Source organism: Alosa pseudoharengus, unplaced genomic scaffold (assembly GCF_046254945.1).
Source record: "Alosa pseudoharengus isolate Yale_2024_CS ecotype anadromous, Long Island Sound unplaced genomic scaffold, YU_APseudo_1.1 YU_APseudo_1.1_scf_23, whole genome shotgun sequence".
In the NCBI taxonomy this organism is placed as follows: domain Eukaryota; kingdom Metazoa; phylum Chordata; class Actinopteri; order Clupeiformes; family Clupeidae; genus Alosa; species Alosa pseudoharengus.
In genome coordinates this window covers 11160067-11304245 of record NW_027468685.1, presented here as the reverse complement: position 1 = coordinate 11304245, position 144179 = coordinate 11160067, and the positions used below count along the sequence as shown (strand labels likewise).

Here is a 144179-nt window from a genome sequence, read left to right as displayed (position 1 = left end):
TCCACATGAGGGCGCTCGTCCACGAGTGCAGAATGCATGGAGGTCTATGGAGCTGTACCCCTCAAAATCCACTTGTCTCGGGATATAATGTTTTTTCAAGTAATTTGAATATTGTATTCGAAAGGGGAGGCATGGAAAATACACTTGGTTGAGTATTATATTTTTAAAAGTCACTTAATTGTTCTAAAAAGCCTTTCAAACGTGTCAATGACGTCACTCATTAGCACAATGCTAGCGTGTTATGGGCAACAACGACCCAACCTGCAGTGGTGGAGCTAGGGGGTGGCTTAGGGGGCTTAAGCCCCGAATCTTTTTTTAGTGTTTTAAATTCCCGGCAATTCTTATTTCCAATATAACTTCCCCTCGGTTTCTCTATAAATGTCACAAAATGCTCTATTACTGAGGAAATATATCCCTTATTTTCAAAGCCCAATATTGAAAAATAATTTGACTTGCTACACGATCTATGCAGGTCTCTGGGCTATCCTCTATGGTGATTTCAATGGTTAGATTGATTTGTTTAGATCCAGTGAAAATGCTGCCTTGACAACTCTACGTCATGGCTTCGGTGTTCCAAAAAGCCTCTGTCAGAAGTCTGTCACTTTTACGGTCTGTGATAAAACACTTTGTGTACATGTTGTTGAAACGTTATGGATATTAGAAAGTTTTTCAAAAGACCACCCAGCTCCGTTCAAGCAACAGCATAGCCCAGTGAACTGACGGATAGAATTGTTTCAGGTTGGTGATTTCACGTTAAGAGCTTTCAGTCAGTTAGGCAGGCTAACGTTAGGCTACTTGGCTAGCTCCCTAAATGCTTAACGTTAACGTTAAATGTCCTCGTTCGTCGGCGGAAAAGGCAAATTCAGTACTCTCATAGGCTAGCTAAGCCTACTGCAGAATAAGAAATTCCAGCTCCCAAAACAAAGTGATCCTCGTCTTGTAGCTAATAAATTAGGCTACACTGTTTTGAAATGTCAGAAAAACCCATTAACAGTTATCTGCCCATGTCAACTTTTCAGTGTCATATGTTGCACAAAAGAATGTTAACTGTTAGCCTACCTTAAAACCTTGTTGATATCCTAGCCACCACCACAGATCTTATAATCCAAGAGTCCACATAAATATAAAAGTCATGTTATGTTGTTTTGGCTGCCTAACTAATTATTAACTAAAAAAAAAAAAACATTACAATGATATATTGAGAGGAAAGGGCCCTTTCCATAAGTGTGTTAATCAAGCACCATGCAGTCTGCATTCATAATCTAGGTGCTTGATTTTATGCCTGTGTAAAGGGACCTGATGAAACCTATGAATAATCTTGCTAAATTACAAAATTAATATAATTTAGAAACGCCTATGTCAAGATGATAATGCATTCCTTCTAAAATACCCTTGTATCATGATGACTGGCCATACTGTAAAATATATCATAATATTATGTATATTATAGTATAAGATATTCTATATATTTGTCACACAGATGAGATCAGGGAAGAGGAAGAAGGAGAATAGCAATAATAAACAATAATGTCATATCAAACAATAGCCTAATGAAAATAAACAAATACTATGATATACAAACCATAAGAAACGCTTAATTAACTAAGTACATGCTAAACAGATATGAACAGATATTGCCTCTTGAAAGACCCAAAACTATAATTTTACACAGATAGTGCCAGTCAGATACCTTGAATCTGTTGAATGTTAGTTTCACATTTTTTAAGTCTCAATGTGTCCATTAGTTTACACAAAATTCACTAGAAGTCATTATTTAAGGGGTTATTTAAAAAAAAAAATTAAATGGGCTAAGCCCCGAATGTTTACAATGTCTGGCTCCACCCCTGCCAACCTGTAAGAAAACAAAAGGACATAAGTACTCCTTCATTCAACTTTTGACCTATAACCCATGTTGAAGTTACACAAACTACAATCAAATCTAAGGTTTTGTCAACGACAATCAGGTAAAAGAGACAAATTTAGTCGTCTAGCTCCATTGACTCCCATTCATTCTGCACTCATGGCGATCGCCCCCAGTGGAAATCTGGTGGAACTGCAACCAAAATTCGGTACAATGGGACTTAATACGCAGTGGCCTAGAGGCGTACCAGAGCCTGTCTGCGTACTGATCTTGGAACAAATGTTTCGCTACATTTTGTCAGAAGTCAATGCAACCGGACGTTTCACCAAATTAAACATGTTGTGATGCTACATGGGTGGTAATAATAGTAATAATACATTTATTCATTTATAGAATACACCAAAGTGACTTAGAAAAAAAAGAGATCAAGGAATAGGAGACAATAGAGACACCATATTCAGACAAACTGTTTTTACAGACATTTTATGCTTCACTGCCAGTTTACTCTCATTCTTTTGATAAACACAACTGTCAGAAGTCATGAAGGACAAGTACATCTGTTCATCCATTCTATGTCATCTCTAACTCCAGAGCCGAGTTCAGTCATATGTACAGCCTATTGCTTGTCTATAGCGTACATAGCCTATAGGAAGACTACTTTATTATATACTATTTATTTTAATAATGTGTTTTCATTCATTTTTCATCTGAACATGGATAATTGGCTGTTCAGACACTGTTGAAAGATGCTGCATGCAGTCAGCACCAAACATCGGGCAAAATGATTGATAAGAAAATAAATGCCAATTGTGTATAAGGCAAACAACCATCTCAGAAATTGTCAAGTTGAACAATTGTATATTTCAGGTGTTGAATCAATGTTAAATTCAAATTTTGGGTGACCTAGACAGATTTCTTTACACTAGGCCACACTCTGTTTAATGACATCACGTAACTGCTGTATGCTGCTGATGTCACAAAGCCACAAATGTGACATCATACAGTACCTTACTGAAGAAGTCCATTTCAGTTAAGTTTTAGCTCATTAGGCTACATTGCAATCTACCAGAACTGGTTAGCCTACAGCCTATGATAAAATAGAATGATATTTCAAACGAAAAGGTATGTGGAAAAACTTTCAAGAGCTAGCTTTTTAATTAAATACAATTAATGTACTTACTATGGGCTATTAAGTAACCATAACCAGACCAAAATCCATATCAGTTCAGTTAAATTAAGCAACATGGCATAAGTAAGAGTGGGGTTAATAATGGATATACCCACGACTGTGGCTTGGCTGTAGGCACTAGTGCCGCAGGTAAAAGTCATTGGTAGGCCTATATCCACTACCAACGCCACCACCATGAGTGCCATATTGCTTTTACAACTTTTCCATTTACAGCTAATCGAGTTTGAAGATATTAAATTGGGTTTTCTATAGTTCATTTAGATTTCGTTCATCCTCCACCCCCAAAAATAGTTCCAATCTCATAGTCTTAGCATCTCCTGTTGCTAAGCAATGCAACACTTGAAGCAGAAATAGAATGAAAAAACATTCTTACCTAGACTTTGATGAATAAGGAGTTTTCAATTCATGGCCTCAAAGCTACCGTGAACCAGAAACACAGTTGTTTCCTTCTTTCATATGCAAATCTCAGACTTTGAAAAGACCGCTACAAAACGGACAAATCAGAACAAAGACAGACTGTAACGTGAATACAAACTGTGATACAAACCATCCCTCTATCACTGACCCCCTCCACAAGTTAGTTAATGCTTTGAGTTGGAGATAGAGGTAGAAATTGCTGGAGCCTATTGTGAACAGTCTTTGGCAGCAAGGTAGCCAATCAGCGTACAGCTCACTTAATTATTCACGTGGATAGGCCTATATGCTAAAAGGGGCCATTTAATTCTGGGTTATTGGGCTTGTAAATTAGCATCTGGCCATTTGACAGACCAAAGTTGCATACCCTCTGATCTCATTAGAGGACAAGGTAAAATACTCTGTTCATCCATTCTATGCCATCTCTAACTCCAAATCCAGGTTCAGTCATATGTACAGCCTATTGCTTGTCTATAGCCTACATAGCCTATAAAACATGGATGATTAGCTATTCAGACACTGTTGAAAGTTGCTACATGCATTTAGCGACAAACATTGGACAAAATGATTGATAAGAAAATGAATGCCAATTGTGTACAATAAGGGCAGCAACCATCTCCGAAATTGGCAGTTGAACTATTGTATATTTCAGGTGTTAAATCAATGTTAAATTCCAATCTTGGGTGACCTAGACAGATTTCCTTTGCACTAGGCCACACCCTGTTTAATGACATCATGCAACTGCTGATGTCACAAAGCCACAAATGTGACATCATACAGTGCCTTACTGAAGAAGTCCATTTCAGTTCAGTTTCAGTTCATTAGGCTACAATGCAAGCGACCAGAACTGGTTAGCCTACAGCCTATGATAAAATGGGATGATATTTCAAACGAAAAGGTATGTGGAACAACTTTCAGGAGCTAGCTTTTTAATTAAATACAATTAATGTACTTACTATGGGCTATTTAACCATAACCAGACCAAAATCCATATCAGTTCAGTTAAATTAAGCAACATGGCACCAGTGTTAGTGGGGTTAGTAATGGATATACCCACGGCTGTGGTTCGGCTGTAGGCACTAGTGCCGCAGGTAAAAGTCATTGGTAGGCCTATATCCACTACCAACACCACCACCATGAGTGCAATATTGCTTTTACAACGTTTCCATTTACAACTAGACGAGTTTGAAGACATTAAATTGGGTTTTCTATAGTTAATTTAGATTTTGTTCATCCTCCATCTCTAAAAATACTACCAATCTTATAGTGTTGGCATCTGCTGTTGCCAAGCAATGCAACACTTGAAGCAGAAATAGAATAAAAAAACATTCTTACCTAGACTTTGCTGAATAAGAGGTTTTGGATGCATGGCCTCAAAGCTGCCGTGACCGGAAAAATGGTTGTTTCCTCCTTCATATGCAATTATTAATCTCAAAGTTTGAAATGACCACTAAAAAACGGACGAAATTAGAACCATAGACTGTAACGTAAATACAAACTGTGACACAAACCATCCCTCTATCACCGACCCCCTCAACAAGTTAGTTACCGCTTCGACTTGGAGATAGACGTATAGCTGCTGGAGCCTATTGTGAACAGTCTTTGGCAGCAAGGCAGCCAATCACCGTAAGGCTCACTTAATTATTCATGTAGGTACCAGATAAGCATGAGGGTGCACTAGACTAGATATATGCTAAAATGGGCCATTTAATTATGGGTTAATGGGCTTATAAATTAGCATCTGGCCATGTTTTTTGCATACCCTCTGATCTTATTAGAGGACAAGGTAGAATACTCTGTTCATCCATTCTACGCCATCTCTAACTCCAAAGCCAGGTTCAGTCATATAGTCTATTGCTTGTTTATAGCCTACATAGCTATAGGAAGTCTACTTTATTTCAAATGACACAGTAATGTGTTTTTTTTTTCACTTGAACATGGATAATTGGCTATTCAGACACTGATGAAAGTTGCTACATGCATTCAGCGCTAAACATTGGGCAAAATGATTGATAAGAAAATGAATACCAATTGTGTACAAGGGAAGCAACCATCTCCGAAATTGGCAGTCGAACTATTTTCAGGTGTTAAATCAATATTAAATTTAATATTGGGTGACCCAGACAGATTTCCTTTACACAAGGCCACACCCTGTTTAATGACATCATGTAACTGCTGTATGCTGCTGATGTCACAAAGCCACAAATGTGACATCATACAGGGCCTTACTGAAGAAGTCCATTTCAGTTCAGTTTCAGTTCATTAGGCTACAATGCAAGCGACCAGAACTGGTTAGTCTACAGCCTATGATAAAATGGGATGATATTTCAAATGAAAAGGTATGTGGAACAACTTTGGATCTAACTTTTTAATTAAACACAATTAATGTACTTACTATAGGGTATTTAGTAAACATAACCAGACCAAAATCTATTCTGTTAATTTAAGCAATAAAGCATCTAGCCATGTTTTTGTCAGACCACATTTGCAAACCGACCGGATTTAACTGTGGTCTAATTACAAACTAAACCGGTCAAACGGACTTAACCGTTACCGTATAATTCTACCAAAATGCGAGCAACCAGTACTGATTGGCAGTTGTGAGGTAAAACAGTATGTGGAACAACTTTCAATATCTATCTTTTTAATTGAGTTCCGACAAGTCATGGAATTTTGAAAAAGTCCATTTAGGACAAAGACAGTCAGGGGATGTGATACTGTTTTGAGCTAAGTCAGGGAATTTCAGGGCATTTTGTGCATTGTTAAAAATGTTGTAATATGGATGTTTTTTTGCCTGCTCAGCAGCACAAAGGCAAACTTTTTTTGTACATTAAAGGTCATCAAAATTCAGCTTTTTAGTTCCCAATTTCATAATGGGTTAATTAACTATAATTGATTCTATTACTAGGTTGCTAGGCTGTTGCTGTAAAAGATTATGTGGGTTGTGTTAGAGTGTTCCTACAGTTGTAGAGGGTTGCCATGGAGAGTACTAGAGTGCAGCTGTGGGTGTCAAGGCGGTCACTAGCTGTGCTCATTGTGGTGGATATAGGGCAACAGCCTGGCATAATATGTCCTTGACATTACCATATTAAAATGAATTTAAAGATTTAACAACAATCTATTTCCCTTTAAAAGTCCTGCATGCTGTTGCCTTAAAGGCAGTAGATAGCTGCATGTTTAAAATAAGGAATCTATTGTCTTTCAGAAGATAATGGATTCTAATGAGGATGCAACTGCACCGGAGGAGAGAAGCATCACATCTAATGATGGTTAGATTTCCGAATGTGTCCCTTTCCATTATAACTTTACAATTCACCTGTTACAATAATAAAACGTGTTGATCATCTGTTCTGTTATTCAGCTTCTCCATCTGCAGTTCAGCCAGCCTCCACAGAGTCCACAGCAACAGAGGCTCACATGGGAGTCCATCAGCACTTACTTTCCACCTCCAGGATCCAGATGCAGATGATGCCATTTTATGAGTACATTATGGATCTCAGTGAGGAGTAAGTTACTCTCCTTATGTGTCCACAATACATTTCCCATTGGCATATACTGTACCATTTTAGATAGCCATAGCATTAATGCCATTATTTCATTTATTTCACATACATACTTTTTTGTATGTGACTATATCAACCCCAAGATCTTGCTCTAACAGGTGCCTTACAACCACAGTAACACAGTCAATAATCAATTTGAATGTTTTTCTCTGAAGGGAATGGGAATCATTTGCTGATGCTATGAACAACCCTGTAAGTATAATTTGTCTTAACTGTTGTGTTTTTTCCCCTGATCTGAAGTGTTGAGACAAAATCAAATGTTTTCTCCCCATTCAAAACAGGTGACAAAGGCACAGTTTCTCACAGTGTGCGTGACCGTAGCTAAACATGTTACTTTGAGTGCACTAAACATCATCATGCCAAGCCTTGCCAGAAGGATAGGAGAGGACCCAGAATTGTTGAAGGCACCAGACGAGGGCCATGGCTCTGCAAACATCATCGGCACCAGTCCAAAAAACCCATCTATCATTTACATTGAAGATGATCTGGATGTCATCGAAGTTAATAAGGGGGTATTGACCAAGGTCATTCATAAAGCAGGTAGCAGGTCATCTCTAAGATCCTGTGATGAGCCACCCATGAGCTCACACAGTTCTTCTGGAAAGAGGTATGTTGTGCCAATGCCAATGGCCTGGCAGATTGACAGAGGTGATAGCCGTACCTATAGACCCTTTCAAGAGAGTTCCATTATCAGCATCATAGTTGGCCCCACAAGACTTCCGTTTTAACATTCCATATGTTATCTTAATGCAGAGGAAGTAGATTGGGGCCCAAATAGAACGTTCAAGCATTGTTTTTGTTTTTATTGTTGAAAGGGTCCATAATGAATTTTTGTATTTTTGCTTGTGCTTTTGGGCTGTATAGGCTGTGTAAATAAAACCTTTGAGGTTGTAGGGCATGTTATGAGCTAACTACCAACTATTGTGATCTTTTGAAGGTCCAGCACCTCCCTGCAGACTACTTTAGTACCCCAGCATGGCATCACAAAGGAACATATCCTGCACAATGTCCAGAGGAGTCTTACTAAATTGAATGAAGCTGGCTTGACTCCAGCTTCAGAAGAATGGATTGACACCATCGTGACAGAAGTCACACATACAATAGCTTCAACCTTTACCGAGACCAGGCCAGATCTGCAAAACTCATCAAGACGTGCACTTTCACTTCGAAAGACCAAGAGCATTGAACTGATGAAAAATATTTCTTTGAAGTTGAAATCATATATGGCTCAACAACATAAGCCCTCAAAAACCCAGGCTTCTTCTCTTGTGGAAGACAATTCCATACTGGTCTCAACTACTGCAGAGGCAATGACTACCATCATACATGAAATGGAAACATGTTTGGATGGAAATGAAAAGAACCATCCTGCTAAAAAACTACTAACGACCATGAAGAGGGCTGTTAAAATTCTGGCTTGCCAAAGTGTTTCTTCGAACCATATTCCTGCTCTTGATACTGATGACCTTGGTGAGCTCAACGTTTGTGAGGGAGAAAAGCTTGGCCAGAATTCAGGCCAATGTTCAAGTATTGCATTGGAGAGGCTCTCTAGTGACCAATTCTGCACAAAGGCAAAGAAGGCTATCAGTGATGTTCTCACTGAAAAGGTCAAAGCTGTGCATTCCACGTCCTCAACTGGACCTTGCTTTTCATCTGGGTATGTTCTTGAGAGTACCATCAATATGGAAGACGAGGATCTTTTCTCTTGCCACTCTCCTCATTCAGTTTGCTCTGTTGGTTCCATGATTGTCGATGCATTTGTGGAGGAGATTACATCTATAGTAGAATCCACTGAATGTGCAAGAGAATCATTTATAAATAAGGAAACAGCGAGTGAAACCCCATCTGGCGAGCCCTCGGTGGCACCAGATGCACCCAAGAATCAGACTGTTGAAGCGGCAAAAGGGCTTTACAACAAAGTCCAACTAAAGTTAAAGGAGTTTTTCAAGAACCCACTGATTCTGTGGCGCAAAGGCATGTCAACCCCCGATATCGAAACAATAGAGGCCATGCAGGTTATGGATGTTTTTTCCGCTCAGCACTCAGGTGTGCAACCAACCAATACTTGCAGTGAGCAGTTGCTGCCCCGTACCAGGCCACTGCTCAGAAAAGTACATAGTGATGGCACACATAGTGTGGCTTTAGGTGAGTTTTATTTGACCCAGACTCAACTTGATGAATGCACAAGAGATGCCTTGAAAGGGGTCCTTACCACCCTCCTGTCCAAGGAGGCCGAGGAACCATGTATACCTTCCAGTGCCCCTGCTGACACATTTGTGGAAAAAGTAATTTTTCAACTGGACGATTTGATCTCTTCAAGCTCTTCAATGACCTTAGAGAGCAGCAGTGATCACTCCAGCAAGTATTCATTTGAGAATGTCACAAGGGCTTACGATTCAACAGGCAGAAAGTCCTCTTCTTTGGCATGTCTTCAGAAACTGTCTTGTGAAGTTTTTCAAACAAATGCTCTTACGGCAGTAAGCGAAGCCGTACTTAAAACAGTCAGAAGCCATAATTCTAAAGGCACACTGGATCAACATTATTTGCCAGAAAGGGTTCAGGTGAGCTCCTTCTTTTTCCTTCCATTGGAAACAGAGACCTCTGACACTGACACAGACACACCTAATGTAGATGTAGAGTCTGCTGCATCAATCATGGTAAATCAGATTGTGACTGACCTGCAGGGTTGTGTCGAGTCTATGCATTCAATGAAGGTGGAATGTGACAAGCCACATGAGGAGAATTTCTATACTAAAGCTTCAAAATTGTATCACAATCTGCTTAACAAAATGGAAGATTTTTTTACTCAAATATCTTTCAAGGGAATAGGCTTGGTCAAACAACTAGTAAAGGAACCTACAAAAGAGCAAAATTGCAACAGTGAGTTTGAGCATCCCCCTTCAGAAGAGCGCAACATCCACCCACTGGTTGATCTCAAGGACACCACCAAAGAAGTTCTGAGTAGGGTTTTGACATTATACAAAGACGAGATGGTGGGTGAAAATGCAGAGTGTGATACATCACATGCTGTCTCAACTGAAGACAAAAATATAATAATGCAGCTTGAAGCTTATTTTGCCCCACCTGAGTCACATATTCAAAGACTTGGTAATGAGGATTACACTGATGAAACAGTCCCTTCACATACAAAGCTTAGCCAGAAACTCTCAGAGGATGAGTTTCAAAGTAAAGCCGCCAAGCTTGTGAGTGATGTTTTACTGCTCACTATCAGGAGTTCAACAGACTCTCTTGATTCACACAAAGTGGCTGGTGCTTTCATATCCAAGGCAGACCCACAAATGGAGGTTCAGAATGCTGCTTCTGATTTAGTCACAGAAGTGACTAATGTGGTGCAGAAACTTCTGGATGCCACAGACACCCCTGATATTCCAGCAAGCCCATGCTCTGACATGAAAGAATGCATTGATAAGGATATAGAACCTTCAGAAAGCATCTCTCAAACAACAGAAGATGCTGATGTGAAAATATGGTCCAAAACTTGCAAAACATTCCAGAGCTTCAGGAGAAAACTAAAAAATGTGTTTGCACAGTACCACGTCGCACACTCCAAAGTTGAGGACAAAGACAACGAAGAAGCCATTAGCAAGGTGCTTGGTTTTATTCTGGAGGAACTTGCGCAGTCTGTTGATTTGGATTATTCAGAGGAACAGATAACAGACAACATTGAAGAGGAGGATGACCAGTTAATGAAAGAGCCACAAAAGTCAAATTCTTACTCATCCACTGCTTCCAAAAGCATATTATCAAAATTGAGGTCTGAGGTCTTATCTGGTGCAGTCCTCAGCCTTAGTGAGACACCTGCTGAAGCACCTCCTGTGCGACATGTTTATAGTGACATGAATGATATGGATGAAAATGAGTCCTCTCCTATCAATCGTGATTCAATTATCAACATTGTTAACACCATCTCTGTTGAGCTGGTACAGAATGACTCTCTCTCACCCGCTCAGGATCTTACCTCACTTGGGGAAAGGCTGGAAAGATTGTTATGTAATGATAGACTCAGCTCACTCTCCCACAATCTTTGTAATCTGATTCACCATCTTTACATCAAGGACCAAAAAGGAATGATGGCCACAAAGTCTGTCTCTGACTCTCTTCTTTTGAACTTAGTACAGAGTGGCAAATTCCCCAAAAAAGATATTGTCAGACAGTTTGTTCAGATATATGCTGAGGAGACAGTGAAGCATTTTTTCCTTCCTTGCTTCAACATTCCATCACCTTGGAAAATGGATGTTGGAGGAGTTTTCCAACATGCTTCATCCTCTGCATCTTGCCCCAGTTTTCTATATTCTTTGTCTGAAATAGTACCCCAAAGTGCCTCGAGATCTCCTTCACAAATACTGCAGAGCACTTTACAAGATCTTCCTACAGTCATTGCAAGGAATGTGATGAACCTGCTAGCCCCGACTCTGCAAACAACAGGGGAATTAGAGGCCCAAACAGACCAGCAGCCATTACCTGATAATATGTGTCTTTTTAGCAGACCTTCTTCAGGTGATCTGACACAGATTTCAGCGACCGAGGATATTGGTATGGGTTCCTCTTATTCCTCTCTGAACCCAATGGATTCCACCTCAGAGGATTACACCAACCTGGTCTCTATATTAGTCATTAGACTACTTTCTAAGTTGAAGGATCAAGAGTCACTCACTGCCGATATGTTGGACATATCTAGAGTGCTAATTGACAGGATAATCACAGAATTTGATGCTGCCTTGGGCATCGCAAAAAGTAAGGCATGTCCACATGATGTGAGAATCAGAAAAGTCTTCAAAGCCATTTACAATGATCTCCTGCATGAGTTTGGCAGTAAGGAGATTCTTCTGAAGGCGATGATGTCAGAGGATCCATGCTTTGAGACGCGTCTGGTCACCTCCCTAACACGTGAGTTCATGCCAACCACTGATACGCCAAATCCAAAGGAAGAGAAGACCAAGAAGCGGACACTTGGGTTCCTACCAAAAATCTCCAAAATCAAAACCTTTCTTGGTCTGAAGGTAAAATACCTTTAATTGACACAGCCTACTACAATTACTGTTTTGTTGAAATTTTAGACAATTACCCTTATGTCACTTCATTGTATATGCTTATTTGTCAGAAATCAAAGTCAGGCAATAATGGAGAGGCGCAGTCCACCAACATGGATCAGAACTTGGATCCGATCTCTGCTCATGCTGATCCAAGTAAGAGATTGGTCATTGTTAACAGCAATTACTCATTTTGCATATAAAATTACAAAAACTACAGGATGACTCAAATGATCATAACTTTTGTATTTCATAGCTGTCTGTGCAGGCTTCCTACCTTGTGTTGCACCAGTTGCCTCGAGTGGCAGGACTACATCTACTTCACCAGAGAAGAAACCTCGCAGGGGCTTTTTCTCCAGAATCATTTCCAGTTTATCCAGAAAATCCCCAAAGATATGCCCAGAGACACTTAATTAATATTCCAATAAACATAGTTTGCATTGCATTGTATTGCTAAAATATGTATGTGGACTAATTGGTGTCACATATGCTGTTCACCACAAGCAGGGGCTCAATGTTACATCCAAGTAGTGTATAGGATACAAGGATACAAGGATACAAGGAAGTTTATTGTCACATGCATATAGTTACTGGAAGTAAGAAATGCAGTGAAATTATGTCTGGTGTCAGCCTATTTGTGCATTAATGGGGGGGGGTAAAAAGTGCAGTAGAAGAGGGGTTTAGTAGATTAAGTGGCAAGGGCTGCATAAAAAAAGGTGGGGGAGGATTGGGATTGGGTGGGGGGCACCAACAAGGAGCACCCAAGAGCAACAGGGGCAAGGGAAAACTCCCTTACCAAGGAAGAAACCTTGGGCAGATCCACGGCTCAAGGGGCTAACCCAACTGCCAGGGGTCTTGGTGTGTGTGTTGGGGGGATGACAGGGGAGATGGGATAGTGTGCTGTGTATGTGGGGAGAGGGCAGTGTGCAATATGTGTGTTGGAGAAGCTTCCTCATGAGACAATGTGCTGTGTATTGGGGGGGGGGGGGGGCAGTGTGCTGTAAGTATGTTGGGGATGTGTGTTGGAGAAGCTTCCTGATGAAATAATGTGCTGTGTATGTAGAGGGGGGGGGGGGGGGGGCAGGGACTTACTATTGCAAGCAGAGTCCTGTATGTATGATGTATGTGAGTGATGACAGTGAAGATGTGTGTGTGGGCGGGAGGGGAGTGGAGCAGTGACTGTGTGTGTGTGTGTGTGTGTGTGTAGTGTGTGTGTGGGCAGTGTGCTGTAAGTATGTAGAGGATGTGTGTTGGAGAAGATCCTGAAGACAATGTGCTGTGTATGTAGGGGGGGGGGGGGGGGCAGTGTGCAGCAAGTATGTAGAGGAGGCTTCCTGTAGCAAGCAGTGTGCTGTATGTATGTGAAGTGATGACAGTGATGATGTAAGTGTGTGTGTTGGGGATGGGTGGGGGGTGGGGGGGGCAGAAGGCTAAACCTTCTGGGGGGATGACAGGGGAGATGGGAGTTCAGGGGCAGAAGGTTAGGCAATCAAGGACATGGGTAGATGGAGGAGAAATCAAAAATAATAAATAAAAAGTTCTATGGAGATGTGCAAAAGTTGGAGAAAGTCAGATATGTGTGTGTGTGTGTGTGTGTGTGTGTGTGTGTGTGTGTGTGTGTGTGTTTTGACGTGTGATGAAATAAGAAAATAAATAAAAGGTCTGTAGCATAGGGAGAGGGATGTAAAAGTGCTAAAAGTCTTGTAGGTGTGTGTGGGGGGGGGGGGCAGTGTGCAGCAAGTATGTATAAGAGGCTTACTGTAGCAAGCAGTGTGCTGTATGTATGTGAAGCGATGACAGTGATGATGTAAGTGTGTGTGTTGGGGATGGGGGTGGGGTGGGGAGTGGGGGGGGCAGAAAGGCTAGGCAATCAAGGACATGGTAGATGGAGGAGAAATCAAAAATAATAAATAAAAAGTTCTATGGAGATATGCAAAAGTTGGAGAAAGTCAGATATGTGTGTGTGTGTGTGTGTGTGTGTGTTTGTAAAATAAATAAAATAAATAAAAGGTCTGTAGCATAGGGAGAGGGATGTAAAAGTGCTAAAAGTCTTGTAGGTGTGTGTGGGTGGGGGGGGGGGGGGTCATGAGTGCTGAGTAGTGAATGAGTGCAAAGTCAGTATAGTGTGAGTTCAGAGTTGGGAAATGTTTGAGAGTGCTGAGGAGTGAATGTGTGCAAAGTCAGTATAGTGTGAGTTCAGAGTTCGGATGGCCTGGGGATAAAAACTTCTCCTAAGTCTCTCAGTTCTGGCTTTGTGACTACATAGGCGTCTTCTTGATTTCAGTGGTAGGAATAATCCATTGTTAGGATGAGAAGAGTCCTTCAGAATCTTTTGGGCTCTTAGGAGTACTCTTCTGGAATAGATATCTTGTAGAGCAGGGAGTTGAGTTCTTATAGTACGTTCAGCTGAGCGCACTACTCTCTGCAGAGTACTACAATCTCTAACTGTGGAGTTCCCATACCAGGTGATGATGCTACCAGTTAGAACACTCTCAACCGCTGAAGTGTAGAAGGCCTTCATGATGGATGTGGAAACTTTGAATTTCCTTAGCTGACGAAGGAAGTAGAGTCGTTGTCTGGACTTCTTCAGAACATATTGAGTGTTAACAGTCCATGTTAAGTCTTCAGTAATGTGGACACCAAGGTATTTAAAACTTGTGACTCTCTCTACAGGTTGCCCGCTGATCATTAGTGGGGTGTAACTGTAGTTCTGCTGCTGCCTTCTGTAATCCACTACCATTTCCTTGGTTTTATTGATATTCAGTGTCAAGCTGTTAGATTGACACCACTGTGCCACCTCATCAACCTGATCCAAGTAGAGCTGTTCATTGCTGTTACTAATCAGGCCCAAGATCACTGTGTCATCTGCAAACTTGATGATGGAGGTATGACTACCAGTGTTGCGCGGGTTTGGTCACAAGCGGCCCGCGGTCGCCCGATATTTTAATCAACCCGACCGCAACTCGGACCGCGAATATTAATTAGGACAAAATTATACCCGACCCGCGATCCGACCCGCTTATTTACAAAATGTGTGCTTTTAGTTATAGGCTGCATGCAGTGTGACAGTAGGCCATTTCTGTAAAAACAAACTAATTTATTTACGAAACTTGATGCAGTAGAACTACACGCAGTAAGCATGCAGGACATAATGTTTGCGCAGGAGAAAGAATGAGAATAAGAGCGCAAGCACGCACGCATGCAACGCACAAAGGATAAGAACACTAGGATAAGATTTGAAGGCCATGGACATACATCTTTCTTTCGAAAACAGAAATGGTGAGGCGAAGTAGGCAAGAGAGATACATTGCTGGTCAAAACGTTAGCGTAAGAACTGGTTTATAATGCTGAATGAAACACAAAGCTTTACTAAAGCACATCCACTGTTTAAAGTCACAAACACAACGAACTAAGGTAACTTTTATGCATGCGCGAACCTATACATAGGCCTACCGGTAGATATGGCTGTGTAGTCTGTGCCATAACATTTATTCCTGCAGGCTGCCCGTTTTGGCTGTCATACTTTTAAATGGCTTCGCAAGAAGTAGGCCTAGACCATAACCATAGCCTATATCGCTTTTCCTGAAGGGGTGTCTTTATTATTTTAACTCGCGTCTTGCTTCTTTACTGTTGACGTTACTGTATTGATGCTTTACTGTATTGATGCTAGCTTTCTCGTGATATTTTAAGTAGGCCTATTTGTAGAAAATATAAATTTAATTCATTTTAACTGACCCGCCCGCAAATGACCCGAATATCATTAAAATATTTTGTTTATGACTCATAACCGCGGGTGACCGCGGTCATCCGCGGGCGACCGCTTAATTTCGGGCAGACCGCGCAACACTGATGACTACTGTTGGCTTTGCAGTCATGTGTGTAGATGTTGTACAGCAGTGGACTCAAAACACAGCCTTGGGGAGCACCAGTGCTGATGGTTAATGAGTCAGATGTCAGACCCCCCACTCTAACCACTTGTGAACGGTTGGTGAGGAAGTCAAATATCCAGTGACACAGGGTGGTGTTCAGTCCTAAGGCCTTCATCTTTGTGACCAAGGTGAGAGGTACTATCGTGTTGAATGCTGAACTAAAGTCAATGAACAGCATCCTCACATAATTCCCATTCCCCTCCTCCAGGTGAGTTAAGGTGGTGTGCATGAGGTTTGAGATGGCATCCTCTGTAGACCTGTTGGCTCTGTAAGCAAATTGGAGGGGGTCGAAGGAGGCAGGGAGGGATGAGCAGATAATGTTTTTCACAAGCTTCTGAGAGAAAGGGGAATAGAACTTTATGTCCAATATTCCAATATATGGTTTAATGTTCTGCATTATGTCCAATATTCCAATATGTGGTTTAATGTTCTGCATTTCTCATTAGTAGGTCACTTTGATACTAAAAGTATGATTCTATGTAATGACTGTATGATATCTGTAGTGTCCCTGTGTATATCTGTGTGTGACTGTGTTTAGAGATAAGCATGAATATTATGACTTTGCAGTGTTTCACTGTTCTGCATGGCTGCGTCAGTAGCTATCTGCTCCAGATTGCCAGGCTGCCACTAATCAGGGTCTGATTCAGTGTAGTCCACGTGAGATGGGATGACCAACGCCATCTCCCGTCAGCCTGGAAGGATACTTAAACTCTAACTATTTCCTTGTCTAGTTAGAGCAGCTGATGGATCTTTAGGTGAAGTCATGCTGTCTCTCCCTTGATGCGCATCATTGTAAATAAACTCTGTTCCTGATTTTTCATACTATTGGTCTGACTGGGTCTCTATTAAATCTGTGGTATCAAAATTACCATCACTTCTCAAAACACTTCATCACTGTAGACGTCAGGGCTACTGGGCGGTAGTCATTCAGACATGATGGACTTTTGTTTTTCGGTACTGGAACAATAACAGACTGCTTGAGGCAGGTAGGAACTGTCTCTTGAGCCAATGATGTGTTAAAGATATAAGTGAACACAGGAGCTAACTGAGCAGCGCAGGATTTCAAAACCCTGTTAGAAATTCCATCCGGTCCAGTAGCTTTTCTACAATTTACCCTCCTAAAGGCATTGCTCACATCGACCTCAGAGACACAGAAAGGTGCATCCTCATTTGCTTCACATGCTGCAGCTAGTCCAATATAGTCTGTGTTTTTCATGTCAAAGCGAGCATAAAAAGCATTAAGTTCATCAGGGAGGGCTTTACTCACATTCATCATAGGAGGGGACTTTCTTTCAAAGCCAGTGATGGTTCGGAGTCCTTTCCACACTCGTGCTGGATCACCCTCCAAGAAATCAGCTTCAATTCTGTCTCTGTATAGCTCTCCAAATGTGTTTCACTGTTCAGTCCTGTTCAGACCAAGTCATGATAAGCTATTGGCGCTGCGCAGCACAAGTTGTGATATTTATCCTACTGAGTGTAACTGTAGGTAATGTCATGTACCGTAAAACTCCAAATAATAGCCCAGGCTTTTATTTTCCCAAATCGCCAAATTGCACCTGCTAGTATTAGAGACAGGCGTCTATATGAGACAGGCCTTTAATTCCCTTTACACAAAACTTTTCCTCTGCAAAGATGGAAAATATTATTGAATTAATTATTTCAAACACATTGAATGTATACCTATATGACTAGGCTATCTGATGACAATTTCGGATCATCATTCATTTAGTGTTGAGATGTTGTTCATTGAGTGAGATACAGTAAGATCCAAATAGCGGGGATAGCCAGGAGAGATGAAACACGTTTTAATTAAACGTAATCTACAAAGAGATCGTATCACACTGAAAGCTCATATTTTGTCACTAGCAAATAGCCTATATCGGTCCTTTGTCAGATACAGTTGCATTATCAGCCCTGACCAAAACCGTTCAGGAATTATCAGAGGCGATTCTAGAGTCTGTGGGGGCCCCAAGCAAAAATTCCAAGGGGGCCCTACCGACAAGTGTTATCACCATTATGTTATATCACCATTAGGTTATTATGTTAAACAGGGCTGCCAACTTTTCAAAAAGCCTTGGAGTGAGATTTGGTGGGGCCAACCAAAATTTTGCTGCGGAAATTTTTGTTTGGCTCATTCAGCATTATACTGTACAGTAAAAAAAACGTACATCAGTGGTTCTCAGGTGTAGGGACCAGGCACGGACGGATTATGAACTTTCGGGCCCCTGGGCCCCGTTGTATTAAGGGCTTCCCACTAATTGTTGCATATGTGGAAGGGGGGTTTGGGGGTCCTCCCCCAGAATTTTTTTCATTTGTTTGATTTCCTGTATTCTGGTGCATTTTGGTAGCTTAGAAATCTAGACACACCCTAGCGGCAGCAAATTACAAATTACAAATTACATTTGCTTCCAGGGCTAGTCTAGCAACTCTCCGTTGGCTTGTGAGCTCGCTCCCAGAGTTAAATGAACATTGGTATCAAAGGGATCTAGCCTACTACTAGGACCATGGGCGTCGGAAGCATAGTGAAAGTGGGTGGGACATTTCATTTTTTGGACTAGATGCAATTTCCTGAATTCTGGTACATTTTAATACGTTATTTAGATACTTCTATATAACAAAATAAAGCCAGCCTACGAAATTAATAAAAAGTAAATCATCCATAATTTAAAAATAACTCAATAGGCTACTTGGCTACGCAATAAGGTTTCCATTACAGCACCGCAGACATTCAATGAACGCATGAAAGCGGATGGTTTGTTTGAAATCCCGACACTCTTTCAACTACATGGAACGTAATAGTGATCATCTAATACCTCCCCAGATTTCAGTGCCCATCAGTCCCAACATTTAACAATATAATCAAACAGTCCAAAAGTAAAGTAGTTAAAACTAACAATTTAAAAAAGTGGGTGGGTGTTTTGTAAGAATTTAAGAAATGTTTGTATATTTTAACTTTTAAATGCATCAATCAGCAAAATAAATTCAGAGGTCAGACTTGCTTATTTTTATGGAAATATTTGTGCTGTAGCTATTTTGCACTTCAGAATTATAACCATGCACACACAGGTGGAATAGTTATGGTGATATTGCAATAAGTTCACAACCACAAAAACATATGATATGCTACATTTCACAGTTCAGAAATGTTAAAAAATGTGTGTACATTTCAGCACTCCATGAAATTATGCAGAAGTGGTCACCTGTTATTCAGCTACAGTAGTTTATTTAAGATAATATATTGGTCATTGTAATGGCCATAGCCTATAGCCTACATGCTATTCCTTTTTCAGGATGTACCCATATCTGCATGATGTGAATGTTTGCATATGGCTTATGTCAGGCTTTATATCAATATTTGTGTCTCATTATTTGATTTTCTTTATATTTTTGCATTAATGTCACTAGGAAGCGTGCCAATATAAATGTATTCATGTATCTGTAATGGGATTGGCTGGAACCTGACAATATAAGAACCATGATAGTGGGATAATCTATGGCTGAGCAATTTACAAAAATGTATGTAGGCCTACTGACAAATAGTTTACATTAGAATACATTATAATTTCGCCCCAATGAGGCTATGTAGAAATGTGTTGCAATTTCAAAACCGGATTACTCAGGAACCACTTATTGCACAGTGGCATGCTTTATATCCTCGTATTCGGTATGGTTTGCTGTTTATTGTGATATTGGGTTTGCCACGTGTTGTGTGAAGGGTTAGTGAAATATTAAACCGAGAGTAATGGGTGTGCACTGTGTGCAAAATGCAAATATGATTAGCCTAAATTGCACGTTGGTTCAATGTTAATTTTCTCGCGAATCATTTATCACAGCAACTTGGCGCTAATATCATTGGAAATCTTAGATTCCGCACGTTCACCTGATGTGTGATATCATATGTATAGGTTTAGTTTAGTTGAACCTCATCTGCCAGGTATTTGACCTACCAGGTTGACACTTCAGCGTGAAAAATACTCAATAATACTCAAAGCATACCTGAAGCCGGGGAAATGCGGGGGCAATGCGCCTGGGACGGCTTCTGAAGTAGCATCGCAAATGAGAGAAAATTTAGAAAATTCCACAGACAGGGGGTGCTCTTGAACCCTCTCACCGTCTCTGAAAGCATAACCATGGTTCAACAGGTAGATCTATAGATAGGCTAAACTCATTTTTCAGGCATCTGACCGACCGGGTTGACACTTCAGCGTGAGAAATCGGGGGTGTGGAGTGTGAGTGTGTGAAACTAATCAAATGCGTGTGTCTCACGGCCAAAGCGTGAGAGTTGGCACCTATGTTAAATACAACCCGAAACTAAAAAACAGACCAGGCCTCTACTGGAGACCGGCCTTTAACCCAAACCTGCAGCCACACCAGGCGTTTAAAAGAGACAGGCTCTCTTAGGGACTCGGCGATTATTTGAAGTTTTACGGTATGAGAACTATTGTTAGGCAATACGTGTCAAGTTCAAGGCAGCTGATATGTTTCAAAAAAGTGCGGTTTCGGGCAGTGTGTTACAGGATTCGTTTGGACAATCGGCCAACACTATGCAAAACATGTGCGTTTAAACCAAAAAGTGTCTCCATGTGGATGGCCCCTTAGTGCAGACGTGCTGATAGCTTTGATTAGGCCTATCGGTTGTCGTGGGAAAAAAATTTCAGCTGCAAGGAACAATTTAAAGCCTAGAGTATCACCAGGGCTGCCAACTCACAATTGACAAATATTTAGCCTAGGCCTACCTCACGCCACACAACGTTTTTCACATCAACTTTTCATGCTTCTAGTCCATGGGCCAGATGAGATGTCGGTACCACTCAAGGTGGCAAAGGTTGCTTATACTTTTTGAAAAAACTCATTTTTGACGCAGGTTCCTATCTTGCTATTGGCCTTTGTTTAAGACATATTTGCATATTTGATTTTATCATTTTAAAGAGGACAATCTGAGCTTTCATTCAAGTCCTTTTGTGAACATTTTGGACAAATACAGCCGACCCTGCAGCTCTTCAAACTTTTAATCACACAAATTTTACTGTCATTTCCGCCAAATCATCTTATTTCTTTTAATCATGTGGCATCGGGGAGCATCAGAGATACAAAATACAAACACTGCAATACTGGCATGACTCTAAGGATTCAGAAAATGTATAATTTACCCATATTATCTCATTCTGAGGTGGTGATTTTCAGCTTTATATCAGGCATGGCGTTTTTTTCGAAGAAAGGTAGTTTTGCCAACCTCTGAGGTTTCCTTTGCTATTGGACTCTGACTTTAAATTTATACTCAACCATCTTCTGGGCTTTGTGATTTTGTAGTTTATTTTGCTATTGCTGGTCCTGTCAGCACTGTCTGACCACTTCTATTTGATCTGAGCTTCAGACAGTGACAAATGTATGCTTGTTTGTGTGAGGCCAAAACTGGTGCATAACTTCTTGTCCATGAAGGGTTTAGACCAGACCAGGGTCAAACCTGAAACTTAAAAAGCCTCAGGGCAGGGCCACAAACACTGACCCTGGTGCTTCACATGAAAATGAATGGTTCTCTATCAGTCGAACTACTTAGCATTAATCAATGGGAATACACTCCTCGATCACGTGATGACCACTGAAGTCCTCTAATAGGTTATATTGGCACGAAACAGCTCGGCTATATATTAGCCGGCACAGCCAATGGCAAACAGTCTTTAAGGGCCTTCAGACATATGCGTAAGACCGGAGGTTCTGTGGATGTTCTGAACAGCATAAACAACCATATGGAAGTCCGAACTTAGTCGGCTGTTCTACTGCTCCCCTCCTAGTATTTCCTCAGCACATTATGTAAATGAGCTATGTCTGAACGAAGCGGAGAACATGCGGTTAAGATTCACACCACGTGAGGACGTGTCAATGACGTTTCTTTCGTCCATCCATGTGGCGGGAGCACTTAAATGCCAGGGTCATGGCCATGATGGAGTGGCATAATGCTGTCCAGAAAATCTCCGACCTGGAAAGATAAAAACATCACGGAGCTACATGAGGGCAGACAGCGTCGTGATAGAATACATAAAGGGAACGGCAAGAGACACGTTGATGTAGGCCTACAACCGCATTGCAAGGCCAAAGGAATTCAAAAGACCAAATCAGAATCAGCAGAAAGCGCTGAAAAGGCAGTACAACCCAGAAGATGGTTGAGTATAAATTAAGGTCAGAGTCCAATAGCAAAGGAAACCTCAGAGGTTGGCAAAACTACCTTTCTTCGAAAAAACGCCATGCCTGATATAAAGCTGAAAATCACCACCTCAGAATGAGATAATATGGGTAAATTATACATTTTCTGAATCCTTAGTCATGCCAGTATTGCAGTGTTTGTATTTTGTATCTCTGATGCTCCCCGATGCCACAGGATTAAAAGAAAAAAGATGATTTGGCGGAAATGGCAGGAAAATTTGTGTGATTAAAAGTGTAAAAGTTTGAAGAGCTCCAGGGTCGGCTGTATTTGTCCAAAGTGTTTACAAAAGGACTTGAATGAAAGCTTGTCCTCTTTAAAATGATACCAAACATAATAAAATCAAATATGTTTTAAACAAAGGCCAATAGCAAGATGGGCACCTGCGTCAAAAATGTGTTTTTTCAATGGGGGAGGGTATCTTTAACAGCTGATAACACTAATTTAGCTGTGACTCCAGAAGGGTTATCATACAAAAATGCAAACTACAGACATGTATCTTTTCAAAAAGTATAAGCAACCTTTGCCACCTTGAGTGGTACCGACATCTCTGGCCCATGGACTATTCCTTTGATGTAGCCTTTTTGTGATTTTTAGGTTTGATTAGTCCTGATAAGTGCTCTACAATTAAAATACATATTTTTGGTGTTTTGTTGGAGGACTAGAGGAAGCCTGCCTTGCTGTTTTATTATTGAGTCTCTCCTCGTAATGAGTTAACCTCACTCTCGCCAGATGTATTTCGTTCCGCCTATTTACAAAAACATATTTAACATATTGCTTATTTATTTATGGGCACGAATCCCGAACATAGGCTAGTTTAATATAGAAATTACACCTTTATGTTAGCTCCGCCATCTTCTCTTCACGTTGCCTTTACATGGTTTGACCAAAGATACTTGTGGCTGTGAATACTTACTGATTTGACCTGAAAGAAAATGCCTAGACCCAACTTGCTCGCTCCATAGAATAAAACTTAGCTTACCCTTCAGTGATGTCTTTTTTTTTTGTTAACAAAGCCATATAATGCATCCTTCTTTTGTATTTGGTTTTGGGCTTAGCAGAGAGATTTGTTTTTTAGCCTACTTTATTTGGTCTACAGCAAGCTGTTAGGTTGGGGGGGAAACATATCAACAACGCAACAAACAATTAGCGCTGTCTATGGTCCTGAAATAACAGCACTTATCATATTTGTCGTCGTTATTTGTGCGGTGGTGAACTAAAAATGAAAATATAGATTTAATTTAGTTTCATCTAATCATCTGTTTGCATCTAGGCCTAATCATAGTGCCATAGTGGTTTCATTTGGTTTCATCTAGTGGCTAATCAGCATATTTGTTTAAAAGGAAAATTATCGAAATTAGCCATTTATTTCCACTGAGTAGACAAATGATGATTGGCTAAGTAGGCTCAGAGCCCGTTTACCCTTATTAGACATTCTCTGATAGGCTACATGTTGGTGAGAACAAGGAAAGCAATGCGTAATTTAGTGGTTATGCCAGATGTAGCATACTGCCCCCTGCAGGTAACACCCGAATTTGTTAAACATCAGTTGTTTCTGTATTCAGTCAGGGATGCTAGTATAGAGTTTTGAGAAAGAACTGTGGTCCCATTAAAGGCCTAATTTCATTCCATAATGTACCCTATTAGACAGGTCTGGATTGCAGACAGGCCTTTTTAGCATCTGGACTCTTCCTCTTTGTAGAAATACTGTTTCAATATGTCAATAATTCAATTTGGCATTGTATTCGTGAAATATGCAAAGTCTTCCCTGAAAATACATAGTCTGGATGACAGTATATGTTGCTCAAAACCTGTGTACATCATTCAGAATTGATTGTGCCTTGCCAGATGTGCAAAATGCCCATGCAGGCACTAATGCACCTCCACACCATCATGGATGCTGGGTTTTGAACTGAGCATTATAAACAAGTTGGATAGTTGAATAGTCCTTCCCCTCTTTAGCCCAAAGGCTAAAAATAAAATTGGAAATAATTGGAAATTTTGATCGGTCCAACCATAGGACCCTTTTCCACTTTACCTTAGTCCATTTAAAATGAGCTCAGGCTCAGATAAGATGGTAGCATTTCTGTATCATGCTTAAATAAAATGTATTCTTTGCATGGTAGAGTTTACACTAGCATTTGTGAATGGAGCATTAAACTGTTCACATAGACAATGGTTATCAGAAGTTTTCCTGAGCCCATAGTATGATTTTCTTTACAGATAAAGGTCTGGTTTTAATGCAGTGCTATCTGAGGTCCAAAAGACCATGGCGATCCAATTTTTTTCAGCCCTGTTGTTTTAAAGGTTCCTCTGGATTCTCTTAATATTTTAATGATGTTATGTACTGTAGATGACGGAATCCTCAAATCCTTCACAATTTATAACATTATTACAACATTATACTTATATTGTTTCATCATTTGCCCACACAGGTTTACACAGAATTATGAATACCTTCACATCTTTACTTCAGAGAGACACAGTCTCTCTGGGATACTCTCTTTTTCATCCCGTTCATGGTTCGAGTTCACCTAATTAGTTGTGAAATGTTCCACCTTTTGTTGTCTTTTATCATTACACAAATTTTCCAGCCTTTTGTTGCCCCCATCCCAACATTTTTGAGATGTGTTGCTGACATCAAATTCAAAATGTGCTTATATTTTCCTTGAAATAGGCAAATGTTGTCTTCAAACTATTCTCAATTACATATAGGGTTGAAATGATTTATAAATCATAGCATTATTCTTTTATTCACATTTTACAAAGCGTCCAAAAGTTTTCGGAATTTGGGTTGTATTATCTTGTAGCCTAAACAAAATACTATCTCAATTATTTAATGAGACTGGCTTCTCAGTACAGCCAATCTGCATTAACAACTCAGTAAATAGAATTTCCATGTAGCAAGGTTTCCTTGGTTACATCTTTGCCAGTGAATAGTAACAAAGCGCAGGCCAGACAACATTAATTTGATGGGATACAGGCCCATCAGCTGTAGCAGCCTTGTTAAATGTGCTGTATTTTTACAGCCGCCTCCTATAGGAGATAATTTAAGTCTGCCACGAGGGACCTGAGTACATGTATAAATAATTCAATAAATAAACACATTTATATAAATAAATAATGATGCACAAGTTCGAAGTGTCGTGTGACACACCAAGGAGGGAAAAGTAGAGGGGAGGCCATCATGGAGATTGTTCCCACAGTTCAAAGACTAGTCTTTGTTGATGGCAGAATAAAAAGGAATATATGGTTGGGTAGGCATCAATTGACTTTCAAAAAATGGCCAATTAAACAACCTGCTCACATTAAGCATATCACACCAGGGCTGCTAAGGAGTGAGAGTTTCACATCTATGGCAAGCAATAAAAAAGGCCACACCATCATATACAGTGTTTTTTTTTAAGGTAGATGAGCTAGTGGGGTCAGATTTTATAAACGCACACCCACAACAATGATTCACACACCCACAACAATGATTCGATATGATGGTCACTTCAATAGACATGTACAAATGGCAAAACATAAGAATAAATTAACAGAAATCTGTACACAAAACAACTGTACCAAATTTATCTTTGGGCAAACATAAACAATGACTTTTAAAAGCAAGTGATTTGAAAATAAATGTAATGAATAAATCATATGAAATAAATCTAAATTAATAAATAAATAATCCCCAGGGCTCTCTTAAAAATAGAAAAATACTTTTAGTTTCAGTATGATGAAAATATTTGTGTTTACATTATTCATTCATTTACTAAGACAAAAAGGTAGGTCACGTAAGATCATCAACTTCACAACTTTTATACTTTGAAATTGTGAAAAAGGTCCAAGGCAATTAAACATCTTAAATAATGCCAGTTTCATACAGAAATTGGCTGGTGATCATTATAGATGTTTGGGCAAGTCCAAGTCTTACTTGATTGGAATCAGAGTAGTGCTATAGAGACAAAGCCCAGATAAGTGTCAGATCAAGCTACACCTGGTTGGTGAAGTTCAGAAAAATATGTATTCTAATGTTTGTCAACTTGGTGTCGTGTCTGCATGCTAGTCATAATGCAGTCCTGATCTGTAAGCAAGCATGTGTATAAAGCATGCCTTGCTTGTCCTTCGTGTGTTTGTGTCTGTATGGATGCATGCTAAGAATTCTAGAATTCTCATCTTAGTCCCATTCCAACAGCTGAACTGCTCCATATGAATTCAGGGCCTCCTCTGTCTGTCATGCCAGGGCACAAGGAGAGGCTGAGTCGGCCATCATTGTTGCTGATCTTCCCATGGCTGTTCCTGCCTCCAATGTGACTAAGGTAGTCACCCCTCTCATCTGGATAGCTTGAGCCAAAGTTGCTGACGTTTTCTGGCTCCAGATCGTTGAAGACTGAGTCGCAAAGCTGCTGCCTCTTTATCTGCTTCACCCTCTTCCGTCGGTGCAAAATCACAGCGCAGACAGCAAGGCCAAAGGCCATCATGCCCAGGATGACTGAAGTGGCCAGGGCAGCTGGGGAGAGTCCAGAGGATGAGGGACTTCGCCAGTAGGCCCTCTCAAAGCTTGGTCGCACAGGGAACTCGCAGCTTGGACCCATGAAACCAGGGGGACACTGGCAGACAGGGCCACTAAAGTGAGTGTAACATGTGCCTCCATTCTGGCACTGATGCACCAGGCAGGCGTCAGCACGGACGCTGCAGTTCTTGCCAGAGTAACCCAGTGTGCATCTACATACATAATCATTGACACCATCGATGCATGTGCCAGCATTTTGGCAGGGAGCTTGGGCACAGTCATCCACATTGATGTTACAGTCGGGTCCAGTGAAGCCTGGGCGGCACCGGCAGAGGACACTCTGACCCAAATCCACACAGTCACCCCCTGGAGGAAGGTAAAGACACAATAAATACACATTTGCCATAGTAAAATAACTAGAAAGGCCATCTATAAAGGCAAATTCACAATTACAGAATTATTTAGAAAAATTAATTGAACCATTAATTAGTTAGAATTAATTAGTTGAACCAAAAATTCACAAATACAACATTCAGTCATAAAGACAATATTTTACTTTACAAACTCACCATTAGCACAAGGCTTGTGGCTGCAACGATCAAGTCTCTTCTCACAGTTAGAGCCGGTGTAGCCTGGGAGGCACCGGCAATTATAGCCTCCTGTCAGCTTTTCTATACAGGTGCCACCATTAAAGCAAGGGTCATCGGCGCAGGTCATGGCAATGATCTCACAGTTTTTACCATAGAAGCCCTGGGGGCAGGTGCACGAGTAGTCATTCTCCAGATCCTACATGGGGAAAAAAACATTTGTTGTTATACTGTTGCATGAACATTTCATGAATATTCGTAATCATAGAGTTCAACATCATCTCTAAGGCGGGGATCATATTGGCCAGCGGCAATATGCAATGCTCAGACCATAATAAGTTCTATCTCGTTCCTATAGTAACACAAACGGTTTGCCTTAACTGACAATTGAATATGCTCGCGTTGCAGTTTGAAAGTTGAACCAAGTTCAACGCTAGTGTTACGCCAGCGTTGCCACCGTTCCGCTGCCGAACCATAGAGAACAATAGGAAACCTGCCGCTTGCCGCTGGTCAATGTGATCCCTGCCTAAGTTGTGGCTGTAATGTTATGAGGGTTAAGAATAAATTAGGTTAAAGAACTTGACGCACGTTACAGCTGCCTCCATTCTTGCATGGGTTGCAGTCACACTCGTTGATCTCGAGTTCACAGTTGGTGCCACCAAACCCTGGCCGGCACGTGCACGTGTAACTGCCCTGGCCGGTGTTGGTGCAGGTGGCCCCGTTGGCGCACGGCTTGTGGTTCGTGCAGTAGTTGAGGTCCTGGTTGCAGAACAGGCCTCCCCAGCCTTCCTTGCAGATGCACTGCCAGGGCTGGGAGCAGGTTCCATGGAGGCAGCCTGGGTAGCGGACGCACTCAGTGCAGTGGGGCCCCTGCCACCCCAAGCGGCACTTGCACTCCCCAGGGGACTCACAGTAGCCGTGTGCCTCGCTGCAGTCCGAGGAGCAGATGGCTGTGGTGGAGAGGGGTGGGGATGGGGGGGGGGGGGGGGTGACAAATAGCAGAGGAGAGCTGGGGTTACAAAGGGAATTCCAATATTTCTGTCTCGCTCACTCACACACACACTTCTCCCCGCCATACCCCCTGCCTCCGCAGATCAATAGCTGCGTTAAGTGTGCGAGCAGCAGCTGGTGAGCCCACAGAGGTAACTAATGCAGGCCTTTGTCTGCAGCCTCCGCCTCTACTCCAACATGTGTCTCTTAGGACTGATGTCTGCTCCTTCTATTGTCCCTCCCAGACAAAGGGAACTGGGTGAGGAGGAAGGCAGTTGAGACTCACACACGCGCATGCACACACACACACACACACACACACACACATGCACACACGCATACACACACACACACACACATACACATAAGCACACATATAAAGAGAGAGAGAAAGATGTCCTATGTTTCATGGAAATACTTCTAATGTTTGTCATAAACATTCCATATTTATATTTGTATGTCTGAATGGTGTATTTGATCATGTTAATGATAACATGTCAAAATAACTGAAGAAAAGCAAGTCACAGACAACACACACACACACACACACACACACACACACACACACACACACCACACACACACACATACATATAACAAAAATGCCTTGGAATTCTCGAATGTAGGCTACTTAAATCCTTTGGAATTAATACTACACTTGAAACATTGTTGGTCAACCCATTTCAGCTGAATGTCTCTCATTAACTATGCAAGCATTGTTCTGTCAAGTCAGTTATCAGGAGCCTTATAAAATCAGCTTGCTTTATTACTCAGTTCATGGACATTTGTCTGAAAAGCCCTGGTCCTCCAGAAAACATGAGTGTTGTTACTTACTTGAAATACAATCAGACGTAAGTAGGCTTAACAATTGCAAGTGGATACAGACGACAACACACATACGCGCGCGCGCGCGCGCGCCCACACACACACACACACACACACACACACACACACACACACACACACAAACTTACGCTCAGAGCAGTACTGGCCTTTCCATCCTTCCAAACAGTCCCTGGATCCGTTTTCATCACACGTATAATGGCCTAAAGTATCATCACGAGGTCTGCAATAATCAGAGCAATCTTCGCCGTGGTAGTTTTCATCACAGGAAACGTGGTAGGAATATCGCATCTCACTCTGCTCTCCATAGTGAATATCTTGAGACCAACTCTCGCCGATTGCTAATCTCCTTCTTGTGGCTAAACGGCTGATAAGATTATTCTGATTTTCTGTTAAAAAGATGAAAGAAGAAATGCAAATGAAGCACTGTGAATCGAACTTTAAAAACGCAATGCGCTTCTTACTTTGTAATAAAAGAAAGCCTACAAGGAACTCAACAACGAATATCCCACAATGAACTATAGCCCTACCTGTGTGGTCTGTAGTAGATTCGGCGTTCCATGCTTCAATTATGAGAGAAAATGTTCCCTGGATGAAAGAAGATGAATACAGTCAACACAGGGTATACTTTATCGTTTGTGTAGGCTACTGTTAGTAAAACTGGGTGCCCCGTTTAAAGAAACAAAATGACATTTACCGGCCACTTGAAATGGAAAGGTACTCGTATGGGCACACTGTTCGCGATTGAGCTCTGATCAGCATGTAGAATATTTGTTTGTCCTGTTCCAAACGTGCACGGTGGTTCAGCAGATATAACATCCTCGGCATGTTTCAAGCAAATTCGGAAAAAGATATTACATTCCCTTGACCGTCTACAATAACGTCGTGTTGTGGTGAATGAATGGATTTTCAGCTCAAACAGCCCGGATGATGTTACCTGTAAAGTTCAGAGATAGATCAGTGGATGTATCAAACATTAAGGTCTCGTGAAATCTTCCATATTGTAGCCTAAACTATGAAAATGGACTTTTACTTACAATCTGAACCAGCGATACAGCCAAAAGACATCTGAGATAATCCATTCTGTAGGCTAAGCCCCGTCCTGCAAATTGAAAACTGGGGACAAAGTATCTGATGGTTCCGGGGAACTGATATTTTATATTACTGATACATACGTAGAACCTAAAGCAACGATTTAAAAAAAAAGAAATCCCCAAAATTGTAGTGGCGTCGGCCACTTCGGTATAAATAAAAGATTAACGGGGAAAGTGTACTCGTGCTCACTACGTCTTCACCTCTGTGCGCCGGTCTGGAGGCTGGTTAAATACGGCAGATGCAGTGCATCTGGCCATGCGTCGGTGGGCGGGACAGCGACAGGTGGAGGGGCCATATGGAGCACATTCTTGACATTAAGCATCATGTTCTTTGTTGTCCATCTCAAGCTATTGAACAAGCCTACACACGCACGCGCCCCCACAGCAGGCACACACGCGCACACACACACATACACACACACATACACACACACATACACACCATAGCATAAATATAGCATATTTGTTCATCACTTAGGATAAGTCAGAATAGAATGATTAAGTCAACTGTAGGCTATGTCTGTTGTAGTTCTGCCTCCAGTATGATTTCTGGAATTATTATTATTATTATTACTAATAATAATAGATCTCTTTTGAGGACTATAAATGGTTTCCTTACAGTGGTTCAGGTCTTGACTTTGCGCAAAAATGCATCAGCTAAATATTTTGTCAACTTTAGTTGTGTGAGCTATTTTTTGTTGGACAGTTATCAACTCCAACTGTCATATTTAGATAATAAACAAATGTAAAACAAACATACTAGTGAACTTTCTTTTACCTATTACTTTTGTTGGCAGTGTAAGCCTTTTTGCACAAAAGTTAACTGGCCACCTTCTAACTAGCTTATAAATCTATTGCAGGGCATCTAACGTAGATGTTTTGTTATGGCAAATGTCCCTTTATCTTGCTTCATATACGTCTTGCTACTTTAGTTTGACTGTGGACTGTGGGGGGTTGTTGTTGCTGAGTCAGGGAAATCATGGTTATCTGCTTTGTTCAGCCCAAGGCCAACAGCTGTATGATAATTCATACACATGGTAAGCTATTGTCTGCCTGAAACTGACTTTTACGTATCACTTATATAAAACAGAGAAAATCAGACTGTGAAATAAAAAATTTTTTATCTGGTCTAACATTTGACAGTGCAAAACCTTTGTTGATCTTCAGACTCCTGTGCTATAAACACGAGAGAGAGAGACACACACTCACGCACACCCACCTACCCACACACACACACACGCACACACACGCACACACTCAGACACACACACACACACTCAGACACACAGTTGTCTGTGTGTGTTCAGGGCAACATGTGGTGTGTGGAAGCTGCAGGCTCGCGTCTTTCATGTAGGCTATTGTTATTGTAATCACTGAAGTGTGCCACCAGAGTCCGAGGGCTCCACCCCACCCCACCCCACCCTCCGATCGAAGCACAATTGTTATGTAGAAAGGGATCCTTCCCCATGTGTTTTTGTATATAGAGATATGCATCCTCACTACATGGTTTGTTGATGGCAATGTTCTGGTAGAGATTCTCTTGCAATTCATCAGATGTCTATGTCCACAGACTTGTTTTCTTTTTTCCTCTCTTGGTCTGTCTTGTCTCTAAGTGTACCATACCATTTTTGTTGTGACTTTACTCATTCTTGAGTAAATTCTTGGGTTTTTTTTTTTCCTTTGGAGAAAACTTTCATCTTTTTCTTTATAGTGAGTGACAGTGTCCTATAGGTATGTATTGATCTGTGGCCATACTGGGCTGGCAGATGGACAGTATTTCTGATTTGTCACAGAGAGCCGTGAGGTCCCTGTGGGGGTGACCGTGCATATTGCAGGGCATGGGAACCAGTGACCACCTTCATTATGCATCAGTCTGCGAGGCTTATGTGTGCAGCAGCACACACCCCCACACACAGATGCACGCACGCACGCTTATGACTTACTATTCAAAAGAGACAATAACAAAGATTTCACACAAACCGGAAAACCAGACAAAGTGATCTGGCAAAATTACAAGCTAATTGGAGTAGGTTTATAGGAACTAAAACAATAGCGATGTCAGCAGAGGTGTTTGTTGTTTTAACACATGTATAGAATCTTTTCATTTGTCCCTGCACTATCAATTGAAGAAAGAGTAGCAAAATATTACAACTCACAGGAGACATAAAATTCCACAACTTCATAAACCAAGATGGGTAAAAATGCACTGAGAAAGTGACATCCTTCATTAAAAGAAGTGCTTCTTTTCATTATTTTCAACTGCATGCTTTTGTCCTTCTCTTTGTCCAGTGTTTTCCCCTCACAGTGCTCCGGCCTGTGCTCACAGATTGCGCAGTGGGACTGATGAGGGTGCTTACAGCAATAAAACACACAAAGAGGCAGCAGACAAAGCATTGTTGGTGGATCCCCATTGATGTACAAAATAGTTGTTCCTAGCTGACCTGCTATTCTGTCATTATATGATTGCATTTTTACACTCTACATTCATTTTCATTCATCCAGATTTACAACCTATATATTCATTTTGAAAACAGTATGGTGTTGACCCAGCAGAGAATAAGTGATTAGGTTAGAATGGTTATGAGAAAGTTTTGTGAGCCATGTTATTTCGATTACTTCTGTTAGTGTAAGAAAATGTAAACATTCTTGTGTATTTCAGTGGGGGCAGACAGATTTCGCTACTTTCCACCAGATGCATATCCTTGCTCTTGGAGAGAACAGCTGCCATCTAATCTGATCATGCACAGCTAATAACGCTTTCCTGTGGCATGTCATGGGCTAGGCAGGACGAGGGATGTGAGGTGGGGGAAGGAGGGTCCTCTTGGGAGCAGCAGTCCAGACTGGGAGAAGGGCTGACACTCGGTATGAATGGACCCAGGATAGGGGGACGGGGTTAGAGGTGAGATAGTCCCTGAGGGCTAACTCCCCCTGGATGAACAGCCTGTGATACAAACCTGGGTGTGCCTGTTGGCAGCTGAAAGCAACAACACAGTCATTGTACCAGTGGAGACTTGCTTACACCACAAAGACTATATGGGGAATATTTTTACTACAACAAACATTTAGAAAGCCATTCCCTCTATACTTACAATTGTGTTGATGTCAACAGCACTGGCCAGCCCTCTGTTGCCAGATAATACCTTTAAAGCTTCTTGGAAATTTACAAGAGACAACATAGCTACAATACACTGTTGGGGTTGAAGTTTTGTACCATCATAAAGCTACTATTAGTTGAAGGAAATATAATAATATTATATTGGATTCAGAATGGTTGATTCAAAGATTCTATACAGTGAAATGAAGGATAATGGGACTAATGGAACACTGGTACTTTTGTGTCACATAATAATAATAATATACGTTTATTTTATATAGCACCTTTCTCAAACCCAAGGTCGCTTTACACAGTAGAAGGGAAAACACAAAAAACAAATAAACAAAAACAATACAACAAAGACCAGCTATGTGTATAGAGCTATGTGTTGGGTGTGGAGGAGAAGTGATCATTAAACAATAAAGTGGACCTGAAACACAATCACCCACATCTGGGTTTTGATAGGTTGATTTTCTTTCTGTAAGAGAAAAACAACCAACAATATAGAATTAACAAAAATGATTACTATGTAAGACACACACTCATGGTCATATTTGGTAACAAAAACCTCACACCTAGCTCAATTCCTAAAGCGTGCAAACCCTTGATTGGATTGTAAACATTGAATGTTGCTGCATTGCTATGTACGTTACAACCGAGAATAGACGATATCCCATATCCCCTTATATGAGTCTCTTTAAAAGAAGAGCCTGTTAGAGCATGGAAGTGGTGACATTGCATTGTCCATAAAGATAACTCAAAAGTCATTGATCACGAGCGGCAGTCCACTCCACTTCAGTTATAGTGAAACAAAGAAGCACACTCATTATTGCTTCTCACAAAGAAACAACTCATTATTTGCCAATATTACATATCCTTGGAAGAGACTGAGCTTTAAACTTACTGCATGCATTACCAAGGACGATGTATGGTTTTATAATGGAACGATCAGTGTTTAAAAATGGCATCATAATTTTCAACTTTTGTGTAACTTCTCAAATGTTGGGGAAAATGGACATTGTACTGTATATTTTGAACTAATTAATAATTATACAAAAGCAAATTATATATGAAACGCATGGGTTTCATTGGGTCTCAACGATGTGAAAGACATCTTTAAAATGATACTTAAAGTGTATTTTCACAATGGTGCAATGATGATCATTTTGTACAACTTTATGAAACAAAGAAGTGGATATTTGTTTTCTGACCATCCAGCAAGACAGCAATTCCAGATAAAAAACTGCTGAGGGAGATTATCAAACAATCAGAGATATTTAGATTCAGAACAGTCAGAGATTCTCCAAATATTGCCCAGACAGTGTGTGGACTTGTGAATGGAGCTACTTAGCTTATTTATCTTGGAGCAAGACTAGCAAAACGTATGCAAAATGCAAATAGTATGCACAATCTTTGTCAGCAATTTGCTACAACCTGGCACAAGACATCTATTTATGTTTTTTGTGCACTGTCCCTGTTCAAATAAATATATCATAATTCATAACCTAGAAATTATTCAACAGGCGAAGTCAAAGATCACCTCTTCTTTTGGCTCATCTGACCACCTCTAAGTGCAGTGCAGATTCTCTAAAATATGTCTCTGTCCGAGTTAAATATCCTGCTGACCAATTAAACTAATTCAGATATTCCACGAACAGACACGGGTGGCCTCTTGCGTGTGAATAACACAGGGTTAGTTCTAGCTTTAGCTGCAAATGGAACGGTTGAATTCCTTTTCCACAAAGATACAAAGAGTTAGCTGAGTTAGCTTTGATAGGAAAATGATACAGAGGAATTCAACCATCAAACAAATGTACAGATGCAGTATGGAAAATGTGAGAGTTTCAACAATGTAACAGTACCCTGCTGAAAAAGGTCATCATAAACTTCACCCATATGGTGAGAAACAACCGTCAGTCTGCTGAGAATCTGCCAGGCCACTGCTCTAGTAGTTTTTATCTGTACATGGTGGCTCGATGGTGTTTTATGCCCTCAACGTCGTCTTATAGGCAGCGCTGCCACCGCTGACTTAAGGCACCTAATCCTAAACCTAACCCCAACCCTAACCCTAACCTTAACCCATGCCTAACCCTAGTGCCTTCCAGGCAGCGCTGCCTTGAAGACAACGTTGAGGGCATAAAATACCAAGAAACATGGTAGATGAGACGGCTGTCAGGACTATAAGCCTATTTTCATATATTAATGTTATGTTGATGATACATCTTTAAAAAATCTAATTTCTACATCAGTGATATCACATTAACTGTGCTGACTGAAACATGATACAAGATACAGACCAATACCTGCCACCAAACACCATCAAGGAGAAAAATAATTGATAATTGAATTGATATAGTTGTGTACTTTGCCAGGCAGCTAACCCTTCAAATCTAAACACCTGTAAACCTATATTTGTTTTTTCTTTCAAATTAATGCAATGTTTTACAACAAGGACCACAAATACACTATTAAATAAATATTAAATAAAACATCACAGAGCTAAGAATAAACAACACAATTTGTAAATACAGATTTGTGGTTTTAATTTGCTCCTAATGTCATTGTTTTTTTTTTTTAGATCCTTTGAAAACAGTTTAAATACAACATTTGTTTGTGCATTGGCTGCAATTTTCATGTTGAAAGACAATGCCTAAAGGCAAACTACTTCAGAAAGAGACATAGAGGTCAGAAAAACATGGCAAGATGATCTTGGCATAGTGAAATGAGACAAGACTGTCAATTTGACCCCCTATAACCCCCTATAACCATGCAAACATTTTCCTTGTACAAGCAGTTTCTAAAAAGTTGGGACACTGTGTAGTAGCAGAATGTAACAGATTTCCAAATCTTCTTTTTATTTATTTTTATTTTTTATTTTTTTAATTATAAGTCAACACGTCATTAGCAACCCGTCACAACAATGTCAGACGGGCATTTTGACCATTGTGTTGCTTCACCTCTTCTTTCAACAACTGTCTGTCTGTCACGTTTGGATACCAGTTGCTGGACCAGTTGTTGGAGTTTTCAGAATGAAATGTCCCATTCTTGCCTGATATAGCTGCTTGACAGTCTGGGGTCTTTCTAATTGTACTTTTGTGTAATTGTGTTATTGTATGTTCCATGATGCACCAACACTGAATGCAGTTTGATGCTGTTTTCCTCAAATATTCTACGTCTCCCCTGAAAAAGACGTTGTCTGGATGAAAGCATATTTTGCGCAAAACTTGTATATAATTCAGCATTAATTGTGCATGTGCAAGCTGCTCATGCCATATACTGTAGGCACGAATCCACCCACATACGCTGGCTTTTCAACTGCACTAATAACAAGTTGGATGGTGCCTCTTCTCTTTAGCCCAGGCAGACCCGAAATCCATCATTTCCAAAAAGAATGACACATTTTGATGGGTCTAACTGTCTAACAAGACCGTTTTCCACTTTGCCTCAGTCCATCATGACTCTCATCCTGTACTCTCATGTTTTTTAAATTGTCCTAAAATTGTTGAGAATTGCTCTAAAACTTAAACTGTTTACCATGTTGTTAGTCGCTTTGGCTAAAAAAGCATCAGCCCAATGTAATGTAATGTAATGTAATTTAATGTAATGTAATGTAAAAGATGAGAGAGAGAGTGGAGGGCAGAAACAAAAGGTTTGTTGTTGCATCATTCACCCAACAGATGGCAATACAGAGACCTATCTAGAGTGAATGTCTGAATTCTGCTATCTTTGTATGTTGATCAGGCTGATACAACCAAAATACAACTCAAAACAGACTCATCAGACAGACCAGTATTATGCTGGATAATGGCAAGAAATTATTTTCCTCCTATACTCTTAAAATATTATGCAAATAAATTGTCTCCCACCATGTTATTTTCTTTTTTACCTTTTTGGATTGTTTTACCTTATTTTTACTGAAACATAAACTGTTTCTGACATATGATTGTATTGTTGAGGCTGTATGATCTTTCTTTCACAACTTTGTCTTAAGCCTGAAGTGCGTATTCTGTCTTTGTTTAGCCTACTTCTGCTTGCGTGCCAGCTTGACGACTCAACGATATTAAAATAATTATACTGATATTCCATTTCTTTAATCAATGTTATCGTCCACAATTCCAATCCAATACAGCAAATTGTTTCTCACAGTAGTCAAACTGTCCATTCTGTGTGTTTGCACTCGCACTCAAACAAAAATCTGGTGTTTGTACAGTCCTGGGGCACGTTTCCCAAAACCATAGTTGCTAACCTGTAAACAATTTCAGCCAGTCACAGAAAGTATATGTAATTTCATTGGTCGTTGAGCTCCAAAACCAGCAACCTTTTGTCACAATAAAAGAGTGAGGTTTAGGTTAAAAGGTAAAAAAAAACATGGGCATGACAGGCAAACCTAACAGAAATAATTCAAGCTGTTGATGGCATTGGAAAATAATTAATAAACTTTATGACCATTGATAGGGCACATTTGTAGAAAAATCATACACTTTTTCGATTATGTCTTATATACTGTATATGATTTGACAAAGCTTCTTCTATATACACTTGACACTTAGTTATACACAATTATCAGAAAATATGTATAGAAAATATACACTTGGATAATGACAGATAATCTTAAGTGAATCTGAGCTGTGAGGAGGACTAAATTAATACTGTCAAAAAATAAATGTAATCAACTGATCAGATGTCAACAACTTAAATAAAAGTAAACATACAGTTTATCACACTCTGTAATACACTTTACCACTCATACAGAATGGTTACATGCCGCGTCCTGGTCCAGGTTTGTGTTTCCTGCAACACCTCTTCCTTCTTGAGCAGACCAGCCGAACGCTCTCAGCTTTCTTATATAAACAGTACCTCCAGCGGCCCACCAAAGGCCAAAGGTGAGCCTCCCACTGCTGTATTTCACCTAGACACTATTGTTCTCCATAGACACTTTATTCTACCATGCAAAACTGTTTCCTTTCCGGGGCATTTAGTGGTGCCAATAAATTTGTTGCAGCTATTTGCTTTGACAAAGATTATTGTTTAGCTGCCAGGGGATTCAGGTAAAGTGCAAATGCAAAAGACATGAGGGTCCTCTGCAAAACTTTAATTTGTGATCTGGAAGACGTGATTGTGGAAAAACGCATCAGCTTAATTGACATTCTGCATAAAGTCTATTTCTCAAATATAACAAAAACCTTACTTAGACTGAGAAAGTGTTGTTTTACTCAAGTGCAATTTTGTAGAGTAAATAAGACTTTACTGGATTTTGCCACAGTGTACTAAACATTATATGCCAGATATTTAGATTTAGTGTTGCTGTTTTTGTTATTTAACAATAACTCACAGCATCACCATTGTTCTAAGTTATTTGTGTATGAACCTGAGAACCCTCTGTATTTGTTGAGTAGCCTCCAGGAATTCTCCAACACCTTGCAGCATGTCACATACACAGAAAAGTGTTTACCACCAACTGCTGACGTTAAGCAGGAAGGGAAGGAAAGGGAGGTACAAGAAGTCTTTCTGTAGAAAAAGCAAAGAAGTTTGGGACAAATTCCCAACATGTATTATGTCAAGCAGAACAAAAATAATATAGGGCAGTCTCCAAAAGGCATTATTAATATTCTGACATTTGTTAGTGGGTTTAATCAATCAGCTTACAGTGGCACTACAGGAAAGAACTTTTTAAGGCCTTGCATGCAGCATCTCTCCAACAGAATTGCATACTATTAATGATTGTCCCTTGTAGATTTAAATTAATTTCAAGCTATCATGCCAAACTATTTACATTGCAAAGGTCTTCAAAGCCATTCCAAGAGTACCACTTCAGATTTGCTGAGGAACAGGCATGCACCATTAAGCCAATTTTACAGTTTACCTTTATGCCACTTCCATATTTGTAATGCCAGCAAAGCTGTTGGGTGTGACCGTTTGTATTTATAGTTTTGCAGTTGTTGTTATGGTTAGTTGGACAGGTTTGAGTAGAGAGGTTGAGACCTGGATGTGTTTATATAAATAAACCCGGCCGTGAATGCAGTTTAGATACAGCCACTGCTCCTGCCTGTTTGTCCTACCTATTATTCAGAGACCCAGACTAGTTTACATTATGGGAAACAAATTTCCTTATCTCCATGGATGTTTATCTTAGTGACATCATGGCCTATGTCATGACTGCAAATATGTACAGAGGAGTTTTTTTTATAATTATTCTTTCATCACCTAAACAGCAGACTGGAAATTCACCCATGGCTCAACAAGTAAAAATCCCTGGATGCATGATTCACCTGGTTTCATTGGTAAAATATGTCATAGAAAAGGAAAAACACAGTTAGAGTTTCAGGAAACAAGGAAATTCATTCTATTTTAATCTAGCAGGATAAATCTCCCTCAGACACTCAGCTGACAGATTTACAGTTTATCAAGCCCCAGAGTAGCTGTTTGGGAAATGTGTCATGTCCGACGCAAAATCACCCATTTTTGTATGGTGCTATTGCATGAGGGGGTTAAGGATGCTGCTGCATGGCTCAGTGCATGTATTCAGATGCATCACCTATCTCACCTATGTGATATTTGATGATAAAATAAGGTTGATTTCACATTGTTTGTATACTGTTAGAACTAAGATAAAAAAAAATAACCTCTCAACAAAATATTGGTCTCTCTCTCTCTCTCTCCCTCTGTGTGTGTGTTTGTGTGTGTGTGTGTGTGTGTGTGTGTGTGTGTGTGTGTGTGTGTGTGTGTGTGTGTGTGTGTGTGTGTGTTTGTACAGTGTGCCTTACTCTTACAATGAGGTAGAGGCTAAACGCTCTCCAAGGCAATCAAACTAACTGAAGGAAGAACATGCAGGAGAGGGAGTAAGCACACAAACAAAGGACGCTGCCTCACATGGTTCCTAAAATAAACATCAGACAGGTGATTAACAGCAATCTGTTTTTTTCCAACCATACTGTTCTTTAATTAGAGGAAGTATAGAAAAAACAAATTCCTGGGAATTTTTCCAAGAGCATTCATATCTTCCTAGAGCTCAGATTTATTATTGAGATTACTTTAGGTAGGAAAGCACCTACAGTAAAAAAAAAAGGTTTCAAAGTGTATAACTGTTAGTGTTATAGATTGTGTAGTATACTGTATCCAGACCCACTTCTTGTAATGGGTCAAGTTTCAAAAATGTTTATGTCAGTAACGTCTGAACAGGAGCCATCTTTTAAATCCAAATTATTCTTAATGTAAATGTTGTCCAGAGATTTTTCACACAGATCTCTATTTCTCGAGGTCACTGAGTACTGTTGGTACAAAAAAAAAAACTTTGGGGCCACCGTTAAAATCATGCCCCCAGAGTGTAGCACTGTAGTGTAGCCTTGACTGCTCTTGTGTAGCACTATAATGTAGCCTGACTGCTGTTGTTGGCTCAAGCTTGGTAATTTTTTTTTTCTTGCTGACAATACTCGTGACCATGAGAAACAGAGATCTGTGTGAAAAATCACAGTTTTCCCTTAACAATGGTGTCCCTTAACAATTGGAATCATATCCAAACTTGAGTAGTTTCACACAAAATGTCAGCTTTCCCAGAAATATAGCAATGGGTAAGAGTGCCTCCTTTTGGAGGACCTAGACAGCATAAGGCCCATTAGAACACAAGGATATCAAGAGAGAGCAATTTTAGTAAAATTGTATATCTTAAGGTGCTAAACCAGAGACTTTCTAATGAGGAGACACAGCACTCAAGAATCCCCCATAGAAATGTATGGGGTTAGTTTGTAACGCAAACATGGCAGTCGTCTACACATATTCCGCACCTTCTGCCGCCAAAAGTTGCCATGTGAATACATCATGCCAATCATGTGGTATGTTGTGAATACATCATGCCAATCATGTGTTGTGATCTCGCAGCTGGAGCGAGGTTGGTATGTCGTGATTTGTGAAGCATTGCACACTAGAGGTCTGCGCGGGACTGATTTTTCAGCTCCCACCCGCTCCCGCAATATTCTGTCCCGCTCCCGCCCGCTCCCCCATTAATGTGTCATTTTTAGTCCCGCTCCCGCCCGCATCTGTAACATGATGTCCCGCTCCCAATTTTTGAGTTTTGACAATGAGCAGCAGGAACAAATTGAACCCACGTAAACAACAATATAGGCTATAGGCCTGCTATCCTTCAGTTATGCTTAAACCCCGTTTGTTAATGCTGCCTAACAGAACATCCAGCTGAATAATAGTTATGAACAGTAGCCTACTTTAATCATTTCCATATTTCATTTTACGCACATATTTAATTTGCGGGAGTGCAGTGAATCATCGGTTTGTCCCGCACCCGCGAACGCACCTCTCTCATCCCGCCCGCTCCCGCAATGAGCTTTCAAAAGTTGTCCCGTGCCGCACTCTTTTGCGTCGGGACCCGCGTCTACCGCGGGAGTGCAGACCTTTATTGCGCACGCGCAGTTGTACCCGAAATAGATGCCCGATAAGTGCCCAAAAAGTGTTGCAATATGGCCACCAAGTGGAGGGACTTGCTTAAAAGGACTTTGGCTAAACTACAAGGTAGATTTGGTTAATACAGTGCCCTCCAAAGATGCCATATGTGTGCAGGGATTGGGAACCTACAATCTTGTCTGCATCCTATTTTTTAACTGCACATACAATTTTAGCCACGATCAAAGCAATACAACAAGTTTCCAAAACATTAAACATTTTTATTTTTTTACTTACAAATCGAAACATAAATTACAAAACTGATGGAATTGTCATTAACTGAACTTGCAACCTTAACTTGAATTTGCCCCAGCAGTTCATCATTCTTTGAATTGTAAAACAGACAATGCCCATCGTATTAAAAAAAGAAATACTTTACTAACCCAAAGTAATATAACATAAATATACAGTATTGCAAAGTATGCATGTGTGCAAATATAGGTTTATGACAGGAAGACTATGTAATCACTTTTGACTTTATAGAAGAACTATAAAGAAATATATTTCATCTTAATTTTTAACTTAGCCCTTACGGTGTGTTTCCACATAGCGAAACACCTCGCGATTTTCGGCCAGCGAAATTTCGCCTCGGGGGCGTGACGGCGAAACCGCTAACCTTTTGACTGCAGTGTCTAGCCAGTGGTGGCAAGCGAGCTAATTAGGCTAATCAGCTAATTCAAATGTTTAAGTACTTAATGAAGATATCCAGGGGTCTTTATGCCTCGACTAAGTTGATGTTGCCTATAAACAACAATTCATGTTCATAGAAACAACAAGGTCAATAAGACATAATATATTTCATACCTGTGTTGCAGCATGTAGCCTAGCTGTCTAGCTAGGTTTACAATGCAATCCAATGTCCTAAAATACTAGCATTTCGCCTGTCAGCTAGCTAAAAAGATTGAGTGCTTAAACTAACATATATAGTGGTCTATTTAGTGGTGTATGTGCTCTGACTAAGTTCGTGTGGCATATAAACCACAATTCGTGTTGATACAAGTGCCAATGTTCGTGTAGAAACATTTTAATCACAAATGTTCGTGTTACAGCTCAGGTAGTCTCCGCCATCTTGGTCAGACTTTTTTGTAACTCCCGCCTCCAAACACAAAGACGCGTACCTGATTGGTTCTCGATTGGTCCTCATTTAAATAAAGTTAAACTTTGGCCAACTTTGTTTCGCCTGCCTCGGCGATTCGCTTTCATTTCGCCCAACTAGGGCGAATTTCGTCTCCATTCAACCTCAATGAGAGCGACGCGAAATTTCGTTGTGTGGAAACACACCGTAAGTCTTCAGCTTTTGTACAATTATCTGGCTTGTTTTACAAACACATTGCATCCATCATGTTATGTAATACTGAGATAACCATGTTATCTCCTCAATAGAACTCCCACAAAAAAAACTGCACCATAATAGGCAGCTAAAGGGATGCTTATGTGTGACCACGTCGATGACGATATCTGTGTCTATGGTGGGGCCACATCGTTGACACCCATGAAGATACAGTCAGTGCCATGCGAATCACCACCAGTCCGAGACAGGACACCTCGCTGGTCACCGGGATCTCAGAGAAAAGGGCGTGGTCCCGAGGCACATGCATCGGGCTCTCGCTGTTCTCCAGGTCGCAAACTATTCCCAGGATCACCTGCCGCTGCGTCTGTTGCATCATCCCCCTCATGTTTAGTACGGTCGAGATGTGCCTCCTCCTGTGAGAGAAGAGTGATTAGGAGAGTAGATGGTAAGGAGTTATGACATGTATAAATAACATATAAACCAGACACTAATATACAACATATTTGGGCTATGGTATCCTCGCTAACACCAGACCTAATTCTCAATTAAAAATTGGTCTGGAAATCGTTTGTTGACTTCTGATTTTCAAGGAGTCTAACCACTGGTAAAATTAGCTTTGATTAGCTCCCATGTAGCAAAAATCAAAGTTTGCCATCTTAACGTACTGAAGATCCCAAAACCCTCTGACAAAAGTGTGTAGGGCAAAGCATCTGCATTTCTGACTTCTTTGTCACTGCAAGAGTTTAACAGGTGTCATTATTCAAAATCCCCATGTTATTTTCCCATAGGAAGTACCCAGATCTCCTTATATGGGCAAAGATGGCAGCTTTGTGCTAGTGCCAACTGCCATCCTGGGTTCTCTCAGGCTAGGGCTATAGGTTTTATGTAAAAATTGTGATACAGAAATTGTTCTGAGATGATTCATAGTAAGAGTTGGTGCTCTTTAATTCATATAAATGTGGCTTCCTTGAAGCAGAATTATAAAATGATCACTTCTTTTCTTGGACTTCTAAGACGGATGAAAATTGCAGAACATTTTCAAGAGAAAATTTTAAATCAGCTTGGTTATGCTGCAAAGCATCATACTGTTTGCAAAAAATAAGAGATGTTTTTCTTGAGTGACTTAACATGTGTCCTGAGGCTGGGGCCCTCATTCTTTGATCTTATGTGAGGCACCAGCCAGTCTCCCAATGGGATGGCAGGAACAGGAAGTCCTTGGCGGCTATTTCCTGACAGCCGCATTGAATTGTGCGTCAGCAGGAGATTTGCCACTCAGCTAATGACCTATTCTCCTGAATTCCACTCTATTACTTATAAATACACAAACACGTTGCCTGTAAATACCCCCTGGACCATCATTTTTGTCTATAAAACACATCTGCCTAAAAATAATGGCAACGGGACTACGTGACAGCACTTGGCCTTTCATTATCACCATGCATATCTATGCCCACAAACTGGTGCCCTCGCAGCCCTGGGAAGGATGGAAATAAAGCTAAAATAACATATGCTAGCTAAACTATTTTGGACATCCTGACCTTGAAGAAACCTCTGGAATTTGCCAAAACAAGTTTGTCTTTCAAGTTGCATCCTCCTTAAAATGCCTGTTTGGGGCAATATATCATTTGCAAAATTCTTTGTTGTCTTTAGTGACCATAGAAATGCGTGGGTTTGCCTATCAGTGATCTTGATCTCTCACAATGTATTGCCATGACAAGCATATTGTATAATACGATTAATAAAACATGAACACAGAATTACTGTAATCTGGAGAAAAACACTGAGGGCCAGATGTAGGTAGATTCGGAACGCAGCGTTATCAAGGCCATGCCTAAACCTGCAGAAAGCGCACGGTGAGCTTCTTCAGTTCACGTGGTATTTATCAAACCTGCCGTTCATTGGATAATCAGTGCCTTTCTCCGCCCCCTACTGCAATTTGCGAACATTCACAACTGAACGGCTTAGCCTACTTCAATCACAAGTGCAGTTGAATAAAGTTAAGTGATGACAAGATTAAAAGGAATCAAACTTCTAGCGATCATGAAATAATACAATACATGATAAGACGTCAGCAAGCAGGGAGATAGCCTAATGGAGAGCAGTAGTTCTACTCAAACTACTTATGCACGAAGATTGGTCAAATATAGCAAGTAGAAAAGTTTGAGTAGATGACGTGAAAGTGAAAGTAAGACATTCAAAAGGCCAGCGAAAGTTAAGGTTGCTTTTGATAGGCAGTGTTGTGCCAGTTTACAGCTTTTCTGAACTAGTTCAAGTTCAGTTCATACATGCTCAAAGTTAACAGTTCACGTTCAAAGTTCACAATTTTAATTCTGAACTAGTTCAAAGTTCAGTTCATTTGACTTTTTTCGTGAAATATTCAAATAAATACTTTTTTTCACACTACGAGCTAGAAATCACTATACGTTCTTTGAAGCTGCTCATTGTAGACATTAGCTCATGACACTGCAATTGTGGGTTTCTTACCAGGTGATGAAACTTGCAGCAGTACAGACAAGGTAGACCAGTCTCCGTGCCATCACTTCCACTAGCCATTTTTTTTTTAATTGCAGCGCTTTCTCTCACTCTCGTCATTGGTCTGTCTCTCTCTCGCTCCTCCAGCCCTCCTTTCTTTTACTGTCTATGAGCCCTCCGCGCTCTCGGCGTTGCCTGCTACGCGGCGTTGCTATGCCTACCCCGCTCTGCTGCAATTCATCACGGGTAACGTTGTGCGGAAACCAGTATGCTATTCAACTATTCTCAGCCGGACACTACGTTGCCCGCAATGCATTGCGCACACAATGTCAAAACCATTTCTGTCTGGTGATAGGCCTACATGATTTAAGCGGCACCAGCGAGAATACAGGAGGGAGGAACTTTCTCTCGTTGCGTTTCAAAAGAGAAAACAGGTTTTCAATGGAAAACAAATTCCAACGTTCATTTACAGTGATGTCTGCCGTTCATGACACATAATGTGAACTAATTCACGTTCAAGTTCTTTATTAAAAAATGTGTTGCGTTCAGTTCAACGTTCACGAAAAAATGAGCGTGTTCAATGAACGCGTTCTTTTGAACTCGTTCACGCACAACACTGTTGATAGGCTATAGTACAAAGAAGCAAAAATGGTGCTCTGAATAGAGATTCTGTTGTCTTTGAAGGTGTCTCTTATAGCCTACTCCTTCTCCGCAGTCTGCGGTTTTACCCAAGTGCGGCCTGTTTTTACATACGATGGCATGTTTTTACGCAAACGTTGCGAAGAAAATACGCCTCAAGTGGGCGCAAAAGCGACAGCACATCTGCCCCAGAGTAACCTAACCACCCCCATCACTTTTGGCTTAAACCAGAATATCATAGAATAGAATTATCATGTGACACAATATCAAGTATTTGATATGTCAGTAATCTGTGTGATGTGTACGATACCACTCGGATTTGAGGCAAGGATTACATTCCACTCTCTTGGATTTGAGGCAGTGTACATTCCACTCTAACAACATATACTGTACATACATATACTTATATATATATATATATATATATATATATATATATATATATATATATATATATATATATATATATATATATATATATGTGTGTGTGTGTGTGTGTGTGTGCGACCGTGGGAATTGACAGGAAGTGAATTGAGGAGGAGAGAGGTGGTGGGATTGGAAATGACAATGGGGTAGACTTAGCCTGGCGGGCCATCCTATATCATTGAAATGTATAGTCTGGAATCGACCCATTCACCTCGCTTAATCCAAGGGGCGGGCAGAGAATTGTCTTTCAAACTGCCTAGGCATGCAATAGGCCAGCGCTACGACCATATCCGTATCCGGTCGGCAAAATGGCAAATACATCCTTCTTCGAAAGGAATGACTTAAGTGCGTTGTGTTGCTCAACTTTCAAAGAAAAGCACAAGTCCAACTCCTCCAAAGTTGACGCCAACGGCGATTCAAACAACCGCTCTTCGTTCGCCATAGCCACCTTCCTTGTTGTTCACCGTCGTAGGACTGTCATCATTCTGTTAAGCCCACCTTAAGACTTTCTAACAAAATAGAGCGCTGTGATTGGATGACGTCCACGGCGTCGGCCAATAGAAATTCCTATGGTTTGATACTAGACGTACAGGCTGAGCAAATTAATTTGCCGCCACTAGGGTGCGTCTAGATTTCTAGGCTAGGGTAGACCAGCTCTACAACATTTTACTAATATTTACTACTCTAGTGAATATAGCGACAGTTCTAACAGTGATGCATCGTATTGAGGCTAAATCTCACCGTATATCTGGAAACTCCTTCACCAGTACTCCAACTTCCATTTGTATTGACGGAATGTCCTCAAGAAGAATAATATCCGCCAAATGTGCAATGACACTGTCAAGCCATGAGCAATCAGATTCCTGTGGAATGGGGAGAAAATATTTGAGTATTCCAATAACAATAAAAAAAGATATACTCCTACTACTAATATATCTCTTAAAAAGTGTTGGAAGGTGATACAGCAAAGGCACTTGAGTACTAACCAGGTCTTTGAAAAGTGCTTTTATTTGCTTGGCCTCGTCCTGAAGTCTGTAAGCCACCCTTTTCCTCATTTTGAGCGATGTGCAGATTATGCGGCCTCTCATGATTGCACGGACATACTCAATCAAGACGCGCCTATGTACCTCATTCACTAGGACCTGTCAATCAGACAAAAAGGATTTTAAAATATGATCAAAATGACATAACTGTAACTGTAATACAAATAACAAGGACAAGTGAGAAAAAAATAAAAAAAATTATACTTACTTGATATGGAGGACAGTCCATTCTACGGAACTTCTTAAAGTGTTGTTTGATGGTAATCTCAATGTTTTCATATGCCTCAGTGTTATTCAGCCATTTTCGCTTTACCAGCTTGTCAAAGAAGGGCTGTATAAAAAACAAAATGTTTGAGTGTTTCATGAGAGGCGATAATATTTCTCATTACTAATACAACTATTATTATTATTATTAGTAGTAGCCAGAGACAACACGAGGCAGTTTGCCCTTACAAATAAGAGGTGGTTGCCCATTATTAAAGCCCATCAAAGCATCCCAACCCTTTTTTGTCTTTTGTGGTATTTACCTGGCATGGATAATTATCAAGTTACACAAATATGTGTGTGTGTGTGTGTGTGTTTCTCTGTGTGTGTGTGTGTGTGTGTGTGTGTGTGTGTGTGTGTGTGTGTGTGTGTGTGTGTGTTTGTGTGTGTGTGTGCCTGTGTGTTATTTTTAATTTGTACTCATATACTGACGTATCTCTATTTCTATGAAAAGTGGTTTACAAAAAAATTGCATAAATAGTTCTCTGGCAGCTTTTAAATTAGTCATCCAAAATTGTTTTTAAACAGCTTTCATAAGGAATGAGAGAGCATTGTTTTGAATTATTAAACAGATTTTATAATAATGTTGTCACTAAGGCAATTGTAAACAACTTTATCTTTTGATGGACCACAGCTTGGGATCTGAGCAGTGGTTGACTATTCAAGAGCAACTGGCATGTTGTCAGAGTATGACTCAGCAATAGCCAAATTATTGGAAGTGGGAAGTACACAAAGTGTCTAGCTTATTGTGTGTTAACGTCCTCATTCAGGAAGCCTGGATCCCTCGTTAGAGAAAACCAGTACAGACAAGTTATTGTCAAAGAGCTGGCAAAGACAGTTCACTTTCTGTATTACGGTATGCGAAGCTGACAAAAGGTCAATATCTGTTTGTTGAACGACTGCATGGTTTTTTGAAAGTATACAATACATACCATTCACCAATCACAGCCCAGCATGTTCTTCGCTTCGTTCAGACATGAGCTCATTTACATAACGTCCCGGAAATACTAGGAGGGGAGTAGTGTAAGAGCCGGCTAAGTTTGAGGTTCCAAATGTCCAGTTATGTTTGATATCCGCAGAACATGAGAACTTACACCTATGTCTGAAAGCAGCTAATGATCTGACTGATTTATGATCCACTGAACTTCTGTTGTTCGTTGAACTTGAGATTAGGGTTCTAAGCCATGTTCAATTACAGATATTTTGTCTGCCTCGCTCAAGCCTCCTAATTTTGTATCTATGATTATCAGCCATTATTGAAGTATGCTGTAATTGTCATATGATTTCTCCTTGTTATATTATGTATATATATATATACATTTCTTTTGGATTTTATATGCACCATATTTTGGTTAATAAATGCTTGCCTTATGAAAAGTAAGAAAAAAGTAAAAACAACACAGATCCTACCTAGATGTATAGAAATGATTAATTTATCAGTTTCAAAAATCAAAAATTCATATTTCACACTCATCGCCGAAACTGAAATTCATTTTGACATTTGACTTTTCATCAGTTACATGTTATTCTCTATTATTTACCTCCCCACACCCAACAACAAAATTGTTTCTTTAGGTACAGAGGAACTTTGTCAGCCTTTAGGTAGAGAGATGAGAACTATTTGTCCTCTCAACTGCTAGAATACAAGGTCCAGCAACAGCTGGCCAGCTATGCGTTTAAGCAGTAAACACATGCAATGATTCTTTTCCCCCTATACTGCACAGCCATAGTCTATTTGATTTTTTGTCTGGGAAGTACATGACTAAGATATTCACCATCTGCATCAGGGAAGCTAAAGGAAATTACATTGCATTCAGGAGTTATGTAATCTGGCATACGCCAGTGGCTATATGTACAAACCGGATGAAATAGGTCTTGGGAGGACAAACCCCGGAACAACACCCTAACATACTAGAGCAGCAGGGAATGTATTACCACTAACAAGGGTAAACTAAGAAGTGTTTATGCATGTGAATAAATCTCTCACCCTGATGTTATCGAACAGTTTGTCGGTAAGAACTTTGGTTGACTGGTTGACAATGGTCTCAAGAGAGGAGTGAGCATGTTCCAAAGAGTCTGTACTCCCCAGGGAATCACACTGCCGGCAACGCTCCACAAAGTTCCTGTGAAATCAACAAAGTACATATGTCACACATACTAGAGGCACAAGTACACACACAGTGGTAGGCTTATTATATAGCCTATTCTATACACAAAGGTAAGTTTGTTGTTCTGCACATACAAACAGAACGAGCAAAAACATGCACACAGAACATTATATAACACATATACCCACATATATATGTTCTTAATATATATTTTTAACATCTCACATTTACAAAAAACTTTTATTTATGTGCCTCTTAAAATGTGTTTACCTGAAGGGAGGTATGCAATTGACAAGAGCGATTGTCTTGGAGATATAACCATCCCCTTTGTCCCCAAAATCAGCCTGTGTCTCATGGAACAGCTCAACCTTTCTTTTAAAACTGCAATTAAAGCGATAACTGTTACTACCAACATCAGAACCATTTTTTACAGCATTATCATCTGTTCAAAAAACTTTATTCACCACCTTACCTCTGCAGGAAGTCTGCCAGGCCACTAAGAGTGCAGCGAGCTACTCGAGCTCCAAGCTGTTCATTAATAGCTGTTGATCTGTCGATGTCTACTTTCAATCGCTAAAAACACAGAAAGACATTATGCATAAACTCTAAATAAAAGTCTTTCTTGTCATTAAGACCACCCTCTTCATGTCAGGTGTGTGAGTTCCTGACCTGTATAACAGAACGTGCGAGGTTGGACTGGTACTCTTCAATGTGCATGGATTGGGCCCATCTCCTCTCCTCATCTTCTAGTACTTGTGAGAGTTCTATGCTTACATTGTCCTACACACACAAACACACACACACACACACACACACACACACACACACACACACACACACACACACACACATAAACACACATATTCAAACACATTCTTATTTTGATGTCTAAGTGGGGACCTTGGCTTCCATTGTACAGTAACTAAGGATTATTAAATTATACCTATACCAGAACCAAGCCTAACCATAAACACTAGTAAATAAATGTTTTAGCACTATTGTTTTTTTTTATCATAAACAACACTATATCTCAGAAGAATTAAGGACCAGAATTATGTCCCTTTTTATAGGTTTTACTAACTTAGTGGGTGCTTTGGGTCCTCATGACATCAATCAATTTATTGTTTATAGCGCAGTCTCATCACACAACATGGTCTCAGTACGCTTTATACATTTTAAAAGAAAATGAGACTTAACATACAACCAATAGGTAAAATAATGAAAAAAAAACATACCCACATAACACTCATTACCTTAACAGTATTGATGCAGTCCTGTTCCAGTCTGTCAATACATTTTGGTGGTAATAGTGGCTCCAGCTGGGTACAGTCAAGGGTTGCCATATTGCTAACTGGTCCGAGAACATCCCTGCATCACAGACCATGAATCAGTGTCATGCATTACAAACTCCCTCTCAGACTATAACAAAATAATGCATTGTTTTGGCTTAGTGGTAAAAGACTGAACTGAACACATCTAGACCTTAAAGATAGTTAAACAAAATTGTAATTTGTCAATCATAAAATGTTATCTGAAAGAAATTAAGCCTTACCACCACACAAAAAAATACATTGAATCTGTGATCTATACAGACTAACATGAAGGAAAATGGCCTCATCCCTTGCAGCTAAATATAATTTCAAGAGAATTTAACAGTTCTATCAGCATCACCAGTTGTGTTGTCACTTGAACCTTTAGGCGGGGATCACATCAGCCAGCAGCAAGCGGCAGCGCCAAACGTAACGCAACGTTCAGACCATAATAAGTTCTAACTCGTTCCTAAGCAACACAAACGATTTGTCAATTGAATACGCTCGCGTTGCGCTTTGAAAGTTGAACCAAGTTCAACGCTCAGTTTGTTCAACGCTAGCGTTATGCCAGCGTTGCCACCGTTCCACTGCTGAACCATAGGGAACAATAGGAAACCTGCCGCTTGCCGCTGGCTAATGTGGTCCCCACCTTAGAAACACTGAAACAATACCTGCTGTAGATATTGTAGATCCAGTCCAGCAGTGCATACGTGTCCGTTATCTGGAGTGGACCACTTGTAACTGTCTTGAGGCGTTGAGCCACAGCCCTGTGGTAGCTGTGCACATACACTTGAAAAGCCCTGAAGTCCTCTGGGTAAATGGCCACCACATTCCGACACGCTGCGTCCAGGTCCTCCAGCACACGTCCACTCAGGCGCTCCAGGAACGAGGCCAGCTGGCCGGCTGAGATGCCCCCTGGCTGTGGCAGCGACCAGTCTGCAGCCTCTCCCACAGCCTCCTCCCAGCGTTTCATGAGACTGCGAGGCCGGCAGGAGGGTTGGGGGGAGTCACTGGGGGTGGGGTACATCAACAGCCCCTCGTGGATGCCCTCATCGTTGTTGCTGGGAAGAGATCGGGTCTTTTCCCGCTGGGCCCGGGCGGAGTCGGCCGCCTCCTCCTGCTGGATGACCAGCACCACCAGGCCCAGCTGCGGGCCAGCGCAGGGCTGCCGGAGCGACTCCCGCACCACGTCCCACATCTCCTGCAGCAGGGCCTCGTAAAGAAGCTCCACGTCTTTAGCCTTGCGCCGGCCCGCATCCCAGACGCAGGAGGTGGGCATTGTCTCAGGAGGGTTTCCTGTGGACATTGCACTGGACCTACGTGAGGTTGATGGTGCCATGTTGGGTGGATGGTGATCGAGTTCACACTCACGCTCAAGCTCCTGAATGTGGGTATCAGCTAGCAGTAGACTCCTTTGATTGACAAGCCGCAGGATCTCTAAGACTGAGACAAAAAGAGAACAAGGAGAGTGTTAGTCTATTTTGATACAGTAATGCTACAATGTATTTACCTGACTCTCGCCAAATGAATTTCGTTCCGCCTAGCTCCACTCATCCATCTGGAACCGATCCATTGGAATGGTGTTTCAGAAGGCTGGGCCTAATCAAAAAATGCTTGCACATGATTGAATAAGCCACTTGTCCGTCATCTATTGACGTGCTACTTCAACCACTCACATCGAAGCCAACCCGTGACGCTAATAACAGTCTCACAGTCGCTTCTACGCTACGTCACATCTATGAAACTCCTGCCCTGCGTCCTGATTGGATCTACCATACAATCTCGTGCTGAAATCACTCTCAATGGAAGAGGTCCCAGATGGATGTGAGTGAAGCTAGGCAGAGCTAAGCGGAACGAAATTCATCTGGTGAAAGTCAGGTTAACAATGTATGGCCAACAGCTATAAAAACATCATTAACCCTCATGTCTGTACCGGAGAGAGGTTCTTTAGGTTTGACCTCTGGTGGCTCCTCCACCGTCTCTTCCTCGGCCTCCTGGGAAATGCGGTCCACCATTGACTCCCTCCGAAGCTTGCCAAGACTAACTATGCGCAGGAAGGATGGGCGTCTGCGGGCATCATCATCTGTCTCAAGATTATAGTCTCCCCCATAGAGGCTCTCTCGGCAGGTGGACTCTTTGCGTAGGCTTGCCAAACTGGAGCATGACGCCCAAAGGGTTTACACGTAAAAGTGGTGGAGAAAAGGACATTGTTAGCAATACTCTGAAAAGTAGATTAGACTCAAATAACCTTACCTGTGCTGTTTTACTGCATTAACAGAAAAACAACAGGTTATCTCCAACACTGTAATATACACTAGGAGCACATCATTCAATATTCACTCAAGCTTAACACAGTTGATCCTGTCAATACAATATGTAAAATATTTGCACAACTATGGACTGAAAGAGAAATATCTCCTCTCACAAATTAACATATTATATAAAACTTGCGTACGCTCGGGAACACACCCACACAGACACACACCTGTAGCGCAGTAAGGTCATAATCTCTTCTGAACTCCTCCGACTGTTTCTCCTCTTCTCAGACGGTAGAGTTGAGCTGCGTTGGGAAGGTGCATTGCTTCCCCACTTGCTGCGAGCTGTATTACGCAGCTCCTTTCCCAGTTTTCCCAATGTCTTCAGAGGTGAGGAGCTGTATAATTTGACTAATGTTCCCCTTAGAGGCTGACTGCTCCTAGAACCTCTTTGATTGGTTCCATTCTCCTCTGCCTCGCTGTCGAAGGAACAATGTTGCTGGGACCTCTCTAACGCCAAAGCTTCCTCTGGAAAGTATTGGCACTGCTGGTCCACTTCCTCAAATGGATTTAGATTGCAGCTTGGCATGGTTAGCTCCCCTTTGTTGTGGCAACCCTTTGACCGCCCTGGCAGCTTCTTCAGAAAGGGCATTCTGGCTTGGAGGTCTTTCTTAAACTGAAAGAAAAAAATAGATACATTATGTGCTTGAACTTCCTTATTTAAACAACAAAGAACAACATGGAAGAACTTTGGACGCCGTTGTAAACAACTTCACCACCTCCAGCACAGCTCGTGCTGTCTGTATGAGTCACCAGTACAGCAGAGGCAGGTAAAGTAGCTTTACATGTTTGTGAGTGCATGTAACCATCAGTGGGATCCATGATGAGAGTTAATCAATGAAAAGAAAGAGTACAGTGTGGCGCAAGCTGAATATGATTAAACAACAAGCTTGACACAACCAATGTAATCAGTGCCATGATATGTGTTAGTTTGAGCATTGCACAATGAACAAAATCTGTTGCCCAATGTTTTAGGAAAGTGCTTTTCTAAGATACCATTCTAATATGGAAAATACTTCCATCACTTGATAGATGTTCTATACATCAAAATAGCAACACTGTTTCACATCAGCAACATCAGTAGGCCTATAGTTCAACACGTTGTGCACGTTGATCATGAATACAGTGCCCTCCACATTTATCCTGGTGAAGATGAGTAAAAATTATTGTTTTATTGTTGTATTTTGTTGTTTTATCTAGTTTCACAATGAAAACAATGAGGAGGAATCCAACCTTGAAGGAGAAAAAAATATTCAAAATTACACATGCTACAATTATTGGCAACACTACAAAATCATATAAACAAAATATAACAGAAACAACATAGCTTAATTTCTTAATTTATATATTCAACTTTTTTAAGGTAATCAGAGTGTTTATAATCTTTCAAGCATTAATCCATGATTTCCTGTTTCATTGAGGTGTAAAAATAACCTCAGAGTCAGTATATTTTCAACATGGGAAAGACAAGATAATACACCGTTGAAATAATGGGCAAGTCAGGAAATGGGCATAAAAAACTGGTGCTTGCCTGAAAATACCCACATTAAGAAGTTCCAATACGACAATTCACCATGGAACTCTTACAAACTTGCCTGGAAAAAGACCCATGTCTATCTGGCCCTATAGGCCTACACACAAAGTGAGGAGGATGGTAGGGGGGGGGGGACAGAATATTTGAGGTTTGGCAGAAATAGAAGACTGACAAAAAAAACATACCTAGGGGTCACATATCATCATGAATACCTGGGCATTCTGATCTGATTTGAATTCCATACAAAACCAGTGCAGGGTGATCTTAAGAGGAGAATGCACCTAAGAGGAGAAGACCTAAGAATCTGGATGATTTAAGATAATCTGTGAAGAGAAATGCTCTCAAATCCCCTGCCTATTCCCCAACTTTATGAGATGCTATATGAGACGTCTAAGGATATTGTATTATGCTGATATGGCAATGGGAGTGGGAAGGAATTTTTAGAATTAAAAGACAGGATTTAAAAATAGGGGTGCCAATAATTGTGACGTGTATTTTTTTGTTAAAAATACTTATTTCTTCATTAGGATTTTTTCCCCTTCTCAGAATAAATTTGCTCCTCTTAACATTGCTTGTCACATTCAGCAATCATCTCCTTATACCACTGCCCATTCCTGAGTACACTGTAAATATAAATGTAAAAATAAAAATAAAAATGTCTCTAGGCAACCCAGGCTCCGAAGACAGGAGACAAAGTTGGGGCAGCCTGTCCCCCAAACCAAAATAAAACCATGCGTGGAGTTTCTGTGGGAATACTGAAGGGAGGGGTGAGGGGTGGGATCTCTGGTGTGTTTGGTTTGGTCCTCGGTTAAAATATAAGGTACATTGTTTTGGACAAAACAAAAGTGTCTGCTAATAAATATAAATATAAATGTAAACACAAACAAACGCAACCTCCTGCGCAATCTCTGCGCGATCTCTCCTGCACTACCATTAAGGTTGGATCTTTTCTCATTGTTTCCATTGTGAAACTAGCATAAAACTCTAAAAGATTATAAAAGATTATTGCCAATAAATGTGTCATAGTCATTAATCCAGTGGTAGTTTTGTTTTTCAATGACAGACATCTTTACCCAAAATAATAATTTTGACAAGTAGTTTACAAAGGTGCTCAGGTCAAACTAAAGCCTTTCCTGAAAAAAAAACAATCATCTGATTTATCGGATGAAATGCTGTGAAATGATTTGTGTTGTCTTGACACCTTAAATCCATACAGTCATTTCTTCTGAATTACAATACCTACTTTCTGCTATTTTCTTAAGGTGCCGTTTTGCATGACAGTCATATGACATTTATTTTTTCACTTTAAAATAACTATCACTGAACATTTCACATTGAATGAAAATTCATTTGACAGATCTTTGAGGTCTATAGGTGGATGAATAAAGTGCTTAATCAATGACCCCCCCCATGAGTCTTGGGATATGATTTTTTTTTCTCATTTGAGTCCAAGCTGCTTGATTTCTACTGTGATCACAGTTGAAACATGTGAATTAAAAAATGTAATATAATATAATATAAGTGGCACTTAATTAACAACATCCTGCTATTTCAAGGCTATTGTCTAATTCTGTTGTACGTTCCAAAGTTACACAACAAATCACAAATATAATAGATTCTGTGGGCAGTCAGTGGTTTGTCTGTTTGATTCATTCAACCTATTTGTTAGAAAACATCTCTGGCATGTTATCTCATTTCCAATGTCTTAAGAACAACGAACACATGTGTAGACAGTGAGCAATATCAGTAGGATAAAATCATAGCCTACCTCTAAAACCTTGATGCGCTTTGTAGTCCAGCTTCTCAGGGTAATGCTATCTGCTGCCGGTATTTAAGTATGGATAGTTCATGTTCCTCCTTGGTCTGAGATCCCCAGACGGTCTGCCAGGTCTTGTGTATTCTGCCACAGATGATGCTATTTCCTGAGGAAACAGTCTAAACCTCCCACTATAAACACTTGTGCAGACACTGTGCGCATGCGGACATGACACATGATAAAAAATAATTGGTTTTCCTTGTCTTTTTACGGGATGGGCAAATATAGTCTTAGTCACAAGTCTGAATCCCAAGGCCTTATATGATTCACATTTTAAAGTTGTATTGTAAAACTCATTTAGAGTTAATGGATGGCAGTTTTATACAATCACTGCATCACAAAAATATGAATATGTTTGTTTTGCACAACAAAGATGAAAATATTTTCATCAGCTTTCATTGCTTTATGTTTCCATATGTTCTCAAAATAAGTTTAGTTAGTTTTGTTATTATTTAGTCAAAAAGATGGCTGTAGCTGTGACAGTTAATATTGTCCAATATTGTCATCTTTACATCTGGGACCTCACAACTGTTAAGGTTGTACTTTTCTACCCTCTAGAGGTAATATGGAACCACAACACCACTTTTTCTGAAACTGGGGTAAACTGTGCTGGACTTGCTGGACCACTTGCTGGGAGGTGTTTTAGGCAAATAGTTTTGGATTTGTCTTCCATGTTACTCACACGGCACTAGGCTGCAGGCTTTGTTGCAGTCCATGCAACAAAGCAAACAAAATGCTCTAATGTAAAGCTCAAGGTTCCCATTCTAAGTCAAATGTAGGCCTAAAATCCATGACTTTTCCTTGACAAAAAAAAATTCCATGACTTACTTAATGAATACAATATAGCCTACTGACCAATGATTTAAGAGCACCCGTGTAGCGTTCAAGAATCTTTTACTCGTTTAGATGAATAAATAGGCATTGAATAAACACAGTTGGGCTACTCAAGCAAGCAACAAATCTAATAACACACATTTGTATTAATGTATTTTGCCAAGTAAACTTACTGCTACAATAAAATTTCCTGATATTCCATGACTTTGCTAGCCGGATGAGCTATGACTTTACCCCAAAATGTATGTAGCCTACATCTTCTATATTTTTTGTGTCACTGATTTGTTTAGATGCCATTGTTTTGATGATGGGATTCCTGAATGAAGACTGGGTGATTATTTTTAGTGCCTGACGTCGTCATACTCAATTCTAGTCAGAATTTGAACTTTTCGACCTCAATTTTGGGCGGGGCTAAATTCGGATGGCATCCAGGCTAGTCAACAGTTGCTTTTAAGGGTAGCATAGGCCAGGGGTTCCCAAACCTTTCCACGACAAGACCGCCCAAATACCACTTGGCCAAGGACCCCCTTGATGTTTTATTAAATCCATTGACAATACTACGGCAAATGTAAAAATACATTAAGCTAATCCTAATAATTATTTTAGCCACAACCACTTCGCGAGCATACAGTGTGTAAACATTTTATTTGGGGCTTTCTGCTATATGAGAGCCATCCCTCTACTATTATTCCCAGTCATTATCATGGGAAATATGTTCAGATATGCGTCACATTATTATAATGGCATTGTATAACAACCCTCATTGTATATTTTAAATGTTTCAAATATATTTATTTCTTGCTTTTATCTTTCCCTCCAACTTGCTGAGGCCCCCCGCACTCCCTCGCCCCCACTTTGAAAACCACTGGCCTAGGTCTATTTGATCAAAGTCTGTTTTCTATGAAAGTCCTTTATTCTGAAGTGTATACTAAATGTGTATTCAGAAAGAGGAATTTTGAATAATTAAAGATGATTTCTCACTGTCAGTCAGTAAGATACTACCTGCATCATTCAGATCAATCAGTATATCATTATGGCTATTTTACCGTTGATTCATTTTTAAAATCTCTATATGTTTTGTTAACAGCTTTCTATTAGTATTCTATAAAAGGGTTTGCTAATTATCCTACATAAACATATTGCGCCTGTACCCATGGGGCAATGTTTACGCGCGATGTCATAGAATTGGCTGCACGGCAGATTGGCTTTCTCGGATTGGTTTAGTTGGCACATTTCAAATTTCCCGGCGCGCTTTCAGCTTGTGCAACAGAACACTTTCAAGGAAGGGGCAGTTCGGGCTGTCTATTTGACTCGCCTGTCTTCGGTTTTGGTTAATTAAAAAAGGCAAAGATGCATGTGATCAAGCGAGGTAGGTGCCAGCGCTTACATGGCATTAGGCTTATTGTAAAACCAATAATGTTGTGTTTGTTGCCAGGCGCGCGGGCTATTTGCTAGTTATAGTGTTAACATCAGACATTGTTATTACTAACAAGTTCTTGTGATTGTATCTGATATCTGTTCTCTCTGCTATCATTAGCATTGCAGCGCAGCTTGCATTTTTTTTAAATTATTATTATTGTATAACATTACTGCAATATGTTAAATACGTAGCTTATGACAATTTCAAATACTGGCAAGGCAAGGCAAAGCCCCTCTTTTTTCTGATACCAGCAACGGCGGCGGGACTTTAACGCGTGATGTAAACAGTGTTTGGCGGAAATGTATTCCTATTGGCCTAGATCTGCAAAACGTTACATTGGTGTTCTCGGATTGGCTAGTTCTCTGGCGCATTCAGAGTTCGTGGCGCGCTTTTGCTTGATTTGGCGCTTTGTTCTACAAATAAGTTAACTTCAGGGATAGTGAATCACTTGCTGTTGGGTTGTCTGGCTGGTCTTTCATCGGGATTTGCTCTTTGAAATAAAAAGGCAAAGATGCATGTAATTAAGCGAGGTAGGTGCAATAATTTACAAGGCTAGTAATGTTAGCTGGTTGTGTGTCGTTGTAACCAGCATTTAGTTTCATATGGCTAATGTGTTATTTATCTGCTTTTTACCGGTTCACTAACTTGTCACTAAAGTCACATTGATTACTTGATTGTATGTGTCTAGTTTCCTGTATTTGCATGGATTAGGTGGTCGTTAGTTTCCTTAAAAACTGTTCAGTGTTTTGGTTGGGTAGCTACTTCTGTTGATAGTCATCAAAGGTCTAACATTAAATTAACTTGGGAACAATGTGTCGCACTTCGTAAAACAATGTTGGGATTGGGTATCTTGCGAACTTTTCTGCCAGTTTGCACCCCCATCAATGCGAAGAATTAACGTTGTTAGGTGGTTAACATGGGCTGTCTGGTGGGAAACGACAAACCTATTCCGTTGATGATTAACATTAGCCAGTAACTGTTAAATTTAAAGTAGGTTGTATGGCCAGCTAACGTGTCAACACTAATGTTCGTTAGCTCTCACTTCTCGCCTATGTGTGGGAAAGCTCTACGTTACCACCACAATTTAGATTCTAAAGCCCCTCACGCCTTTGAGAAAAGGCTTTATGATCTGTTTTCCCTCCAAGACTAGCCGAACAATTGACCTAGTTTATGGATAGTGACGTTAAGCTAGCTAGCTGTTGTTAATTTAACAAGTGGTCAGTTGACACTTGAGTACTTGGATTTAGGCAGTCCAATCTATACTAACTGACCAATTTATGAGTTACAAAAATATTTTATGAAATCCAGTACTAGAAGCCTTTACTTGGCTTTACCCCCCACTTCAGCTGATTTTGGCGCCAAATACGGTATAGCAAGCTAATGATAACATCACTCAAAGTTAGCCGTAAAGGGACGAAGGATCGATGTTTTCTAAAACTTCTGTTAGATTTATATAGAATATTCAGCAATGTGGTGCAGACGACGTGGGTTTGATGTTATTGCATCGTTTTCTTTCTGAAGACGAACCTTCACAAGCTAATAAGCTAACATTAAGCAAAGTTACCCGTCTTCCTGTTTGTTTTATTGTACTTCCGAAGTCATGACCCCCAAATGGGTAAATATTGTAACGTTATATAAGGATGGTTAACGTTAATACATGTGGTATCTATGCATATGAAATATGTTGTGACTGCTAGTTTGCAAGGACTCGACAAAAATGTCCCCTACGTTGTTGCATTAAGTTGCTTTACACTAGCAGGATATGACATCAGCCATGACCCATTTCCAGTGTGAGCATGTCATTTGGTGACCTATTCTTATTTAGTTATCAAGGGGAATGTTTATTAACCCATTTAAGTTCGTTCCTGTACAGAGAAATAAGCAAATGGAAGTTTGGTTCCAAAACGCTATTACCACAATTTTAATGAATTTTCATAAATACTTTTTACATTTTGTTTTCCAAGTAATTTCAGTAGAACTGTAATTGGATGTTGTTATTTGATTTATATTCACTCAATCAAAACACAACTGCAATTTGATTGATATGACCGGAAATACACAACTAAATAGCCTGACTTTTTAATGTTTTTAAAAACGGAGTTTTAGCGTTTTGGAACCAAACTCTTCAATATACTGTGCCTAAGCCTAGATGGGCAAATGGTGGTAGCTCTCAAAATTGGAACCAAAAACTATAGATCACCTTAGAATCAAAGGCTGCTACATGAAACATGGCTCATGAATTGCACCTAGTCCCTGCAAACACTTGACTGCGATATAACTCCAAATGTGCTATGAATGTTGACATGGTTGGCCTAAATAAAGCTTGACTCTTGTCTACATTGTTTGATATGAGGCCTTGTGGATCAGTTGCATTTGACCTTTTTTCAATGAGAGGTACTGATAACTATAATTTGCTTTTGTTTGTTTTAGATGGACGTCAGGAGCGCATCATGTTTGACAAAATTACATCTCGTATTCAGAAGCTCTGTTATGGACTCAACTCTGATTTTGTGGATCCTGTAAGTGAAAAGTGTTGCATGGATTGTTAAGATGTACAAGTAAAAATACATGAGTAACAAACATTTAAGCCTTTGGTGGTCTGCAATTGCTACATCTTTATTTTGTTTAATTATTTCTTTTAGACTCAAATTACTATGAAAGTAATACAGGGACTTTATAGTGGGGTTACTACTATTGAGTTGGACACCTTAGCTGCAGAAATTGCTGCTACCCTCACAACCAAGCACCCAGACTATGCCATCTTGGCCGCTCGAATTGCTGTGTCCAATTTGCACAAGGAGACAAAGAAGGTCTTCAGTGGTAAGTTTGAGTTTTTTTTTTTTTTTTGTCTTAAATATAAAAAAAGAGCTAGGATAAATGTTTCATCCTGTACTTTGTCTCTTGCAGATGTAATGGAGGATTTGTTCAATTATGTGAATCCACGGAATGGACGTCATTCACCAATGATCTCAAAGGAGACGCTTGACATTGTTATGGCTAATAAAGATGTAAGGTTTCAATTTTAATATATGTGTTAGGATGCAAACTTTTTTTTTTTATTGGATCAGACCATTGTTAGTTTGTAAGTGTTATAGAGTTAATGCAAGGAGAAACAAGTGTAAAATCATGCAGGTTTTGGATCATTTCAAAACTATGGGTACAAAGTTAATTTGTGAGTGAACCATGAGCCAGGTTTGTGCTTTATGTAACCAATAATCACATACTCCGGGCTTAAAGTGTTCAGGCACCGTGCCTGAATTCAGGTGAAAATAGTCAATGGGACGGCAGCATATATGATTATCATAAATGTCTGATAACTTCAGGCACAGACATTTTTATTGCTTTAAGCCAGGGGTCGGCAAATAGTGGCCCGCGGGCCAATTTTGGCCCGCCATTGATTCTATCTGGCCCGCGAGATGACGTTAATTTGCTGTTGAATGAATTTTTTTTTTAACCCCATGTTTTTAAAAAGAAAAAAAGGCCTACAGCAATCCCATCAATTTCAAAACATTTATTGAGGTATAGATGATAGTCCTACTAAAGTGACAAAACAGGTGGAACATCCTTGCAGTTATCCATGACGCACAGGTCGGAACGGTATTGGCACGCGAGTGCGCGTAATCTTGTGCAAAAAAAAAACAACAGTGTCCTGTCTCCCTCTTCCAGTGGGCAAGGTCAAAAATAGCCTATGTTTCGTTAAATTAATAGGCTTGGCATTAAGAAATGCAGGCAGGCTCAACACATACCTCTGCTTCCATTCTTCTTTGTAGGTCCTGCATTCTGAATCAATTTTTCTTTTCAAGGCTTTTGACAACGACATTTTGCATCGATAACTAGCATATAGCAATGTTCAGCTAATCATTTACACGTCATCCAAAAGAATAATATTTGTAGCCTACACATTAGTTACGGCAAGTTGCTAGGCAAGTCGCCTGTTTCATGAGAGACGACAGGAGATGCAGCAGGCGGCATAAAAACAGCGCACATAAGCAAATAAACGTTTTTAATGGAATTAAATTAAATGCATTTTAAAAGTTAGATGATGTTTATTTTAATATAATATAATAATTAATAATTTAAATAGTAGGCCTATAACCCCCCCCCCCCCCATTACAAAAGCTATGGCCCGCGATGCCATTGTCTGAAAAAAAATTGGCCCGGGTCCAAACGTAATTGCCGACCCCTGCTTTAAGCCCTGCATACTATCACAATCCAAGTTTATTACTGCGCAAACATGGGTAAACTAATTAACATGAGTCACTTATTCACAGGTTCTATAGTAGCAATGATGTATGCATACCAAATCATCTGCTTGCAATTATACTTAAAAATGTAATATTTGGTTGTTAGGCTAAAGCAGTGTTTGTCAAAGTGTGGTCCCAGGACCACTGGTGGTCCGCAAGCTATCCCAAGTGGTCCGCAAGCAGACGTGATAAAATATAATATAGATGTTTGCAATATTGAACCAACTTGCGTGTAAATCCAAACAGTTCTGCAACACTGCCTATGTAACCTATGTCAGTTTAAACCATGTGAATCATCTGACACAATAAGCCACTTTAAAGGGAAATGTTGGAACGTTTTGTTAAAACCAAGTGAAACCGAAGGCCTATTGTGTAACATGCTGTTGAAGTAGGTCTTTTTTTTTATGCTAGGTGGTCCGTGAGTTTTTTTTTTATTTTTTTTATTCTTATTGGTTAGTTAATGAATGAATTCATTTTTATTTATTTTAAACAGCGTCTCAACTCTGCCATCATTTATGACCGAGACTTCTCCTACAATTTCTTTGGATTTAAAGTAAGTTCATGTTGACAGCTTTACTTTGATTAAGTATTTGTGTTAGAGATGTAGCCCTTTCTTGGGATTAATGCTTGAATCCAATTGTTTTCTATGGTTGTTTGCCTGAACAGACACTGGAGCGGTCCTATTTATTGAAGATAAATGGGAAAGGTAAATATTTTTGTATTGATTTGTACATTTAATTGTCATATTAGCTTGTAATTGGTGTGAATCTGTTCCCAGTTAGATTTAAGTCAATTAAAGGTACTTGATTGCTATAATACAAGTGACTCAAATTCTTATCCCTAGTGGCGGAGCGTCCCCAGCATATGCTGATGCGGGTGTCCGTGGGGATTCACAAGCAAGACATTAATGCTGCCATCGAGACGTACAACCTTCTGTCGGAGAAGTGGTTTACTCATGCCTCTCCAACCCTCTTCAATGCTGGAACAAACAGACCTCAGCTTTCAAGGTACGTGTCTTATTATTATCCAGTGTTATGCATGTATATGTAAGAATGAATGGAAGAGTGAGCAAACATATGCCTAAGATTTTATGAGGTTCTGGTACTAGATAAGATCTGTTTGTCCAGTCATTGTTGAATTGATGAGGGAGGGAAAAAAGCTAAATAGAGCTGCTCTGAGTGTGCTACATTTTTAAGTTTTTGTTTGCCACGTAGAAATGTATAACCTGAGTTTGAGAAGTAAGAACCACCAATCTTGCCCCTTCTAGCTGCTTCCTGCTTGCCATGAGGGACGACAGTATTGAGGGTATCTATGACACATTGAAGCAGTGTGCCCTCATCTCCAAATCTGCTGGAGGTATTGGTGTGGCAGTGAGTTGTATCAGAGCCACTGGAAGCTACATTGCAGGGGTGAGTGTGGCCATAAATCTGTCTATGCACACGGGTGACTTGGATCGTTGTTTGCGTGGACAGAGATTTCCTTTCAAAATCACTTTATATTTTGTGCAACTAATATCTATAATGTCTCGACGCAAAAGAGTGCGGCGCGGGACAACTTTTAAAAGCTTTTTGCGGGAGCGGGCGGGATGAGAGAGGTGCGGGACAAACCGATGATTCACTGCACTCCCGCAAATTAAATATGTGCGTAAAATTAAATATGGAAATGATTAAAGTAGTGTTCATAACTATAGTTCAGCTGGATGTTCTGTTAGGCAGCATTAAAAAAACGGGGTTTAAGCATAACTGACGGATAGCAGACTAGGCCTACTTCATTTGTTAGCCTACATTCAGAACCAAGAAACTGACATCTGGAGTCTTTTCTCAGGTGTGTGCTCCTTTCGTGAGACAGAAAGAAAAACTGAATAGGCTATCCCTCCTGCATGCGGGCGGGAGCGGGACTAAAAATGACACATTAATGCGGGAGCGGGACTGAAAAATCAGTCCCGCGCAGACCTCTACTCAACAGTCTATTTATTGATGATGACGAGTTCAGCCTTTTATTTAGGAGCAAAATACATTATAATCAGAGGAGTTGAGTTGGACTGTTATTTGCATTAACAATTATAACAATTATATAGCTTATAGTGAAGTATTGTAAACTTTGTAAGTGTACAGAGGTTATAATAGTTTTCTTTTTTTTTTTTTACTCCAGATTATTTCTTTAAAGAATTCAGTGAGTGCCATAAGTTAGAAAACAAGCTTTTAGGTGACCGTCCTTTATAAGGGGACAACTCTATTCAATGTCACTTGGACAGCATGTTTGACTGAATTTTGTGTTACACTTTGAGTTCATGTGTTTCTCTTTTCTTTTTTTTTTCCGTTTTCTCTATTTCAGACAAATGGTAACTCCAATGGACTGGTGCCAATGCTTCGTGTGTATAACAACACTGCCCGATATGTGGACCAGGGAGGAAACAAGGTAAGGAAAATTCAGTTATGCGCTAGATGGGTTAAGTTCTTGAGTAGAGAGTTGGTATGAGCTGTTCTATGTGCATCTGGAATATTTTGTAGATCCTGATCCTGAATTTATTCGCTGTGCCAACCTATTGCCAATCAGAGGGAAAAATCTTTTGTTTACAGTGTTTGATATTTAAATATGCGATGCTCCTAGTTTTTTTGCTGCTCTTACCATAGCAGTATCTTATTGTATATATTTCCTCTCTGTTCAGAGACCTGGTGCATTCGCCATGTACCTTGAGCCGTGGCACTTGGACATCTTTGACTTCCTTGAGCTGAAGAAGAACACAGGAAAGGAAGAGCAGAGGGCGAGGGACCTGTTCTATGCTCTCTGGATCCCAGACCTCTTCATGAAGAGAGTGGAAAAGGATTTGGTATGTGTGTGTCTACATGTTTCAACTCGAAATGGTCAAGAAAGTGGGGCAAGGTGGACAAAATATGTTTTAAAAGCTAGAGTACAATCATCTCATAGTGTTGGTTTCATTTCTAGGACTGGTCTCTCATGTGCCCAAGTGACTGCCCTGGTCTAGATGAGTGTTGGGGTGAGGAGTTTGAAAAACTGTACGAAAGGTGGGTTGGTCTTTCTGGATTGCAATTCATTATGAAGAATCAGACCACCGAATGGTGCAAAGGCACATTCAATTTAATTGAACTTTTTAGAGTATTCTGAGGAGCACTCTAATTTTACATGATAATTACCAGACTTAAATGATTAATAACCTGAATATGTTTTTGATCTGTATCTGTTCAATTATGTTACCAGGTATGAGAAGGAAGGCAGGGCCAAGCGTGTGGTAAAAGCACAGCAGGTCTGGTACGCAGTCATCGAATCCCAGACAGAGACAGGCACACCCTACATGGTCTACAAAGATGCCTGCAACCGCAAGAGCAATCAGCAGAACCTTGGCACAATCAAGTCCAGCAATCTGTGCACAGAGATTGTGGAGTACACCAGCAAGGATGAGGTGCTAATTTAATTTACTTTTAGATACAGGTCACAAAATACCTTTTTTTTCTTTCTTAATGGCCTCATTGACTAGAGATAGAGATAGATAGTGTATGTAATGTAAATTTGTTTGTTTATGTCTTTGTGTCACGGGTACACTGACTATTTCGCCGCTCCGCACCGCATCTTTTGTCTTATGTGTGAAATTTGTGTGCGGAGCGCTTTGGGTTGCACTATGTGCATTCAAAAATACCCGATATAAATAAGTTGCCTTACCTAAGTACGCACATACATAATATGCACTGATTTGCTTTACTTTTAAATGTCTGCAGGTGGCTGTGTGTAACCTGGCATCCATTGCCTTAAACATGTACGTCACTCCAGAGCGAACCTTTGACTTCCAAAAATTGTCCTCCGTCACCAAAGTCATTGTCAAAAACTTGAACAAGGTTATTGACATCAACTACTATCCAGTACGAGAGGTGAGAATTCTCTACTGAAATCAGCTTATCTTTGTAATTGTAGTGATATTCAGTCAATATATTAACTCTGTTGGTATGGTTAATTATTGTAGATGTCCTTAGGGTAATATATTATTTATTTTACTGTGACCATATTGGAATTTCACCAAAGTAATATACCTTTCTTTGTACACAGGCAGAGAATTCCAACAAGAGACACCGACCTATTGGCATTGGTGTTCAGGGCCTTGCAGATGCCTTCATCCTGATGCGCTACCCATTTGAAAGTCCAGAAGCTCAACGTCTCAACATTCAGATCTTTGAAACGATCTATTATGCAGCACTGGAGTCCAGCTGCGAGTTGGCAAAAGAGTTTGGCCCATATGAGACCTATGAAGGCTCACCTGTCAGCAAAGGAGTGAGTTTGTTTGTTTTATTTATTTATTTATTTATTTATTTTTACATTTTACTCTTTCCCTCTGGTATGAGTGATTTTGTGTAAGTCTACAACTGTATCCTTATTGACCTCTGACTGCATGTGCGATACCTGTTCTCATGCTTTGTGTTTAAATTATTTATCCTGTTTGCAGTATACTGTGTGATTTGAAAAAAAATCAGGAAAAGCCAAAAAATCAGGAAAAGAAACAAAACAAATAAACAATTAATAGACCTACCATGTACTTGGTGTAGAGTTATGTAATAAGAGTACATAAATCCATTACAAATCAAAAAGAGTCTAAAACGGCCCTCCCCTCCATCTATCGCAGATTCTGCAGTATGATATGTGGGAGAAGGTTCCTACAGACCTCTGGGATTGGAAGGCACTGAAAGAGAAAATTGCCAAGTGAGTACAAAGTAGTTCAGCATAAAGTCTCCTGAGGGTTTTCTGTCCAGACCTGGAGGTTGTGGGATGGCTTGCCTTCTGGACATAAGACGGCAGTTTTTAGGAGCATGCACAAAGCCAGACAGACATCTCCCATCTGACTTGTCTTTCTGATCCTCTCTCTCGTAGGCATGGTGTGCGCAACAGCCTGCTTATGTCCCCAATGCCCACGGCCTCAACGGCCCAGATCCTGGGAAACAACGAGTCGATCGAGCCCTACACCAGCAACATCTACACTCGCCGAGTGCTCTCTGGGGAGTTCCAGGTAATGTCTGATACAGCTATCAAGCAGTGAGTTTCAGATTGATAATTGGAAGGGCTTATGGCCAACGTACCTGTGATTGGATATTTGACCCTGTAGGGCTATATCTGTCAGATACAGGTAAAAAAAAGTGCTATACCTGATCAATGTTCCTCTGATTCACTTTTAAGATTGTGAACCCTCACCTACTCAAAGATCTGACTGAGCGAGGCCTTTGGAATGAGGAGATGAAAAACCAGCTGATCTCCCATAATGGATCCATTCAGGTAGTTCTCCTAGACAACCAATTTATAATTTTCTTAAGCCTTAAGTCATAGTCCGCCAGTAAAAACCCTCGTGTGCGTGTGTGTACCATTGAACCTAAATCTTATCAACATTTTTCTAGGGCATTGCAACGATTCCAGATGACGTCAAGGAGCTTTACAAAACGGTGTGGGAGATCTCACAGAAGATGATCATCAAGATGGCGGCTGACCGAGGGGCCTACATTGACCAGAGTCAATCCCTGAACATCCACATAGCTGAGCCCAATTACGGCAAACTAACAAGCATGCACTTTTATGGCTGGAAGCAGGTTTGTTCATTAAATTCTTGGGATGTTCACATGTAAAGGCTATTCCCAAAATTTTCCCAAGGGAGCTAAAAAAGGTTACTTGTTGAAAGCTATCAGCAGTGTATGTAGCAGCGAGTTAGCATTTGTTTGTGTGCAGTTGAATGACAAAATATGATTGTATCAACAAAAGCTAAGTGTGCATTTAGCTAATTTTCCATGCTCCGATTGATTTTGATTTAGACAGCAGTGTTACACATTGGGCCTGGGACAGTAACATTCTTAAATTTCTATTTGATTTAATTAATGTTTGAAATATCTGGAAGTCATGTGTTTCAAAAGTATATCACAGGCCATCATGATTGCCTCTGAACTGGAGTGTGTATTTTTTGTTTATGAAATATCTTTGTTTTCTCTCCCCCATACAGGGCCTAAAAACTGGCATGTACTACCTCAGGACAAAGCCTGCAGCCAACCCAATCCAGTTTACCCTGAACAAAGAGAGCCTGAAGACCACGGAAAAGCAGGAAGAGACACAAGAGTCGAAGGAGAAGAACATGGCTGCGATGGTGTGTTCATTAGAAAACCGAGACGAATGTCTAATGTGTGGTTCTTAAACCTTTCTCGTAATGATGGTTGCCCTGCTGTCGTCTTCTTGCATCCAAAACATTTGGCCTTGCACTGTGGTTGGAATCACTTTTCAGGATGACTCACCCATTCAGAGATTCTGCATACTGTAGACATTTGATTACTAGGCTCCAGGTGTATTTGTTATCCATATTTATCATATTGTAAAAATGTTCAACATAAATTCAGCCTGCGTGGGCATTTTCTGAACTCTGCATCATATGGTTTTTTAAATGGTTGTTGGTTTTTTATAAAATGTTTTTCTTATGAAACCTAATAAATACTCACGTTAGCGCTTACCTCTGTGTACTGTCTACCTTGATTTTCCTGAAACTTCAATATCAGAATAGAGTGAACTAATATCCCAATCAAGGTTAGCAAGTGAGTGTAACTGACTCGTCATCCTTAAAATGAATTTCTTTGTAAGTGTTTTACCATGAACTTGGACAAATGGACATTTTGTGTTCATATGTGTCTAAACTATTGGAGTAGGCTTGGACACCCTTTGGTCTTTCATGTGGTCACCCAAGTTTGGACCCTTGATATTTTTCAGATATGCACAGGAAAGGTGTTTAAATTCCTTGTGCTATGTAGAAGACTTTCCATCGTGGGCAATCAACAACCAAGCCTATTTCGCATTACACAGCATAATGTGAGCTTCAATTATTCAATTCAATTGGCTTGTGGCAGTTACAAATGTGCTGCATGTTGTACCCAATATCTAAAGTTACTACTTTACGGTACAGCATGGGCTACCACAAGCACCTTCCTTCATGTGTTATGTTGAATTAGGCCCACAATACTTCCAGAAGGCTCAGTGATGTCTGGTGTCCTGTACCATGATGGGTTGGGACACTAAACATCAAGTACCACTCCAAAAACAAGTGACAAGATGTTCCATATCTCAGAGAACATTCAGGTCATGGCATGACCCCAAGTATTCTTCAAAATATTCAGTCCTGAATCAAACTGAATGCCTTCTACAAGATGTAAAAATACCACCAGGACATTTCTGTCCTGTTTTTGCAGTCTGAATTTGAAATTCAGAGTGGCCATGGCAGTTGGACACAGTACTATTGTATTTCAACTCTGTGGTTGATTGTTGGATATAATGTCTGCCTTATACCAAATTAAGTGTTTTCTTTCTGCCCATAAAGTAATAGGATTAATGTAGCCAGTGTTTCTCCATACTGATCAGTGCGTTAGTGCCAAAAATTACCATTAATTTATGACCAGTCGACTTGATTCAGTAACATTTAAGCCAGACAAGCTCCAATTGGCCCCTAGCATACGGTCCACTGATTTGGGCCCTACCATCATGGCCGAAATGGATTACCAGGTGGCTTCGTTTATGGACGACGCACACGTCTCTTTCCTCCACATCCTGAGCATATTTCCTTTACTTAGCATATTACTCCGGTGTCCGACAGAACACACGGAGAAGGGTTTTCAGTTGTCACTATTCATTGAGTACATTGTTTGCAAGGTTCCGTCGATGTAATTGTTACAATGAACCGCAGAAGGTTCATAACAAGACTACTTAACCAGGAAAGAAAAACAACTTGCCGATGACTAGCGACACAACGAAAAGATCTGTACATAACGTTATAGCTAGCTACTGAATAGCTCTAAGGATAGTTAGCTAGCTAGTAGTGGTTCTTACGAAGATGGCGGGGGTGTTTGAAGTGGAGGTAGACGGTGTAGAGCACAATCATGATCATGGACATCACGCGGAAGAGGCTGTGGTAGGCATACATCATACACATATGTCAGTGATGAATGAAATCGGTAACTTCTTGCTAGTTGGCCTGGTGCAAGGTGCATACATTTCTTAACTAGCTACCACGCTAATCAGTTATCCTAGCTAGCTAACCGTAGTCTGCCTTAGTATGATATGTCAGTCAAATGTTGACAGCATCAGCCGGTGTTCGCTTATGAAACTCCTGAGACACTTGAGTGCGTGCCTTGTGATTGTGTTGCATGGTTTTCTTGAAAGTCATTTTGAATTCGTGTAACACTACTTTGACAGATCTTTCTCCTAAGCGAGTCAGACTCTGCCCGTGACACGAAGCAGCTACTGATAGGGTCTGGGTTGGTCACGGTTTACTGTTGGTCAAGGTTGCACGCTTTTTAAATCTGTTCAAAATCAGGTCAACACTTGTGTTATTGGTAACATTAACACGACATGGAAAATATAAACGGAGGTAAATAGTTTTCATTAATTAGTAAAACAGCCATAATCTTGCATTATAAATATGTTTCCTCAATGGAATTCTAGTATTTCTCCTAAGCACTGTGAACTCCTATCTACTCAATGTTCTATCAGGTCCAATGTTCTTTTGGGAAAGCATTTTATGGCATCTGAGTATGATGATGTTAAACCTAGGTTACATCGGAGTATGTGATCTCTATTTTGCCAGTGGTCCCAGCAAAAGCTGTGTGGTACTCTATCCAATGCATTTTCTACCCTATGAAAGGCCAGTCAAACGAAAGGGAGATTAATCATGTTTCATTCATTTTTCATTCATTCGTCCACTTTTCAATAATACTCGAAAATGAATGTTGTTTTGGTCTTATGTTTTAATTATTACTATTTGCCAGTTCATGGAAATTGCCTATTCTCTAGTATTTCTATTCTCTTTCATTTCAGACTAACCCCATGTTTAAATAAAGTGATTACATAAAATTAGGACCTATACGTTTATTGATATATTGGAGTGATTCAGTGCTGCCTCATTTTTATACCATCTATTCAACTTTTAATTTTTCCAGTGTATTGTGTGAAACGATTAACATATGCTCTTCATTCCCACAGCAGATTGATATTTCCCAGCTCTCACCGGAGGAGAAATGGAGGTTTGTGTCTGACAGAATGTTCTCTCTTTGTGTGCATAGTAGTTGCAGCAAATTCAAATCAGTCTTAACTTGCAGGATGATGATTAAATCTTTTCTTGACTTGTGTGCTTTCCAGGTTAGAGCATGCCAGGATGCATGCCAAGCATAAGGGCCACGAGGCAATGCATGCTGAAATGGTACTCATCCTTATTGTCACACTTGTTATCGCTCAGCTCGTGCTGGTACAGTGGAAGCAGAGACACCCAAAATCGTACAACGTGAGTCAACATTTGCACTATTCCTTTCACGCGAATGTGACGGTGTAGGTCTTATCTCTATGCCCCTTTGTACATTTTGACAGCTTTTGACGCTTGTGGGTTATTGTCCATGTTTAATTACCACTTACTTGAAAACAAGCAAACCTATAATATTAATTTACCGTAGCGAGCAGGCTGTTTTAGGGAACTGTTGTTAGATAACTGCAATTTGTGTCTTGTCTGCAGCTCACAGATGCACATAATATCCATATGTTTGCTTGGGAGTTTTGCTTTCCAGATTAGATTCTAATCAGATCAGAGTACCACATAATGTAATCATATAAAATCACATTCATTGAGCATTGCGGTCCCAACCTCAGGATACCAAATTGTTAGAGGGAAATGCTTGATGGACATTCACAATCTCTTTAATTGTGATCATAGAGAGTTACTTAAACAGCTTTGGTTACCTGACTGTGGTGACCTCTCTGTAATGGGATCACCCCACCAGTGCGACCTCCAAACTCTTCCGTGGTTTCGGTCCTAGAATACATTCTCTGGTGACTTGAAGTGTGTCAGTGTTGTGCTGTGAGGTGTAATTTAACAGTGGCACAGCCTTAAGAAATGGAACTGCTGTTTGTCATTACTGGTCTTTTGGGGAATGATCTAGCCCTTTGAGATGGCTAATGACGTTAAAGGGATTTGTCCCTTGCAGTGCAGGCTTGTGTGCCAGGTTGTGCAGGGGCATGATTAAGCCATTGATATGTCTGACCCCAAACACCATTACCTACCACAGGAAGTCTGACCCGAATTCATAGTAAAAATAAAATATACACAGACTTTTATAAATATACACTGAATGACATTTGGACTCATGACTTAGTTATATGAGTACAGTTGTGCATGTCTTATGTATCTTGTTTATGACAACTTTTTTTATGTCAATCTACTTTATGAACTGATTTTCTGTAGGTCATAAATGAAAGGAACATTTGCTCCTAAATACATTATGTTAATATCATTAGCATTAGCAAGGTGCTGTGTATTGTGTGGACCCTGGGAACAAATGGCATAGATGTTCTCTGTCTCTGTCTGTACGCCAATATGCCACTGTGAGATTACTCGCCATACTGTGCTATTGAAATGGCCCTTTCACGCTGTGACTGACATGGCCATTTTCATCATGTTTGTATGCAATATGGCTTTAAAAATACATTGATGTTTGTTTTTCTCTTATTTCTCTTCTTCTCTTCTGCAGATGATAACATTATTCCAGATGTGGATAGTACCACTGTACTTCACCACTAAATTGCACTGGTGGCGATTTCTTATAACTTGGTTCATCTTCTCTATGGTGACTGCTTTTGTTACCTTCCGTGCCACACGAAAGCCACTGACATGTACCACTCCAAGGTAATGCTTTCACTTTTAAATCATATAATCAATAATGAAATAATAAAATGCTGTATGTATATGTAAATAACTTTCTGAACATAGTCATTAATTAGTTTGCAAGTTATGTAAAGTGTATGAATAACGGCACAGTCCAATTCTGTATTTTCTGGGAAAAGATACTTACAAATAGCGAAAAGAATGCACACCCTCCAAGGTCTGGCAAGGGAAAATAAACTAAGAAAAACTTGGTCACCGCACACTCTATCTCTTTTTACTTTTATTTATCCCAACGTTTCGGCTTTGACAAAGGCTGGCAGGCTGAAACGCTGGGATAAATAAAAGTAAAAAGAGATAACAGTATGCGGTGACCAAGTTTTTCATGGGAAAAAAGATACTTTACATTTAAGGCAGTGTTTCCCAAACTGTGTGCCACAGCACACCAGGCCAGCGCAGGTGTGCCGCAGGGAGAAAAGTTTAACCAAAATTGTAGGTTATTGAAATCACATTGCATGACATTCCTTCAGCAACAAAGCAATATTGTTGCTTTTGTATGCTTAACCCATTTACTCCTAAAATGCCTGCTAAAAACGCCTATAGAATCCTATGGCATTCTAGACTAAATAACCTTATTTCCTGAGGGTTTTCTGAAAAATTACTAAAAATTGTCAACGTCTACCAAAATTTAATATCTAAGCCTCTGTAGCACCTAGAAACATGAAATAAAAAGCATGCTGCGCTACGCAGCATCCAGCGGGAGGGTCAATGTTGCGCTACGCAGCATCCAGCGGGAGGGTCAATGTTGCGTCATGCAGCATCCAGCGCGAATGGCTTAATATCATGGTTGTGTGCCCTGAGACTTAGGGTGCCCCCAGAGAAATATGTTTGGGAAACGCTAATTGAAGGTATCTTTTCAGGATTGATTTTTATTATTTATTGAGTTTATTATTTGAAATATTACCAAAGATTCACTTTTGTCAAACCTGTTGGCAGCACATTTTATGTCTGTCAGTCCTCTCTACTTAATCTACATATAAATTCTCAAAGACAGTACCAATTTTCACGTTACATTTTAAATGCAAAGACTATTGTTGTGCTTAAAAAACTGACTGCTAGATGCCAGTGTTGTAATCTGTCTTCAGCTATTTGACTCTTCCACTCCAACTTAACAATGTCAACTGACACTGAGACACAGCACACTATGTTATCATTTGCAAACCTGACTAGCAACATTGCCACAAATGGTTGAATATTGAAATATATTGAATCATATTTATTGTGTTGTATTGTGTTGTGTTTCCAATACACACCCCTATGAAAATGCCCTACTGAGTGTAACTAGGTTTGCAAACCAACCATGACTTTCCTTGGTCTGATTTATTTGATTTTTTTTACTCAAAACTTCGCTTCTGAAATTGGATTTATTCCTGAAGTCCATAATATGCACAGCAAGTAACCCATATACAGTGTGCCAGTGTGTGGACAACACTCTGGCAACCATGGCTATACAAAATGGGTCAAAAGGTCGAAAGCAGAGAAAAATTGAGAAAACTCATTGAGAAGCCTCATCCTTTGCCATATAAAAAACCTACTGCCATTTTAAAAACCTATTCAGACCTACATTACAAACATTTGCTTAGTGATTCACTTGCATTAGCAGCAATGCCATGCATAAATTGCGGAAGTCATGCCTTCAAGTGAACTTCCTCTTTTCATTTAAATACACTAGTGTTAATGTCGAACAAATCCTATCCGTGTCCCCAGCAGCTATTGGTTGACCCATCATCAGCAATAATACATTTCTCCTATTGTTTGTTATTAATAGCTTTACCTAATTGGCCAGCTAACATTCTAACTTTAACCCATGGTATTTCTGCTTTCTATTCTCTGATGCCAGAAAAGCTGTTAATGAACTTTAAAGTGTTGACACTGAACCTCTATAAAGAAATGTAGCCAAGATTGAAACGCCTATTAAACACAAACTACGACCGTTTTCTATTTGACCCATTTTTTTATTTGATCCAGATTTCCATATTTGGACAGAAAGTACATGAAAATGGCAACACGACTGTTGAGGCCTATGGTGTGATCAACTTCGGTCTCGTTAATGTCACTGCCACAATAGACAGAACCCTAAAAGAGGTTGGTGCTGTAAAACCTATCCTCTCTCATCATGGAAAAATTTGCATGTCTAATGGCCGGCACAATCTCAAAAATGCTGCCCATTTGGTGTCTTCAACTTTATTTACTGGAGCCATAGATACAAAAAAACTAGGCAAGGATTTTTTGTGGACAACACTGATGAAATTTTATCTTGGTTGGTGATTGTTACAGTGAGGTGTAGTCCCATTCAAGAAGTTTTGTTGGACTGATGTAAATGTCAAAGGGTCACCTACTTTCATATTTTACTAAACATCACTTGGAACATAAAGAATCAGTGAACCAGCTTCCAAGCAAAACAAATGTAGCAGAAATCTGACTCTTAATTGACTTCACAAATATCAATCTATGCCATCAATATGTTTTAGTTTCCCTACAACTATGCATGCTGGTTCACTATCTAACAAAGTGGGGTTTATGAACCTAAACTACTGAATGACGTTGCATGACAAGTAAAACCCAGCCATACTTAAAGGTGCACTATGAGTTCCTGCATTGTTTCAGCGGGATTTCATTTTTGTCTCAAATCGTAAGCATCTCTCCTTGATCCGCTAGCTGCCTGCCCAGGTCATAACATTTTTTGTCACATTCAGCAATCATCTCCTCATGACTGCTAGCTGCCCATTCCGTGAGTACAGTGTTTAAAAAAAAAAAAAAAAAAACAGTCTCTGTAGGCAGCCCAGGCTCCGAAAACTGGAAACAAACAAAGTGGGGGCAGCCTGTCCCCCAAACAAAAATGAAACCCTGCGTTGAATTTCTCTGAATACTGAAGGTAGGGGTGAGCTTCCTCTCTGGCATGTGTCGTTTGATCCATGGTTAAAATATAATGTACGATTTTTTTGTACAAAAGTGTCCACTAATAAATTTAAATATAAACATAAACACAAACAAATTCGGCTTCCTGTAAAATCCCTGACTGTGCCTTTAATAACCTTTGCCTGGAAAAAGTACCAATTTATTTTATTTTTTTAATCAGGATACATTTAACCTTTGCAGATAATTGTAACCTTATGGATACCATTGTTGCACTGCATTTTTTGTGTTTAAAAAGAGGATGGTTGTTCTTTTATTTTAAGATCCATAAACAATTCTGGTGTGTGGCATTTCATGTTCCGTCATAAGATTTATTTATTTTTTATAAGATATTAACAGGTTCTATCATAACTCCTTTGCATCTAATGTTGTTTCCTGTTAGTATGTTTGTCAGAGGTCTGAAAGTATTTAGATTCAGAGTGTCCCCTCCCATTGTTTTGAATGCAGTTCAGCAGTTTGGTAACATTACTGGTTATGCCACTGCTTTCCATTTGTGATATAAGAAACACATTCTTAGGCCTTTGAGTCTTTGCAGAGCTGAGGTGCCTTATCTGTTGCTTGAAGTGTTAGCTATTATCCACCCTGATTTATCTAAATGGGTCAAGAATTTCCTGACTTTGTTAAGACTTTGAGCAAAGAGTGAGAAAGAGGCAGTGTGTCCTAGAGTCTGTCTCTCCATCTGGTAACACCCATTAACACCCACAACAGCAGCTAACATTTTAGCCAAAGGGGGACACATTCTACTCATGCACAGCTATGTGTGCTTGGACTGGCATACCAAAACACACACACACACACACACTCACAGAACTTTTGAACACCTGTAATCACCTCGACTTATTCGGCCTTAGAAGTGCCTGGCTTAAACCGTTGCGACCTATGTAGAGTATTCTAATTCACCTGTACGTCTATATATGTATATCATTTATTTTTTGTATATAATGTTATTTTATGTTACAGATCAGTTTGTAGTAATGCAATTTTAAAGGGACACTATGCAAGATTTTCACCTTTATGAAGCCAATTTGATGGTAAACAAACTTGTAATAGGCGAATCGTTCACCTAGCATACAGCATAGATGTAGCGAGTCCCTACCGAGAAAACCAGCCGTGCAGCTTCCAAGAGTGGCGCCCCGCCAAAACTGAACAAGAATCTGAAACATTACCTTGTCAGTAGATATAACTCTTTGGAGATAGTTTTTGCCTGTTGTTAATCCTTCACCTCCACAACAAAAGCATTGCATATTTACAATAGCAGGGTAACATATAAATACATCACGACTCTAGAGGGAACTCTAAACTCGCCAAAATTACCTAAACCTGCATAGTATACCTTTAATTGGCACACTGTCAACCCACATTAACCTGGAGTGACTGAAGATAAAAGCATGTGTCCAGCCTTGATCTAGACATAGATTATCCACCTGGATGAGTCAACGTTGGATAACATTTGCTTATTCATATTCTCAGAATGGCCAGTTGTAGCACTAAAATGATTATGGAGAAAATGTGTGTAATGTGTGAAAATTATGTTACTTACCGATTCCCTCTGTAATCAGTTACATAAATTGTGTGATTAATATCTTTCCATTCATATTTTTTTTATCTTTGAACAGGCTGGTATATAAATGGTTCCTCTTGCTGTACAAGATCAGCTACACCACAGGGATCATTGGATACATTGTCATCATGTTTACCCTTTTTGGCCTTAACCTGCTTTTTAGGTAAGGAGTGCAGCAGTACAGTGGTTTTGTGGACACACTCTACTACCCTCACTCTCACTCATGTTAAGCTAAATGAATCATTGTACGGAATACTATAGGGCAATTCCTTGCGAAGGTCATCCTTACCATGGGAGAAAAAGTTGTGCACACACAAATAGAACTCTTGTTAAAATGTTTATTTAGGTTTATACTGTATTGTTTGTAACTGATCTGATTGAATTTGATGGAACATACACTCTTTTTACATCATAAATGTGAAATATGGTGTGCAACCAAGTGGATAAATGGACTCACGGTTCAAGGAATTGTTATCATTTGACAAATTCCAGATTGACAAGGGAATGGTAGAGTAACGTGTATGCTCAGTTTGCCTTAAGAGCACTGCTCCTTACATTTGTATGGCTCTTGTTTATAAGTCAGCAAGTTCCATGGCCATGTCACATCCATAATGTTTCATAGGAAAAGTTTGTTACACATACAGTGTTGATGCGACAATGTTTCTGTGCAAGGCTGATTTATATCAATGTAAAGTGTGATGAACAAATTCTACCCCTTTCTTTTTTAACAAACCTTTAATAGTGCGTTATGGATGTGACGTTATGGATGTTACATAATGTGAATTTACAGGAGTGGAGACTTTATTTTACCTCAAAGCTGATAAACGTCTGTTCTGGTGGCATGCCAGTTTCAACACATTTCACCTTAGTGTTTCCAATTGACATTTCAGAGATCATTAGACTGATCAAAACCACAGGAAAGCCTAAGCGTTAGCAAAACAAAACGTAATATTAAAATACCTCCAGTGATTGACAGCCTATTTTTGAGTGGCATAATAACGGAAATCTGAGCGATTATCTTCCCGTAATTGTCATACTGTTGTTGTATAGTAGCTGGATTATCGTATTAGCTGATGACGACGGCTGACTTTGCAGCTGGAGTTAACGTAGCAACCTCCTTCTGTTGCAGATGTGTTCAGCCTGCAGTTCGGGTCTGTTTAACACAGTTTAATATGAAATGTGACACTACTTACAAAGTTTTGCAACACGATGTGTCAGCATTTGAAGTGTCTGATCCTCTGTAGCTAATACCCACAGAGGAACATGAGTAACGCCAGCAATAAACTAGATGTATCGTATAGCGGTACAAAATATGACCGCCGCCCAGTCCTGCACATTCACACGCTTGTCAATTTATCTCCATCTCCTACTCTTGTAACTCATGTGCATGTAAATGAATGTGTGCATGTGTGAGTTTCCTTTTATGTGTGTGTGTGTTAGGGGGCTAATGGTGGGGTGTGCGCTTGCCTGTGTGTGTGTGTGTGTGCATACATGTGTGCAAATCATAAATGAGTGGGTATGGGCTAGGTTGATGCGGGCTCTTGAGACTAACATACTATAAAAATTTTGTCATCTTGGGTATAACGATTCAGGTAGTTATTTAGCAAAAAAAATGCATTTTTCAGGTTCTGGGTGGCCCAGCACGGTGGGGGAGTGGCCCCGGGGAGCCTTATTTTCCGTAGAAATCTAGCAGGGCTACATGCCCACCAAGTTTCATGTTCTCTGGTGTTTCGGTAACCCATGAATCATTGAAAAATTACTTGTCCTGATTTCTTCCTGTGAATCTTAGGGGGCACTGAGGATGTAATAATTTCATTGCTAGTTTTTCATAATTACTATTTCAATTGTTTCATATCAAAATTCACTACTTAAGTATGTGTTTTATGTAGATTGTAGAGGACTGGTTCAGGCATGTTACATCCATAACGTGAAAACGTCACATCCATAAAGCCAGTTTTCCCTACATAATGCATTACAAAAATGACGCATTGTTTCAAAAACAAACACTTTGTGTTCATTCAAGTCTCCTTCATGCTGCATACATTGTGGTTTTGCCAATTTCCTTAAAAATTTACAGAGTTTGTAGAAAAACTGTAGTGTCTCATAAAAGTGTGTCTATTTGATATCACGTCCATAACACTGATAAGATGGCATGTATTCTTAGGATGTAAATGATTATATGAAATTTGAGGATTTGTCAGTAATCAGAGGATAGAGGTTTTATTAAAAGTTATGCAAATGAATTCACTGATACTAATCTTGTCTATACTCTAAAGCATGTTGTCCAACTGTCCAGCTGTCACATCCATAATGCTGGAACTGCCCTATACCTTAAAATAAATGTAGATGTCAGTTACACTGTTGTACTATACTGAGGCCTTTTGGTTGGGTTTACACAAATATTTTCTTAAGTTTACCTGTTCAAACGCCCACTGTAATGAGCTCTTCCATTCTCTTGCTAGGATAAAGCCAGAAGATGCTATGGACTTTGGTGTGTCTTTGCTCTTTTATGGTCTTTACTACGGTGTCCTTGGCCGTGACTTTGCAGAGATGTGTGCTGACTTCATGGCTTCAACCATAGGGGTACGTTTTTATAGTTTGCCACCAACCACAGGAGTTTTGAATGTTTGAATGTCATTCATAGCATAACGCCTCATATCTTTTAGTTACAACAAACTAAGCATTCATGTTCAGCTCTGCTCTACATTTGATTAGTCAATAAATAACCCTTTTTTCACTCTCTTCAGTACTATACAACATCTGGTATGCCTACCAAAAGCCTGTCAGACAACATTTGTGCTGTTTGTGGTCAGCCAATTCTGGTGGATGTCAGTGAGGAGGGCATCATTGAAAATACCTACAGATTGTCCTGCAACCATGTGTATCCTTTACAAAAGTTTGGTTGAAACGATGAGCTGTTGATGTCAAGTCAAGTTTATTTATATAGTGCATTTCATACACAGAGGTCATCCAATGTGCTTTAAATGTTTGTGAAGTTAAGTTTGTGAAGTGAAAAGTGCTTGATTTATTGCCCTGTTATAGCACATGATTTATCATATAGGTTGGAGCCTTAACCCTTGTCATCAGATTCCATGAGTTCTGCATTAGGGGCTGGTGCATTGTGGGGAAGAAACAGACCTGCCCATACTGCAAAGAGAAGGTGGACCTGAAAAGAATGTTCAGCAACCCGTATCCTTTCCCTGTCTTAAAGGTTCAGTTTTGTGTTACATTGTGTATTTTTCATGAACTAAGAAACAATGCATTGCCTGTTATGCACAGTATATTTTGAATATTTCAACCAGTCAGAATCTCTTTACATCTCTCTTTACATTGAGATTTGCGTACAAAAAATTTTTTGGCATGATTTTCATGACATTTTTGGAAAATCAGGATAGAATCTATAGTTTTCATTTCCTCAATTTTCTCTGACCTGGTGTGTCTCAATAAACACATGGAGCAGGGCGAGTTGAAAAACATGTGGGGCGTGCCACAACGAAATGAGTCCAGTTCGACAAAATGAAAAGAATTTTTTTTTTTTTGGATATTCATAATCCACAGACCTTAGGGTTTAAAACAAGGGGTCATTTGTTCAATTCCGTTTAGCTCACCGAAAAAGAAGAAGGGTTCACTGGCCTGTTCTTCTTCGGCAGTTTGCAAACGGATTGCATTACCACCACCATCTGCTGGACTGAGGTGTAATGGCAAGTGTACCCTTTAGCCTCGTTCTGGCCGCCGGGTGAATAAGGCGAATAACCTAATGCTTAATGCATAGCCTAATGTTATTGTTTATAAATAGGCCGCCAACTACAAAATTGAATCGGAACAATCGAGTGCAATCTCCGTAAGGAATCTGGTCAACAACAACAAGGAAGAAAAACGTCAACTTTTTTATCCAAACTTTAATGCGCAGCCTACACATTTGGCCTTCAAAATCATATGTTTAGGTCGTTTCACAGTAAGCTACGTCAATGAGTGATCGATAAGAGGTTATGGAATGTGTTTGTGGTGAAATTAGAATATAATTTAGTCATTTTTCGACCCTCTCTGCATTCAAATCGCTATATCTCAAAATGGATTTCCGCGACATAGGACTCATTTCTTTGTTCATTTCTTCTAGGAAGCATTGGTATAATCTTAGAACAGGGGTTTTCAACTGATTGTGAACCAGGGACTACCATTCTGGCTAATTGCACAACCCCAGGACCACCACTGAATAAAAATACTGATTCCCACATTGAAACTACATGACTGAATCCATGGTCACGGACCACTTGCAAAGTCCTCACGGACCATAAGTGGGCCGCGGACCACTGGTTAAAAACCCCTGTCCTAGAATATCATTAGGATGGCTGTAAACTATGGTTAGTCATGCTATGACTTGCCTTTTTTATTTCCACATGATTGATGACAGCTTTTGTATTACACAACACTCACATAGGGGGCAGCCGTGGCCTACTGGTTAACGCTTTCGACTTGTAACCGGAGGGTTTCCGGTTGGAACCCCGACCAGTAGGCACGGCTGAAGTGCCCTTGAGCAAGGCATCTAACCCCTCACTGCTCCCCGAGCGCCGCTGTTGTTGCAGGCAGCTCACTGCGCTGGGATTAGTGTGACCAAATTTCCCTCACAGGATCAAAAGAGTATATATACTTATATACTTATACTTACTTATACATAATTCATGCTGGACCAGACTTCTTCAAAGTTCTTATAAAGAGTAGACCGCATTTCAGTGTAGCCAAATCAGTATAGATATGTAACTGTGTGTGTCTGTCTGTTTCTCTGTCTGTCTGTGTTTAACATTTGTAATACTGTGAAGCATATTTTGTCTCCTTAACTTGAGCTTTAGGTGGGAAAGGCCGCATGTTATGTATGGACAGCTGTTGGACTGGCTTCGCTATCTGGTTGCTTGGCAACCAGTAATAATTGGACTAGTTCAAGCAATTAACTACTTTTTAGGACTGGAATGAAAATGACTAAAAATGTCAGAAAAGAGATTAATAAGGTGGACAGTAACTCCTCATACGCAAACGGACACCTCTTGGACCCATGACGAAACCAGTGTGTTTGTTTTTTTTTTGTTTGTTTATAAATGTATTTTGAGTGTACATGCACAATAAGTGCTTACTGGTATTAAAACTAATCTGAATTGTACAAGTGTTTCCTACCCTTGTCTGTGTGGTCACGTGTTTCAATGGTTTTCCCTCTGGCTTCTCTCTCTCAGTTCAACAAGATAATAATCAGGTTCTGCTTTTTTTTCTCATGCAGAACCACATGTTTTAAGAATCAAAGTAGTACATTGTCAAGAGCTGGCAGAGATCTTGTTACCAGTGAGTAATTCCTTTGCAATATATTGATGGGTCCTTCTATGAAGCATCATCAGTTCTCTCTGTATACGTTTTCACTATAAAGGAACTGAATACCACTTTTATTGGTATTTGAGGTTTCTGTCGATCTGCACTATAGTTATTGCACTGATGCACTGTTAGTCACAATCAAGATCTACTCATAAACATTCAAACGCTGTCGTTTAGATGTTAATGCATAAATGTGTTGCAAATTCCATATGTGGAGGGCAAATGTGAGGTGTTTATATACCTGCTTGTAGCTGGTTATTTTCTTCAATTTTAGCTCTCCCTGACACTATCCAACAGCAAATATGGAACTGGCCTCTACTGAAAATGAACATCTGATGTTAACATTTCATGTTAGCTACTTCATTAACTCCACATGTTACTTAAGAGATGCCCAGCCAATTGAAAAAAGTCAGAGTTTGAGCAGGAGGTTGTCTTTCCTCCTTATGTTAACAATTAATTTCCATCTGAAAAGGCAAAGTTATGTTTTGGTGAAGCCTTTCATATCATGCTTATCTAATATGAAATAATTTGTTATGTATTGATGCACAAAATGGACACCTTTAGCAAGTTTGATAGTTATCAGTCTACATATTACATTGTGTTTTTTAGAATTCATACTAAGCCTGCGTCAAAGCATCTCTGAAACCAAAGTCACTGATAAGAATACAAAATCATAAGTTAATCAACCAAGTTTTCCACCTGCTACTTTTCGGCACATTATGGCGAACATACTGTCTGCCCTTCTAAATACTGTCCTTAACCCTTAAAGGTGTACTGTCACACCGGTGTGATGGGAATGTTGGAAAATGAACGTTCTAAAGATTATCTGGGTTCATTAAATTCAACAAAGAATTTTAGAACCTTTACTTGTTGCGGATAGGAATCTTATGTTAGAATGTTGAAAAATCCACACCTTTTAAGGGTTAATGTACAAGTTGCAAGGGACAACCTATGGGGACAACACAAGTTTTGATGTTGATATTTTGTGGTGGCAGACCCAGATTGGGTAATTTTGGTAAAATATGTTTAGCCTATGTACTGTAGCATGCAAAAGTTTAACTGCCTTCATCAGAATTTTGTTATCGTGAATAGTTAAACAAGTAAAGCATAAACTTTGTGCCTTTTGGAAATTGGGCAAAGATTACATTTCTTTAATATTTTAAGCAAAATTACTGTTTTATTGCCAACTTTTCAAAATAACAAAAGGGGCTAAAATAAAGGTTGTAGCACACATGTATTTGGCAAGTATCAAAGTATGTTTATAGACAGCTAATTTTGCGCAATTTTTGCCAATTGCAAAAGGGTTTTCGTAATTTCCCAATTGTTAAGCAATATCCGTAACAAGGAGGTACAGTGTGAGACTTTGGTAAAAGTTCAAGTAGGCTAAAAGTAAGAGTGCCCAAACTTGTGCCTGGATAAAACAAACAAATAAAAACAAACACCATACACTAATATCACTTATAATATCGAAAAGAGTGTTTTATCTTTAGGGTGCCCAGTTGTTTCACACCATGGTATATTATCTTCTTTGCTGTACTATACTATTTGTAATATCTTTATTGACCACAACACTTTACAATGTCCAGTCCAGTAGCCTAAAGTAAAATCTTTTTTTTTGTTGTCACAACCCTCCTGATGGTCCACTGAATAGGTGGTTAATAATTCTGTGCTGGTATACTGTCTAAATGCAACAAATAAAAAAAATGATCGTTTATGTACTGCAGCATTTATAAAATTGTGTGTAGCAGTTCCATGTTACAAATGTGTCAGAACACCACAGCAGCATGCCAATGAAAAAAAGTATTGAATATTGTCCATGAGTAGTTGGTTCATAGAAATAGATTATATTTGTATAGAAATAAATAGAATTAGCAGTATTTGTCATTTGTTTAGTTCATTTGCAGGTTGCCAAGTAAAACTGCAGTATATTCTTAATTTCTGTTTCATCAGCTGTTTGATGTGTAACTCTAAAGTAGCATACCAATAATATCCTTTTGTGACTACAACAAGTATGTAATATTACTGGGGGACTTCTACAGTGACGTGAAAATGTTGTTCTATACCATCTTGTGCCTTGGGTAGTCTTAGATTGATTTGGTGTAGGCCAAATAGTAGGTGTATGGCATAAAATGATTTCTTCCTGGGAGGGATTTAGAGAAGAAACTATTCCAGGGAGGATGCAATGGGGCACTCAGGACTACCTTGACTCATGAGTAACAATAGAAATGACTATGTGTGATGTCTGAGTCCTGTGGTCAGGCTATGTTTGCTGTGTGCAATGTGCATTATGATAAGCAAGTATAGGCAGTAGCGTTGAAATCTTCCTGGGGCAAATAAAGAAGATTGTGGGTTTTTGTCTTATCCCTCTGATTGATACCGATTTAAGTAGAATACAACAGGTTTTTTTTCTTTTCATTTATTGTTTTCGTTAAGAACCAGAGGTAGGTTTAGACTCCCTTACAAATTCTCTAAAGTTCCTCAAAGTCTCATTTGTAATCTAAAGTGGTTGCGATTACAAAGGAGGCTGAGGCGAGAGAGGACTGTTTCCCAGACTTGCCAGTAGGTGGCAGTGATCCTCATCTGTGTGAATCAAATCCAAAAACGAAGAAGAAGCATTTAGAAGACAGTCATGGCTGATATGAAGAAAGGTTAGTAAACACATCTATATTCCCACTTTGTCTTAACTCCAGTTTGTTAATTAAATACAACTTTAGTATGTGCCATTGCAGGCTCTACCTCTCATCAAGATTGTTGATTTATTGACAGCTAACGTTAAGAAATAACTTTGCTAGGTCATGGCCTGCAGGGTCAAAACCTGGATTAGCTCTGGCAGTTTTAGAAATATATTTATCTACAGTTAAACACGAAATTAATTTTGCTGTATACATTTATAGTGTAATGTTTGAGGTTCTGCTCAAAAGGTCTTCACGGACGTACTCGTAACAAGCCATCATTTGTAGTGCGCATCTCGGTCCATGGGCTTTTTGGCATGAGCAAAAGGGGGTGTTGTGTTCCAATGAGTCACCATTTCTCCCCTGACAACGAGTAAACACTTTGGGAAACACTGATGCCCATTTCAGATCTTGCATCTATTCCTGTCACAGCTGGGGAAGGCTGCAAATTGGATGGAGCTCATCATTTGCTTTTCGGTTGAAGGAGCTCACTTAAAAGTCTGTGGGTGTCTGTGTTTCGGGTCTGTGTTGAAATTAACGTGACCACTGAAACTGATGCTTCTGGAGAATGGTAGGGCTTATTTTTCTAGTTATGTAACTTAACGAAATAATTTTTGTGCATAACGGATAGGGATATTTCTGCCATTTTGGTATGCTAGCCTACTTTGTCGTTCATAGGGAGAATCACATGTAAAGAGTTTTGTCTGAAGCTCTATGAAGGGATGGGTACCAGACCCCCCCCCCCCCCCCCCCCCACACACACACACACACAGTAGATTGTCCCTTATGCAGAGGAAGATGTGCGCTCTGTCCATAATCTTTAGATAACAACAGTATGCAAATCATATGCCCAAGATGCCTTTGTTTTCCTTTGCAAATTTGGTGAATACGACAAGCTATCGTCTGCAAAAAGTCAAAATTGCTACTCGGCTAGAGGTTTGCAAATATATGTTTTATCGTTTCCATGCACATATTAGCCTAGTCTTTGTTAATAGACAGTCTTCCATTGTTTAAAATTGGAAAGAGAGAGGGTGTCCATTTTCTTAATGCAGTTTCAGTTTCACAATTCGTCATCATGCAGATTATATGATTTTTTTCCTGCCACGTCAATGCATTGCATTACATTACATTACATTTAGCAGACACTTCTTGACCAAAGTGACTGCTATATTACAAAGGATCACATTGTCCCCGGAGCAACTTGGGGTTAAGTGCCTTGCTCAAGGGCACAACGGTGGAAGCCAGGATTTAAACCGACAACTTTCAGGCTACTGCACGCTAGCCCAGCTCCTTAACCACTACACTACCACCGCCCACCTGCATTGCATTGTACTCAGCATAGCAGAGAACTGATTAGATAATTAGGTAGATAGGAAGGTTGTCTGGCCCTGAGAATCATTAATCCCTGTGCTTACAGTGCTTTTAGTTCCTGCTGTCATGTTTGTATTTTAAACACCAGGAATGAGAGACAAAACTCTCAGTATGTGTCTCAGTATTGTGTCAGTATGTTTGATATGCATAAATCCATGGAAACTTCAAACAGGTCATCTTCTGCTATGCCTTTTGCCGATTTTCTGCATCTCAAGACTGATTTTTTTTCTTTAACCTTTTGTTTTTTTACCTCCACTTATCCACCACTCACCTGTGAGGCCTGTCTTTGGACCTGTCTGTGTTTTTTCCTCCTCTTCTACAATCAGTCATGGAGTAATGTAATTATTTGTCTATAGTAAACCTGAAATCTCTGCAACAAACGGTGGTGCTGAATTGCAAACCATTGTAGATCTGGATCTGCCAGCTAATGAATCCCCCACTTACTTTGCTTTACAACCTTGCTTATCATGAATTATTACAGTATAATTGAACACACTCTTCATCAGGCCCCTCAACATAAACGGGTGTTTTGGTTTATCACAGTAACTTCTAGAATCACTTTGTTATTATTAATATCTACATTTTACTTGTCTTCTCTACATCCAGAGGTTGATGAAACCCTTGACGAGCTGACCGACTATGTCAAGAAGCAGCGATGGTGGAGTCGGGTGTTTGGCAAAAACAATTCAAGGCCCTTGGCTGACAAGTACACAGTTGGTACACAAATTGCAATTGGAGGAGTGACTGGCTGGTGAGTTGTGCCACATAACTTACATTTAGGCAGATGGATCTTCATACAATTGGAGTAGACAACATATTTGACAAATCGTCACACTGTTTGAATATCAACATGCACCATACTGTTAAACAAAAGTACTTTGTTTTATGGGACCTTTACCAGTAGACTATTAATCTGTTTAAGTTGTTCACCTGAGGAAAACACTGGAGTGTTGGATGTTAGCATGCGTAAAATCCAAAGCTACTCTGTGTATCACTCTGCATTATGGTTTATGATCAACCAAGTGTTTTTTGGTCACTCACTGGCAGGGATGCAGTGGAGGTTAAACACAAGTAAACACAGTTTATGCACCTCTGAAATTTCAGAAATAGAGTTTGAGAGTGGCAAAATTTGGAATATTGAACTGAAGCTTGATTTAAAAAAAAAATGGTACTGTAAATCAAATCGCAAACGCAATATCTGTCAGAAGAATTGCAGAAAAACATTTTCCCTGAATCATGCAGACCACCAAATGTTCTTGGAAATGGTGAAGGAGTGGTCAAGACGAAACTGAATCAGACACAGCAGGCAGATTGTATTACTTCACTGGGCAAAATCGTTGTGAAATTCGACTGTAGATAATATGAGCGGACTAATGGCTCGCCACACAATAGCTACAGGGGTTTTCATGAACAGTGAGTGATGTTTATGATCACTATTGAGGGTGGGAGAAAATGTTGAGACAGCAATATATACTGTAGAATTAGAGTTATTGATATACTGACATGAAATATTGATACATTTAAAATTAATATAATCATAAAACCAGTCTAGTTTTCCAGTTTTCAAAACACAATTATAACTTGTAGCACAGAATACAATCCATAATTATTTTTTGTTGGTGTATTTATTTTGTTGGTGTATTTATGTCTTAAATGTGTTTGCCTATGTAAGAACATTACATCCTCAACCTGAGTGATGCTATGCCAAGGTGAAGTGGGGTTTTTGCGCCTGTATCCTCATAAGAACAGCAGTGCTTCTTAATCAAATGATGTCCTACAAGAAGAACACAGGAATGCTCATAATTTTGATGTCATGCTGTAATGGGGATGACACTAATGGATGAATACTTTCACTGTGGAAAACAGGGCTAATATCCTTTTTTTTCCTGTGTAGGTGTGCTGGTTTTCTGTTTCAGAAAGTTGGAAAGCTAGCCGCTTCAGCTGTTGGTGGAGGATTCTTGTTGCTTCAGGTAAGATGTACACAGCATTGTATATTAGGAGGGGCACAGGAAGAGTGTAGACCTTAGTGTTAAAAACCCTGTGTCTGCTCCAGCTTGAAACAAACTTGCTTTCAAACAAACAATAATGAAAACCTTATTTATTTATATATATAAATATAAAAATACAAATAACAATAATGAAAACATAACCTCTGTGGCGCTGCTGGTAATGAACATGTGCGCTCCCTTACACATCATTTCAGGTGGTTATATCAACCACAATTTCCTGCGTTGCACCCTTGGAGAATGTAGTCATCAGCCATCAACCTTTGAAGCTAACATATGTACATCAAGTTAGCGTCTTTGTGGAACCACTATTAAGCTGCTTCACTCTCATTTGACCCATGAGAAGATTTCTACAATTGTGTTAATTAAATAACTATTACTGGCAAAGAGCTAAAACAGTGACCTGAATAGTATGCATGGAAATGAAGTGAGCCAGTCATCATAGATTTTGCTGTCATACTTGAAACCACACACCATGTGATTGGCTACAGGTGGTATACAGAAGAATATGAATACCATGAATAAGAGTAAACAGGCAGACATTTTGACATTATGAGAGGCATGGGTTAAAGTTCGAAGAAGCACAGATATGCATGTCGGTCACTGTAAGTCACTTTGGATAAAAGCATCTGCTAAATTAATAAATGTATAATTTATTGAGAGGTCTGAGTCGGACCATGGCATGTGTTTAATACAAGGAAAAATGTAATCCAAACATATTTATAGCTGATATAAAGATACATTTCCTCCATTTCTCACACGCCCTTCTGCTTATGCAACTTGATGTAAATGTATTACTTGAGCCACAGTATGAAGTGCCTCAAAGCCTCTGTACTCATGCCAAGGAAATATCATGCATAGGTCTGGGTAACCCTAACCCCTTACAATGAGAGCCTTTGGCCATTCAGGTTTACATACTGCATACCTCTAGATTCAGTCATGTGTTACTAAAGTGTTTATATAGACCCTTTCAACAAGGTAAACACAAACAATGCTTGAACATTCTATTTGGGCCCCAATCTACTTCCTCTGCATTAAGATAACATATGGAATGTTAAAAAGGAAGTCTTGTGGGGCCAACTATGATGCTGATAATGGAACTCTCTTGAAAGGGTCCATACAGAGAAGGGTTTTTCTGATCAGCCTGTGAACTTGCATTTTTAGATTGCCAATCACACAGGGTATATCAGTGTGGACTGGAAGAGAGTGGAACGGGATGTCAACAAAGCCAAGAAGCAGCTAAAGCTCAATGTCGACAAGCCGTCAAGAGAGGTCAAGACAAAGGTGCAAGAGGTATGGAAAAACTTATCAACTATTCATTTTAAACTTGTTTATACTTTTCTATAGTTTCAATGTAAAAAATGTCCATGGTTGTATTTTACATGCGTTACTTTTTTTATTAATAGGTTCAGATCTTTGTGCAGAACAACATTATCCTGATGGGCGGATTTGCTGGAGGATTTCTGATTGGACTGGCATCGTAGCTTTTTAGTGTATTGGCTCTGCTTTTATATATTTTTTTGTTTATTAGAACCCCACTCCATTTTTTTGTTTTTTCGCTGCCCTCATTATGATTTATCAATTATTTAAACGGCAAAAGCAAAGCATTATGATTTCAGGACATACTAGGCAACATTGTTTTATCATTGGATGGGATTATCCTATAACAGAATGATATCACCAATTTTGTGAATAAAAATATTATTAGCTCTTTAAATAAGAGCATTTTGCATGAATATTGTAAAGCTGTAACTTCGTTATATTTGTCTTATTGTATTGCCAATGAAGGGTCTGTTGTTTGTAGAAAACTGTGATGGGACAATCCGTGGTTAAATACTATGCAAGAATACAGGATTATATTTCGCCTTGGTTTCCTGCTGTTTATTTATTAGACAACGAGGAATAGCATTGTCTTTTTTCTGTTTTGTTCGAAGGGCCTCTGGCACAACTTCACTTTACATAGAGGAATTAGTCCTCTGCCAAAGGATTTATAGACTCTCTTGGTCTCGTAGCTCGTAGCACACTCGTAGTTTACTTTTTATTTTATTTCGAGTTTATTAATAATTCTTTCTTGTTAATTTCCAAATAGTTGGTTTTTCATCTGTCGTTATTAATTCACTGCTATAAGCAGACAACAAAAAAGACCTAGAAATCCTGCAACTGCAGTGAAACCAGCTAACCTCAAGATGGCGCTGTAATATTATGTTTTCACGCATTATCCATGGGACAAATGTTTTTTTGTCTGATTCTATTAATATTATTGGTTTTCTGGTGACAGTCATATCTGATTAGGAAATCTATTTTCTTAGGTATCAGTATGTCAAGGAGAGTTCATATCTGGAGACTATGCTGACAAAGAGCAAATAAACCATTCTGCAGTTAAACTGCAAGTCGTTCATCAAGTATCATGTCTGGATCACAATGTGTCCTTTAACCCAGTGGCATGACATGCAGACTTGCATATAATTCAGTATCTGTTTAGTCTTGTTCTCTGGAAGAAATGGTCTTTAAGATGAAATAAAGAGTAAATAGAAAAAAAAGTTTTGAAAAATGAGTTAGCCTATAAAAGCAGTTTGCTCAATATGTTTTGTCACATAGTGAAGATAAGGATAACACATGAAATGGGAATTCTATCTGACCGTACTTGCATGCATATTGGAGACAATGCTCCAAATCATTTTCTTTCTAAAAAATCAGTGTTTCCACAGTGCACAAGTCATAGAATTATTGGAAATGCACTTTAAGGATATTTTGAATCGTGATGTAGGCTATTAGCATTCTCTCTCTTGCACATTTCAAATTTTTTGCCATGGTCTGTCTCTTGGGAAAACGTTTCTCCGCAACCACAGATTTTTTTTTTATTTGGGGTATGCCTAGTTCCTAAAGGACCATGTTAATTATAATAGCCTGGAACGGATTGTTTTTAAGTGGTCCTACTGAAACTACACATTCTAGAGTAGGCTAAAGACTTGAATTGGCATGGTCATTTATAATGGCAATGATGGAATGTCCTGGTTTAATTTGAGAACGTCATGACTAAGTCCATATTGAAAACTCTGGAGGCCCATACCACCAACAGCCCGTGCATGCCTTGGCTAGTTGTTCTACTTAGCCTATGTCTTATTACAATCTCCAAAAGTATTTCTGTTTTTTTTTTTTTAGGGGGGGGGGGGGGGTCGTAACCTAGGTGATGCGAGCAGGATGTGACATCCGGTACCCCGTTATTCAGGTGTAGGCTTGGGCTACCGCATTCACGCACTCCATCAATTCAGAGCGAGCTAATGCCAAAGTGTCTTTAGACTTAACTTTTGTAATAATGTTATGGACCGAATGAACCGGTAACTGATCCAATGGTGTAAATGATGCCTTTATGGAACCATCGCCTCGCAGGACACACCGCGCGCCATCCATGTAGTGAGTTCTATTTTCCGATCATTGACTTTATCAATTAGGCGATTTGTTTAATGTGTGTTTTCAGTCAACGTGCTCAAGCACAGTGGTTCCCAAAGTGGGGTGGCAAATGAAAGAAAGAAGTTAAAACTATTAGAAATCGCATATTTAATAGCCATAATTATAATAAAAGATCAAATAGTAGTTAAAAGCATTTCGATTTCCTTTGCCCCTTCTGACCCATGTGCGTTCAAATGTGCAAACATAGGCGAACGTTTGCAAACAAGTTAGCCTACACTCTGCCTTGAGTTTTTTGCGAACGCAAACACTGGCAAACAGTCTGAGGAGGTAGTTCTCCGCGAACATTCAGTGGAGCTGGTCTTGAGGGTGACGAGAGCAACAATGCAAATACCACCACATCGTTTAAATGTAACTGTTCAGAGGAAACATGTTCGCCACAAACGTTCGCCAGTGTTTGACAAATTTGAACGCACCTGCGATTATTTAAAATAATATGGTTGTAAGGCTGTTATGTTCTTTTGTGATATTATAAGCTTGTGTGTCGATGGGCCTATTAGTACGTGTGCGCTGTTGCCTCCGGGGATATAGGGGGTCAAGGCACCGGAGGTCGCGGGTTAAAAAGTTTGGGAACCTCTGCTCTAGCCCATGCCTGTGTATCTGAAAAACTGGTGTCTTTGACGGTTCTTTGTAAACTCTGTGTAACTGTGTAAGACCATACGATCGGATGAGATTTGACTCTTTCGCAGTGCCTGGCTACAACGGTTACTGGAGAGCAGTTTCTCCAAGTGCAGTGGCACTGAATTATTTAACAAACAGAGTGCTTTGTGTGTAGGTATGTGTTTGTGTCTTTCCACTTGTGTGTTAGATAGAACATAGGCTAGACCTATTTTTCTCTATTAACTTGTTTGTGTTTACAGGTGGCCTGGCCCCAAACTGTCCTGACAAAGGTGGAGCTCACGCCCAAACTAAGTGTGTGTTGCTTACACCTCTGGCCCCATCTGTAATAGGGGGGTGTGCCAACAAGGTCAGTGGTCACCATGGACACCACACTAGGACTGGTGGGTGTGCAGGCAGGCGAAATGGTTTCCATACAAGGCATGCCGAAGGCTCTCCAGTGCGCCCCCACCTGGTGACCATAATTAAGCCAAATGAGGATGGCGCCATCAGGAAGATCTCACTGCTTCTTAATCGCCGGGCTGTGGTTTCGTTTGAGCAGCTGATAAGTGATGTGTCCGAGGCTTTAGGATACCCGTCCTGGAATAATGATCGTGTGCGACACCTGTTCACCCCGGCTGGACAGGCGGTCAGTAGCCTTTCTCAGTTTTTTCAAGTAGATAATGCGTTTTTGGCACTGGGGCGGACACGCCCGTCTCTCACCAGCCTGCAGATGGCGCTGGAGGAACTCTACCCAGGTTGCCAGGAGTACTGTAATGAGCTTGTGAAACGGTGGCAGCGGAGCATGAGGCCCAAAGCCAGCAAGGCTGATAGTGGCTTCCATGATGACAGTGAAAAAGCAGATAGCTCCCCGAGCAGCATTCAGACAATCAAACCTTCTGCTAACAACCTCCAACCAATAAGGGGGCGACGGGAGCATAAGGAAAGACATTTAGATGAAGAGCACAAGAGAGACAGAGAGAGAAAGTTGAGGAGGAGAAAAGAAAAGATGGAGGAGTCCTATCTCAAACCACACTCTAATGTTGACCACCGGCTCCACATGTTGCCTGGGCGGCAAGGTGAACAAAGAACACAGGGCTGCAAACGTACAGGAAACAAATACACACATACAGAATCAGGTTTACTCCCAGATGTTGCTACCGCTCAGGATCATAGATCTGTCCCCCTGCAGTCAAATGGGCCCGGATCTACACAGATAATGAAATCACAGGAAGTACTATCACAGGAAGCAGCCAGGCAGGCTGAGCAGGATATGCCTGAGCTACCAGATGGAGAGGAGGTTACACAGACGGACATTGAGCGTTGTTATGACATTGGACGGGTGGTTGGTGATGGGAACTTTGCGGTGGTGCGTGTGTGTGTGGAGCGTCGGACAGGACACACCTGGGCCGTGAAAGTGGTGGACAAAGCCAAGCTGCAGGGCCGTGACCACATGATCCACAATGAGGTTTCCCTATTGGCCAGCCTGAGGCACCCAAAGGTGGTGCATTTGCTTCGCTGCCACCACACAAACACCCACGTCTACTTGATAATGGAATTGGCCTCTGAGGGTGATCTGTTTGATGCCATAGTGACCAGTGTGAAATTCAGTGAGGTCTGTGCAGCTGGCATGCTTAAGGACATCAGCGATGCCCTCCAGTTCATTCACAGCAGGAGCATTGTACACAGAGATATCAAGCCAGAAAACCTGCTGGTAAACACACACACACACACACACGCACGCATACAGTTAAAAGCAAAGAGGGGCTTTGTCAATTTAGTATTTCAAATTTGTTGCTACAGTAATACATATTTCATTCATAGAAATACAATATTTTTAGTTATCTGCAGACCCAAAGTGCTTTTGAAAAGAGGCAAAACAACATTAAAGGTAATGGTAAGAGCGCAAAAAACAATCTGCGAAAGGGCATTAGTGGCATTCATTTCTAATGCTGCCTTTTGTCACATCTTCACTACTTTTTGAAATGTTCCAATTTGCCAGGGGAAGTGTTCAAAATCGAAGTGTACTAATCAAAAATATATGAATCAGTAGTGCAGTGCCCATTTTACAGTCACTTCTAGGTAGTGATAGCTTAGCAATAATGAGTAAACCTAACTTATAACATACAAAGAGGTGTTCAGACAGTAAGAGATGCTACTGGTCTATAAACATATCTCAGGTCAAAGATGGAGTGCCTTTACAGCAGTTTATTTGATTATTTTTGTAACCGTGGTCTCATTTCTGGCCAGGTCCATCGGCATGATGATGCTGTCACTCTGAAGTTGGCTGATTTTGGGCTGGCTCTGGTGGTTACTGAGCCCCTATATACAATTTGTGGAACTCCCACATACGTGGCCCCAGAGATTCTGGCAGAGACAGGTACAGAATTTACAGGAGGTACAGGAGTTTACTGCCACATTTCCAGTTCTCCAGGGAATCTGCATTTTGCGATCAAATGTGTGTCTGTGTGTACAGGCTATGGTGTAGCGGTGGACGTGTGGGCGATGGGAGTGATTCTGTACATCCTGCTATGTGGATTCCCTCCTTTTCGCAGTACAGAACGCAATCAAGTGGAGCTCTTTAAGCTTATCCGTGCTGGTGACCTTCACTTCCTGTCTCCATACTGGGACAAGATCTCTGAGGGTAAGGACAGTCTCACAAAAAAAAACATATCAACATAATTATGCTACTACACCCATGTTAGCGTTATTCCATATAAGCAGTTTTACTTAAATGGTCCTTCTCATCTGTGTGTAGGTGTTAAGGACTTGATTCGAGGTCTACTTCGGGTTGACCCAAAAGGTCGTCTGACAGCACAACAGGCTATGCAGCATAGCTGGGTCAGGAGCCGTGGAAGAAGTCATGGAATAAACCACCACACGCAACACAGACCACAAATGACAATCACAGACACCAGTCCTCCACTGACTACTCTGGACTATAGACTACCACAGATCCACACAGCACATAGAGACTACATCAGATCAGCCAAGACAAAAGAGGCTATTGTACACCAGACCAGCAGAAACAAATTGTCAGAAGATGAGGACAGAGCTGTGCGGACGAGAGAGGCCAGCGTGGACCAGACAAACAAGCTTGACTCAGTATGTAGACTAGGTGGAAACAAAGAAACCAACAAAGAGACAAGTGGAGATCTGAAGTCAAGAGGGACATAACAGATTTCAGATGTGAGAAAAACAAGACATGGACTGAAGATGTTGCTACTGCATGAATAGTAGTTCCTGTTCTGAAACAACTTTGTTACTGGATACAATTAACAAGGTTGCAAAAGTTATGAAAAAACAAGACAACCATGTAAATTTTAAGGAGTTTATGGTAATTTCAGGAAGTAAAATTTGCTCTGTGTAAATAAAATAAAAAATGCTGAATTTTGAAGGTAACTAATTGCATAAACAAATGTCTGAAATCAGGCCAGTTAAAAAATAAATATTGGTTAGACATCCCTACTGTCTTTAAATAATGGATCAATGAGCAAACTTAGATAAGCTGCAAGCAGCAATGAAGGGGTCCAAGCAGATTAGCAAGGCAAAGTTACCATGGAAACTCAATGCTGTTACTTGTTATTGTCAGACACATGGCTGTGAGCACTCACAGCAAGTTTCATGTCAAGCAATTTCGATTAAAGAAAAATCCATTCAATACATTTTGTGAGGCTTGAAGGCTGAAGATCATCTGTTACAAATTTGGTGAAGATTGGACACAATTTTGTGTGTTTCCGACAAAATCAAATATGGCGGCTGGATTGATTAGGTTTTACCAAATTGTGCTCTCTTTTTACTTAAGTAAGGACTCATTTTACTAAATTGTGCTCTCATTTCAACACACCATTTAGTAAAATCAGTGCACTATTTAGTAAAACAACCACATAATTTACTAAAATGAGCACACAATCTAGTAAAATGAGTGCACAATTTAGCGAAAAATGAACAAGCGCACAATCTAGTAAAATAATTTACAATTTAATACAATGAGTCCACGGTTTAGTAAAACCCGCACATGTCCTCTACATATAAATCATTCTTGCAATGATACCTCTTTGGCTCCGTATTTAATCCCCTTCCTATTCATAAGTATGAACATGATAACTGACAAAATAAATTATTATGATGTTGTTTTAATAAACCATTGTTGGCATACATTCAACAGGTCAGCATTGTAGCACATAAATTCAGTATTAAGTGTTTTCTGTACATTTGGGTCATTTATCTACACTACAGCATAAAATAACAGAATATAAAAAATGTTTTTAGTACCACTGTTGCAGAAATCACACAGGACAAGGTATCCCTTCAATTTTTGGAAATATTTGCACATTCTAGCTTAAGAAAGCACTATGGGAAATATGTCATTTTTGTCATAGGAGATTCCAGCCAATGAGGGTGATATTTTGACATCATGAGGACAGGCTCTAGCTCATGCAGGCCAATTGCCCAAGCTGACTGCATGCGCCCTGCTCCAGCAAAGTCTTAAGGTCATGTGACATGGTGACATCCTGATGACTTCCTTCCATGCCGGAGGAAGTTGGACAACATTTCTAACCAGCATGCATTGTGTTCAACCTAGCATGCATCATGTTAAGCCAGATCTGCGCAGTGCTGCATGAAGTCGAATGAGCCTAATAATGGGCCTTTTACTTTCTGAAGCCAGGTTTACTCACCACTGGTATGAAACTGGTATACTTGAATGCATGTAACAATCTTATTGCCAATATTGAATTGAACTAAGGTTGTCATCAATACCAAGTTCAACTTTGTTTCTTTGCAATTGTCTGCATTTTACACATTCCATGAAGTCAAGTAAAATAAACCCTACTCCCAAAGTGATTTCTGATAGGCAGATCAGAGAGCCAGATTCAGTGGTGGACTTGACCTTTATTTCAGTTATTACATATGTCATAGCTTACCAGCTGGTGAACTATTGTTAAAGTGGCAGCTGAGTTGGTCCAGATCATGTTCCAGCAGCCCAGTTACCCTACTTCTAAAAATGTACTCTTATTGCAACAAGTGGAGCCTCAGTTTGATTGAAAATATAATAATTGTGCATTTCTGTGGGCATGTTGCAAGGAACCCCCCAAATGCATGTGGAAACTACAACTACCTTGGGTTTTGGAGGTCCACTATAACAAAGATCACCCTATAGGATACCTTGTGTTGCTCTTGTACATTTGTGTCAATGTTTCATCAGTCAGGATTCCAGTATAGAGTTTCTTGTTCAAACCAAATTCACTTTTTCACTATCTGTACTTGCTTGAGCAGTTTTAGCAGCTTCACCATCACTAACAAACATTGACACACAATATTTAGTTGAGATTAGTTTTAATAGAAAGGCACATGTACAGCCAGACTGCATGAGATTGGTTGGCAAAAGAAGTTATAAGCACAAACTATATCCTAACAGACTAAGTACAGTCTCTACACATTGTTTCTCAGATGAAATTCAAGTAAAGTCTTGTCTGCTGAGGGCTGGCTTCTGAAGAGGTTTCCAAGTCCAGAGTTCACAGGCTAAACCATGACTCACTGTGTCCGCCTTGTGCATCAAAACACCACATCTAAATTCAAAGCGTAAGTGAATGTGTTATGAATGGGCCCATAAGTATTTTTTGCTCTTCCTATTCCTACTTCAAACACACAACCAACTGTAACACCTCCTTTATATGTACCTAAGCTAATCACTGTCAATCCCTTTTTTCATGACAGGGCTACACACAGGGCCTTTGATCACAACAATATAATCTGTCAAGGCTCGGTCTTTAAAGAGCATACAGATTTGAGTCTGAAGATGTTGTGAGATGTGTTGCCGGAGTCAAACCCCCAAGTCATAAAGATACTCACATACACAATCGAACACACCTAGAATCTGGGGTGGGCGCTGCAAGAAGCAATATACGGGGTCCAAGCAGTCTAGCTGGAGTCACAAAAAAAAGTCACTGCATATGTCATTTAATATTCCATGGGGACAGTTTTAGTCTTTCAGTGGATTAACGATGGGGGAAATTTTAAATTTGGAAAAAATTGACTGAGAAAACCGGCCATGAAAACTCAACATCACATTCACAGTATGTAGCTATATTTATTGACACTCACCCTCAAAAAGCAGTACCTTTGCTTTTTGTTTGACCTATCATATGAATCTTTACAACTTTTCATTGCATTGGTGAAAGATAATCGCCACCAAATTTGATGGGGCTTGTCAGACAATTTCAGGAGGTTCACAACAGCTAATCACCAAATGTGACTATAGTGAAACTGAAAACATTTTATGTGACTATAGTGAATTGAAAACATTTTGTAATGTGCAGTAATTGAAATAGCAGTTGTCTCACTGATTGGATTTACTTTGATTTTAATCAAAGTCAACGCCCATTCACAAAACTATGGGTGGAAACAGATCCTGATATACAATTTGCAGACCACAGTGTGCGCAAAAATGCAGTGAATGTGGTCTGGCAGCATTAGCCTACCCAAGATATGATTAAATACATGTATTGGGGCCCTGCATAGGCCTAATACGGTCCACTGGGTAGGTTCTCACATGCTAGTGTGTCTCTTATGTCTTTTTTTTTTTTTGCTGATACTGAATAAAATATAATTTAAAAAAAGACCACTCCTCAAACAGGCCTCCGGCAGCTGCACTGCTTGGACCCCTACAAATCAAAGTCAAGTAAAAAGGTCCGCACACGCTATAGTTAAAATAATTCAAATCAAAATTAGCTTACAGGGACAATGACCCATCCCAGCACTCAGTTGTCTGCAAACACTACTACTAGGACTCACATGCACACACACACATTTTAAATAAAAACAACCATAATATGGAATCACTGACCCCACTCCCAACTGGCAAAACTACACCATTCTGACACACACACACATACTCGTGCACGCACCCACACACACTAGGATTAAAGCCATGGTTAAAGCTTGGGACATAATCACACTTCATACACACATGTATTTGGGTACACACACACTCACACACGCGTCAATGTGACTGGTTGACCTAGCTGCAGCAATACCGAACCCTTGGCTTCCTTCTTTCTTGCTCTCCTTTTCTTCTCACTCATACAGAGGTATCTGTGTTTCAGTGGTACTTCTCTCCTGTCCTTTCTTATGCTCTCCTCTACATCCCTTCTGCCCATCCCATTCTCATTTCTGGATCTGGAAGATAAAAAGACGCAGGTTGATGTTCTTGGCAGCCAGTAGCTTGTTGCACTCCACAGAGTCGGTAATCGGTAGGGGGGCATATTCAGTCTCATTGGCATCATTGGAGAAGACGTGGTGCTGGATAACTGGCTGGATCTTCACATCATCATAGGGCCCCTTCAGCAGCAGGAAGTGACACTCCAGTGTAGCGTTGACCTTGCTCTTGAGGATAAGCTGGAAGGAGAGTGTGCGCTTACAGGACAGGTTGGGGTTGCGCTCTGAGTCATTGACCCGTGCCTTCAGTACCCATGTCTGATTGAGCACAGTGAATCTTGGCGTCTCATAATATAGACGTGTGATGAAATCATCCGTGCGGTATGGCCGAAACTGCACCTCTGGAACCAAATAGCAGGTATAACAAGATGTTCAGTCAAAATAGGCAATAGTAGTATGTTTGAGACATTGTGTTGTCTCAGTTGAGTTCAAAGATTACAATGTGAACATAAAGTCCATGGTTGTACACATAATGGTGATACATGTGAAAGTCCATACCTGTGAAGCCGATCTTCTCAAAACAGAGCAGATTGAAGATGGAGCTGTACAGCGTGAGCTCCCTACGATGCTGCTGGTCCATGTCACTCAAGATGCCCATCAACTCTTGCCCACTCTTGCTTGGGTGGCAACATGCTGCCTCATGGGCTGGCAGCTCATGGAAAGGCCCTTGCCAAGGGCATCCAATCCTGACATACTTACAACGTGTCACTCTACAGAACAAGGCAAACACCACACCGGCAAATGTTACACATGGCGTTTGTGTTCATGTGCATGTCTGCAAGCTTGGGGAACAACTTTGTCAGTAGTCTGAATGGGAGTAGAGTAAGCTGATCTTGTTCCTTCACACAAAATTAGCTAAACCATGTCAAAATAATCAACAGTTCTGCCTCTGAATATCTCCCATATTTTAAATGAATGCCCCTTTATATTATACTACAACATATGAAGTCTACTCCCAGTGATTAATGCATGATATGCAAATGCACAAACCTTAGTCCTAACAAGACGTACTTAGGCCTAAAAAAATGACAACACACAATTACCAATTTGCGAAACATTTGTATGTCTACACTTGGGTATTCATGTTAATGTTAATTCATGATCCTTTATGCACCAAGTCTGTTAAATCTCAACTGCTGGGTCAGGAAGAGGCAACCTTCCAAAAATTGTAGCTAGGGAGAGTGTGAAAATATGTTTCACAAACTCAGCCTATAGTGAGAATATGTATAATAATATTTTACTGGCAAATCTTATATGTAGAAAAACAAGTGCTACCCATGAAAGACATGAGGTGTATGACAATTCATAAAAATGTCCCTGGAAAAACTTCAGGAAAGGTTTTCTGAAAATAAAACACAGAAATCAATGCAACTTGGCTGACAAATGTCTACATAAAATAGTTGACTATGTAAATATAGGAATATAAGTAATATTGATTATTTTGTTGCCACTATGTTTACAACTTAAGCCATTTTGTATCTTCCAGCATATGAATGAGTGGAGCTCCCGCTTCTGAACAAATGTGTGTTTGTGTACATTCTGGGGTGTAAGGACCTGTCCTGGCACTCCTCATTTCGGTGGCGCTCTAGGCTGGAGCGGGGAAACTGCTTTAGGCAGAAGGAGCAGTCTGTGGGCAGCTCGCTGACGGCCTTCTCAACTGCCAGGTTCCGGCAGCACAGGCTCTTGCTGATCTCACAGCGGCAGTTAGGGCAGGTAGCCTGCTCCTCCTTTAGACGTGCATCAGCAAGCAGGTGGATAAAACAACCTGCACACATCAAATGGCCATTCGTACACTGCACACATGCGCGCGCGCACACACACACACACACAACACACAGGGAGAGATATTGGATTGAGCTACACTAGTTAGCAAAAATCACCTCAGTTTAAATATAACAGATATTAGGTTAATCAGAGGGCAAAGGGCCACTCCAGATACAGTTATGGGATTAAATCAACAGTGAATATTTTAGTGATGGTAGCTCTGTAACAATGATTCACTACTATGATCAAGCCTTTATGTTTCTTGACATTAACTTTTTGAACCATTCTGAAAAATGGTCAGTATAAATGTATATGTCCAAATGTAAATTTTTAAGTCTTTAAAAACCTGAGAGATCACAGATTGCTCAATCACCACATCATGACAACTCCTGGCAATTAGAGAAGTCGACACATTCCAAACCCCAAAGGTGTTTAGGGTAGGCTGCTCATGTATTTACCCTATCTACTGCCCCGATTAACTTTTCGGACCTCTTGGGTCCGAGGTCATAATCTTCTTGACCAGACAAATGTTTTTTGGACATAGACAAGTTGTCCGAGACTGTACAAACTCAGATATGAGACGAACGTTAGCTGACACATTTCATAGCATAGCAGATTAGCTAGCGTTCCCAAGCTAATTGAGAAAGTTTGGATTACCTGATAAACCGATGCCTTTGGCAGGTCTAGGCATACAGTGCAACAGAGCACTGAGTACAGCCGCTCCTCGAGCTTTCCAGACTCGCCTTCCTGTAGTCGAATGCGCTTCTTCCGAGGTGCCTCTGGGTCGGCGTCTGTACTGGAGGCCTCTCTTCGCAGCCCTGGCTCCTCTTGAATCCCTGGCAGTCCAGCGCCCCCTGGTCCGGCCTCCAGGCCTCCTCCCATGGCCCCGGCTACGTGCCCCCCACCGGAGGAACCCGAGGCAGCTGCAACCCCCCCTATATCCCCACGGTCCTCTAACGAAGCCATAGGTGGTGCTTACTTTTCCCGAGTGTCTTCTGGGGTGTCAGGTTAAGATAACCTACAGCCGCAGATAAAGTTCACTGTGATGGCTCACTGCGAAATCAGCTGTTAACTCTAATGTACAAGCAGATAGTTTGCTAACTAACAAACTCGCTAGCTTGCTAGTTAGCTAATGGTTCAGCTAGAAGATGGCTAGCCAACAGACCAGAGGTCAGACCTGGCGTAATTCACAGATCGGTTTAGTAGCATCTAATACTGAAACAACTGCGTACTGCTGTTAACATCAGTGAAAAGCGCTCGTGCGGACCAGGGAGAAAACTATGTAAACTTTGACTAACAGCTAAATTGCATCAGTATGGTGTTAACATTTACGTTCACAAAACTTAAGAGCTAACGTTAGTGCGAGTGGTTAAAAATAGCTAACGGTAGTAGCAAAACAATTCTCAAAACACTAGCTACAGCTACCTACATTAACTATAAAGGTCCCGTTGCTAACGCTAGCTAGCTAGCTAGCTGCAAGAACAAAACAAACAACTGATGGATCAGCTTGATTCTGTCAACACCGTACCCCACTGTGACAGCACAGAATCTGCAGCTCAACAACTCGTCAGCTCGTTTTTATGATTCCCCTTAGTCTTCGGAACCTTACCGAGACTTTAAGACGTCTAGCGTGCCTGACTCAATACCCTGTTATGCGGTGTTTGCACAGGAACGTTTGGTTTCTCACTACCATATATTTTCTAGTCTACCTTACAACCTTCCTTCTCCCCCTCCCCCTCAACTATTCCGACCTCTTTTACATCCAATCCACAGCAGCGCTACTGGCCAGTCGAGTCCCCGACCGAATCACAGGACGTTTTGCTGATAATGTTGACGGTGTTTTTACTTGTCCTTGTGATGCCGGATATTCTTCAATTTGTTCCTGGGCTCGTCCCAGTCCTATAGCTTCTCGATTTAACTGCGATTATGAGGAGGTTTGTGTGTCACTCTCTTTAGGCCTTTGGGGGTCAGAGTGGGTGCAATCCAAAACCTATACCCAGCTGCCACATGCCGAGTTTGTGCCGTTTGGATATGGTTTCCATTCCATTTCTGGCCAACCCACAACCTGCCATATATCATTTCTGCGGACTAAGCAGTGAAGGACATTGCAATTGCGCCATACAAGTAAACAGATGCCATACAATCTCAGTAAACATAGGCTACCAAACATTCAGGATATTAGCCTACATAGACTAATTATTAGTCTCCAAACTGTTAAATTGGAATCTTTTATATCATGTCGCACAAAAATCCTCTTAGCACTGGCTCACTTCTTCAACAAGTCAAACTGTAGCCCATGACTGCAACCACATGAGTATGGGTTTATCCAATGCATAACCATTTGGATGTCCTTATTTTCTAGCTAGCCATATGAACTGATAAACCCATCTCATAACCATGTAAGTGTGAATAAAATTAGTAGGCTAAGTTTTTATGAAAGTGATTTCGGAGGGGATATCAAATGAAACAGCTGTCTTGCATTTATACCACTTAAACTGCCTAATTGAAAAGTAATACATGTATTATTTTGAGGTCAATTGATCCCTTCATTCCATTTCTGGAGATGAACTGAATTGAACACACCATTGCATTTATTTCCCAGATCCTCTCAGAATGCAATTAGCCTGGCTGTCTATTCCACATTCCACATGGTGTGGAGGATGAATCACACCATTCTGCTACTCAAAGCCTCCCTGAGTGCCACTACCTTCTCAGTTCCCAAAACTTATTTTATTTGCAGAACTTCTTATGTATCAATTTATCTATTTATGTATGTAATTTGTTTTATGTATCATTGTGGCTCTTGCCATTCTTGTCACTATACTCATAAATGGCCTTTTCCCTTCCTGATCAGATTGTATGATGTTCTCACTTTTGTCTTTTCTGAGACATATTGTCCTATGCTTTATTATCATGTCAATAAATCACTCTTGTACAGAAGTCTATGCATATCCAGAGGAACAAATATTTCTGTCAAAATAACAGCTGGTTTGATCAATTCCATAGGTTTGTGGCACATTTGTAGTGGTGGCAGGCGGCTGGTGTTTCCGCAACCAGGGTTCCTACACATTTTCCATTTTAAAATTCCATACTTTTTCCATACTCAAATATTCAAACTTCTCGGTAGATTTTTATGACCATATTCTAGACATTGTCAATGGAGCGTTCTTTTAGCATTTGAAGAGCTGTATAATAATGTTTATTATTAACTTGTTAGCTCTCAGAAAACACTTGCCCATTGTTGGATACTTTTCATTGGGGAAGTGCTGTGTTGGAAGGTGCACTCACATTTTTAGTTCTCTGTAGATACAGCATAGCCTACATACATGTATGTTGGAGACTAGTGCACTGCTGGCAGAGGCCTCACCGTAATCAGTATTATTTGTTTGCAATAAAAGTTTATCAGATAATGCAGTATCCATGTCTTGGTAACTTTTACAAAATCAAAAAAGTCTACCAGTGTTTTAGCAGAAAATAGCAGAGCTACGCAAACATACCAGTGCACAATAGGGCATGTGCATAGAACAGGGGTTTTTGTACCAAAGTCCCCTTGTGGGAGAGATTTTTTTCTGAGGACCCCCATTCAATTGATGATGTGGACTGACAGTTAAGCTACACAGTACTCAGTTCCTACTCAGTAGGAATGGTTCATTATGACCTGAGTGAAGTGATTAAGCATAGTACTGTAGATGCAATAGTCTGGAAACACAAATATTTCTCCATACCCTTGTTTCTTTTTTCCATACTTATCCAGACCTGGAAATTACTCAAATCAAATTTCATACTTTTCCAGGTTTTCCATACTGCGTAGGAACCCTGCACAACTTTATTAGGTAACCGTGGGAGTATAGCGTTGAATTTCCCCTTGAGGATCAATAAAGTATCTATCTATCTAGCGGTTAATGACAAACTTGGGTAAGTTGTTTCCCAGGTTCCCAAGTCAGTTAGTGGTAAATCAATAAGAGCCCCATGGCTTTGCAATCTTCTATTAGGAGGTTTACCACTTTGAAATACACAGGTTTGTCATGAACCATATACTTATCACCCTTGAGAAGGGTCTTTCAGGTGAATGGAATGCCGCAGTACCTGTTCTGCTGGAACTGATCTTATTTTAAGACCTTTAAGTCAGCCTCTTGGGCTTTCCTCAAGCAGTCCAGGTGGTTAGCAATTGTATTCTTTCTTTGAGGGAGACAGATGCATTTACATCTTGATTACTGTAAGTTTTGTTGAGGGTTATATCCATTATGGTTATTCAGTTACCTGGGTATTCCACTAGCTTGGTGTATTCGCTGTGTGACACTTGGACAGAGTTATTTACTACGCTCACAATAACAATTTTCAATTATGATGACATTAAATAATGGGAAATATTTAGTTCCATAGCCAGCTGTTTGCCATGTTCATGCTCAGGAACATGTCTAAATATCAGTTGATCTCTAAAGACAGAGATCTTTCTGTCAGACAACCAGACAAATCAACACCAACACGACTGAGTACATTTTAAGGGAAAAATCCTCAATTACTTCAAAGCTACCTTCACTTAATTGTCGAAAGTGTAGAATGTGATGACTACACCTCTGAATGTTTTATCCACTGTCGATCAGATATCTTTAGCTATTACACTATCTTGAGCCATTTTCAGTGTGAGACTTTAGAGTGAGACATTTTTGAATTTGGACTGGGATTAGATTAATGCAATCAAGTTAGTGACCTGATATTGTGACGAGCAAGACCTGATGACAGTCTGCACCGGAATGTCAAAGATCTGTGTGGACTGTAAAGGGTGCTCTGCCAAATGGTGGTGGTATGACATCAGAGGTCTATTTTCCCCACCCTGTTGGTCCTCTGCCTTCACTGGCCATTCAACACATTTGGGGCAGAGTTCAACATAAGCAATGGGCATGGCCTGCTGGCCAGGGGCAAGTAAGAGTCTGTTTGGCATGTTGACTAGTCAGTTTTTTTCCACCAGTGACCATCATGAGTCAAATCAGCTCAACTGCGATGCTATATGGTAGAAACTAAAGATGTGAGGCTACCAAAATAAAGAGGGAATATTAGACACTGGACACTGATTATGTCCCACCTCAGACATGACCCCTTCCATGCTTAGTTGACATACAAATTTTCTCAGATAATGACATGTATGTTCATATTATGTTCACACCAGCACTAGCTCTGTAGATGGGGAAACAAACATGGGCGCACCCATCCACAGAACACTTATTCCAGCCAATCAAAAACAGGGTGTGTTAGTGCTGGTGGACATGGCAATGGGAAGGCAAAACCATCACATCGTCAAAAGGTGTTTTTGTTTAGCTGTTGAGTTCAAATATCAACAATATTTCTCCAGCATTGCTAATGCCCCTATTAATGCACAAATACTCAATTGTCACCCACCAGCATTCCAAAATCACTGTCAAGTAAATGAATAACTTGTTACTATGCCAAGATGAAAGTAAGCCGGCTAACAAGTCATCCCCTTTACTCAGTCACTATGCCCAAAACAGACTTTTTTTTAGACATTCACACATTACTACATACAGTGAAGTGACTTCATGTAGTATTTAGCACATGCGCATACACACACAAACCACTAGCGCAACTGCTTTATGTCCAGATTTTAATCCCACATGAAAACATAAAAACTCAAACATATTCTGATTGTTAATCAAGTAATTACATCAGTGAAGCCCTCCAAAAACTCTTGACTAAAATTATGGATGTGATGCAACAAAAAGAACAGCAATAAAGAAATTTTAATAAGACGGTTCCTCCCAACAATGATCAGCATGTACACAAAATCAGAAACTCCCACTAGAATATACTGTTTACTTTCCTATGTGATTATACTCCTTCAAGCAAGTTAGGGTGTACTGAAGTATTTAATATAAAAATAAGACGCATGCCCCAAAGAAGCGCCTTTCTAACTTTGGACGTCAGTGAAAGAGGAACGGGGGTAGGGTAAGGGAGGTGACTGGGCTCGGCTTAAAGAAGTTTGTGGATTCTGAAGAGGGAGAATAACTGTCAGCATTACGTTGTTCACATGCAGCCAAAAAAGAAACAACAACAACAACAAAAATTGTGGTTCAGAAGTAGCTCCACATTTGGGGAACTCGTTCTTTACGGGGGTTAGGGGCGGATAAGAGGAGTGCTAGGTTTTTCAGGGTTAAGCATAGGGATTAAGAACATAAAAGTAATTATTGCTGGGATAGCAGGGCTGTGTCTGTGGTGAAGTTATTGGGGTAGTAGTCGCACAGATGTGGATTAAGGTACAAGGCGTTGAGGAAACACCATGTCAAGTCATTTAGAGCTCTGCAAGTTATTGTGGTGTAAGAAGGTAGATGTGGGTTAGAAGGTAGGCCTCAGGGTGTTTAGGATGTGTAAGTCGTGGTGTAGGGCCCAGACCTTGAGGGATTCAGGGTAAAGTTTTAAAGGGTAGGATAGACTGGTAGAAGTGCTTATTGCTGTGGGTAGTAAGGCTGCTGTTGGCCAGCCTGCTGAGGGTAGGGATAAGGTTGCTGGTTGGGAGGGGCTGCTGGATAGCCTCCCGGCGCAGGTGGTGTCTGATACGGCATGGCATAGGGAACTCCATACTGACCCCCATACATATACGGGTTATAGCCCACTGGCATCTGGTAGTACCTAAGACACAAGAAAACAGGCGAGCAGTCAGGCACACAGCACATCACTGTTGCAAATGGTGAGCATGTGATTTGTGAAGAAGAGTGAAGTCAAGTGTGTTGAGAGGTGCAATAGTAATAGGTGAAGTACTGTGATGGAATAGCGAACACCTGACTAACAGGCGTGAATGTGTGTGTGTGTGTGTGTGTGTGACTGTTAGTGGACTAAGACTCGCAGGGCTACCAAAAAGAAAGTCTAAATGGCTGGCAAAATTCTGCTCCATATCAGCTGTGTTATCTCTGAGAATATTTGAATCCTTTCTGTAAGAAATTTGATTGGCGGATGCAATTAAAGAGATCAAATGTGTGTGTGTGTGTGTGTGTGTGTGTGTGTTACCCTGGGTATCCTTGATAGGTTGGGTATGGGGGTCCTTGGGCTTGAGAAGCTGCAGGAGCCACCGGTGGCGGGTTGCTGCCAGCAGTGGCAGGAGCGGAGCTGGGAGGAGCGTTGCTAGCCGCCTGTGGAGTGACGCTCGGGGGAGGTGGCCTGGCAGGGGGAGCGGCTTTGGCCGGGGTCGTTTGGGGCTAAAAGGACACATTGAGCAGTTAGACCAACAACCTGGTCTTGACCGGAATGTTCCTAAACAGGACCATGCTCTGATTTTTTTGCACTCACAAAAATGGTCCGCGGTGCTGGAGCTGGAGTTGGAGTTGGGGCAGAGGCGGGATTTGTGCTGCTGGGAGTGCTCTGATAGGCTGGAACATTGAAAGATGGGGCACTGGGCTCACGGGCAATACTCTGTTGCAGTTCTCTGCAATACACAGAAAGAAGGGTCATTCAGCAAATCACAATCTCATCGAGCCACAAGTCACAAAGTACACCATAGACCGAAAAAGACACACACAAAGACTTCATAAATACTCCAAGTTCTTACTTGAGGAGCTCATCCCGCTCTGTCTTGCGGGCAAACACGATGTCACTGCACTTATTCTGGAACTTCAGCAAGATCTCCGTCAGGTCATTATAAAACTAGAGGGGAATGGGAGGAGAAGAGAGCCCCAATAGAGACAGAAAAGAAGAGGGGAGAGAAGCGCAAAGAAGAGACAACCACATGAATTTACTGCATGTTTAGTGTGCCTATTTGAGTCTGTGTTTGTTCTTCTATGTAGTGAAAATAACCGGGTGTGTTTATGGCATAAGTGCCCTCCTTCAGGTTGCCAGAGTGCTCAGCTTAGCTCTGTGTTTGTTAAGTGGCCTGAGGTATTTGTGCAGCTACAAGAGTACCAGTTCACTTAATAAAATGGCTTTCTGTGTATAGCTGCACCATTTTTGAACTGATGGGAATCCGTATGTGTACTTTTGAATATAAATGTTCCAAGTCAACATGGACACCAAATTGCCAAAGATATATTCTTGCCCATGTACCTTCGTGCCCTCCTTCAGGTTGCTAGAGATCTCAGTGTAGTTGTCGTGAGCTGTGGCGAGCTTCTTCAGGACCTCCTCTCTGGCATTCGCCTCATTGGTGGACTGCTTAAGTGCTGAAAATTCCTGGTGGGAGGTCTGCCAAAAAGAGGGGAACACAGGAATGACTTAACACTGGAACTGGAGAACACACCTCTACCGCATGCCTGGGGTCTGGGTGGAGTAGGCGCCGTGCCTTTAGAAAGCTTCTCCTCTCTTTATTCAAATTCTTCTGGGCATAGTCTGTGGTTAAAAGTCTATACAGTAGGGTTTTCAAACGATAAAATTCTCTTGATGAATTGACTGACTGTAAGAATCAGCGTTGAGTAGCCGAATGATTGTCTTGAGTGAGACAATGACACATTGAATTTGTTTGCACTGCATCCTGAATTTATGGCACTTAACTAGGAGCTGTATGGCTGACAACAAACCTAATTTACAGGTTCCGCAAGGAGATGACTCAATATCAGTATGATCAACAAGCTAATTATTGCCCTATCAATAGCAACTGTTAGGGACAGCATGTGTGCAACTGCCCTCAATCCAGGATCAGATTACCTGACCTGCTTACTCAGCAGGCTACAGATTCTTACCCAGAGTGATGTTTTTACTCTGTGAGTGTGACTGGACCATACTACTGTGAGCTACTAAGTTGGTGTTTATTTAACCCATAGTGCGTTTTAAATGGTCAGATTTAGACCCCTTGTTGTGAGTGTACCTGTATCTTGGCGAGGAGCTCTTCCTGAGCCCGTAGGCTCTTCTGGACGCGCTCTGTGTGGTTGCCATAGTGTGTCTGTAATGCGCTGGTGCTGAGGGCCTCCTCGTTGATGGCGCCGTCCTGAGCCAGGGCAGTCAGGAAGGAGGACGACAGGTCGAAAGTCACAGCCTTGACTTCCTCCTCCAGGGCATCGCGCTCCTGCTTGACCTCATCCAGCTGAGTCAGCTGTGCTCGCAACACACTGACCACCTATACACACACACACACACACACACACACACTTAGTCCCCCCAAAAAACATGCTCCATGGTCAGTCATCCCATAGACACAGGGGCACCTCTGCAGGGGGGTTGGGGAGGGAGCAGCATTGAGCTTACCTCACTGCCCTGTAGTGTTTTGGTGGGGGGGGGGGGGGGGGGGGTTGGGGAGGGAGCAGCATTGAGCTTACCTCACTGCCCTGTAGTGTTTTGGTGGGGTTAGTTTACCTCACTGCCTTGTAGTGTTTTGGTGGGGTTAGCAGAGGGAATGATAACATGATAACAGCATGCCTGCATACCTCACTGCCCTGTAGTGTTTTGGTGGGGTTAGCTTACCTCGCTGCCCTGTAGTGTTTTGGTGGGGTTAGCTTACCTCGCTGCCCTGTAGTGTTTTGGTGGGGTTAGCTTACCTCGCTGCCCTGTAGTGTTTTGGTGGGGTTAGCTTACCTCGCTGCCCTGTAGTGTTTTGGTGAGGTTAGCTTACCTCGCTGCCCTGTAGTGTTTTGGTGGGGTTAGCTTACCTCGCTGCCCTGTAGTGTTTTGGTGGGGTTAGCAGAGGGAATGGCAGCATTGAGCTCGTTCTCAGGGCGGCACAGAAGCGCAATCATCTCACAGTGGGTGTTGAAGCGCTCGCGCACCACCTGGTCAGCTGAGACTGCCTTGTCCAGCACACTGCTGAAGTTAGCTCCCTCTGGAGGGACGAGGAGGGAACAGAGAAAGAAACAGGTCAACTACCCAGGTGGAGCACGGAGGTGTTTGAGCACAAAAGGGATACATCTGCATACTTGCTCTGAAAGCATTGATCATTTCTGCTTTTGTCTCTGTAACAACATCTTGCACTGCAAAAACTGCTTATCTAATAAAATCTAACCAAGATAATTAATCTTATATCAAGACAAAAAAAAACTAGTTTGTATTGTTTTCAGTATAAAGAGACTTACCTAGCGCTTTCTCGTGAAATTATTTGACTTAATTTAAGAAAGGTTTGACTTATTTTAAGACATCTTATCCTGAAAACAAGTAAATTTTTCTGCCAGTGTGTTAAGCAAATTTGTCCTAAAAACAAGCAAATTTGTCTTGATAAGACTCTTTAAAATAAGTCGAGGTCTTCTTAAATTAAGTCAAAATGATCTTTCGAGAGCGCACTAGGTAAGTCTTTTCATACTAAAAACAATACCAAATAGATTTTTTGATCTTATTATAAGATTAACAACACTTAGTTAGATTTCATTTTTTTGCAGTGTGTATTACTGTGTGTACCTGGTACAGGTATATGTGTGCATATACCAGTTGTTTGGGACTGTGTTTATACCTGTTCTGAGGGGTTTGTACAGGTCACCAGAGGGTGTTCTGTTCCAGCGTTGGTTGAATTTGGCCCTCAGCTCATTATCTGTGGCCTCCTCATCGTTCAGCATCTTCAGAGACTGTATATAGTACAAACGTGTACATGCAATCACACACTCAACATAATGTGGGCCACGTGGGCACAATAACATAATAGAGGGAGTTTATGTAACATTTCATATTTTCATGTTTGTTTGTTTGTTTAATTTAAGACCATTTCAGCAACTAAGGCCATTTAATGGCCAGAACATTGTGTGCTAGAGTATATTTTCATTTTACGTGAACAACTGCAGTGTGTTAAAAGCAACACATAAAGTAATGGGTGCGGTCTCTATAGATTTGATAAGGCATTCATTAGACATTTCCCCTTCAGTGTTGTAAATACATGACTTTCATAATAGCCTGCCTTAAAACTAAGTAAGTCTTTTTCTGAAATACCTGAGAAATGTGAAATAGCTCTCAGAACTAATGCTTCACCTCATTAACTCTAGCCTACAGCTAAGACATAGTCTGAAAACTGTTATAAAACAGAAAGTAAATGGTAATAAAAAAAATACATAAATACACATTGATCTTGCAAGATAAAAGAATCATAATAGCACTGACAGACTTATTTTAAATGGAGGACTTGTTTTTCCTGATGAGTTTTTTGTATGAGCAGTGCTGACATGTCAGGGTAGGGGTTAAGGGTAATCTAGTGATGGGCACCAACGTTTTTGGTTACATATACTGGTTTGGGTAAGAAAACCATGTTTTATGTTGAAAAATCTACATGTGGAAGCCATATTGGATTTTTTCATTAGTGTTGCTAGCTTTACACTGCTGTGGTTTAGTGGTTCACCAAAGCTTCATTTGCCCATCACTAGGGTAATTTATCTCGGTCTGGTGATCTCACGTGTGTCTGACCTCATCAAGTATCTCTCTGTTGCGTGTGAGAAGCTCTGGCAGCTCCTTGATTAGCATCTCCACACTCTGGAGTCCACCCTGAGACATCACAGCACGGGACTTCTCCAGAATGGACTGAGGCACAGAATCCCCAGACAGATCCTCCAGTGCGGCCGGCAGGTTCAGAGACGCCAGAACTCTGGTGATGAACACAGGGAAGGAATCAACATGCAGTTACAACTGACTGTACAGAGAATTACAACCCTGGTTTTCCCATATTTAGTTGCAAAAAGGACATAGACAACATATACATAACTATAACATATAAAATATTGAAACCGACAAATTTGACTATTTTCATTAATATTATGTGCTCATTTTGAATTTGATGCCGGCAACCCGGTTCAAAAAAGTTGGCACATGGGCAACAAAAGGCTGGAAAAGTTGTGTAATGCTAAATACAACACAAGGAGGAACATTTCATCACTAATCAGGTTAACTGGCACCATTGGGTATAAATTGGGTATAAATCAGCACCTCAGCAGACTGATATCATGAACTGCGTATGTATGACACACCAATGGCCTCTAGCGTGTTATCTAACACATAATAGCATTTTGGCATTTTTATCAACGCCATAACCTAACCATAACCCTAACCCAGAGGGCGCCATATACTTGCCGTTGACATACACGCGGAAGTGAGACGATAAGTGGCGTGTATGTTTACGCGGCATTGACATACACGCAGATAGCTCAAAATGTGTGCAGAGAACACGCCAGTTGGCTATTTTTGAAGTGGTGTGTGTGTATATTTGAGCAAAACCATGATATCAAGTTGATTTGGGCCCAAGCTCATTTCAAACGGACTAAAGCATAGTAGAATAAAATGTGTAGGAAATCATGGACTCTGGGCATCCTCTGGGTTAAAGAGGAGAAGGATCATCAAACTAGTTATTAGTGCACAGTTCAGAAGTCAGAGAGCTGAAATCCTATATTGGGCAAAAGTGGGACAACATTTCTTTCTCAAAACTCCAGCAACTGTTCGTCTGAGTTTCCAAACATTTACAAACTGTTGTTCAAAGGAAAGGTGGAGCAACACAGTGGTATCCTCACCCGTTGCAGAGATTAGTGGCCTCTCTCAGGCTGCCGACCAGTCTGTTGACCGTTTCGGCCTTCCTCTGGTTGGACACGCTCACTGATTGCTGCACTGCCATGGGAACCATCTTCTCAAAAAGATCTATAAAATATATACATACACGCACACACACTTATAGACAATCTAACCGAGTGTAGACATCAAAGCCATCTAGAGACTAAAAACATAACATGCAAGAAGAGGCAGTGTATTGGATGGTGTATACCAAATAGTACATGATGTTTGAAGCAATACAGTTTGTTGAGGTCTGCACAAGTTCCTAACCACAAACCACAGCCTGAGTGCATCTTTGTGTTGACCTACAGTGTCCAAATGCGCAGGACATCACACACCCACTCAATTGTCACTTCATCATTATGCCCCCCCTAAGTTCAAAATGTTCACAAAGGTAAAAGCTTGGCACCCACAGCCGCTGTGGCGCTACTTAGGACAACCCGCTGACAGAATCATAAGTTTGTCTTTTTCCCTTTGTCCACTGTTGAGCACTTAATGGTTACCGTTGTGTATGTCGTTTAGTTGAATGCGTCATCACTGTTTTATACTGCCTTGGTGTACATGCTGATAGTGGATGTAAATGTGATGCTGAATCTCCCTGTGATGTACAGTGCTGTGGAATAGAATGTCCCTGAATTTTTTACCGGAAAACTTCTGGCTGAGAGGGTTTTGGATGGCGGTGGCCTTGACGAGGGTTGCCTTGCCGATGTGCTCAAGGTCCTTGAGCTCAGGCACACGGTCGTGGTAGATGAAGTCGTTGTCTTTCTTTGCAGCGGTAAGAGCTCTGTTAACGCGCTCTGACAGATCCTTGACATTGACATACTCGTCATAGCGTGATGCAACTGTTTTCACCAGCTCAGTTGCATGCTACAGAAATATAGAAAAGGACAAAGAAATAGTTAAACATCTTCTATGATGAATCAAACTGATGACAATTCTGTATTACATGACATAAACTTCTGAAATCGACTATCCTTTACATTCATAATGGAAAATGAATACCACTAACTACACTGTAAGAAAGTGTGTGAGAAAGTTCAGAAAAAGTGAGAAAAGATATTCTGTTCATATCCTTTTTCTTTACATAATAATAATAATACTAATACTAATACTACTACTACTACTACTACTACTAATAATAATAATAATAATAATAATATTTGATCTGTAATGCACTTTACATTCTCAGGGAACACTATATAATGAATAGTACAATATATACCGACCAATGATTTCAGAGCAGCTAGGTAGCGTTCAAGAATCCTTTTTTAGAGCGGAAGATGAATAAATGGGCATTGAATAAACAAAGTTGGGCTACTCAAACAAGCAGTAAAGCTAATAACCAGATACACCAATTCTGGTTGGAAATATTTGTATTAATGTATTTTGGCAAGTACATTTTAAACTGCTACAACAAAATTCCCTAATATTCCATGACTTTTCCCCAAATATGATAAAGTACATCAAATGAAAGGATCAAAGTAGACATGAGCCAAATCAGTTGCTGCTGAGTAGATCACCACACCTTTACGGAACAGCCACTGAGAGATAAGAAGTGCCAGGAAAGAAAACTTCAAATGAAATAACCTGTCTGACAACAACTCACTGACATTTATCGGGAAGTTTCAAATAACAAAGTGGAAGTCACTGGCATATAGCCTACTATGTGCCTGCAGTAGCTGTGTGGTTAACAGCTGCTTGCATGGATGCTGAGTTTATCTGACTGGCATTAGGCCCGACATATTCAGATTAGTTGTTTTTAATATGTCATGTTGCTATTTTGGTGAAACCTGGGAATTAGAGCTGAAGGTAAACCATGTGTTAGGTTTGAGCAATAATGGCAGGCCTATTTTAGATTAAAAACCCAGAGGGCAAATATGACCAAAAGCTCACAATATTGGGCCATTTGATATACTGGGTCTTCTAATGTAGATTTAATTGTCATCAGTTAATGACAATTAAATCTACATTAATTGTCATCAGTTAGATTTCATTGTACCATCAGTTAATCTTATTTCCATGAGACAAATAAGTGTGTAACACACACACACACACACACTCGCTCACTCACTTGCAGGCGAGCAATCTCCTCTCCAAAGCGCTTCTTCTGATTGGCCAGGGCGGCCTGGTGCAGTTCAGCAGTGGCCTGCATCATGCAGTGTTTGGCAGCCAGAACCGGGAGCACCTCCTGGAAATAAAAATACTGACCAGGGAGAGCACCACGGCAACAAACACCACGGCAACCACCAAAACAAGCAAGCAAGCAAACAGACATCACAGCAATCACAAGAGGAGCACAGACACACAGCATGGGGTACAGGAAGAGAGAAAAGAACAAGAAAATCAGAGCAAAACCCCTAACACTCACACGCATGCCCCCCAAACCATCCCCTCCAAAAACACACACACATACTGTATGCACTCACTTATATGATTCAAGTTAGTTACCGTAATTTCCCAACTATTAGCCGAGGTTGATACATTTCTTCAACATATGAAGTCAATTCACGGGGGCAGTTATTATGGTAATTATATGGGCAGTTAATATGTTTTTTTAAGTTAATATGGGGCAGTTAATATGGTTTTGTTTTTTTGAACTTGAATAAAACACGGTCCTGCAGTTTATACACAATGCGGCTAATACACGGGAAATTACTGTACTAGCTGCAACTTTTTTCAAGGTCTATGATGTGCCCATACATTAGGTAAGACAATCTAGAAAGGTGTATGTTTGTGTGGTGGAGTGTGCGTGCGTGCATGCAAGTGTCACTGCAAGTGTCACTGCAAGTGTACGAACCTTAGGAAGATTTTCTTTATACTGGCACTGCTTAAATGCATCGCCGTAGAAATCTGCAGCTTGGTTTGCCAGTTTAGCGATAATAGCATCCTTCATCTTATCTAAAAGAACACATACCAATGTGCATACACAAAAATGAGGAACACTGCAAATTATTGGCATGGTAGAGATCAAAGGTATTGTTATTATTTAGTTGTAGTAAAGTTGACACATGTTGACTTCCCTTCTTAGTCCCAGAACGTTTATTTACAATTGTTTACTGGTCTTGACATGTCACTTAAGAATGAAAATACAAGTCTCGAAACAACCATTAACCGTTAACCTTGGTCCTAAACCAACACACTGTACTTTGTACCAGCTTCCACTTCCACATACTATATCTGCAGAACACACTTTCCCCTAATTATTCTCATCATCCTTCTTATACATCATCAGAGATTCCGGTCCCTAGAGCAGGGGTTCCCAACCTTTTTTGGCAGGTGACCCTATTGATGAAGTCACAAAATGTTGGTGACCACAATCATTCACAACATGACAGAGTGCATCTCATCTCTGCTGTAACATCCAGTTGAGAGCGGTATTTCCCCCAAATGTCCTAGCAAGCTAATTTGTTTGTTTGACTAACTCGCCTGGTAGTTTAGCTACTTTGAAGCAATCAAAGTGGCAAAGTTGTTTTGCTGCTTTGAAGCAATCAAGCATTATTCCTCATGATGATCTCATGCGGGATGTCTAAGTTTATTTTTAGGCTACATAGCCAGATTGTAATGAAGGATATGACTTAACTTGGATATCATGGGGGTTTCCATATATATTTTTATGCAATATACTGGTCAATTGTAAGATACCCAATATCTCAGCCGACCCCATTTGAATTTCAGGTGACCCCACATGGGGTCGCGACTCCAAGGTTGGAAAACGATGCCCTAGAGGATAGCACTCAAGAGCATTTTGCTTGTACCAGGGTTCCCACTCCAAGTAAAATGTAAAATTCCATGTCTTTTCCCTGACTAAAAACCTGAATTTTCTATGATCTATAATGAATGGTGCAATATACTGACCAAAGATTTTAGAGCAGCCGCGTGGCGTTCAAGAATCTTTGACTTTTTTTTGAGGGGAAGGTGAATAAATGGGCATTGACTAAACAAAGCAGTAAAGCTAATAACCAGATACTTACCAATTCTGCACGGAAATATATTTGTATCCATGTATTTTGGCAAGTAAATTTTAAAATACTTTAACTACTTTACAACAAAATCCCCTGATTTCTCCATGACTTTGCCCAAAATATGATACAATTCCCTGACTGTCCTTGTCTGGAACAGACTTTATCAAAATTCCATGATACTCCAGAAATTCCATGACCCGTGGGAAGCCTGTTGTACATGCCTGTGAAAATGTCAGATAAATAACACTAAATACAACTCCCTTGTGAAATCACTGCATCGATGACATCTGGCATCATTTGACTTCCTGTCCTTTCCGGACCAAACCGCATGACAAAGCAGAACACAAAAAGTCTTTGGCAAATGTGTGGTGTGGACAGTATATGGGAACCGCCTCATTTCATGACTACTACACTTATACTTTACACAAAAGGTCTTGATTCTCTTCCTACCAGTCTAAGCACTACATGGCATAAAAATCCTCACTTTAATTGAACGGGTGAAATAAATAAATAAATAATAATCTATGTGAAATACAGGACTGTGTCTCAAAAACTATGATGTCTGTTTATGTCCATTCAATAGTGATTCACAGTGTAACATGGTTACAATTACAAAGTTTCACCAAAGTCCTTTTAGGCAAGTCCCTCCACTCGGCGGCCATATTGCAACGTATTTTGGGCACTTATCGGGCATCTATTTCAGACAGAACTGCTTGTGCGCAAGGCTTAACGACACCAACTGTGCTCCAGCTGCAAGATCACAACACATGATTGGCACAATGTATTCACCTTATTCACCCGGCGGCCAGAACGAGGCTACAGGGTACACTTGCCATTACACCTCAGGTCTCTGGTTTCACTAATACCATGGCCAGTCCACATGGCTGATGTACTGCACAAGTAGTGTCTAACATTTAATTCAGGCTTGACATCTAGAGGAACTGTGTAGAGAAAGATGCTTTACCAGAGGTGGCTTTGATGCAGAAGACTTCCTGAGCCTGAGCCAGCATGATCTGACTGAGGGTGCTGGCAGTCTCTGGGGAGATGTCCATGGTAGGCTCCCGGGACAGCATAGATAACACAGTGTCTTTTATGTGTGCAAATGCACCACTGGCGAGCTACAGAGATAAAAGCAGGATGGAGGTGTCAATTGACTTGAGTCTGTGGGTTTCTGTGAGCCTTTTCCAACAGGTCATTTCTTTCTTGCTTATGTTATGGTCTGGTATACTGCTGAATGCATTAGAGTAAGATTGAAGAATGGTAGTGTGAGTGCACACATGTATATCTTAATGGTTTTTTATCTTACAGCTCACCTGATAGTTCTTGGCAGCAGCCTTTAGCCCTTCATCACTGTCCAGGTTCTGCTCTGAGGCAATCTGACTGGCCAAAGCTCCAATGTTGAACAAAACGCAAGTCTTCTCATAGCCCAAACATGCCAGTGCTGCCCAGACCGATATAAAAACAGAAAAGACAATGACGACCACACCCCTATAAGTAAACAAACTGTTCCAAAGGGTCCCTCTGACATAGGAGCCATAAAGGAATACGTAAGTGATGATTCATGCATTCCAAACAGTCAGGCTTTATACATTTAACACTCATCTTAAGTGATTAGTGACATTGTGGTAGTAGGTTTCAACCAACTAAATATAGATTTCTTTTGATACAATCAATGTAAAGTTTTTAATTATATGACTGTGCCATTTTGTTTACAACTATATTGAACTAAATAGTATTCTTCAGGTTAGGATCTTGCATAAATGTGATTACCTTTGCCAAATTCATTATTAAATCAGTGATTAAACCTTTTGTAGTCACATGTTGCTTCACAGTTGCTGAATAAAAAACGTGGCCTACATTTCTCCTTTTGTGTACACTGTATGCATGACTGAGTCTCACCAAGTTTAACAGAACCTCCAAAGAGAGATCCTTTATCGAAGGCATCCTTCCAGGTGAACGTGAGACAGAGCTACAGGAAAAGGCAATACATATACATTAATAGTCATCAGCAGAGAATTTCAGGTAGACGTTCCACAATATGGCAAAAACAGCTATACTAAAACGTTAGCTATATTTGAAGTGCAAGTGCATAACATTTCTAAAATCAGAATAACATTTGCTTTGCAGATTTATTTACCCTGGGTAACTGTATCACACACAGGCTAGTTTGAGATAACTGCTCAGAGTGCCAACCACATATCAGTGCACATTATTTAGGTGTTTAAAAAAAAAAAAAAAGATCAGATATGAAAACACCAAAAGAGAACACAAAAATGGCACTTTGGGGTGGGTGGGTAAGTAACAGACACGGATCCAAGTATAATTAACCCAAAAAGTTTAATGAGATGTAATGAAGTAATCTTGAAATCTTGAATTAATATACTAGGATCCTCCTTTATCAATAATGTGTACACACAGATCTGTGCATAATGGGTAAGTATGACCATTCCTATGCAAAGAGCGGAATTTATGAACTTGTACTTGTACTTAGGAATGTGCGTAAATATACGCACATCTCTGACCATGCTTACGCACAGCACCCAGTGGTGGAATAGGAAAACAAGTTAGTTGTATACAAAACTAACACTCATGCAGTAAGAGGTTAGCAAGTGGCTAATAATAAAAGTGATCTACTGGTAATATAACCATTGGCAATTAAAATTGCACTTCTTCCATTGTTATGTCTTAAACTATTGCTAAACAATGTTATTGATCGTCAGATGCATTTCATAACTCACCACCGCTGGGTGGTAGCTTTAAGTTTGTCTTCTTTGCTCTCTTCTCCATTAATTCGGTGAGGAAATAAACTAAATCCATGTGGCTTTTAAAGGGATTATTTCATATCATACATAGTACTATACAATTGGAGGTGTTTCAGAATGCAAATGACCCAGAGCCTACACAAGAGTGGTGGGATTTATGAACGCTGATTTCTTACTGGTGTGCATATGACCAGCGTGTACATTACATATTGTTTGTTCTACATTTCACTAGTTAGATTTAGAAACCTTTAAAATCTAGAAACTTTTCACGATTGATAAATGAGGGCCCAGTCATGAGTATCTGAATAGCTGTTAGTGTCATTGAGTATGATTGAATGTGTTTGGGGGGTTCTTACCTCTGGGAATGGAAATTTGGGCTCAACGACACAGAGCTGATCATAGTACCTGTAGGAAGCAGAATGTAGGTGATACTTAGTGAGGAGCATATCAGTCTATCAGTCACAGCCACACCACAGTTTAGTTCCTACTTCACGCTACTGTAATGTAGCCACAGACAGACACAGATCTATTTGGCTAACAAATCCTGAGAACCTTTCCTCTCCATGCAAATCAGCCTCCTGCTTGGCCTTCTCGAGACTTCCTCAGGGGAGATTTAGGGAAGAGTTAGCTTTACTAAACCAAATTATCTTTAAGCAATTTTCTTACTGTATTAATAACATTGGTATAAATAATTAATTACACAAAGAGTTAGATGTGGCACTTAGCACCATATACCTATAGCTCAAAAGGGTTGGACTAGATTGACCATTAGGCCTTTGTTTAATCATTGGTACTTCTTTGGGGATGTTATGACATGTCAATGCAACTAGAGTTAGGCTCAAAAGTTTTTGAACCCATGCTAAAGTTGACTAAAAAGAGGAATATAAAATCATCTTTTGGAACTTATCTTAATGCCTTAAGTAAAAATCTTGATAAAGTTCCCTTGGCCTTTGGAATTAAAATAGCCCCACATCATCACATACCCTTCACCATATCTCACGATTGGCATGGTACTTTCCATAAGATCATCTCAATGCAAATCAAACTAGCTATTAGGCTAACTGAAATAAAACCATGTCAATCTCTAGGTATGGTGAAGGGTATGGGATGATATGGGGCTATTTAATTCCAAAGGTCAAGGGAACTTTATCAGGATGCATAGTGCATACACATAGATGTCCTGTATTTTAAGAAAACACATTTATTTTTTTATTTACGATACATTAATCATTCACAAAGAAAATTGGTGTCCTTAAAGGTTGGATATTTCCTTTTATATTCCTCTTTTTAGTCAACTTTAGCATGGATTCAAAAACGTATGAGCTGTACACTGTACACTAATATATGAATTATCAAGGTCCTGGGCAAACAGGATCAGTAACACAAATCACAATCATGCTGTTAATGCTAGAACTGATATAAAAAATATGAATCCATGTTCACAACTTCTCAGGGGCGGATCTAGAGATTTTTTCCTGGGGTGGTGAAGGGGTGGCATGAGGTTCCAGGAGGGGGGGCCATGGACATTATTCAAAACTTAAAATTCTACGGATTTCATTGAATATGTTTTGTTCTCTACATTACATTACACGAGGTGGGAGGCAAATCAGAGATGTAGCTGGCGTTTTGGATGATGTGGGTCTTAAAGGATAATTCCGGTGTGATTTTGACCTAAAGTGTGTTGAAACATGATACCGAGTGTGAATGTATGTCTCATAGCTCACCTCGGCTTGTCCCCTGCACTCAGAAATCTGGCGCTAGTTAGCCAATGCTACCAACACAGTGTTTCGTTGTGTTGCCTCGGGCATCGGCCTAGCCATGCAAATAAATCACTGTTTTACACCATTTACGAGGCTCAAAGTAGCTCCATACTTCATTGGTAGACTTCCGAGGGCCTTGACATTTAAAACGAGACATAGAGAACTTTGAAAAAGCACTGGTAGTTTATTTACAAGACGATTTATACAGACAGTACCTTAAGGAATTTTACCGTTCGACGCCATCTTGAATTTAGTCATGATAAGTCGAGCGACGAGTACGAACGAACAGGTATGATAAGGGATCAGATTCCAAAAATAATTCCGTGAAAATGCATGGATTCCAGTTGCTGCTACGGAAGCAACTGAATCCATGCATTTCCACTGAATTATTTTTGGAATCTGATTCAAACTCAAATTTATAAAATAAACCATCAATAGATTTAGGTTATATGGATTGAAACAAGATTCTGATGATTTCCGGGTATTTTTAAAACATGACCCCTCAAATGATGTCTTCTAGTGAGTTTTGAGGGAATATGGACAAATTTAGTCATACAAAATAAGCCATCGGTAGATTTAGGTCTCTAAATTGAAACAAGATTATAATGCAGGATTGTTGCAATGATAACCATGACTGTGACTGTCAAAACATTTCCATCTGATTCAATAAAGACTCAGTCAAGTAAGTACCTTCTTAGTCAAAACATTATTTTTGGATTTATTATAATACAACAATTTAAAATGTACATAACAATAATGTAATTATTAATCTACCACCTCACTTATGAACATGCAAACACACACTGGTGGACAGTAACTAAGTACTGGGTATGGGTATCTAATTCAATTATTTAATTCTTTGGAAGGTTTTTACTTCAACCCCCACTACAATTAAAGGCCAAATATCTAGAAACGGTTCAAAACGGAAACGAACACAGTTTTTGGAAGGACGTAACTGAAAACGGGAGCAAAACCAATTGTTCCGGAGTGAAAACGTCATTTTCAATTTTAGATAACCGGTTAATAACGGTATTTATCATTCCGATTAACCTTTGTTTGAATATTATTAAAAACTCCATAGGCTTGGGGCACCTGCCCACACAGTGTTCCCCAGACCCCTTATAAGATGTTATGAATCGGTATCTCCCCTGCATAATTGGCTAGAACTACTAGTTGATAAAAAAAGAATATTAATATCCAATACTATCTAACTGCCTTTTCCAATTATGTAGTCTAAATTACTGAAACAATTTGTGAAATAAGATACCAGAGACACTAGGCAAATATGTATAGGCCTGTCATGCAGTTGGTAGCACCATACATAGGTTAGGCTATTGCAAGGCTTAAAGGAAGGACATTTTCTGTGCCTGAAGTTAGGCTATTCTTTTTAAGACCTAATATTATATAGGTATTATAATATTATGATACCAAATAATGTTTTTGCTCAGAACAAACCTAAATGGAAGTCCCTTCAGTCCCTGACCGTTTTGCCGACCGGATACGGATATGGTCGTTGCGCTGGCCTATTGCATGCCTAGGCAGTTTGAGCGCCGTTGTAGCAGACAGCTCACTGCTCACAGGTGTGCCCTTGGGGCAGCCGTGGCCCACTGGTTAGCACTCTGGACTTGTAACCGGAGGGTTGCTGGTTCGAGCCCCGACCAGTGGGCCGCGGCTGAAGTGCCCTTGAGCAAGGCCCCTAACCCCTCACTGCTCCCTGAGCGCCGCTGTTGTTGCAGGCAGCTCACTGCGCCGGGATTAGTGTGTGCTTCACCTCACTGTGTGTTAACTGTGTGCTGTTTGTGTTTCACTAATTCACCGATTGGGTTAAATGCAGAGACCAAATTTCCCTCACGGGATCAAAAAAGTATATATACTTATACTTATAAAGGTTAAGCTGAGTTGTGCATGTTTGGAGAATAGTGATCCATGATCACATCCATGACTAAGTGATCAATTTTGGGATGGGGAAAATTTCAACCACCAAAATACCACCCCCAAAGTGGAGAATAGCTATAGAAATGTATTAGTTTTGGGTGTTTTTCAGACAATGGGACCTGGTGACCTCAAAGTAAATGGTAACACTAAAACAAGGGGCTACATTAAGATTTTTGGAGGAAAAGATCAGTTAATTTACACAGGAATGCTTTACTCAGAGCAAAGAGATTTCTTAGATGTAATGAAATAATAAACAGAAAAATAGAATGAGAATTCTTTCATCAATTCAGTGGTGGTGTCTTTTACTTAAGGGACATATTTATTGAAGTAATCTAAAAGTAATCCTAAAGTAATCAGATTACGTTACATGTATTTGGTAATTCTGATTACGTTACTGATTACAAAAATTGCCATGTAATTTGTAGTCAGTAATGGATTACATTTCAAAGTAATCTGACCCAACCCTGGTTATAAACTAGTGACACACACAAATAGACTAATGTTAAGCTACGCATGAGCATGCCCTTATTATCTGACCTGACCATCATCGAAAAATTCGATGAGACAAAGTCTTGCGGATGTAAATGACGTAGACTAACAGTGAGGTTGTTGCTGGGTTAACGGATTTATGGACTGACTATGGGTCTGATTATGGACTTTTTCGACTTGGTGGTCAAACTTACCACTTCGTTGTAAGCCTACAGACAGTTGACACGTAGCTGCATGCACTGTGCAATCTGCTGCCAATGGTGAAATTTCGCGGGGGTCACTGCGCTGATGGTGATGGGTGAAACCATTGTGAGGGGGCGGGGGATTATAAATTGGCGATTTCTGTTTGAGGAGTTTGGTGCGGGTTTCACACCTTCTCACAGTTATCAGACCCACATGTATGAACATAAAATATACTTAAAAAAATATTATCTGATTTATAAATGAGGTGGCAAGACTGTGTCCCAGGGGGGCCGGGTTGCCACCCTTTGCCACCCCGTAGATCCGCGCATGCAACTTCTAACTTCATAAGAGAACTCATTCACACATTTTACTCACTCTAGCATACAGATCGATCATGCAATTAGTGCATAAAGGCATCCTGCTTCAATCACTGAATTATTTATCAAGTAAACATTACTGAGAACTCTATTGATTATACTCATGAGTGCTTATAGTACTTACAAAAAACCCCAAAACATATACCATATTAACTGCCCCCGTGTATTAATCTCATAGCTGAAGAAATTTAGCAAAATCAATGTTTTAACCGCGACTAATAGTTAATAAATAGACTAATAAATTACGATACTTGCAGTCAGAAATACATGTTGGTGACCGGTCTAATTAATGTACAATTAAGCTTATGTGCACTAGTAGTGCTGCAAAAGCACCAGTGCAGGGGCATCCCTCTCCATCTTCAAGAAGTCCTTGAAGACCCAACTCTTCCGAGAGTACCTCCTCTCCTAACACTTCTAACAACCCAAACATGCACTTACCATGCCATGCACTTACTATAAACTTACCATGCCATGCACTTACTATACACTTACCATGCCATGCACTTACTATACACTTACCATGCCATGCACTTACCATGCCATGCACTTACTATACACTTACCATGCACTTCCCTTCTTCTCTCCTTACACATCTAACTCCTTCTTCTACCACTATCCCCTTCAACTACACTTTGACTAGCGCTGAAACTTCTGCATTCTCATCCTCTGGTAGTAGTATTTATTGTCGTAGTATTGATCGTTACCTAAGGTCTCCTCTGAAATGTAGTTTGAATGCTAGGCCTAAAATACAAGAAATGCCTTGAGATAACAATAGTTGGACTGGTTGAATTATTGGGGAGGTTTCTTCTCACCACTTCCAACATGCAGCACCTTAATGAAACATGTGACACCTGCCAGTATGTAGAACACTAACCACACATTGCAAATGCCGTTTTTTTTTTTCTTTGAGAGAGAGAGAGAGAGGGGGGGGGAGGGGGGTGGGTTAGAATGGAGAGTGGGGAATGGTTAATGTGTATCCTGCATTTGAAACATTCTAAACCAATTCAATGCCTCATATAGATGACACTCAGAGTAGCAGTTAAGGATGAAGGTGAACAACACAATTTGAAATGGTGATTGTTTCACCTAAATTTAAAGGGTTGTTTCAAGATGTTGTTGCATTATCACAAAGTGTGCACATTTAGGTTAAGTAGTGCAACTAATGTGACTAACACTGCTGTATTATCAAAGGCCAAGCTTCTGCATAGTGTGCTGTCAGGAGTGAAAGGTGTTTTTTTATAGAAATAAGAACAAAATGCTACGGCCACTCACAGCCCCTTTAAATCCTTGTCATTTAACTGGTCCAAAGAAGCTTAATGAGAACATGGAAGACAAAACCTAAAATGTGGGGCTTTGAATAATTCTAAATCTTTTTAAATTGTCAGTGACAATGTGTCACTAGGAAGTAACAGTAACCTTGTCTCCAGAGAGTGCATGCATGAGCCATGGATGTGGGATCACCAGGAAGCTCACACTATCTACACCCGGCTTCCACCTACATATCCTCACATGCAAATAACATTGGCATGTATGGCAGACAATGACAGATTAGACAGGAGTAAGTAATGGCAATTTAGTACTTATTGATGGCACAGAAATCCAAAGGCTCACTTGCCAACGCTTTCCAGCACATGCATTCATGTTACAGATGATTATGATGTGATGTTGACGATTGTAACTATTTCAGACTGGAAATGATTTAGGATTCTAGTTATTCCTCATTTTCCGACACCGTTCAACATAACCATAAGAGAAGTAGCCTACTCAACTGACAAAATACATTCAGCTAGCGGGATATGCTACTACCTAGCCTGACAAGTAAAAGAACGGTGACAAGCGACTTCCTTGTGTAACGCGTAAGATTACCGTTAGGGATGGTATGTAGACAAAGGTTGTGTTTTGTTTTGGCAGGTTGTATTTCTTCGACTAAGTTAGCCTAATGTTACTTAGTTTATCATTAAATTACTTTAGTAAATTAGGTGGAATAGCACTTAGCTCGTTTGCAACAAGCAAGAGATTGCAGTTTAGCCAACCAACAAAGCACCTTCCAAACTTTCTTGTCATCACATCCAAACAAGAGACCGTCGCTTGAAAACTCGCCGTTTCGATAGACTTAACGGCCAAACAATGTCAGAAACCCACCCTAGTTTACAGGTAAATTGACCGTGATCATGGGTGCGGCGGGCAAGTAGCTAACATACGTAACGTTACTCCATGCTAGCTATTTGGTTTACCACAAAGAAAGAACTAACACCAGGAAACACTTAATCGAGTTGTATAACTTGGAGTGATCAGAAAAGTTAACATTACAACAATGCTCACCGCAACAATATGTCCAAGGAGCTTTCGTGTTTGTCCAGGGGCCTCCCAAGAGCGCTTTTGCGCAGCTTATTGAGTTCCTCAACCGCACGTATATATTCAGCCTGTTCCTCACCAACTGGATACGTGGCTATGACAAATTTCGATAGTGGTTTCACTAAATCGACTTCCGTGGACTTTTTAAACGGGACTGATATAAACGTCGCCATATTGGCGCGCCGGATTATCGTTTCTTTTTCAGTAAAACGCAAATCTACACCTGAAGAAACACAACAGTGGCTAACTTCCTGGGTACAGCTCCGTCTGGAACGTCAGAACAGTTACGTCATAGCAAAGGGTTGAGCGAGACTTTCTAGAATTTCCCAACTTCCGGGTTCTGCTTATGTAGGCCTACCAGAGGGCGCTTGTGAGCAAGTAAGTGCGCACTTGTCTGTGTTGCGCACTGGGCACGGTAGGCTACTAAACCATGGATGATTTATATAAGTTACACCCCCATTGGTAAAATTTCTCTAAACGTTTTCTAATAATCTCTTGTAATGACAACTGCAATCATGGGGTGATATGGATTGTTTTGCCTAATTTTGCCCAATAAAGCTTAAGATGAATGTAGGCTACAGAAATTGTTGGCCATTTGTTTTGGCACTACGATTGTAAGACATTTAGGCTAAACCTTCTGAGATTATTGAAAGTTTTGTTTTATTAGACCTATTGCTTGGTCTGCAAATGACAAATATGATTAATCTTATTGTAATGACATTTCATATCCACAAATGTACATTTACAGGTACAAATCATGTGTTTTATTGCTCTATTTCAAACTGTATATTAAGCCTACTCAATGCAGCACATTTAAATCTGTAACAGCTTGCTGTATTTGTAGTCCATAGCTCTTTGCCCCACCCTCCATCAAACTGGAACTTCAATTCTTATAATATATATAAACATAAATTAAAAAGTGTGATAGAGCATTGCAGGCATTGGGAATTCAAATCCACAAGCTGTGTTTTTTATGTTAAGGTTATAGCAATGTTACAAATATTCTCTTCAACAAAACAAAATATGCTTTCCTCTAAGGGCATCTGCTAATTTAATGCAATGTGAGATATAGCCTTAGCACAAACATTGGTGGGTCACCTCAACAGATTTTTTTTTTTTCACACACCAGGGGCCTTATGTGTTTGGCTTAGGCTTAATAATAATAATAATAATAATAATAATAATAATAAGCTTTATTTGTATAGCACCTTTCATACACAGAATGCAGCTCAAAGTGCTTTACATTTGAAGCATGTAACAAAATAATAGTCAGTCAGTCATTATCAATCACATTTCTTCATTGCTGGGGCCGTTTATGATCCACTCAGCAACATATCAAAAATATAGAAAATGACATGTCATAAGACTGGCAGCCTTAACCCTCTTACCCCCCACAAGCACGCCATATGGCAACTGTGGCAAGGAAAAACTCCCATATTCCAGGAAGAAACCTTGAGCAGAACCTGACTTAATAGGGGGAGCCCATCTGCTTCTGGCTGGCTGCGCCCTCCAATAGCAGCAGATGTAGAATAATCTGAAAAAGTAGTCTACAGGATAAGACGAGTTAACTAAAAGCTTTCCTGTACAGGTATGTTTTCAGATCTTTTTTAAAAATATTTACTGAACTCGCCTGCTTGATGTACAGAGGCAGGGTGTTCCATAGTTTGGGGGCATAATGGATAAAAGCAGCTTCTCCACTTTGTTTGTGGAGCACTTTGGGTACGATTAAAAGATTAGAATTGGATGATCTAAGTTTCCTTTGTGGTTGATAAGATATTAAAAGCTCAGAGATATATGAAGGTGCTGTGCCATTCAGAGCTTTGTAAGTAATTAACATAACCTTAAAATCAATTCTATAGGAAATAGGGAGCCAGTGCAGTTCAGCCAACACAGGGGTGATGTGTTCTCTCTTCTTAGTCTTAGTTAAAAGTCTAGCCGCAGAGTTCTGTATGAGTGCCAATTTCTTTAGATGTTTTTTGGGAAGACCAGTGAAAAGTGCATTGCAGTAGTCTAACCTGCTAGTGATAAAGGCGTGAATTAGTTTTTCTGCATCTTGTTGAGTTAAAAAGGGCCGCACTTTGGCAATGTTTCTCAAGTGGAAATAGGCTGTTTGAGTAACTTTACTGATATGGGGCTTAAAACTTAACTCTGCATCTAAGATGACACCGAGGCTTGTTACTTTTGGTTTGACCTGGTGTGCCAAGTTCCCCAGATTACTAAGAACAATATCTCGCTTTAGTTTTGGTCCCACCAAAAGTACCTCTGTTTTGTCATCATTTAGTTTCAGAAAATGTTTGCTCATCCACTGATTAATGGAGGTTAGGCATGCAGTGAGGGAGCAAAGGCCATCTGGGTTAGTTGGCTCCACAGAAATATACAATTGGGTATCATCTGCGTAGCTATGGAAGTTTACATTATGCTGACTTATGACATTTCCCAATGGAAGCATATATAGGGAAAATAGCAGGGGACCAAGGCAGCTCCCCTGGGCCACACCAAAAGGCAAGTCATGTTTTTCAGATACATGATCTCCTAGACTGATATAAAAATCTCTGCCAGTAATGTAGGTTTGAAACCAGTTTAGAGCATTATCAGAGAGACCCACCCACTTCGCAAGGCGGTGAATTAGGATGCTATGATCAATGGTGTCAAATGCCGCACTCAAATCCAGAAGAATAAGGTTTGAGGCTTTGTTTGAGTCAGTAGCCAGTCTGAGATCATTGACTATTTTTACTAGAGCCGTTTCTGTGCTGTGATTTGATCTAAAACCTGATTGGAATTTTTCAAGGATACTGTTTTCGTTGAGGAAGGTATTTAACTGATTACAAACAACTTTTTCAAGTACTTTGCTCAGGAACGGTAGATTTGATATAGGCCTGTAGTTGCTCAGATTGGTATGGTCAAGATTTGACTTTTTAAGTAAAGGTTTCACAACAGCGGTTTTAAAAGCAGTTGGAAATATACCTGTTTCTAATGAGGTATTTATTACCTTGAGAATAAAGGGAGCTAAGCTATCATATAGTTTTTTGAGGAATCTAGTAGGGATTGGATCTAAAACACATGTTGAGGAGCCGGTTTGAGTTATAATTTTACCAAGCTCAGATTGAGTGCTAAAGGACCTTAATTTTGGGGGGCTGTTTTTGGGTGTACTATCAAACATATTACTTGTATTACCAATAGCCTCCCTTATAGAAATTACTTTGTTTTCGAAGAAGTCTGCAAATTCTTCGCATCTTAGAGAGGATGCCTGACTGAGTGTATCAAAAGGTGTTTGATGCAATAGCCTATCAATGGTAGAGAACAACACCCTAGAGTTTCCACTGTTTTCAGCAATTACCTTAGAGAAGTGGTTCCTTCTCTCATTCCGAATAGCTCTATTATAATTTGCTATTTTTTCTTTTAGAATGGCACGGTGAACCTGTAACTTAGTTTTTCTCCATGTTCTCTCAGCTTTTCTACATGATCTTTTTAGATCATGGATATTTTCGTTCATCCAAGGTGTCAGTTTGCTACAGGGCCTTTTTTTAGTCTTTAAGGGTGCCACTCTATCAAGCATAGCGCCTAATTCATGATTGAGAGCCTCTACCATTTGATCAATGGGATGATGTAAAATATCTAAATTTATGGAGTCTATAAGAGCTATGAACTGCTGTTCTGCTCTAATGTCCAAGAGTCGCGATTTGATTGCAATTTCGGGATGAATTTTTGGAGTATGTAGTACTATATTAAAAGATACACAATAATGATCAGACATATTTATATCATTTACTGATAAGTCTGTGACTTCTATCCCTCTAGAAATGACTAGATCGAGGGTGTTGCCAAGGTTGTGGGTGGGTCCTGTAACATGCTGCTTTAGCTCTAAACTGTCCAACACATTAAGGAACTTACTGGCTTTAGCATCAGTTGTCTTATTGACATGAATATTAAAGTCGCCATTTACAATTATCCGATCATAGCTAGTGATGATGAGCGACATAAGTTCAGACAGGCTTAACACACTGTGTACACAGGATAGGCCTAGCATTTATTTCCAAGTTCTTGTACTCCGTATGAGCTGACCCTACCGTCTTAAAAAAATAAATAAATAAAAAATACATAAATTTGGGGCAGCCGTGGCCTACTGGTTAGCGCTTCGGACTTGTAACCGGAGGGTTGCCGGTTCAAACCCCAACCAGTAGGCACGGCTGAAGTGCTCCCCGAGCGCCGCTGTTGTTGCAGGCAGCTCACTGCACCGGGATTAGTGTGTGCTTCACCTCACTGTGTGTACACTGTGTGCTGTGTGTGTTTCACTAATTCACGGATTGGGATAAATGCAGAGACCAAATTTCCCTCACAGGATCAAAAGAGTATATATTATACTTATACTTATATATATTTACACTCACCTCATGGCATCGTCATAATCAGTCTATAGGGTCATTGTTAAATGTTGTCAAGGCCAAGGCTGTTCTTCAAACAAAATGAAGTATTTCAAATGTAATTGGTCTTATTGAGCAGTGAAAGGGCTCCTTAACTTATATCTCAAGTGTAAAATATATGGTTCTAAAGCTGATCTGTATTATTTCCATCTGTATTGTCCTATCTCGAATACAACAAATACAAATGCAGGCTTTGTGAGGTTGTGCAGAGGAGATCGAATGATTTATTTAAGTTACTTTAACTGATGTCATTCATTAGTGATCATGTTCATACACTATGTGAATATCCAATAGAACAGGCCTGCACACAGCTGTGTGCCCAATATACTGTAGAGGAGCAGTTAAAGGCTTGAATGGATGCCGCTGGACATACTTGCATAACTGGAATTCATTTTGCAATCTGGTGTGAAAGCTATTCAATTCATAAAAAATATCACAAGGTGCCAAGGATGGATTTTTAAATCAAATTTACTCTATCTAGCCTATGTATTTATTGGCTGATTGAAAGATTATCAGGTCTATCAACACTTGCTTGGCAAATAGTTCATAATTTATAAGGCCCAGTTACAATTATGACTTGTAGTCTGTGCAGTCATTGGTGTAGCCAGATGTAATTTCTTAAATCTTCGCAAATACCTCTCCATGAATAGGCGAACGAACACAAGGTCTGGTAGTGGTGGCTGGACATAGGTCAATCGTAGCATTATCTTTAGGCTTACAACTTTGCTCAGGTTAGCTTTAAAACTTTTAACCACCAGATGGCGGTTTGCATCCCCTCGATTTATATTCAGGCAGCTCATTGGGTTAACTGTGCGGCGCTAGAGGACCCCGAAGCCCATACCCACCGCTGCGCTGGTGTTATTTTGTAGGCCGACTGGTAGGCTGACAGACTCCGGATTTCACACCATCACAAACCGGTGGAGCGCCAGTTGGAACGACAACCAATTCAGCCGTGGCTGCATTGACTTTACCACACCTGTATATTACGGACATTTCCATCATGGATTGCAGGAGTTATGAACTAGGCGTTAGGCCCTTGCCCAGTCAGCCATAACGTCAGCATAGTTGGCTAGCTAGCTAACGTTGGTATTTTAGCTAGCTAGGTTGCTAGACCATCGCATCGTTCAGTTTGCATTAACTGTTATTAATGTGCGTCAGTGGCTGTTTCTGGTCGTAACTATGACTTTTTGAACAATTCGCGTCTATCCATCAACTTAAGGGATCATTGATTTCACTGGGACGTCTTACACTTGCCGTTTAATATCGCGCTACGTTGATTTCATATCGCATATCATACAAAACGAGGAAGCCGACCTCACTGGATAGTCCAAGGTTTTGGTGACAGCCTCGCTTTCTTCAACACTAAACGGGAACCGAAACGTCACTGTGCGGCTAGCGGCTTCTGCAGGCCCAATACATTCGGTTTCAATGGGGGAAAATGACAACATGGACTATTTTTACCAGCAGGTTTTGCAAAAGGACGTGACCCGGCGTCTGCAGGTCGGCCCAGATTTAATAGACTACCTCAATGATCCTCAGAGGTCTTTGGATGTTGAGCAAGACAAATCACGGTTAGACAAGACCATAGATGAACTAACTGGATGGGTCAACTCCAGCAATTACAAGGTAACACCAGAGACATGTGGAACATAACATTTGTAGGCTGCATTATAACAGGTTAAAATGCTAACGGGAACGTTATCTCCCGTCATTCACAGCAGACCGCTAACTCATCATCATACATCATGATAATATATATTAAACGGTACTTTTGCTTTTTACGTTCACCTCTTAACCTGACGTTGTGTATCCCATCAATGTAGCTTGTAGCTAATGTTAGTCCGTGTTTTAAAATACGTTGTGAAGAAAAAGTGGATGACAAAGGGTGGTCTAACGTAGTTGATCCAGTTGCCTGTAACGTTACAGTTTGCTCGAATACCTGATGACTTGCAGTATGGCCCGTTCTCTCTTTTTTTGAAGGAGTTGTGGCTAAATAGGTTATCATAACTGAATGCTATTTCTCGATAAGAAAGGTAACAGTACTATATCGTTAATACTCGATTTATAATGAAATGTGTGTGTGTATGTGTGCACGCGCGCGTGTGTGCAGAGCTGCGGGGGAGGGCACAGGGCTATTGTTTTTGTGCGTTGTTTTTGGATGTTGACAGATTTGTCCATAGGGATGGGTGTTTCTTCCATAGCGGCGACAATGGGAGGAAAGAGTGATGGTTTGGGTGTTTGTGTCTTTTCTTACCCGATAATGCCAGAATTTTGAGATATCAATCGTCTGCTGTTCAGTATGTTTTCTGGGCGGAGCATCGATGGATTATTCATTAGCTATTGTCTAGCCGCGTGACGTTAACCCTCATTTGCCCGCTGACATCCATGGGGATGGAATGTGGCTGAATGTACATAATAGGCCTACAGTTTCAGCCAACAAATTATGACTGATAGACAGAACGTGTAAACAGAATTAATCTATTGCCTGTAGTTGTGTCCTTTGGCTAAAGCTAAAGCTGGTTCGTTGACACTAAATGAATTAACGGCAATAACATAACTTTACATTTCCATATAGGCCTAATTAGCGCTGTGCATTATGCCCAACATCTCATATCATGATATAGGTAATTTCATATTATGGTATACAAATATAACATTTTCTGTAAATTCAGTAAATAAATATAACAAGTTATGTGGGGCTAATATTCTTATTACATTTTTTTTTTTACTTTACATCCTTGATAAAGCCCAGATGCAAGGAGAATCTAGCCTGACGAGCCAGACCCACATTAAAATGTAGGGTCTGGGCACTCACCGTTCGCAGTGCTCAGTCTGAGGGGCGGGATAATCGGTTGTCTTTCTGAATTCCCTCTGCACGCAGTAGGACAGCGCTATGAGTCCCATGCGTTTCCCACCAGCGGAGCTAGTTGGCTAGTTCAAACTTTTGCCAACTTCATAAAAGCTTAACTCGTCACACTGTTCGCCAACAGCAACATCCATCTTATTTGTTTTCAAGTAGCAGGGAATTCAAGCCAAACCGTTGCAACTCTGCCATCAATCATAATGTTAAGCCCACCTAACGACTCTATACACGATTTGATTGGCCTGATAGAAGTTTAATTTTTCGAGCTTACAAGCCAACGGAGAGTTGCTAGACTATCCCTGGTAGCAAATATAATTTAGGGTGCGTCTAGATTTCTAGGCTAAGGAGAATCCTGTAAATTATTGAAAGTCTGTACTGAAGCAGGCCTAGGGTGACCAGATGAGATTGGCTGAAATTCGGGACGCTTTTTTTTCCGGGGGGGGGGGGGGATGGATGGTAGGCAGGCTTACAGGGAATTTTCAAACCTGTACCAAAACACATTTTTATTCAAACATCAAGTCTGCCTCAAAATACAACAGAGAAATCAAGAACTCAAAATGTCATTGTGGGAAAAAACAAAAAAAACAATGACTGTTAACAGTGCAAATCAGACATTTCAGAATAAGGATAATAGCCTAACGCTTATGGGTCATTAAGTAAGAATACAAAATAATTGTTAGATTAAGTAGATTATGTTAAAACGACATGGACATTAGGCCGAACTTCCGACGTATTTTTTTTGCACACACGCTGGCTCTGCCTGCTGCGCTGCCTGCTGCGCTGCCTGCACAATGTCCTCGGCTTCGCGAAATCAGTGCATATTCGCGCCTAATTATAGAACGTCAAAAAGAAACAAAGTAGCCGGGCTGCATCCAGACACTTAGCTGCCGTCGGGGGCTGCATGCAGTCGACTCAGACTCTACGGACAGTTTTTAATGTTTATCAGAAAATAACTACTCAGTATTCTGATTGAGTATAATTTTCGGGACAATTAGGGCAGGATTCGGGATTCGGGACAACTGCTTGGATATCGGGACTGTCCCGAATTTTTCGGGACGTCTGGTCACCCTAGGCCTATTTCGGCAACCTACCTCACCTCACACATTTTTACACATTTGGTGACTGTTGCTGGACTGTTAGACCCTATACATACCGGTATGCAAAAACATCATCATGCTATATGAACTACATCACATCTGACAATAAAGTAGATATTCTTATCATGGAGAGGAATTATTTTATATACGATAGATGATACAATATGGCACACTGCACATATATTTAGAATTAGTATTGAACTTGTTAATTATTTGAAAGTTATTTTTTTTTCCAGATTACTGTATCTGTCAGAATAAATAGACTTTGTAAACGTGCTAGTGCTAATATAGTGTTATTTTTTGGGGATTATTATAGGCTTGCCCTCTGTTGTTGGTTTAGCCTAATTTAGTTTCATTGGCTTTTTATTGAGGAATAATGCAATCTCTGTTGTTGCAGTTTAATTAAAGTAACAACAGAAACAGAACTTTTGAAAGCTGTTTAGGGCAGGTTAACATGCATGTCCAACAGATGCTTTTTGGGACAAGGAAGATGTTTTGTTCCATGAAAAACCAGGCCCATGACTACATAGCCGAAACCACTCTTGATACTACGTGTCCCATACCATCCTTGCTGAGCTCTTTCTACTTTTGCAAAATTCAATTTCATCAAATTTCCTTTGAGGGGTTTTATCTCCTCTAGCTGTTCAAGTGGACAACATCAATTGATGCGTTCAAATCAATTGTTTAGTTATTGTCATGTGGATTAAAATTGATATTAGACTGTACAATGCTATGTGAACCTTATTCTAGCACAATTTGCAGTACATGTTCATGAAGTTGCACCTCTACCTTCCTTAAATGCATTAATTATGAACATGAATAAAACACACAAGAAAGTGACTAATTGTAACTTGTAACTGAAAATTGTGGTGTAAAAGTTTATCTCTATGAATGTTTAATTATCTCTCATTGAGAATGGTTACAAGTGGAAGTAATGTCTATAATAATATGATGTTACAATGCATGAGGGTTAAGTTTGAATGTAATACATTGGTGAATTAAATACATTGGTACCCCTCCTGAAGGAGGGAGAGGCTTTGTGATGCACAGTCATACCATTGAGGCTGGCTCATGCTGGTGTTGTCAGAGTGCAGGTTTATTACTTTATCGGTCTGGGGTTGAGGCTGTGTAGGATGATTGCATTTAGCTTCCTCTCCCTTTTCTTCTGTGCTGTTGTATCACTTGCTCTGCATGGTTAGTGGAAACGGCCATCGTGAATGTAAGTGTTGTTGTTATCCTTGCCAAGTATAGGTGGCTCTTAATGACAGTGTTCTTTTTTACACCTTGATGTGATACTTCCTGGGTCTAATATACTTGGGCACATACACAGTTTTGCAGTAAGGTTTAGGGCTCTGTTTCAAAATACATTGTTCTCTCTACTCTCAATGAACTGAATTCACTAATGAGGTTTGTTTGAATCTGTGTGTTTTAAATAGGTGGCCTTGCTGGGCATCGATATTGTAGCAGCATTTGTTGACAGACTGAATGAACGGTTCAGAGGATTTGTGGGTACAGGTAAGGACAGTGTGATTGTTTTTGTATGTCAGCGTATTTTATTAATTTTTTTCATATTATTATTTTGCCTGCGTGTGTCTGTATTAGTATGTGTTGAGATATATAAGTGATATGTATGTGTGTTTATAGAATGTGACATTATGTGTGAATGTGACCCTGATAGTGTGAAAAGTGTGGTATGGTCTCTTGTGGAGAAAGACACCTTTGATTTTGTTTAGAGGTGATGCTCTGACATTACATTTCAAGAACCTTGGAGACTTTGCACTCTTATCAATGAACTGAAAAAAATATGGAAAATAATTTTAAAATACTCAAATCATTCCAAAACCACAAACATATTTTTCTGAATAGAATTGGTCATGGATGTTCTGTAGACTAAGACAAGTCCACCTTGTCTGCTTAGAAGGCTATATACTGATCTCTATATTATTTCTGCATGCAGTCGTTCCGGCGCTGGTGGATCGACTGGGGGACTCTAAAGACCAGGTGCGCGAGCAGGCCCAAGCTCTCATCCTGAAGCTTATGGAGCAGTGTGCCACACCTATGGTGAGCATCAGTGCAACATGCGGATACTGAAGACAGGGCCAAGCACACATGTTGTCTTTTATTAATGCATTTAGTTTGCATGCTTTTCACTGGCTCAAAGTGAGTGAAATGTGCTGTTTGTCTGTCTATCTGTCTGTAGAAAATGTGTTTTTTAGGGGCTTTAATGACCCCTATTTTCACCTGTTCTATTCACAGTATGTTTGGGAGAGATTATTTCCTGGTTTTAAACACAAGAACTTCCGCAGTAGAGAAGGAGTGTGTATCTGCCTAGTTGCCACGCTTAACACGTGAGTATACTCCTCACACACTGCTTACTGGTAGACACAATCAGTGGTGTAGTCTATGTGATACCCACGACTACGCAGTATGCCCACTTATAAAGCATCACCATCTGAGTATACCCACTTAAAATACATATTAACATTGGGGTTTAATCACAGTATACCCACTACAGCTAACAAGACTACATCACAGTATACCCACTACTGCTAACAAGACTGCATCACAGTATACCCACTACAGCTAACACTGGACACAATCACCCAACATCTACACTCCCCAGTTCCCCATGTGTCACAGAATGATCATATCAGATGTATCAAGCCAGTTAAAACAGGACAAAGCATATGGCAATGCTACAAGAATAGAAGTAGTAAATGCACCTGATCCAGTGTACCTTATGGATATGATGCACACTGACCGGCGTCTCCTTTACAGGTATGGTGCCCAGCCACTGAGTCTCAGTAAGATCGTGCCATTTCTCTGCACATTAACTGGAGACCAAAACCCACAGGTAAATAATATGTGATAACATAATTTGTATGTGTCTGTGTGTTTACAGTCATGTATTCCTTTGGAGTGGTGTAGTCCATGCATATTAAAATGAATGACTGTTTTCCCATTCTTTGTGCCTCCAACTATGACTCCCAAACTCTGCACTAATAATTTTGGTTTGGTGGCTCTTGACAATGTTAGTAATTTTTCTCATACATGCTCACAATCAGATGCTAGCTCATTAATGTACAGATTCTTGGGGGGCGGGGGGGGGGATCACATTCTGCATTACTCGCCAACACTTGCTATTCCCAGTCTTGAATTGGGGACTGGAAAACAGCTTGGGCTGCAGAGGATGGGGCACTATGATTAAGATCAACACTGTATTTAGACCCTTCCTACAAGCCCATGGAGCTCACACACAACAGTAGCACTTGAGGGAGGAGTGGTTGTTGGCATGCTGAGATGCTTAACAGTTACTTTTAACACTCGGAAGAACAGTGTGGCACTTACTGATTACCCTCTTGCTGACAGAGAAGGCAAGTAGCTGCTGTCTTCACAGAACAAAGGTGTGTGTGCTGATCGTGGCAGCTTTGCAAAAAGGCAAAGAGTCCTGGTGTAGGAGGCAAATAGAAAAGCTGTGTTTCAATATCAGAAAAAGTGGATCAGACAGTGGTGCATCAATGTGTGGTGACACTGGGTGATGGATAAAACTTCAGTGGTGTGGTACCTTAATGAGATTGTACCTCAGTATAAGTATATATACCCTTTTGATCCCGTGTGGGGATTTAAAATACACACAGCGATCACATAGTGAGGTGAAGCACACACTAACCTGGAGCAGTGAGCTGCCGGCTACAGCGGCGCTCGGGGAGCAGTGAGGGGTTAGGTGCCTTGCTCAGGGACACTTCTGTCGTGGATGTGCTTTCCCCGCCTGCATTTTTCCTACTGGTCAGGGATCGAACTGGCAACCCTTCGGTTACAAGCCCGAAGCCCTAACCAGAAGGCCATGGCTGCCCCCAGACATCTGCGACTGATGTTTGATTGCGACTCTCTGCTTGACGTGTTGAGGTGGCTTGAAAGGAGAATGAAACGATTCTGAGCTGAATTGTTCCCAGTTAGTTGCTGCTGGGTGGCCAGCCCATTTTGTTGGTAGACTGAGGAAATTCAACATCTTCCCTTTGAATCTGCCAACTTCATGTTCCAAGTGCCACACGACCTTTGGCACTAGACATCGCAGTACTACAACCATCCTCTCTCACAGTAGCGCACTAAATGCTGTAGAATGGATAAGTAGAGGTAGGAAGGGTTATTCCATTGGAAGAGGAGAGTGATGATGGAGAAGAGGGCCACTTTTGTCAAGATGTGCTTGTGTAGTATACTGTATTTGAAAACAAATCTGTATGCACTGTATTTGGAAAAATATGTTAATGCAGAAATATAATTTACTGTATCTGTTAAAGTACTTGGAAAAAATCTCTGACAATGTAATAAATGTTAATGGTCTTATAATGTTGTTTGAAGTTGCAAGCGAACCAAATAAATGAATGAATGCTGTTTGCCTGCCAAAGTAAGGGCATTTGGTATTCCAGGAAGACATCTGGTTTGCTGATTAAATTGCATTTGTGTTGTGTTCTGCTGAGTTGTGGTAATATACTGTATGTTGTAGGTGAGGGAGTCTGCCATAGTGTCTCTGGTGGAGGTGTATCGTCACGTGGGGGAGAGAGTGAGGGTTGACCTGAACAAGAGTGGAATGCCCGGGCAGCGGTAAGCAGTTGGATAATGGTCTCATTTTTATCATTTAATAGCATCCCATTTTTTAACATCAAACATTTTGTTGTGGATTAAAACATGACAAATTGATTACAGCAATACATTTGCATTTTGGTAAATTTTGTTATTGTTTCGGTACAAGACAGAGGTGTCTATTGAGAAGGTCTGTTACTGCCAGCAAAACTATATAGAGAAATGTAGTTTGTAAAGAATGCCTCTTACTTGGATAAACTAAAAACAAAAAAGAACCGCAGCTTTCATTAAAATCTCTTCAACCAGTATTGCACATATTCTAAAATAGAAACAAAAACTTGTACTGGGGAAGTCATAAGAAACAAATGCATATACAACTACTTTGAATTTGAGTTCAGAGTCTTTAGCAGTACTCCTTGTGCTATCTCTTCTTCCACGTTACCAAAATAACTCCTTTAATAGAAAACAACTAGATAAAAATCTCAAACTTTTGCTGCTGATTCTCTCTTTTGGTTGCACTCGCTTTATATAGCGCATATGAAAATGCGCTATATAAATAAACGTGACTTGAATTGACTACTACATTTCTCTGACCTTTAAGGTCAGTAGTGCCACACTAAATCCTAGACAACGAGATAAGACGACAGAGATCCCTGCTGAGACTAGTATTTGGCATCCAACTCATGATTAAATCAAATGTCTCCTCTGGTGGATAAAGGAATTCACTTTCCTCATGCATTGTGTGATTTACTGATAGCAAAATGTCTATCCTCTTTGTTGTGTGATGTGTGTGTTAAAGTTTAAAAACCTAAGGAAAAATATTTTTTATTGGGCTGAGGAAACACTATGTAAATTTCCAATAGTATGTTTACATGGACAGTCTTTTTATTCGAATTAAATGATTCCAAATGAAAATTTTGTGTCCTCTGTTTACATAGGATATGATAGAACGTCACATATTACCAACCGTCACGTATTTACAACCTCTTACGTGTATGTGTCACTTAATATTCATTTCTATACAAACCAAGATGACGGATTCCTAAAGAAACTCAAGCACCCACACAATAAGTGTATCTAAATTAGCTATGTACCAAAAATTACATTTTACCGTGACAGTTGTAAACTGTGTTGTAATGCTGCGTGTACAAATCCGCTTGGAGCTCCAGTGGAATTTTGATTTGCGACGAGAATTCTCGGGCTAACCGTTGATAGGAATAGGCCCAGCACTAAACTCCGAGTGTGGTAAACAAAATCGGACATTTCAGGCAGTAAAAGCCCCGGTAAGAACCATACTAGATTTTGTTCAAATCTACACACCTATGGCTACTGAAAAATGTAAGGTTAATTTCTCAAAGGTTATTTTGAAGTATTAAAAAAACAACATTGTTTTAGAATTTTGAACGAAATGGTTGGTAATTAGCACGTTTACGATAGAATCTTTGGTGGGAATAGCCATTGCTGTTTTGAGTTTGCTTGAGAAGATGGACGTAGATAATTTAGTCAACATTTTAGTTGTTGTCGTCTTTGCCTTGCATCCATCAAGCAATCTTATAGTAATGCATTGGTTATGGTGGGGATAATGCAAAGAAGTCGACAGCAAGAAGATAACCTTTTTGTTAGTGGGCCTACTGTTATCTTTAGAATTGACCCTGCCTCCTCCCAAGGCCAAAGACTGATAGATGAGCGGGACTGTTGGTGAGAGAGTTGTACTCTTCTGATTTTGAATGGAAACAAAGTGTCCATTTGAGACCCATCAATCCTAAGTTACACCAGGCAACCTGTTTCACCATATACATGGCTGTTCAATCGGAATAACA

General features: G+C 40.3%; 9 protein-coding genes across 13 annotated transcripts in view; 5 read left to right on the top strand and 4 right to left on the bottom strand.

The window, feature by feature from the left end:
• Window positions 1–25997: 25997 nt before the first annotated feature.
• Window positions 25998–30213, bottom strand: dlb (deltaB). Its single transcript, XM_076300934.1, has 7 exons — window positions 30165–30213; window positions 29825–30064; window positions 29658–29715; window positions 29259–29516; window positions 27883–28244; window positions 27277–27493; window positions 25998–27073 (listed from the first exon to the last, which is right to left on the bottom strand). The coding sequence occupies exons 1-7, from the start codon at window positions 30207–30209 to the stop codon at window positions 26367–26369; spliced, it is 1887 nt and encodes a 628-aa protein (XP_076157049.1). The 5' UTR covers window positions 30210–30213; the 3' UTR covers window positions 25998–26366.
• Window positions 30214–42752: 12539 nt separating this feature from the next.
• Window positions 42753–57047, bottom strand: exoc3l2a (exocyst complex component 3-like 2a). The gene is made up of 13 exons (XM_076301450.1): window positions 56937–57047; window positions 53805–54250; window positions 53253–53473; window positions 51991–52762; window positions 51263–51377; window positions 50679–50789; window positions 50482–50582; window positions 50280–50390; window positions 49889–50024; window positions 47846–47968; window positions 47581–47736; window positions 47336–47457; window positions 42753–43470 (listed from the first exon to the last, which is right to left on the bottom strand). Exons 2-13 carry the CDS (start codon window positions 54224–54226, stop codon window positions 43197–43199), a joined length of 2664 nt encoding a protein of 887 aa, XP_076157565.1. The 5' UTR covers window positions 54227–54250; window positions 56937–57047; the 3' UTR covers window positions 42753–43196.
• A 2049-nt stretch (window positions 57048–59096) lies between these two features.
• Window positions 59097–69966, top strand: rrm1 (ribonucleotide reductase M1 polypeptide). 2 transcript variants are annotated; one of them, XM_076301448.1, is made up of 19 exons: window positions 59097–59187; window positions 61669–61757; window positions 61881–62058; window positions 62146–62246; window positions 63976–64035; window positions 64149–64188; window positions 64327–64489; window positions 64750–64891; window positions 65817–65900; window positions 66151–66312; window positions 66429–66508; window positions 66702–66903; window positions 67217–67366; window positions 67542–67763; window positions 68113–68189; window positions 68358–68493; window positions 68661–68756; window positions 68876–69064; window positions 69469–69966. In XM_076301448.1, the coding sequence occupies exons 1-19, from the start codon at window positions 59169–59171 to the stop codon at window positions 69655–69657; spliced, it is 2379 nt and encodes a 792-aa protein (XP_076157563.1). In that variant the 5' UTR covers window positions 59097–59168; the 3' UTR covers window positions 69658–69966. The 2 variants fall into 2 exon arrangements, with proteins under 2 accessions (XP_076157563.1, XP_076157562.1); XM_076301447.1 differs by lacking the exon at window positions 59097–59187 and adding an exon at window positions 59615–59768.
• A 1103-nt stretch (window positions 69967–71069) lies between these two features.
• On the top strand, window positions 71070–83840 carry rnf121 (ring finger protein 121). Of its 2 annotated transcripts, none has more exons than XM_076301445.1 (9): window positions 71070–71412; window positions 72486–72523; window positions 72639–72780; window positions 74018–74172; window positions 78741–78848; window positions 81148–81268; window positions 81433–81566; window positions 81773–81874; window positions 83533–83840. In XM_076301445.1, exons 1-9 carry the CDS (start codon window positions 71335–71337, stop codon window positions 83651–83653), a joined length of 999 nt encoding a protein of 332 aa, XP_076157560.1. In that variant the 5' UTR covers window positions 71070–71334; the 3' UTR covers window positions 83654–83840. The 2 variants fall into 2 exon arrangements, with proteins under 2 accessions (XP_076157560.1, XP_076157559.1); XM_076301444.1 differs by having other exon boundaries at window positions 71071–71412; window positions 72483–72523.
• Window positions 83841–86607: 2767 nt separating this feature from the next.
• Window positions 86608–91953, top strand: fundc2 (fun14 domain containing 2). Its single transcript, XM_076301446.1, has 5 exons — window positions 86608–86688; window positions 88690–88834; window positions 89978–90053; window positions 91254–91382; window positions 91496–91953. Exons 1-5 carry the CDS (start codon window positions 86670–86672, stop codon window positions 91571–91573), a joined length of 447 nt encoding a protein of 148 aa, XP_076157561.1. The 5' UTR covers window positions 86608–86669; the 3' UTR covers window positions 91574–91953.
• A 2271-nt stretch (window positions 91954–94224) lies between these two features.
• On the top strand, window positions 94225–97331 carry dclk3 (doublecortin-like kinase 3). Its single transcript, XM_076301780.1, has 6 exons — window positions 94225–94285; window positions 94418–95171; window positions 95244–95868; window positions 96405–96534; window positions 96631–96798; window positions 96913–97331. Exons 1-6 carry the CDS (start codon window positions 94225–94227, stop codon window positions 97329–97331), a joined length of 2157 nt encoding a protein of 718 aa, XP_076157895.1.
• A 2143-nt stretch (window positions 97332–99474) lies between these two features.
• On the bottom strand, window positions 99475–104867 carry zftraf1 (zinc finger TRAF-type containing 1). Of its 2 annotated transcripts, XM_076301429.1 has the most exons (5): window positions 103794–104867; window positions 102927–103165; window positions 102363–102389; window positions 101871–102082; window positions 99475–101713 (listed from the first exon to the last, which is right to left on the bottom strand). In XM_076301429.1, exons 1-5 carry the CDS (start codon window positions 104100–104102, stop codon window positions 101322–101324), a joined length of 1179 nt encoding a protein of 392 aa, XP_076157544.1. In that variant the 5' UTR covers window positions 104103–104867; the 3' UTR covers window positions 99475–101321. The 2 variants fall into 2 exon arrangements, with proteins under 2 accessions (XP_076157544.1, XP_076157545.1); XM_076301430.1 differs by lacking the exon at window positions 102363–102389.
• Window positions 104868–108739: 3872 nt separating this feature from the next.
• pdcd6ip (programmed cell death 6 interacting protein) lies at window positions 108740–129679 on the bottom strand. Of its 2 annotated transcripts, none has more exons than XM_076301410.1 (18): window positions 129365–129679; window positions 122655–122703; window positions 121436–121505; window positions 120850–120977; window positions 120501–120654; window positions 118372–118472; window positions 117646–117777; window positions 116219–116441; window positions 115538–115661; window positions 114444–114621; window positions 113506–113617; window positions 112715–112884; window positions 111937–112185; window positions 111183–111317; window positions 110692–110786; window positions 110433–110568; window positions 110154–110341; window positions 108740–109778 (listed from the first exon to the last, which is right to left on the bottom strand). In XM_076301410.1, the coding sequence occupies exons 1-18, from the start codon at window positions 129568–129570 to the stop codon at window positions 109595–109597; spliced, it is 2634 nt and encodes an 877-aa protein (XP_076157525.1). In that variant the 5' UTR covers window positions 129571–129679; the 3' UTR covers window positions 108740–109594. The 2 variants fall into 2 exon arrangements, with proteins under 2 accessions (XP_076157525.1, XP_076157526.1); XM_076301411.1 differs by having other exon boundaries at window positions 117646–117762.
• Window positions 129680–134653: 4974 nt separating this feature from the next.
• The window catches only part of clasp2 (cytoplasmic linker associated protein 2), a 55543-nt gene continuing 46017 nt past the window's right edge, over window positions 134654–144179 (top strand). Inside the window, exons 1-6 of the mRNA XM_076301442.1 lie at window positions 134654–135444; window positions 139215–139293; window positions 139736–139839; window positions 140035–140126; window positions 140557–140632; window positions 142283–142380. Of these exons, the coding sequence (XP_076157557.1) occupies window positions 135247–135444; window positions 139215–139293; window positions 139736–139839; window positions 140035–140126; window positions 140557–140632; window positions 142283–142380 (647 nt within the window). The 5' untranslated portion in view covers window positions 134654–135246. The remainder of the gene's footprint in view (window positions 135445–139214; window positions 139294–139735; window positions 139840–140034; window positions 140127–140556; window positions 140633–142282; window positions 142381–144179) is intronic.

Bases quoted from the DNA above. Each gene is read 5' to 3' on its own strand.
- pdcd6ip (XM_076301410.1), bottom strand. From the start codon at position 129,570: ATGGCGACGTTTATATCAGTCCCGTTTAAAAAGTCCACGGAAGTCGAT. The intron at 118,473-120,500 runs GTAAAGCATCTT...GTGTTCTTTTAG, and splicing joins CTGCATCAAAGCCACCTCTG to ATAAGATGAAGGATGCTATT. The intron at 109,779-110,153 runs GTAACACACACA...CTTGTGTCTTAG, and splicing joins ACCTATCAAGGATACCCAGG to GTACTACCAGATGCCAGTGG.
- dclk3 (XM_076301780.1), top strand. From the start codon at position 94,225: ATGAGATTTGACTCTTTCGCAGTGCCTGGCTACAACGGTTACTGGAGA. The intron at 94,286-94,417 runs GTGCAGTGGCAC...TTGTGTTTACAG, and splicing joins CTGGAGAGCAGTTTCTCCAA to GTGGCCTGGCCCCAAACTGT. The intron at 96,535-96,630 runs GTACAGAATTTA...CTGTGTGTACAG, and splicing joins AGAGATTCTGGCAGAGACAG to GCTATGGTGTAGCGGTGGAC.
- rnf121 (XM_076301444.1), top strand. From the start codon at position 71,335: ATGGCGGGGGTGTTTGAAGTGGAGGTAGACGGTGTAGAGCACAATCAT. The intron at 74,173-78,740 runs GTAATGCTTTCA...ATCTTTGAACAG, and splicing joins CTGACATGTACCACTCCAAG to GCTGGTATATAAATGGTTCC. The intron at 81,269-81,432 runs GTACGTTTTTAT...CACTCTCTTCAG, and splicing joins TCATGGCTTCAACCATAGGG to TACTATACAACATCTGGTAT.
- zftraf1 (XM_076301429.1), bottom strand. From the start codon at position 104,102: ATGGCTTCGTTAGAGGACCGTGGGGATATAGGGGGGGTTGCAGCTGCC. The intron at 102,083-102,362 runs GTTTGTGCATTT...CTTGTTCTGTAG, and splicing joins TACGTCTTGTTAGGACTAAG to AGTGACACGTTGTAAGTATG. The intron at 101,714-101,870 runs GTATGGACTTTC...ATTTGGTTCCAG, and splicing joins TGAGAAGATCGGCTTCACAG to AGGTGCAGTTTCGGCCATAC.
- dlb (XM_076300934.1), bottom strand. From the start codon at position 30,209: ATGGATTATCTCAGATGTCTTTTGGCTGTATCGCTGGTTCAGATT. The intron at 29,716-29,824 runs GTAAATGTCATT...TCTTTCATCCAG, and splicing joins CTTTCCATTTCAAGTGGCCG to GGAACATTTTCTCTCATAAT. The intron at 27,494-27,882 runs GTGCGTCAAGTT...TTCCCCATGTAG, and splicing joins AGAATGGAGGCAGCTGTAAC to GATCTGGAGAATGACTACTC.
- exoc3l2a (XM_076301450.1), bottom strand. From the start codon at position 54,226: ATGCCCTTTCTGAAGAAGCTGCCAGGGCGGTCAAAGGGTTGCCACAAC. The intron at 50,025-50,279 runs GTAAACACATTT...TTGATTTCACAG, and splicing joins AATTGCATACCTCCCTTCAG to GAACTTTGTGGAGCGTTGCC. The intron at 47,737-47,845 runs GTAAGTATAATT...TCTGATTGACAG, and splicing joins TGGACTGTCCTCCATATCAA to GTCCTAGTGAATGAGGTACA.
- fundc2 (XM_076301446.1), top strand. The intron at 88,835-89,977 runs GTGAGTTGTGCC...TTTCCTGTGTAG, and splicing joins ATTGGAGGAGTGACTGGCTG to GTGTGCTGGTTTTCTGTTTC. The intron at 90,054-91,253 runs GTAAGATGTACA...TTGCATTTTTAG, and splicing joins GAGGATTCTTGTTGCTTCAG to ATTGCCAATCACACAGGGTA.
- rrm1 (XM_076301448.1), top strand. The intron at 64,490-64,749 runs GTACGTGTCTTA...TGCCCCTTCTAG, and splicing joins AACAGACCTCAGCTTTCAAG to CTGCTTCCTGCTTGCCATGA. The intron at 66,313-66,428 runs GTATGTGTGTGT...TTTCATTTCTAG, and splicing joins AGAGAGTGGAAAAGGATTTG to GACTGGTCTCTCATGTGCCC.